General features: G+C 44.3%; 1 pseudogene; it reads left to right on the top strand.

Moving 5' to 3' along the window:
* Positions 1-72,793: 72,793 nt before the first annotated feature.
* LOC146834654 (E3 ubiquitin-protein ligase PDZRN3-B-like) lies at positions 72,794-137,040 on the top strand (annotated as a pseudogene).
* The last annotated feature ends 7,139 nt before the right edge of the window (positions 137,041-144,179 follow it).

The raw sequence follows: 144,179 nt of genomic DNA, 5'->3' as shown, positions 1-144,179 counted from the left end.
ATACCGAAAATGATATATAAACAGTGCAGTGCAGTAAAGTGAAAAAGTTAAAAAAGGAGTTGGAGGAAGAAGATAGTTTAATGCAAAATATTCCTACCAATCCTTATTTAAAAATGAGGCAGAAACAGCTTTTAACAAATAGGCTGTTTAACAATGTGGTCAACATGTTTCAGCCTGCTTGACCCCATGGTCAAATGGCTTTCGTCAGGACCTTGTAAATTATTAATTGCTACTGCAACAATATAGTGTGAAAAAAGGAACAGTGAGTATTTTAAAATACAACATTTTGTGGTGTAAAACTTCTTCGTGCACTCAGTCTATATAAGTTTATCTGTGGAAATACGGAAAAAAACAAAGAGAACAAAATAAGGTAATGACAAAAAACATACTCTCTCTCGAAGAACTAGTTATTTATTGGCCCGGTGTGTAACCATATCTCAAGTGCTTACCTGGTGAGCACGAGAAGTGAACCTCACCTCACCCGGATTAGACTCAGGTTTGAAGGAGGCCCCGCCCTGAGAAAATAGAAAATGTGGGGGGAATTGAAGAAACTGTTAAACCCCAGCAATAGTGAGTTCATGATTATAAAGAATAGGATCTAAACACATTGTCCTATACACGCTCTTTTGAAACCTCTGTTGTGACTTCCCCCTACTAGCAGGTATAACAACCCCGAGGGCAGATTATCGATTGCAAGTATACAAGGGAACACGCAGACGTAAGCGCTACAATGTAAATCGAGCATGCGATAAGCGGTTTGCTAGTATAGGTGTTGTCTAATGGCATTAAAAGTGAAAGAGATCCGATACCTTACCTCTCCGTCGGTGCCTCGGAGTAGGTCTGAGCCGTTTGGGAGGTAACCGGCAGGTTAGATCTCAGGTGTTAAAAATCATTCAGATGCGTGAAGTCGCATTCCTATTCGTCGACCGATAGCCAATCAGTTTCACTGTTGTTGTTATCGCTCACGGACCATCAAATCAGGATCCGGTAACGCTTTAAACTACAAAATGACATCAGCGTACCCGGAAATCGTGGTTCCGCGGGTCATGAAAAAGATAACTTTATCAATCGTGCTTGTATGAGCGGGCAGATAGCGACGCCAGTAGGCATGTTAAATAAGAATCAGCTAATATCTTCACTAAACTATGAACTGCGGTGGCGAAAAAAGCCGTGTTGTGTACATATTGCTAATGTGTAGCCTGGTGTCCTCAGTTGGAGTAGGGAGGCCCTTAATGACCAGTGTGCACATACGTGTGGAACAATATAAAGGCTAGGACGAAAATCTAGAAACTGTCTGGCAAAAAGCTAAGTAGATTTATCCTATTACTGTAGAGTGATGGATAAGTGCAGCTAGCTAATGGACTATATAACCCACTTGTATCTCACAATGAGACCCAGGGAATATCATCATTTAAACCTTTTTGATCACTGCGAATTCTAAAAACCCAACGTTGTTCTTTTAGAAACAAGCATCGAGATATATCGCTCACATGGGATGGAATAAAAGGTTTTTCTAAAACTGTCCACCAGAAATCATTAGCTTGATGTTTAGCCTCTTCAAAGTGACGTGTAAGTCTTGTGTTGGTTTTCTTGCAGCGGAAAGTGCTCTTATGTTCTAACATACGTAGTCGGACTTTCCGAGTGGTCATCCCTACGTATCGAAGTTTACAGGGACATTCAATCAGGTAAATTAAGTTTTCACTATTGCAATTGGTGAAAGTCCTTTGTTCCCACGGTGTGTTGGTACCTATGTCCAATGATGTAGAATGACTGGTTTGTGGGCATATTGAGCAGGTACCACATGGGTGGTGTCCCAGTACTGCAGGTAGGTCCCATAGAGTGCCAATAGAACGTGGTCTCTCTTCTCGAGGTCTTGTATGGACCAATTGGTCCCTGAAGTTACTTCCTCTCTTAAGTGAAAATAAGGGTAGCTGTATCTTCTCTTTGCAGGAATTGAGGAGACGCCAGTGTTTCTTCACGCTTCTCTGAATCCCATTGGTTAGGGTGCTGAATGTATGGACAAAAGTTAACCGTTCTAACGGTGGTTTAGCATAGGGAGGTTCAATCAATGCCTCTCTGTTGTTGTTAGAGGCGCGTTTGAAGGCTTTTTTGATCAGAGATTTCGGATATTTCTTTTCAATTAGTTGTTCTGTAAGGTTTTTTGCATGTATCTGATACTTGTCAGATGTGGAGCAGTTGCGTCTTACACGCAGAAATTGTCCGTAAGGGAGATTGTCTCTAAGTGATTTCGGATGTTGGCTATCATATCTTAGAAGGGAATTGCGAGACATCGGTTTTCTGTAAAGTTCACTTTCCAATCCAGTAGGAGTGCTGAAGATGGAGAGATCTAAAAAAGCCAATCTTTCTTTGTGTGCTTCCACTGTGAACCTCAAGAAATTGTTTCTGGTGTTCAGCCAATGTAGAAAGGGGGAAATTGATGACAAATCTCCGCGCCAAACTACAAAGATGTCATCAATGTAGCGCTTCCATAATCTGATGGAGTCACTGAAGGGATTGTCATTATTAAGCACGTGTGTCTGTTCAAAAGAGTGCACATAAAGATTGGCTAGACTTGGAGCAAAAATACTTCCCATGCTGGTCCCGGAGACCTGCAGGTATATAGTATCCTCGAATTTGAAAAAATTCTCTTTCATAGCCAAATGTGCAAGCGTCATGATGAAATGTACCGGAGTAATGGTATCCAAGTGTGTATTATTCAGGATGGAAAAGATAGTTTTTTCAAATTCGAGGATACTATATACCTGCAGGTCTCCGGGACCAGCATGGGAAGTATTTTTGCTCCAAGTCTAGCCAATCTTTATGTGCACTCTTTTGAACAGACACACGTGCTTAATAATGACAATCCCTTCAGTGACTCCATCAGATTATGGAAGCGCTACATTGATGACATCTTTGTAGTTTGGCGCGGAGATTTGTCATCAATTTCCCCCTTTCTACATTGGCTGAACACCAGAAACAATTTCTTGAGGTTCACAGTGGAAGCACACAAAGAAAGATTGGCTTTTTTAGATCTCTCCATCTTCAGCACTCCTACTGGATTGGAAAGTGAACTTTACAGAAAACCGATGTCTCGCAATTCCCTTCTAAGATATGATAGCCAACATCCGAAATCACTTAGAGACAATCTCCCTTACGGACAATTTCTGCGTGTAAGACGCAACTGCTCCACATCTGACAAGTATCAGATACATGCAAAAAACCTTACAGAACAACTAATTGAAAAGAAATATCCGAAATCTCTGATCAAAAAAGCCTTCAAACGCGCCTCTAACAACAACAGAGAGGCATTGATTGAACCTCCCTATGCTAAACCACCGTTAGAACGGTTAACTTTTGTCCATACATTCAGCACCCTAACCAATGGGATTCAGAGAAGCGTGAAGAAACACTGGCGTCTCCTCAATTCCTGCAAAGAGAAGATACAGCTACCCTTATTTTCACTTAAGAGAGGAAGTAACTTCAGGGACAAATTGGTCCATACAAGACCTCGAGAAGAGAGACCACGTTCTATTGGCACTCTATGGGACCTACCTGCAGTACTGGGACACCACCCATGTGGTACCTGCTCAATATGCCCACAAACCAGTCATTCTACATCATTGGACATAGGTACCAACACACCGTGGGAACAAAGGACTTTCACCAATTGCAATAGTGAAAACTTAATTTACCTGATTGAATGTCCCTGTAAACTTCGATACGTAGGGATGACCACTCAGAAAGTCCGACTACGTATGTTAGAACATAAGAGCACTTTCCGCTGCAAGAAAACCAACACAAGACTTACACGTCACTTTGAAGAGGCTAAACATCAAGCTAATGATTTCTGGTGGACAGTTTTAGAAAAACCTTTTATTCCATCCCATGTGAGCGATATATCTCGATGCTTGTTTCTAAAAGAACAACGTTGGGTTTTTAGAATTCGCAGTGATCAAAAAGGTTTAAATGATGATATTCCCTGGGTCTCATTGTGAGATACAAGTGGGTTATATAGTTCATTAGCTAGCTGCACTTATCCATCACTCTACAGTAATAGGATAAATCTACTTAGCTTTTTGCCAGACAGTTTCTAGATTTTCGTCCTAGCCTTTATATTGTTCCACACGTATGTGCACACTGGTCATTAAGGGCCTCCCTACTCCAACTGAGGACACCAGGCTACACATTAGCAATATGTACACAACACGGCTTTTTTCGCCACCGCAGTTCATAGTTTAGTGAAGATATTAGCTGATTCTTATTTAACATGCCTACTGGCGTCGCTATCTGCCCGCTCATACAAGCACGATTGATAAAGTTATCTTTTTCATGACCCGCGGAACCACGATTTCCGGGTACGCTGACGTCATTTTGTAGTTTAAAGCGTTACCGGATCCTGATTTGATGGTCCGTGAGCGATAACAACAACAGTGAAACTGATTGGCTATCGGTCGACGAATAGGAATGCGACTTCACGCATCTGAATGATTTTTAACACCTGAGATCTAACCTGCCGGTTACCTCCCAAACGGCTCAGACCTACTCCGAGGCACCGACGGAGAGGTAAGGTATCGGATCTCTTTCACTTTTAATGCCATTAGACAACACCTATACTAGCAAACCGCTTATCGTATGCTCGATTTACATTGTAGCGCTTACGTCTGCGTGTTCCCTTGTATACTTGCAATCGATAATCTGCCCTCGGGGTTGTTATACCTGCTAGTAGGGGGAAGTCACAACAGAGGTTTCAAAAGAGCGTGTATAGGACAATGTGTTTAGATCCTATTCTTTATAATCATGAGCTCACTATTGCTGGGGTTTAACAGTTTCTTCAATTCCCCCCACATTTTCTATTTTCTCAGGGCGGGGCCTCCTTCAAACCTGAGTCTAATCCGGGTGAGGTGAGGTTCACTTCTCGTGCTCACCAGGTAAGCACTTGAGATATGGTTACACACCGGGCCAATAAATAACTAGTTCTTCGAGAGAGAGTATGTTTTTTGTCATTACCTTATTTTGTTCTCTTTGGTTTTTTCCGTATTTCCACAGATAAACTTATATAGACTGAGTGCACGAAGAAGTTTTACACCACAAAAGGTTGTATTTTAAAATACTCACTGTTCCTTTTTCACACTATATTGTTGCAGTAGCAATTAATAATTTACAAGGTCCTGACGAAAGCCATTTGACCATGGGGTCAAGCAGGCTGAAACATGTTGACCACATTGTTAAACAGCCTATTTGTTAAAAGCTGTTTCTGCACCATTTTTAAATAAGGATTGGTAGGAATATTTTGCATTAAACTATCTTCTTCCTCCAACTCCTTTTTTAACTTTTTCACTTTACTGCACTGCACTGTTTATATATCATTTTCGGTATATATCTGCACATCTTGCCTAAGCTAGTGACTTGGCTGTCTTCTTTCCTTCCCCCTTCCCGGGCTTTATCCAAGTGCTCTGGTTAACACCGTACCACATATAATACTCCAGGTCGGAGTGGTTTATAGTGGTGGGAAGGTTGGATATCCAGATGATGACACCTACCAATCACTGGTTATTGATGGGAATCCTTTATAACCAATCAGCACTCTAAGGTTCTTCTCTCTCATACTCTACATATTTTTTCTATCTCTGTGTTGACCTTGACCAACATTTAGACTGACAGACTCCTTTTTGTATTATTGATTACTGAACAGGGGATTGAGTCTGTCCAGGTCTTTAAACTTTCCCTTGGACCCTTCCTTTTTGTGTTCTGATTCTTGTGCAGCTGATGGCTGCGGGTCCGTTTTAAACTTAAGAATTTTGCTGATCTAACTAGCCAGAGGTAGTCTGTGATCAGACAAGACTCCGCACTGATCGCTCTGTTGTTGACTTCCCCGTATACAGTAAACGGACACTTCATTGTCCTCCAGTATGGCAGAATTTAGCGGTCTAGCTTATGATGACTCCACTCTCCAATCCATATTGGACAGTACACCCAGCATACTAGATAACACATTTGTTATACCTGGCACTAATATTGATGATTGGAGCCAGATATTAACGTTGAAGAAATCACATACACGGACAACGATACACGGTGCCATTATGGCTGAATATTTACGGGGGAATTGTGCCCCCTCAGGCTTAATCGTTACTAACGCCCCTCGCCTATTTCTACAAGATAAAAGATTCTTGAAAGATTGGTCCCTCATAGCGTGGCGCTGCACGCGCGATTGGCTCATTTTAATTATCAGCACAGCCAAACGCATCGCAGACACCATCCTTCTTGAGATACAGGTCTTAGAGGCCCAAATCAAAGTCACTGTCACAGCCACTCTCTTTAAAAAGAACCAGGATGAAGCTAACAAAAGCAATAAAGAACTTAAAGATTCAATACTGATTTCCAAAATAGAAAAGTTTAAAAAAGACCTGGCTAAATTTAAACATGAGGTGATATATCCTTACACCAGTGACTCCTATACAGCACCCGAGTTTAATAACAAAGGACGTCGCTACGGGTCTAACTACTCAGGGAGCAGTTCTGAAGATGACAACAATGACAATGATAATGCAGGCCCGCAATTGAATAGGCCACAATACAGAGGACGGGGTAACAGAAGGAACTGGAGGGGACAATATACACCCCATTTCCAACAATGGTGGCCTCCGACACCTTGGGGCTACCCCCCCCCCCTCCCCCACAGCCGTTCCAGGCTTTTCAACCTAATCCGTTTCCAATACACCAACAGGACCCTAGCTTCCAGCCTTTTTTAGGGTCTGGCCAAGGGAGGTCCAGAGGAAAAAGAAGAGGACGACAGCCACAAGTACACTGGAACCTATCGACATCAATGCCTCAACAAATGAGCACACGCAGCCAAACCAAGAAGGGACAACCACAACCAGGAACGACCTACCTGCAGTACTGGGACACCACCCATGTGGTACCTGCTCAATATGCCCACAAACCAGTCATTCTACATCATTGGACATAGGTACCAACACACCGTGGGAACAAAGGACTTTCACCAATTGCAATAGTGAAAACTTAATTTACCTGATTGAATGTCCCTGTAAACTTCGATACGTAGGGATGACCACTCGGAAAGTCCGACTACGTATGTTAGAACATAAGAGCACTTTCCGCTGCAAGAAAACCAACACAAGACTTACACGTCACTTTGAAGAGGCTAAACATCAAGCTAATGATTTCTGGTGGACAGTTTTAGAAAAACCTTTTATTCCATCCCATGTGAGCGATATATCTCGATGCTTGTTTCTAAAAGAACAACGTTGGGTTTTTAGAATTCGCAGTGATCAAAAAGGTTTAAATGATGATATTCCCTGGGTCTTATTGTGAGATACAAGTGGGTTATATAGTCCATTAGCTAGCTGCACTTATCCATCACTCTACAGTAATAGGATAAATCTACTTAGCTTTTTGCCAGACAGTTTCTAGATTTTCGTCCTAGCCTTTATATTGTTCCACACGTATGTGCACACTGGTCATTAAGGGCCTCCCTACTCCAACTGAGGACACCAGGCTACACATTAGCAATATGTACACAACACGGCTTTTTTCGCCACCGCAGTTCATAGTTTAGTGTATATATTAGCTGATTCTTATTTAACATGCCTACTGGCGTCGCTATCTGCCCGCTCATACAAGCACGATTAATAAAGTTATCTTTTTCATGACCCGCGGAACCACGATTTCCGGGTACGCTGACGTCATTTTGTAGTTTAAAGCGTTACCGGATCCTGATTTGATGGTCCGTGAGCGATAACAACAACAGTGAAACTGATTGGCTATCGGTCGACGAATAGGAATGCGACTTCACGCATCTGAATGATTTTTAACACCTGAGATCTAACCTGCCGGTTACCTCCCAAACGGCTCAGACCTACTCCGAGGCACCGATGGAGAGGTAAGGTATCGGATCTCTTTCACTTTTAATGCCATTAGACAACACCTATACTAGCAAACCGCTTATCGTATGCTCGATTTACATTGTAGCGCTTACGTCTGCGTGTTCCCTTGTATACTTGCAATCGATAATCTGCCCTTGGGGTTGTTATACCTGCTAGTAGGGGGAAGTCACAACAGAGGTTTCAAAAGAGCGTGTATAGGACAATGTGTTTAGATCCTATTCTTTATAATCATGAACTCACTATTGCTGGGGTTTAACAGTTTCTTCAATTCCCCCCACATTTTCTATTTTCTCAGGGCGGGGCCTCCTTCAAACCTGAGTCTAATCCGGGTGAGGTGAGGTTCACTTCTCGTGCTCACCAGGAAAGGACTTGAGATATGGTTACACACCGGGCCAATAAATAACTAGTTCTTCGAGAGAGAGTATGTTTTTTGTCATTACCTTATTTTGTTCTCTTTGGTTTTTTCCGTATTTCCACAGATAAACTTATATAGACTGAGTGCACGAAGAAGTTTTACACCACAAAAGGTTGTATTTTAAAATACTCACTGTTCCTTTTTTCACACTATATTGTTGCAGTAGCAATTAATAATTTACAAGGTCCTGACGAAAGCCATTTGACCATGGGGTCAAGCAGGCTGAAACATGTTGACCACATTGTTAAACAGCCTATTTGTTAAAAGCTGTTTCTGCACCATTTTTAAATAAGGATTGGTAGGAATATTTTGCATTAAACTATCTTCTTCCTCCAACTCCTTTTTTAACTTTTTCACTTTACTGCACTGCACTGTTTATATATCATTTTCGGTATATATCTGCACATCTTGCCTAAGCTAGTGACTTGGCTGTCTTCTTTCCTTCCCCCTTCCCGGGCTTTATCCAAGTGCTCTGGTTAACACCGTACCACATATAATACTCCAGGTTGGAGTGGTTTATAGTGGTGGGAAGGTTGGATATCCAATGATGACACCTACCAATCACTGGTTATTGATGGGAATCCTTTATAACCAATCAGCACTCTAAGGTTCTTCTCTCTCATACTCTACATATTTTTTCTATCTCTGTGTTGACCTTGACCAACATTTAGACTGACAGACTCCTTTTTGTATTATTGATTACTGAACAGGGGATTGAGTCTGTCCATGTCTTTAAACTTTCCCTTGGACCCTTCCTTTTTGTGTTCTGAGAAGGATCTTCCTCCCATGGTGGCTCTTCGAATGCGTGGAACGGCGGCGAGGGCGTGGCTGGTCGATCGTAGCTGGCGGGTGGGAGTGTAGAAGGTCAGGTGGAGGTACCTGGGGCCCAGGTCGTGGAGGGCCTTGTGTGAGTGGGTGAGGAGTCGGAACGTGATTCTCTTGCTGACGGGGAGCCAGTGCAGGTCTCTCATGTGTCCGGAGATGTGGCTGTGTCGGGGGATGTCCAGGATGAGTCGTGCGGAGGCGTTCTGGATGCGTTGGAGTCTTTTCTGTAGTTTGGCAGTGGTTCCGGTGTAGAGGGTGTTTCCGTAGTCCAGTCGGCTGGTGACGAGAGCCTGGGTGACCGTCTTTCTGGTTTCAGTGGGGATCCATCGGAAGATCTTTCGGAGCATGCGTAGGATGTTGAAACATGATGATGAGACGGCGTTGACTTGTCTGGTCATCGAGAGGGAGGAGTCCAGGATGAAGCCCAGGTTGCGTGTGTGGTCCGTAGGTTTGGGTGCGCTGCCCAGGGCAGGGGGCCATCAGGAGTCGTCCCAGGCAGAGGGTGATGATCCAAGGATGAGGACTTCCGTCTTGTCTGAGTTCAGTTTCAGGTGGCTGTTTATCATCCACTCGGCTATGTCTTTCATCCCTTCGTGTAGGTTGGTTCTGGCGGTGGCTGGGTCGTTGGTGAGGGAGAGGATCAGCTGGGTGTCGTCGGCGTAGGAGATGATGTTGAGGTTGTGTTGGCGTGCGATGGCTGCGAGGGGGCTCACGGGTAAAAATTATTACTCTCACAGTAGCGCCTTGAGACCCTCTGGGTGAGTAGCACGCTATACAAATTTCTTGATTGATTGATTGACCCCTCCACTATAAAACATGTTCCCTACTGTTGCACTCACTGGATTTGGAATAGCATATTTGAAGAGTCTGCTATCCGACACTTACTCTACTTTTGCACTCTATGGACTTGGAATAGTAAATTTTGCCCCTCCGCTATCCAACACTTTCCATACTGTTGCATTCATTAGAGTGGGAATAGTAATTTTTACCCATCCGCTATCAAACATTTTCCCTACTGTTGCACTCACAGGAGTTGGAATAGTAAATTGAATTCCCCCACTATCCAACACTTACCATACTTTTACACACACTGGAGTGGGAATAGTAATTTTTACCCCTCCGCTATCCAACACTTTCCCTACTGTTACACATGTTGGAGTGGGAATAGTAATTTTTACTCCTGCTATCCAACACTTTCTCTACTGTTGTACTCACTGCAGTTCGAATATTTATTTTTACCCCTTCGCTATTCAACATTTTCCCTACCGATGCACTCACTGGAGTTGGAACAGTAAATTTAATTACTCCGCTATCCAACACTTACACTACGTTTGCACTCACTGTGGTGGGAAGAGTGATTTTTACCCCTCCGCTATCTAACACTTTCCCTATTGTTTCACACTTTGGAGTGGGAATAGTAATTTTTGCCCCTCCGCTATCCAACACTATCCCTACTGTTGCACTCACTGCAGTGGGAATATTCATTTTTCCCCCTCCTCTATCTAACATTTTCCCTACTGTTGTACTCACAGGATTTGGAATAGTACATTTAATTACTCTGCTATCCAACAATTACCCTACTTTTGCACTCACTGCAGTGGGAATAGTAATTTTTACCCTACCACTATCCATCACTTTCCCTACTGTTGCACTCTTTTCAGTTGGAATAGTAAATTTTGCCCCTCCGCTATCCAACTCTTTCCATACTGTTGTAATCACTAGAGTGGGAATAGTCATTTTTAACCATCCACTATCGAACATTTTCCCTACTGTTGCATTCACAGGAGTTGGAATAGTAAATTGATTTCCTCACTGTCCAACACTTACCGTACTTTTACACACACTGGAGTTGGAATAGTAATTTGTACCCCTCCGCTATACAACACTTTCCCTACTGTTACACATGTTGGAGTGGGAATAGTAATTTTTACCCCTCTGCTTTCCAACACTTTCTCTAGTGTTGCACTCACTGCAGTGGGAATATTCATTTTTACCCCTTCGCTATTCAACATATTCCCTACCGTTGCACTCACTGGAGTTGGAACAGTAAATTTAATTACTCCGCTATCCAACACTTACACTACGTTTGCACTCACTGTGGTGGGAAGAGTGATTTTTACCCCTCCGCTATCTAACACTTTCCCTACTGTTTCACACTTTGGAGTGGGAATAGTAATTTTTGCCCCTCCGCTATCCAACACTATCCCTACTGTTGCACTCACTGCAGTGGGAATATTCATTTTTCCCCCTCCTCTATCTAACATTTTCCCTACTGTTGTACTCACAGGATTTAGAATAGTACATTTAATTACTCTGCTATCCAACAATTACCCTACTTTTGCACTCACTGCAGTGGGAATAGTAATTTTTACCCTACCACTATCCATCACTTTCCTGTCCAACACTTACCGTACTTTTACACACACTGGAGTGGGAATAGTAATTTGTACCCCTCCGCTATACAACACTTTCCCTACTGTTACACATGTTGGAGTGGGAATAGTAATTTTTACCCCTCTGCTTTCCAACACTTTCTCTAGTGTTGCACTCACTGCAGTGGGAATATTCATTTTTACCCCTCCGCTATCCAACACTTTCCATACTGTTGCATTCATTAGAGTGGGAATAGTAAATTTTACCCTTCCGCTATCAAACATTTTCCCTACTGTTGCACTCACAGGAGTTGGAATAGTAAATTGAATTCCCCCACTATCCAACACTTACCATACTTTTACACACACTGGAGTGGGAATAGTAATTTTTACCCCTCCGCTATCCAACACTTTCCCTACTGTTACACATGTTGGAGTGGGAATAGTAATTTTTACCCCTGCTATCCAACACTTTCTCTACTGTTGTACTCACTGCAGTGGGAATATTTATTTTTACCCCTTCGCTATTCAACATTTTCCCTACCGTTGCACTCACTGGAGTTGGAACAGTAAATTTAATTACTCCGCTATCCAACACTTACACTACGTTTGCACTCACTGTGGTGGGAAGAGTGGTTTTTACCCCTCCGCTATCTAACTCTTTCCCTACTGTTTCACACTTTGGAGTGGGAATAGTTATTTTTTCCGCTCCGCTATCCAACACTATCCCTACTGTTGCACTCACTGCAGTGGGAATATTCATTTTTCCCCCTCCTCTATCTAACATTTTCCCTACTGTTGTACTCACAGGATTTGGAATAGTACATTTAATTACTCTGCTATCCAACAATTACCCTACTTTTGCACTCACTGCAGTGGAAATAGTAATTTTTACCCTACCACTATCCATCACTTTCCCTACTGTTGCACTCTTTTCAGTTGGAATAGTAAATTTTGCCCCTCCGCTATCCAACTCTTTCCATACTGTTGCACTCGCTAGAGTGGGAATAGTCATTTTTAACCATCCACTATCGAACATTTTCCCTACTGTTGCACTCACAGGAGTTGGAATAGTAAATTGATTTCCCCACTGTCCAACACTTACCGTACTTTTACACACACTGGAGTGGGAATAGTAATTTGTACCACTCCGCTATACAACACTTTCCCTACTGTTACACATGTTGGAGTGGGAATGGTAATTTTTACCCCTCTGCTTTCCAACACTTTCTCTAGTGTTGCACTCACTGCAGTGGGAATATTCATTTTTACCCCTTCGCTATACAACATATTCCCTACCGTTGCACTCACTGGAGTTGGAACAGTAAATTTAATTACTCCGCTATCCAACACTTACCCTTCGTTTGCACTCACTGCAGTGGGAATAGTAATTTTTACCCTTCCACTATCCATCACTTTCCCTACTGTTGCACTCTTTGGATTTGGAATAGTAAATTTTGCCCCTCCGATATCCAGCATTTTCCATACTATTGCACTCGCTGGAGTGGGAGTAGTAATTTTTTCCCCTCCACTATCCAACACTTTCCCTACTGTTGCACTCAGTGGAGTGGGAAACGTAATTTGTACCCTTCAGTTATCCAACATTTTCCCTACTGTTGCACTCACTGGGGTTGGAATAGTATATTTAATTACTCCACTATCCAACACTTACCCTACTTTTGCACTCAGTGCAGGGGGGACACTAATTTTTACCCCTCCTCTATTTAACACTTTCCCTACTGTTGCACTATTTGGAGTGGAAATAGTAATTTATGCCCCTCTGCTATCCAACACTTTCCGTACTGTTGCACTCACTAGTGTGAGAGTAGTAATTTTTACCCCTCCACTATCCAACATGTTCCCTACTGTTGCACTCACAGGATTTGGAATAGCATATTTGAAGACTCTGCTATCCGACACTTACCCTACTGTTGCACTCACTGCGGTGGGAATAGTAATTTTTACCCTTCCGCTATCCATCACTTTCCCTACTGTTGCACTCTTTGGAGTTGGAATAGTAAATTTTGCCCCTACTGTTGCACTCATTAGAGAGGGAATAGTAATTTTTACCCTTCCGCTATCCAACATTTTACCTACTGTTGCACTCAGAGGAGTTGGAATAGTAAAATGAATTCCTCCGCTATCCAACACTTACACTACTTTTGCACTCCCTGAGGTGGAAATAGTAATTTTTACCCCTCCACTATCTAACACTTTCCCTACTGTTGCACTCTTTGGAGTGGAAATCGTATCTTTTGCCCCTCCGCTATCCAAACCTTTCCCTACAGTTGCACTCATTGGAGTGGGAATAGTAATTTTTACCGATCTGCTATCCAACATTTTCCCTACTGTTGCTCTCTCAGGATTTGGAATAGTAAATTTAATTACTCTGCTATCTGACACTTACCCTACTTTTGCACTCACTGCAGTGGGAATAGTAATTTTTACCCTTCCGCTATCCATCACTGTCGCTACTGTTGCACTCAGTGGAGTTGGAATAGTAAATTTGACTTCTCCGCTATCCAACACTTACCCTACTTTTGCACTCACTGCAGTGGGAACAGTAATTTGTACTCCTCCCCTATATAAGACTTTCCCTACTTTTGCACTCATTGGAGTGGGAATAGTAATTTTTACCCATCTACTATCCAACATTTTTCCTCATGTTGCACTCACAGGATTTGGAATAGTAAATTTAAGTACTCTGCTATCCAATACTTACACTACTTTTGCACTCACTGCAGTGGGAACAGAAATTTTTACCCCTCCGCTATCTAACACTTTCCCTACTGTTGCACTCTTTTGAGTGGGAATAGTAATTTTTACCCCTCCACTATCCAACACTTTCTCTATTGTTGTACTCACTGGAGTGGGCATAGTAATTTTCAACCCTCCGCTATCCAACATTCTCGCTACTGTTGCACTCACTGGAGTTGGAATACTAAGTGTAATTTCTCCACTCTCCAACACTTACCCTACTTTTGCACTCACTGGAGTGGGAAAAGTAATTTTTACCCCTACGCTTTCTAAGACTTTCCCTACTGTTGCACTCATTGGAGTGAGAATAGTAATTTTTACCCCTCCGCTATACAACATTTTCTCTACTGTTGCACTCACTGGAGTGGGAATCGTAGTTTTTACCCCTCAGCTATCCAACATTTTCCCTACCGTTGCACTCACTGGAGTTGGAATAGTAAATTTAATTCCTCAGCTATCCAACACTTTCCCTACTGTTGCATTCTTTGGAATGGGGTCGTATTTTTTGCCCCTATGCTATCCAACACATTCCCTACTGTTGCACTCATTGGAGTGGGAATAGTAATTTTTATCCCTCCACTATCCAACTTTTTCCTTACAGTTGCACCAAAGGGATTTGAAAAAGTACATTTAATTACTCTGCTATCCAACACTTTCCCTAGTGTTGCACTCTTTTCAGTTGGAATAGTACATTTTGCCCCTCTGCTATCCAACACTTTCCATACTTTTGCACTCATTAGAGTGGGAATAGTTATTTTTACCCATCCGCTATCAAAATTTTCCCTACTGTTGCACTCACAGGAGTTGGAATAGTAAATTGAATTCCCCCACTATCCAACACTTATCATACTTTTACACACACTGGAGTGGGAATAGTAATTTTTACCCCTCCGCTATCCAACATTTTACCTACTGTTGCACTCAGAGGAGTTGGAATCGTAAAATGAATTCCTCCGCTATCCAACACTTACACTACTTTTGCACTCCCTGAGGTGGAAATAGTAATTTTTACCCCTCCACTATCTAACACTTTCCCTACTGTTGCACTCTTTGGTGTGGAAATCGTATTTTTTGCCCCTCCGCTATCCAAACCTTTCCCTACAGTTGCACTCATTGGAGTGGGAATAGTAATTTTTACCGAATTGCTATCCAACATTTTCCCTACTGTTGCACTCTCAGGATTTGGAATAGTAAATTTAATTACTCTGCTATCTGACACTTACCCTACTTTTGCACTCACTGCAGTGGGAATAGTAATTTTTACCCTTCCGCTATCCATCACTTTCGCTACTGTTGCACTCAGTGGAGTTGGAATAGTAAATTTGACTTCTCTGCTATCCAACACTTACCCTACTTTTGCACTCACTGCAGTGGGAACAGTAATTTTTACTCCTCCCCTATTTAAGACTTTCCCTACTTTTGCACTCATTGGAGTGGGAATAGTAATTTTTACCCATCTTCTATCCAACATTTTTCCTCATGTTGCACTCACAGGATTTGGAATAGTAAATTTAAGTACTCTGCTATCCAATACTTACACTACTTTTGCACTCACTGTAGTGGGAACAGAAATTTGTACCCCTCCGCTATCTAACACTTTCCCTACTGTTGCACTCTTTTGAGTGGGAATAGTAATTTTTACCCCTCCACTATCCAACACTTTCTCTATTGTTGTACTCACTGGAGTGGGCATAGTAATCTTCAACCCTCCGCTATCCAACATTCTCGCTACTGTTGCACTCACTGGAGTTGGAATACTAAGTGTAATTTCTCCACTCTCCAACACTTACCCTACTTTTGCACTCACTGGAGTGGGAAAAGTAATTTTTACCCCTACGCTTTCTAAGACGTTCCCTACTGTTGCGCTCATTGGAGTGAGAATAGTAATTTTTACCCCTCCGCTATACAACATTTTCTCTACTGTTGCACTCACTGGAGTGGGAATCGTAGTTTTTACCCCTCAGCTATCCAACATTTTCCCTACCGTTGCACTCACTGGAGTTGGAATAGTACATTTAATTCCTCCGCTATCCAACACTTTCCCTACTGTTGCATTCTTTGGAATGGGATCGTGTTTTTTGCCCCTATGCTATCCAACACATTCCCTACTGTTGCACTCATTGGAGTGGGAATAGTAATTTTTATCCCTCCACTAACCAACTTTTTCCTTACAGTTGCACCAAAGGGATTTGAAAAAGTACATTTAATTACTCTGCTATCCAACACTTTCCCTAGTGTTGCACTCTTTTCAGTTGGAATAGTACATTTTGCCCCTCCGCTATCCAACACTTTCCATACTTTTGCACTCATTAGAGAGGGAATAGTTATTTTTACCCATCCGCTATCAAAATTTTCCCTACTGTTGCACTCACAGGAGGTGGAATAGTAAATTGAATTCCCCCACTATCCAACACTTATCATACTTTTACACACACTGGAGTGGGAATAGTAATTTTTACCCCTCCGCTATCCAACACTTCACCTACTGTTACACATTTTGGAGTGGGAATAGTCATTTTTACCCTGCTATCCAACACTTTCTCTACTGTTGCACTCACTGCAGTGGGAACATTTATTTTTACCCCTTCTCTATTTAACATTTTCCCTACCGTTGCACTCACTGGAGTTGGAACACTAAATTTAATTACTCCGCTATCCAACACTTACCCTACGTTTGCACTCTTATCATACTTTTACACACACTGTTGTGGGAAGAGTGATTTTTACCCCTCCACTATCTAACACTTTCCCTACTGTTTCACACTTTGGAGTGGGAATAGTAATTTTTGCCCCTCCGCTATCCAACACTATCCCTACTATTGCACTCACTGCAGTGGGAATATTCATTTTACCCCTCCTCTATCCAACATTTTCCCAACTGTTGTACTCACAGGATTTGGAATAGTAAATGTAACTACTCTGCTATCGAACAATTACCCTACTTTTGCACTCACTGCAGTGGGAATAGTAATTTTTACCCTTCCACTATCCCTCACTTTCCCTACTGTTGCACTCTTTTCAGTTGGAATAGTAAATTTTGCCCCTCCACTATCCAACACTTTCCATACTGTTGCATTCATTAGAGTGGGAATAGTAATTTTTAGCCATCCGCTATCAAACATTTTCTCTACTGTTGCACTCACAGGAGTTGGAATAGTAAATTGAATTCCCCACTATCCAACACTTACCATACTTCTACACACACTGGAGTGGGAATAGTAATTTTTACCCGTCCGCTATCCAGCACTTTCCCTACTGTTACAAATGTTGGAGTGGGAATAGTAATTTTTACCCCTGCTATCCAACACTTACCCTACTTTTGCACTAACTGCAGTGGTAATAGAAATTTTTACACTTCCGCTATCCATGACTTTCCCTACGGGTGCAATCTTTGAGGTTGGAATAGTAAATTATGCCCCTCCGCTATCCAACACTTTCCATACAGTTGCACTCATTGGAGTGGGAATAGTAATTTTTACCCATCCGCTGGCCAACATTTTCCCTACTGTTGCACTCACAGGAGTTGCAATAGTAAATTTAATTACTCCGCTATCCAACACTTACCCTACGTTTGCACTCACTGTGGTGGGAAGAGTGATTTTTACCCCTCCGCTTTCTAACACTTTCCCTACTGTTTCACACTTTGAGTGGGAATAGTCATTTATGCCCCTCCGCTATCCAACACTATCCCTACTGTTGCACTCACTGCAGTGGGAATATTCATTTTTCCCCCTCCTCTATACAACATTTTAACTACTGTTGTACTCACAAGATTTGGAATAGTAAATTTAATTACTCTGCTGTCCAACAATTTCCCTACTTTTGCACTCACTGCAGTGGGAATAGTAATTTTTACCCTTCCACTATCCATCACTTTCCCTACTGTTGCACTCTTTTCAGTTGGAATAGTAAATTTTGCCCCTCCGCTATCCAACACTTTCCCTACTGTTGCCCTCACTGGAATGGGAATAGTAATTTTTACCCTTCAGCTATGCAACATTTTCCCTACTGTTGCACTCACTGGGGTTGGAATAGTAGATTTAATTACTCCACTATCCAACACTTACCCTATTTTTGCACTCAGTGCAGGGGGAAAGCAGTCATTTTTACCCCTCCTCTATTTAACAGTTTCCATACTGTTGCACTCTGTGGAGTGGGAATAGTAATTTTTGCCCCTCTGCTATCCAACACTATCCCTACTGTTGCACTCACTAGTGTGAGAGTCGTATTTTCTACCCCTCCACTATCCAACATGTTCCCTACTGTTGCACTCACAGGATTTGGAATAGCATATTTGAAGACTCTGCTATCCGACACTTACCCTACTTTTGCACTCACTGCAGTGGGAATAGTAATGTTTACCCTTCCGCTATCCATCACTTTCCCAACTGTTGCACTCTTTGGAGTTGGAATAGTAAATATTGCCCCTCCTCTATCCAGCACTTTCCATACTGTTGCGCTCATTGGAGAGGGAATACTCATTTTTACCCTTCCGCTATCCAACATTTTACCCACTGTTGCACTCACAAAAGTTGGAATAGTAAAATGAATTCCTCCGCTATCCAACACTTACACTACTTTTGCACTCTCTGGAGTGGGAATAGTAATTTTTGCCCCTCCACTATCTAACACTTTCTCTACTGTTATACTCCTTGGAGTGGGAATAGTAATTTTTGCCCCTCCACTATCCAACACTTTTCCTACTGTTATACTCATCGGAGTGGGAATAGTAATTTTTACCCATCCACTATCCAACATTTTCCCTACTGTTGCACTCACAGCAGTTGGAATAGTAAATTTAATTCCTCCGCTATCCAGCACTTACACTACTTTTGCACTCACTGAAGCAGGAATAGTAATTTTTACCCCTACGCTTTCTAACACTTTCCCTACTGTTGCACTCTTTGGAGTGGGAATAGTAATTTTTACCCCTACAGTATCCAACATTTTCCCTACTTTTACACTCACAGGATTTGGAGTAGTAAATTAATTACTCTGCTATCCAACACTTTCCCTATTTTTGCACTCACTGCAGTGGGGATAGTCATTTGTACTCCTCCGCTATCCATCGCTTTCCCTACTGTTTGCACTCTTTGAAGCGGTAATAGTAATTTTTGCCCCTCCGCTATCCAACACTTTCTCTACTGTTGCACTCACTGGAGTAGGAATAGTAAATTTAATTACTCTGTGATCCAACACTTACCCTAATTTTGCCCTCACTGCAGGTGGGAATAGTAATTTTTACCCTTCCGCTATCCATTACTTTCCCTACTGTTGCACTCTTTGGAGATGGAATAGTTAATTTTGCCCCTCCTCTATCCAACACTTTCCATACTGTTGCACTCATTGAAGTGGGAATAGTAATTTTTGCCCCTCCACTATCCTCCACTTTCCCTTCTGCTTTACTCATTGGAGTGGGAATAGTAATTTTTACCCATCCACTATCCAACATTTTCCCTACTGTTGCACTCACAGGAGTTGGAATCGTAAATTTAATTCCTCTGCTATCCAGCACTTACACTACTTTTGCACTCACTGGAGTGGGAATAGTAATTTTATTTTTTACCCCTATGCTTTCTAACACTTTCCCTACTGTTGCACTCTTTGGAATGGGAATAGCATGTTTTGCCCCTCCGCTATCTAACACTTTCCCTACTGTTGCACTCATTGGAGTGGGAATAGTAATTTTTACCCCTCCACTATCCAACATTTTCCCTACTGTTGCACTCACAGGATTTGGAGTAGTAAATTAAATACTATGCTATCGAACACTTACCCTACTTTTGCACTCACTGCAGTGGAAATAGTAATTTGTAGCCCTCCGCTATGCATCGCTTTCCCTACTGTTGCACTCTTTGAAGTGGTAATAGTAATTGTTGCCCGTCCGCTATCCAACACTTTCTCTACTGTTGCACTCACTGGAGTGGGAATTGTAATTTTTCCCCTCCACTGTCCAACATTTTCCCTATTGTTGCACTTACAGGATTTGAAAGAGTTAATGTAATTACTCTGCTATCGGACACTTACCCTAATTTTGCACTCACTGCAGTGGGAATAGTAATGTTTACCCTTCCGCTATCCATTACTTTCCCTACTGTTGCACTCACAGGATCTGGAGTATTAAATTAATTACTCGGCTATCCAACACTTACCCTACTTTTGCACTCACTGCTGTGGGAATAGTAATTTGTACCCATCCGCTATCCATCGCTTTCCCTACTGTTGCACGCTTTGAAGTGGGAATAGTAATTTTTGCCCCTCCACTATCCTCCACTTTCCCTTCGGCTTTACTCATTGGAGTGGGAATAGTAATTTTTACCCATCCACTATCCAATATTTTCCCTACTGTTGCACTCACAGGAGTTGGAATAGTAAATTTAATTCCTCCGCTATCCAACACTTACACTACTTTTGCGCTCACTAGAGTGGGAATAGTAATTTTTACTCCTCCACTATCCAACACGTTCCATACTGTTACACTCTTTGCATGGGAATAGTAATTTTTCCCCTCCGCTCTCCAACACTTTCCCTAATATTGCTATCATTGGAGTGGATATTGTAATTTATACCCCTCCAGTATCCAACAATTTATCTACTGTTACACTCTTTGGAGTGGAAATAGTATTTTTTTCCCCACCGCTATCCAACACTTTACCTACTGTTGCTATCACTGGAGTGGGCATAGTGATTTTTACCTCTCCACCATCCAACACTTTCTCTACTGTTGCACTCACTGGAGTTGGAATAGTAAATGAAATTATTCCGCTATCCAACACTTTCAATACTGTTGCACTTAGTGTTTTGCGAAATGTAAGTTTAAGTTTTTTAAATATTTTAATGTTTTAATTTATTATAGAATGTTTTCTTTATTTTAAATTACTGATCTATATATATTTTATTTTTATATAATTTTAACATTTAAAAATTAAATAAAGATGGAATGGAATGGAATGGAAAGAGAATTTATATAGCGCGATGACTACCCAGGGGCGTCCCAGCGCTTCAGAGGAGAGTAGGTTGAGCCAGAAGCGCTGGATTTAGTGGAGCTGAGGGAAGATTTAGGTAGAAGTTTTATTAAAGAGCCAGGTCTTAAGAAGTTTTCGGAAAGTGAGTAGATTGGATTCTGATCTGATTGGGAGGGGGAGAGAGTTCCAGATCTTGGCCAGATTGTAGGAGAGCGACCGGCTTCCACATCTGGCTCTTCTGATGCGTGGTACTGAGGTGAGGTGGGAGGTCACGGATCTGAGGGGGCGATTGGGATAATAGGCTTTTACCAAGGGGTGATTGATGGAAGGGCCTGTTCCCCAGTAGGAGCGATGTGCAATGCACATGCTCTTGAATTCGATTCTAGCTCTCACAGGGAGCCAGTGGAGATCCTTCAATCTAGCTTTGACTGAGACTCGGCGAGGGATGTGGAGAAGGATTCTTGCCTCGCAGTTTTGAATGATTTGAAGTTTGTTGAGTGTGGACTGTGGGGCCCCAAGGTATAGGGCGTTACCGCAGTCGAGACGGGATAGAATTAGTCCTTGGACCATGATCCGTCTTGAGTGAAACGGAAGGAGAGGGAGGATTTTTTTAAGTAGTCTCATTAGCCCGAAGCAGGTGGCGGCAAGCTTGGTTGCTTGGTGGTAGAATGTAAGAGTTTGGTCCAGCCAGATGCCTAGACTCTTGATTTGTTCCTTGGGTTGTGGGGGGCTGCCTAAACAGAGAGACCGGATGGAATCAATGGATTTCATGATGTTATTTCCAAGGAGCATTACCTCTGTTTTATCCCAGTTTAGTTTTAAACAGGAGCCTGACATCCACGCGGCAACTGCTTCCAAGCAATTGTGTAGGCTGTGGTGGGAGTTGAGAAGTGGGTCCAGCGCAACCACTAGCTGTGTGTCGTCCGCATAGGTGACAATTTTCACACCGAAGGGGCGGACGACATCAGCTAGAGGGCTAAGATAAACATTAAAAAGGGTGGGACTCAGGGAGGAGCCCTGAGGCACTCCGCAATTAAGAGGTTTACTGGAGGAGGTGAAATCCTTCTCAAATACTTGGAAGGATCTGTCTGTGAGATAGGATCTCATCCAGGTGAGTGCTGTTCCTGAGATTCCTATCATGCCAAGGCGGTGGAGTAGAATGTCGTGATTTACAGTGTCGAAGGCGGCACTTAGGTCGAGTAGGACGATGGCCGCAGACCCGCCACCGTCCAGGATCCTTCTTGCCTCCTCCGTCACTGCTATCAGGGCAGTCTCCGTTCCATGACGAGGCCTAAAACCCGTCTGGGTGGGGTCCAGTATGTTGTTAGATTCCAGGAAGTCGGTCAAAACAGAATTGACGTGCTTCTCAAGAAGTTTGCTGAGCCAGGGTAGAAGGGAGATAGGTCGGTAGTTAGAAGGATTGGTTTGATCGAGGCTGGGTTTCTTTAATAGAGCTTTGACCATAGCTCTTTTCCATAGAGGCGAGACAATGCCAGTATGGAGGGAGGAGTTGAGCAGGTCTTGGATGGTAGGTGAAATCTGACTGGTTATCGGGATGAGAACCCTAGGGGGGGCTGGATCGGTGGGTGATCCGGATTTGACCTGTCTCATAATCTTTTCTAGGTTGATTAGGTCTAGTGACGGAATGCTATTGAGAGCATTGAGTGGGACTGTCGTGGGGCCTATGTTGGCGGTATTGCTGGGCGAGGTGGCGGAGTGAGAGAAAGAGGAGTTGATGACTTCTATTTTATGGTGAAAGTACTCCGCTATCTCCTCACAATGGGTTTGGATATTGTTGTGATCCTTTGGGGTCTCGGGAAGTTGCAGGAGAGATTTAGCTATCCGGTAGATCTCCTTGGGTTTAGAAGCTGCCTTGTCGATCTTTTTTTCGTAGTATTTGGCCTGAGCTAGTTTGATATTTGCTTTGTAGTTTTTGATAGCTGCTCTATAGTTCGCTTTGTCTACTGGGAGATAATCGAGGCGCCATTTCCTCTTGATTCCTTTGCAGGCGCGTTTAGCCTCCCGTAGATCCGTCGTGTACCATGGGGCTGTAGGGTTGCCCCGCTTGGGATGGGTACTTTTTAGTGGGAGTACTCGGTCTAAGGAGCTGGTAATCCATCTGTTGTAATTCTCGTTGCCCTGGATGGGATTAGAAGTGTTGACAGGTTTGGTGCGCTGTAAGTTGTCCTGCCATTCAGGTAGGGGGATTTTGGACCAGTTGCGTGACTGTTGAATCGTCGGGGGTTTAGGAAGAGGGTGATTCGGGAGGGTCCAGGTGAAAGGAATGAGGAAGTGATCGGACCAGGGAAGGGGGGCTGGTTTCCAACGTGAAGGTTGGGGCAGTTGCTGAAGATGGGGTCTAAGAGATGGCCTTTTAGATGAGTGGGCCCAAGGACACGTTGCTGTAGTTCGAGGACATTTAGGCTGGAGGATAGTTCTCTGGTGTTTGGGTCGTTCGGGTCGTCCAGATGGATGTTGAGGTCGCCCAAGATTGTAAAGTTAGCGGAGCTAAGTGCAAGGTTTGCAGCTATCGGAGCAAGATTGGAAAGAAACTGACCTTGTGACCCTGGCGGGCGGTATATGAGCATACCAGAGAAGGTATGTGTGGGGCTGAATTTTATATAGAAAGGAAGACATTCACTGTCTGGAAAATACACGGGGGTGCTAGTGACTTCGTATCCTGTTTTATGGATTACTGCTAGCCCACCGCCAATTCCTTTTTTGCGGTGAAGGCGGAGTATTTGGTATCCAGGTGGAAGGGCTTGTACCAAATCGGGTTCCGAGTGTTCCTGCAGCCACGTCTCTGTGACGAAAAGGATGTCTGGGCTCATTTCCTCTAGCATTAGGGAAATTTTCATGGAGTGTTTGGGTAGTGATCGGCAATTGAGCAGGAGCATAGAATATATTGTGGGTTTCATTTTAGGATGGGGTGAGAAATGAAAACCGCACTGGTTGCAGGCGGGGTGTTTTATAGATGGGTCCCATGCGTGTAGGCAGGGTGACCCTGCGGCCTGATGTAGTTGACGAAGGGAGTGAGATCTATAGGTGTTGATCTGGCATGGTGGATGAGCTGGGGGGTGGCCCCTGGCCCCGGTCGGTCGTGGACGGGCGCAGACGGGCTTACCTTTGGCGCGCCTTCGGCGCTTACACATTTATATATGAGAGGGGGCGTGGCCTATGGGCAGTGGGCGTGGCCTGTGGGCTGAGGGAAGCAAATGGCAGCGACTACCACTGTGCCGTGTCAGTGTTCAATCCGCTGCGCGGCGAAGCAGTGATAAGGAAGTTTGAGGTAAGCGCTAGGAGAGTGCAGTGCAGGTTAAAAAGCAAAGTATTTGTGACAGTCTTACAATTTTTTTTAAAAAATCAAGCGTCTCCCGGCTTCCGCCTCAGGAGAGTTGTGCCATCTGAAAGATAATATATGTGTATGTATATATGTGTATGCTTGTGTGTTTATATTTTTTTAATTCAGTTTATTTGTTATATTTAGTTAAAATGTGTATTAAATGTAATTTATTTTGTTACAGACAATATTAATATTTAAAATACTTATTATATTTTTTATATATTTTTTAAATCAATATTTTTTACATCTATATTTTTTACCTCAATATTTATGATTCAATATTGTTGTACTTACCTGTTCAGGTACTGGAGTTGATAGTTTTGCAGTCAATATTTCTTTTGATATTTAGAAAATCGATGTTTATTACAGTGAATCTTGTAGCGTGTGGAAAGCCCTAGATTCTCCTTGGTGTGTACGTAGCCATCTATGCATTCATTAACGTTATGGTCCCTCCGATACTGATACGACCCTGAAAATCCTAAATGTGAAGACAATTGTATAACCTTTACCGCATTAGCTGTGAATGTACTTTGAATCAGATGAGGATGATGTTAGCTATGTGTACAGTTCCACATATCAGTCAGCCAAAATCAGGGCTCTTCAAACTGCTGTCTGGTAACCAGCAATAGTTCACAGACCCCTTCAGAGTACCACACAGCCTTGAAGTCACGCAGTGAAGGGCTCCAAGCTCACCTTTTTAAAACAGAAATGTTTGAAATGTTCTGGTCGTGTGACATCTGTAAACTCAGCGTGCAAACAGCAAGGCCTGCCAATCAGCTGTGCCAGTTTGCGGTTGAGTCTCTGTGGAAATACAACTGATGCACAGAGTGAAATCCGTGTTGACCTGTAGGTCTTTATTTGCTTACAAATTGAGTTGACTTGAACAATACTCCCCCATATTGTTGTCAAATGGACTACATTTGGAATGGTGATTGCAGTTACCCCTTGGACTGGTACTCCTTTCCATTGACCTGCATTTACCAGGTGTGTGATTTTCAAATGAGAGGCCCCTCTCCTCCACGGGTCTCTGTTCACTGTTCCATGAATATTACTTGTACTGTACAGCCCTATCTCACATGTGACAGAATAACAGTGCAGATAGTTGGCTACTTCATAACCAGGTGATTCACCAGCTTTTTTGTCTTCGACCAATCCAACCGGGAAGGCAATTATATGTTGATGTCATCCCTGTAACAGTACCACATATGGCAAAAGGTGTGCCCTGGGAAGCTAGTACATGGCACACATACTCCATCACCGGTAGTATCATATCCCATCTCTGAGTCCACATGTCCACACATCTTCTGAGAGCAAGCTCTCACAGACACATATGGCAGCCCTTTCATAGTGACCTCAGTCATAGGATCTAGTGTATACTAGGGTACCAGGCCCTACGGTCCGTAGCCATCAAATCAATGAGCCTGGCTATAAAGGTGCCAGTATAATAATGCTAAAGTTGGCTAACCTGCAATAGGCCACAATGTTTTCTTCCGTGTCATAGTACCTCACATCACAGTACAGGTAAGATGGCCAGGCCTTCATGGTGTTAGTGTGCTGCCTTAGTCAGTTGGGGAAATGAACAGGTATGAGGATAGTCAGAATATTGATACAAAATGGGTATACATGTATAAGTAGTGCTCACCATGGAAAAACTACACAGGTTATGTGTTAACTTTTGAGTAATGAGTGTGCTAGATGTATTCACAATGTATCTCATCAGAACTGAGATACAGAAAGTTTCCTTTACCAACTGGTTTTCCCTCCATACGGTATCCATACAGGTCAATGCCCATCATAAGTGGGACATATGGAAGAGAGGTGCAAAGCATGATGGTGTTCAAGTGACGCAGCGTCCATTGCCGTAAGAGGTGGGAGGACCTGAGGCGCTAGACGTGGAAGATCGCAGAGGTCCAACTGGGGAAGTCCTCCCAACATGGGTGGGGCATGCACCGCACACTGATCCCCCAAAGGCCCTCACACTGGTGGTGGCCTATCCTGAGCTGTATGGGCAGTTGAAAGCTCAACAGCAGCTACAAAGGGGCAAGTCCTGATCCGAAATCCGCATGTTATATGGCTATATTTTTTGGTTGCAGGCAGCCATTTCCCCATCAACATTGAGGGTGACTCATGTGAAACACACTTGAAGAGTTTCTGAATGTGTAGGTCTGGTAGTAGGTGCATGGCGATATACTTAGCCTATTGTCTTTTTGAACAGAGGCAAAGCAGAGTTCAGTCACATACCAATTTTCTGACTTGAGCAGACACATGGCTGACTAAAGTTATAAATCACTTAACGTTTTCATGTACTGGGTGGCAATTGTCCCAAACAGGCCACTTGTCTTAATTTTGTCAGGAGTGATGCTCTCTCACTACTGTGTCTCATGTAATTGTGGCCCTCTTACATGTGACATAGCATACAGTGCACTTAGGATGCAGTGACTGAGCAATGCTTCCCTTGGTGAGTGAGGAATCTACATTAACATGAGATAGCAAACATCACTGGTGCCATTAGTTTTAGTGCCTAAATGTTGGCATGTGTACCTTTTCCTGTTGTACTGCTGTTTCATACATGATTTACGTGTCTTCATAGGTTGGTGTCTGATTCCATCACATATGTGTGTCTAGGCCAATCTGTATTTGAAAATAGGTATTTGTGATGGGTATACAGTTCATATGTTACTACAGACATGAGCGTGTACACATTGGTGGGTCAGTGACACATATCCTAAGCCATTACTCAATGTCATTAGTCAGGTCCAATTGATTAAGCAATGAAGAACATGACAGGTAGACTAACAGTAATTTGTCACAATGTGTATTTTTATGCCAATAATGTGGGAGTATTCAGTTATGTGACCTGCACATGTTGATTTGGCAAGGTTCATTCACTGACTGGTGACATGCATCAGGGCGTGACATGCAGGAATGTAGGAATCATGTATGAGTGTCTACACTCAGTACTACAATGACATTTGTGTTTGCCAGAAAGAGGTGTACTGTGATGTGCCTTCCCATTAGGACAAACATGAAACCAACTCTCCTTATATAAGAGAGGTTTCCTGAGCCTCATCAACCTTTAACCCCTTGTGTGCCACGCCCTTTCCCCGCCCTGTGCCGGCCGTTGCATTAGCGGGCAGGGTTCATGACGAGCTGGACTCGTCATGGGCACAGCGCAACCGCGGCCCATGACGAGTCCAGCTCGTCATGGGCACACAAGGGGTTAATGGTCTATTGGCTTTTAGGTATGCAATATAAGAATGGGTTTCTCACCAGTACCAATCTGGATTGGGGATGTCCCTAGGCAAATCATTATGTTGTGGATATTTGTAGATATATCTTCCAGAAATTTGGCCAGATTGTCTCCAGTCTACTTTTCTGTGCTACATATGATACATAGCGAAACTACTTAGGTACAGCTTCCATGAGACTATTCTGACAGTGGGCATATGAAGACATTTCAATTAGGAAACAGGGTGAGGTGAGCATTTCCATGCCACCTTCTACCTGCTGCTGCACATATTGCTGCAACATAACTGCATTACTGAACCATCATTTAGTCATAATGTGGTATCAGGTATATGACCACCTGTTGATTGCAGGGCTGTGTGTGGAATCTGTAGGAATGAGTTTGTCATTGCCATCCTTTTGCTTACATCAGGTCACTATGGTATACTACAAGGGCCAATGTGTACAAGGTGTACAAGTATCCTACTACATACATTAGGATAGAGTTGAGACAACTTCACTCATGCAATTGGGCTGTCTGTAGTTATGACTTCACTGTGAGCAACTGTTTACAGGTCATGTAGCATGCATGCATGTGCTAATGTAGAAGCCACTTTAGTAGACATTGTAGCTGAAGTGTTCTGTGCACTTTTTAAATGTTCTGTCGTAAAAGTTCTTGGTCCAGTGTGTTCATGCACATGCACTAAATCTATTTTCAATGTCATTTCAACATCCTCCCAGTGAAGCGGAAGAGAGAGGGACAACATTGTTGGGGAAGCAGCTGGCCACAGCAGCTCCCGTCATGACACGACAGACACAGATGGTGCCAGAGACCCTGAGGGTGAGGGGAGTGCCACGGAGGATGTAGATTCAATGTCATCATCTTCGAAGTCAACCTTCTTTGGACACTCCCTAGTGGTGGTGGAACACCCAGGAATTGTAACAACACCATCCTTGTTATCCACCCCTTTCCATCTCCACCCTCCCTTTTGTTGTGTGCCCCAGTTGGCCGGGCCGGCTGCCCTGAGAGGGGGGCCATCTCCTTCACTCCAGGCACCTCAGCCCTTGCCCCTGTCCTCCCCGGTGCCCTGAGTAAGGAGGCTATTGACCTTCTGACACACATCTCAGTAGGGCAGACAGCACTACAAAATGCCATCCATGGGCAATCCAGCCATCTGCAACAGAGTGTGGCATACCTGGAAGGCATCCACAGTGCTATGTCAGGCCTATGGACATCTTTTCAGACTCTGGCCTCCTCATTCACGGCTGCCTTCCAATCATTCCAAACTTCCATCCCACTTTCTTTACATTCGCCATACAAATGTACTATTTCCATGCCTGTCCAAAATACGCTCACACATATGGACACACCCACTTTAACAGCCCCAGTCAGTCCACACAGAAACACCCCAAAACACCAAAGCACATAACCACTCACCTGACAGTTACACCCCCACCACTACTACTACCCTCAGCATACCACCAGACACCACATGCACACACACATCCACAACACCCAGCATTCCCCCAGACATTACACCCACACCCACAGATACATTCACCACACCCAGCATGCCCCCAGACACTAAATTCACACCCCCAGACACATCCTCAACAACCTGCATACCCGCAAGCATGACACCTGCACCACCAGACACATCCACCAAATCCAGCATACCCAGCATGTCCACAACACTCCCCCCAAAATAGGCAAATGCCCACACTCACCCACACAACAGACACCTCCAAAACACAACCAAGATACATCAGACACACAACCACCTGCACCAACATACACACCCACAGTTGACACTTCCATTCTCTCTACCTCCCAACACCTACTCCCTCCCAAACATCCTACCCATTTTCCCCATGAAAGCTTTCTATTTGCCCTTGCCCTGACACCTGTCAAAATCGAACCCCCCTCCCATAGCCAAAAGAACCCCTTCCACATACCAATCCACCTCTGACAAAACTTTATCCCCCAACCCTAAACCTAGGCGTACCCCCGAAAAGAAAACCATAACCCCTTCCAAAAGCAAAAAACCCCTCCCAAAATCAAAGCCACCCCTCGAAAAACCAAACCCACCCCTCCCAATACAGACTCCATCCCGCCCAAGTGACATCATTGAGGTGCCTAGACTGCCCACTAGATGCTCCTCCCTGGGGAGATTCCCCTGGCATTGTTTTTGGAGGCAAGTGTACTGCAGCACAGTAGTTCACAGGATTTGTGAATTTGCAAAGGACTGCCATTTGGCTTTGTTTTTGTTCTATGTATTTTGGACTCATAGAGAGACGTATCTCTATTTTGAGAATAAATCACAAGATTGATTTTCACCAAGTTAGTCCTGGCATTACTTTTGCTTTGCAATCCATTTAATTCTTGCAGTGTTTCATTTAAAGATGCGTAGTATATATGTTTGTTTAGCATGATGGAAAGAGCTACAGCTTACTTTTTAAGTGCCTACTATATTAAGTGCATACACTGGTTACCATGGTATGTGATTGGATTTTCTAATTAAGGTGCAGCCATTCTACATCATAGTGGACACTTGCTTCAAACATTAGTTGTTGACAATTTCTTTAAGGATAGTTTACTACAGGTGTGATTGATTCAACTTGTTTACAGATAAGTATGTACATATATGCATTGCAACTTGTTATATAATGTCACCATTGAAGTAGTATACAATACAGGAATTGCTGTAGACAAGGAGAATAGTTACCTGTATGATGTTGTAGAGTATGGCTCATAAATGGGACAGCCATTTTGTTTAAGTTAATGTATGGCTGAGTGTTACCCCTTGTGTAGAGAAACTTCTATACGCTCTTACATTGCACTTAGCCCAATGATATGTGATGCATATTTTTTAATAGTGAGAATGTTCTGGATTATTTTAAAACCACCTATATGATGAGTTTTACTTTTTAGATTTGCTATCCCTTTTTGTGAAAGTGTGCATTGTTTATTGTCAGCTAGCACCAAAGTTGTGGACACAATGTTGTTGTTCAGGTGTGTTCCTTTAAATTTCATTGCTCTCAACATTAGCGATATATGCATGACACTTGTTGATGGTTATCCCTGAAATACTTGGGGCCAGGGAGCCTGTGCACAGAGACATTTAAGGGCATGGGAAAAGTGGGCTCTGGCCCAGGAAGCCAGACTTTCAGGGTGGCACCTGATTGAGCCAATCCTGTTCTATGATGACCTTGAAATACTTCTTCAACAGATTGGTTTAATTTACATTTTACACAAAATACTTTATAATGTGGGTGATGTGTGGATGAGTTTATTATAGATATTATGCAGAGAAGGTGTGTTTCTGTTTCATGCAACATCCCTACTTAAGTGAATTTCATATAAAAACAGAACCTAGCATGTAAGAAATGGGAGGGTATCACAAAGCTTATTTGATGTAATCTGGTGAGGAGCTGCTGTTGTGTTACAATATAAACAACTCTCATCAATATCCATGAATATTAGATGTGGACACATTTGGAATTTAGAAGGGTGTACCTGTGCAGTGCCAGTGACCTGGCCAAAGAGGGCATCAATGAGGTGAATTTAGATCATACATTCAAAGCTGTTCCGAACAGTGACCTACAAAATAGTTTTGGGCCAAGGCCCCCAAACACCTTAAGATGTCCTTGCCTGTTCATCTGTTCAATGGGAAGTCAATAAAAACAGGGTAGATTGTGACTTACCAGCAGTTGCGTGCACGATGATGTGGGTGTTTGACATCAGTATGCAACAGTAGCAGTGGCAGGACGTGTACAATCGGCTCCATGGCAGCACAGGACATGTGAATCTGAGTACAGGTGAGTTTCAGCCTTATGTCCATCCATTTCCGCCAGCCAATCTGTGGAAATTTGACAGACACAGTTGTGTCTACGGGAAGGCACATCGTAATTGGGCCAGCAGTAACACTGGCGGTCTGCCCTCTGACAGGAGTATTGACCTATCCCATTGTGTTCAAGATTTCTTGGCAGAGGCGGAGGGACCATGGCAGTCTTTCATCCATGAAACTGTATGTATCGTAATAGGGCGGGCAGACCGCCAACTGGGTGGCACTCAATCTGACACCGTTTTGAAGGCAGTACCATGACTGTCAAACTCGTAATCAGGTCTTAGATATCATTGGGAATGTGGTAAAGTGGGTGGTGAAGTATGGCATTATAGTTTTGGATTATTTTTCTTGCTGGCCTGACGTCATGTTTGTTCGTTGTACCAACAGTTCCAAAGTGATGCAGCTTCTTGAAAGCTTATTTGCTAGAGAAGGACTCCCAAATGAAATTGACATGGGTAAACGGGTTCAATTGTTTCAAGAGATTTTGATTAATGTTTAAAACATTTAGGCATCGAACACACAATAACATCTTTGTATTAAATCCCAAGTAAAAGGGCTCATCAAGAGGTGCAACAGTGTAATGAAGGATACCTTACAGTTATCTATTGCTACTAGATTGGATTGTTTAGAGGAGTTGAGGAAATTGCTGTGGGCCATTCCCACCACTCCCTATGCTAATATGGAAGGGCATTTGTACTCCTAAGATGCAGGGTGCTTCAACTAAAATGATCAGACACTGGACAGAACAATCTTCTTTATCCATATAAAAAGTAAAAATTGTATTGAATAAGAGATGATGTGCTAAATTGAACCATGTTATGGGTAATAGGCATAATGTTCAGGCAAATGTCAGAGATTATGCTAGAGTGAAGTTACCACTGTTTGTGCCCAAGGCAATCCACAAGTTTGTGGTGTCTAAGAAGCTCAAATATGTAAATGAGTGAGTGGTCATGCTGAATGATGTCAAATGGTGGAGCAAGGGACAATTGACATTGCACCCTGGAGAGAGCACATAAAGATTGTCAGTGCTCCCTGTAGGGAAGAGGGAACCATGTCTCTCTGACAAGTCCTCACTGAAAAATACTTTCAAATCTTTGCCTTCATGGGGAGATCCACCTCATATGCAAAGACTGCTGAGTTAAAAATTGCTCTCAGTAAATTCCATGATTTTGTGAGGTGATTTCAAGTCTAGCTGACAGTCCCCTGTTCTTGGGACAAGTTTCATTGCATGTGTGTATTGTGGTGTACGTAGTATTTCTTTTCAATTATTACTGATCTCCATCTGGAGTTGTTGCTAATGGTGTACGTGTCAGTCTGTGTGTGAGAGAGTGTTTCTGTGTGTGTGTGTTGCATTGCATTGTTTTATTTGTGTAAAGTTGAATATGTGTTGGGTCTTTATTGTTGTCTGGATAATCTCTTGATTTTCAAATCTCCCTTTTGATTGTTCTCTATGTCATGTAGGAACCTATATCGGATAGGCTGGAGCAGTTGCTCCAGGGCCCATTAACTGTCGGTTATAGCCTTCTGTACTCCAGTAAAGAGATTACAATTTCATCTAAAACCTGACAGTTCTGGACTTATCTTGTGAAGGTATTTTCGAGTTCCATAAATCGATCCGGGTCGGAAGGGCACCGAACGCGATCCGGCCGGAAAAACTATGAGCCGTACGCGTGTTTTCCAGCCGACTCGTACAGCTGTACGAGTGAGCAAGTACGATGCGAGCTACATGAAATTCACCGACCGAGTCGTTTCCGGGTACAAACTGCTCCATACGTCTCGGTCGTAAGCTAACCGTGACGTGCAATGGATGCGAATCACGACCGAGCCAGTACGATGCACGCGTCGGACAGCCTGTGCGAGCCAGAGTGTCCGGCTCGCAAATTGTCCGGGTGGTTGCCTTTGGGGGTCCGCATCGGATCCCCTGTCACCCGCAGCCCTACAACTCAGACACAGGGGGAGACCCATGGGTCTCCCCAACACAGGCATGTACGGTACGGTGCGGATGGCACCAACGCGTACACACTGTAGGGGGCGCAATTGCCCGCGATGTACCCATTCAGTCAACGGGAGCCCATGTACGCGTCGTACAACCAGCTCCAATTGACTTCTATGGGAGTCCGACCGAACCGAGTCCGGCAGCATACGGCCGCATCATATTTGCTCGGTCGGACTTCAGGACTCCGGCTCGGTCGGAAAACACTCCGGATCCGGCTCGGTCGGAGTGCTTTCCGACCCGGATCGGAATCGGCCCCTTAGTGTAGAACTTCATTCTAGGGCAGCACCTCTCAGCATGGAGAAGTTAAATGTATGAATCTTGTCCCACACTTCTCTAGACAACACAGGTCCTTCATCCTTCTCCCATTCATTTGCGGCTTTTTTTAGAAATTATAAGCCCCTTTACAAAGAGCAAGATATTTGTCCAGTTACCTAGCGGCTTCAGAACTAGAGTTTCATTTAAATTGGTGACCAAATCTTTACTCCTCACTAACATATTTACATCAATTGATTTTAACTTTACGAGCAAAGTATTATGCGACCACTTCAGCAAGTAATTATCGCCTGTAAGTAGCATTATTTAGGTCCAAGTTTTCTACCTACCACCTATAATAAAATGTGTTTCGAGAAACGCTTTGCCCTCCATTTTAATAGAATAGTTTGATCCATACTTTTCAAGTGTCATGATGTCTTTTTTTAGGGGAAAGAGTAACTTTTATAGAACTGTGCCTGCCTTTTAAGAAACCACTGTAGATTTGTATATCGAACCTTCCTGGGGATTTAGTCAATCTTAAAATATCACCTAAATGGTTTTCTTTTAGAATCATATTCATCAGGTCAATCTTAAAATATGGTACAGGCTTCTATCAAAATCTAAATGCACATAGTGCAAATTAAGCCTAATAGCATTCTTTCAAGTTAGGGAGGGCTAACTCTTCTTCTTCCACCCTTCTACATAAAGTGCTACATGCTAATCTGGTGCTTGTATCCACCAAATAAAAGATGAAAACATAGATTCAATTTCCTTAAACATGCAGCGTTTAACACACACACAGGGACTAGCTGAGAAGAAAAAGTCAAACAGGGGGAAAACCGTCATCTTTCTCAATGCAGCTCTCCCCAACAAGCTATGGGGATGTGGTTTTCATCATGTTAGCAACACTTTAATTTTAAACAACAGTGGTCTATAATAATCTAAATCATACAGATCCTCAACATTACCTTTAAAGCTAACCCCTTGATAGGACTTAGGTTGGTTAAGGACGCAGCCTTGCAATTCTGGCAACAAAATATAAGTACCACAATTACTCAATATAATTTTGTTTTAGTTTTATTTTGAAACTGAGAAAAGACTCTCTCTTGTGTTTTCTTCCTAGTGTATAATATTAGCATTATGTCATCCACATCAAGATTTTTTCATCCATCTGTGGCCACGGTGGTTGAATAGCCAAGACTGTCTGAAACTAAAAAAAATCCATTCAGGTGGTGGCTTAAAACTGAGCCCGGAAGCAGGTATACTCCCTCTTCTCTGGAAATGCTTTGCTCCATGGGTCTATAAGCAGTAGATCCATTTTAAATACCTTTAGGCCTTTAACTGCCTTAGGTTACCTTTGCTTTTTTATTACACATTGATGAGTCAACTTCCGGTCTTGTGAAAGATTAAAATTCCTATTATAATATACCCCAGAACCTGCAATAGAGAGTGCATTTTATTGACATAAGATTCTGGGCAGCCCTCCACTGGCGCATGAAAGCTCACCAGAGTAATGCATTCTGGGCAATAGAACACTTGACCCAACACCAGAGGCCGGCTGTGTCGTTCACCAATCATGAATTTCACCATCCAGAGTTTTAGCTATAAAAATATCAACATCCCTCATGTGCTACACGTGCCACTGAATAACCCCTAAAGCTTGCCCACTTCTTAAACATTGACAACGTGCCCAGGTTCGCTGAAGCAATGTGGGTTTCTTGTAACAATACTACTGATGGGTTGCACCCCTTAATCCAGGCCTGACTGGCAGTCAATGTACTCCTCTTGTTTACTCCATTGACATTACATGAAATGATGCTCATTATAACTCTCCTTCATGGACCCCCTGCTCTTTGTACATATTTATATCAGGCATTGTCAAATGTAGGTCCCAAACCCCTCTATACTCAAAACGGAGTAAAAGTCATGAAATCTTCTGCCTCTTATGTGCAAAACTAGCTTGAAGGAACTCTGCAATCTCTGCTATGCATCCTCCTTTTGATAAACCTTCTGTGCAGACATCGCAAAAACCCTCACCTCCCCATCTCTAAAGTGCATACTGTGTACATTTATTTCATTTCTACTGATATTTGTGCAAATAATGGCTCTGTGCAAAACCTAGAAAAATATTGGGGCATATTATCAAGCATGGCGTTAAAATTATCGCCGCTTTAGCGGCAGAAAACTGCCGCTAAAGCGGCGATAATGGGCTTGATAATATGCCGCAGAGAATTCCTATAGCAGCCCATGTTGACACCAGAACATGGGCTTCTATGGGAATTCTCAAGGGCATATTATCAAGCCTATTATCGCCGAAAATTTTAACACCATTTCTTGATAATTTCCCATTTCTAAAGTGCATTCAATACGTGCATAAGTGAATGTATATCATCTGCGACCAGTATTCGTCTGTATAGCTCCTCTGGATCTCCTTTTTAACTACGTCCCCCCAGCTGCCTGCTACTTCCCAACCCTTCTACCCCCACATGCTGGGGGGGGGGGCGCTCGACCCCTCCCCTGCTCCTTGCACCACCCATTCCACCGAATGCTAGGAACCAGACTAGCAAATCTCCTACCTCCCCTCTAGCCCCGTCCCACCTCATCTCGACCAACTCATCTTTGAGCCTGCAGTTATCAAAAACATGGCAGCCTCTTTAGCCATATTAGAGATTTGAAATGTGTACTTATACAGTACTTGCAGTCTGAAAAGTTGAACTATCAAGGCCTGTGCAGCAGCTACTTGAACTTGCAGAGGAATGCTCTTAAACTCTTGATGTCTTTGGGCCGTTTCTACTGTCATGACCGAGAGTATACAGAAGGCAATTATTTTGTGTAAGGAATGATTTCTTCTTGATCGCTCTTTCAGTGGTCTTTTCTTTGACTTTGTGATCTGAGGAGTTCACACTATGAGACGGCATGATTTTCAGGTCCTGTATGCTCAAACTGTCCAGCCGTGTTTTTAACTCCCCTTCCATCTCTTTATGAGTAGTTTTAATCATTTTAACCTCCCTCAGCTCCTGTTCAAGCATGCTTAATAAATGACTCGGAGCATCTTTGGCCAAAGCCGATATAGTTTTTTTTTTTTAAATGGTTTGTCCTCATCTCACCAATAAGCTTCTGCAATATCTCAAAGAGAAAAGCCAAACATTCAAAACTGTGCACCCTGTGGGTACTGCAATCGCTTAGGCCAAACCAAGCCAGCCTCCTTTGTTGAAAGCTTGGTGTAATCATAGGACCAAGTTGAACCAAAGGGGGACTACATCAAGTTCCGCTCCTTACCTCAGGAGACCATGGCAGACCAAATATTCACCCCATTCTCGATCTTGTCACCCTGGTCCAAACGAGCCATGGCAAAAGCGGCTTTCAACCATTCCTCATTTATTGGGGGACAAGGCTCTTTCTATTTTAAACAGATTTCCCTTCGGGCTATTAAAACCAAGTATAGTAGTAAACCTTTTTGATCTTGCTGAAGGTTCTTTCCAATCACACCGTCATCGCCAAATATTACCAGGGGTACATTTACCTTAATTCTGATCTTAAAAATACTGCTTAGAACTTCCCCCACTCCCTTCCAAAAGACCCTAAGTTCTGTGCATAAAGATGTGGATATCGTTATCGTTAGGAATGTTACATTTAGGGCACTTAGGGGAGGATAGTGGAGTGAATTTAACAATCTTTGCAGGTGTATAATAGAGCCTATAAATGACAACGAAATGGTTCTTTTTGAGGCTAGCTGGTTTAACAAGTTTGTAGAGAAGCTTCAAAGAAGGTTCATGAGATCTTTACTCTCTGACTTGAATAGAGACAGATTCCACACTGCATGCTGCGGAGGTTGTTCCCTATCTTCCACCTCCAGTAGCTTTTTGTACCAGATAGAGACCTCCTTTCTTTTAGGAAATACGTTTTGCAAGGTTCGTTCTGTCTCCCAATCTCCTCTTATGTCGTCCTTTTCTGCTGTAAACCAGGAAGCTAATTGCAAGAATTTAAATCTTGAAAAGCTACTGCCAACCTTCGCTCTTAGAACCTCCCAGGGGTGCACTCCGTCAGTAGAGACAAGCTCCGACCAGATGTTAATACCCACCCTTTTAATGGAAATCACTAAGCTATCCTCCAAATAGACCTGGGTGCCCGGGGAATCCCAGATCAGGGCAAAGTCTGAACAATACCCAATTCTCCATCTACATCGAACCTTGTACCATACTCTAAGGGCGGCCCTCAGGACTTTCAAGCGCACCCTTTTGAAGAACCTAGGTGCCTCAAATTTGTAGAGAAAACCTTCCCCCACACCACCGCCCTCTGCCATCACCATTTCCCCCAGTAACCTCCCCCATTATGTTTCTTCTGGTTTAACAAGTAGCATCCTTATGTTTTTAAATTGGAAAGCGACTGAATACCAATTGATATCCCGGAGGGCTAGCCCGCTTTTGATAAGTCTATGTCTCAGCTTTTTCCATGACAGTCTGGCCCCTTTATTTGCCCAGATGAAACTTCCAATCTTATTTTGTATTGTACTAATGTCTTTGCTTGGGAATTCAAGAGGGATCACGTTAAACAAATATGTCAACTTTGGCAAAATAACCATTTTTACCAAGTTGACCCGACCGTAAATAGTTAAGGGGAGATTATTCCATCTAGCAAATAGCCTTGATACCCAGGTATCTCAACTCGTTGCTCATGGTACCCGTCCAGTTGTCGATGTTCCAACACATCACCTCTGTTTTAGAGGTGTTGGCAAGATAACCTGAAAGGGATCCAAATTCTTCCAATAAAGCTTCAAACCTGGGAATAACCACCCCAGGATCGTTGGAATATAGCATCAAATCATCAGCGTAAAGGACCAGCTTGCTGCTATATTGCTGAGATTTAAAGGGGGAAATCTGGTCATCCAATCTTATTGCTTGTGCTAATGGCTCAATATAGAGATCAAATAGCAACGGGGAAATGGGACAACCCTGTCTTGTTCCTCTATGTATATTAAAACTAGAAGTTAACATGCCATTCAGCAGAATTTCCCTGATAGCACTTCATTAATGTCGGGACAAAGACAGGACCGAAACCCATCACACTAAATACCTCCCAGAGGTATACCCAGCAGACTCTGTCGAACACCTTGGCCGCGTCTAAAGCCACTACGGCCAAGGGGTCGGAACACCCCATAGCCAAATCGATGTTACCAATAAGCTGGTGGGTCTGCTCCTGGATAAACTTTCCAGGAACAACACCTTTTTGATCGGGGTTAATCACCCCAGGAGCCAATTTGACCAGTCTCCCTGCTAGAACACTCATAAAGGTCTTATAATCAGCATTCAGCAGGGAGACTGGTCTATATCCCAGGTTTTAAGATCAAAATGATGGTTGCTTCTTTCCACGAGCTCGGGACCTGTCCTTCAGACCTATAGACTGAATTAAACAAGATCCCCAATATCGGGACGAGTTCATCCAGGAGGAGTTTATACACCTCACACGGAAGTGCATCAGTGCCGGCAGCCTTATTGTTTTTGCCCTTTCTTATTTGGTCTCTTATTTCTTTTCCATTATTGGAGCATTTAAACACGCACCACCCTCGTTAGTTAATGTCGGAAATGATTTATCTCTAAGCCAATTTTGAAGGGTATCAGAATTAGGTACCATCCCTTCACTATATAGATCTTAAGATAGAGAGAGAAGGCAAGCTTCTATGTCCTCCGGGTTACTTGACTTCTCCCCACTTTCAGTTATTATCAATTCATTAATATTGTTCTGGGAGCGGTCTAATCTTACTTTCCACGCCAGGAGGGCACCTGCCCTCTCTCCATATTAAAAATGTTGCATAATTTCTGTCCTTCATTGCGCCCTACATTTAGGATCCAGTCTCTCCCTATACTCCTGACGTGCTTGATCTAGATCTCTCCAAACTAGTGAGAGCCTTTGGAGATTCCCATAGCAGATCTGGGACCTCTCCTCCTCCAGCAGGCGGATTTTCCTCTCAAGGGACCATAACTCCCAGGTCTCTTCCCTGTTCTTTGAACATATAAGACCATGCAGCAGGCCCCTTATATTAGCCTTAAAGGCATCCAAGACATAGTCCATGGAGGTCGAGCCCATATTTATAGAAAAGTAATCTACGTTGGCCAATTTGAGATCCCTTACTATATCCTCATCTAACAACATGGACCTTTTAAGGGTCCACCTGGGTTGTAAATTATGCCTTTTTCCAACATACGAAAACAGCACCAGAGCATGGTCAGATATGTAGCTAGGCAAAACAGTTATATGGCTCATATTATCTAAGCTCGGTCTATCCATTAAAACATAATCTATTCTTGAAGAATGCCCGTGCTTCTTGCTGTGAAACGTAAATCCCCTTTTATCACCCATTTTTGCCCTCCAGACATCTACAAGCTCCAAGTCATGTAACATATTTTTCAGTGCGAGTCATACTCGAGGGGCCCCCACATAACGGCTGAGATTGGATCTATCTTTTACGGGGTCAAGAAGAACATTAAAATCATCTCCTATAATTATTGGTGAGATAACTTCAACAAGATTAGACTGTAATTTTATGATATACGTCGGGTCGTCAGTATTGGGACCATAGAAGGAAGCAAATGCTAACTCTAGTCTTCCAAAGTCCAATATGGCCACTATACTCCTCCCTGATTCGTCGGAATGAGTTGTTTTAAGGGAGCAACCTGCCGCCTGTTTAATCAAAATGGCCGCACCCTTGCTATGTACTGTCTGCTCAGAAGAACAAAAGTATTTTATCCGAGAGTATTTAGAAAAAATAATAGAACACTCTGCATGGCTTAAATGCATCTCCTGGATAAGGCAAATTTGAGCAGGGGATAGTTCTAAGGACTTCAACATCAAGCGTTGTCTACGGGGGCACCTTAATCCATTAACATTGCTGGAAATAATCTTAACCTCACTACTCAAGGGGGGTATGTCTGTCATCTAGTGGAAAAATCCTGCATGGCGGAACACTTATAAATGTGAGATTGAGGACTTTTTTTGATTTTTTCACCCACCACCCCCCATCTGTGACCCCCCTCGGGAAACCCTCCCTTCTATTAGGCAGGAGCCTGTTCGGCCTCATTCCCTTGGGTCAAACAAAAATAGAATAAATATTTATTACATCAATCACAGGTCTCGATGTCAGTAGCCCTACCTCACATCTGCCTCTCTAACCTACACCCCACCTTTGATCTTTTCTATAAGCGCATCCACCTCCTCCACTGCGGGGTACATATACATGTGGTTATTCCACATAATGCGGAGTGATGCAGGAAACTTCAATTGTGCCTTTGCCCTCAGCTTATTTAAAACCTCAATTTTTTTGCCCAACTCATACTGGCTTGTAGCAGTGATATGCGATACATCCGACCTGATGAAAAAAGAAAAAGGATTGGGGGAGGATTTAGAAGTTATACTTCCTTCCTTTAGAGCCGATGCGAGAATGACCTCTTTAACAGTGTATGTCAAAAAATTAATTAAAATTTTCCTCGTTTTTTGTTTGGCGGGGTTTCTTTTAAATGGGTCGCGATGTACCCGATTAATTTCCTTTGCCAGATCCATTTTGGGGGAATTTTTTAGCACTGTGTCTTTCAGCAAGGATATCACAAACCCCCTGATATCTGCACCCTCTAGCGCTTCAGGGACATTGATAAGTCTCAGATGTTCCTCCTTGTGTGGTTTTCCAATCGCTGAAGATCTCCCTTCAATTCCTCATTTTGAGTTGCTAGCTTAACCATTTCCGCAGTGGATGTGTGGAGTGCCTCTTTAATTTTCGGTATCTCCTGTTCCAATGCATCTGTTCTTAATGAGACCTCCTCCAGCTTCTGCGCTAGCACCACACATGACGCCTGAATTGCTGCCTGGTTGGTTTCTGATACAGTAAACCTGTTCCTCATCTCGTCTTTAAGAGAGAGTAAGATTTCTGCCAAGGAACCTGTTGGCGTTGCAGATTCATCCATCTCAGGGGGGTTTTGTTTTTCGCAATCATATGTATCACAGGCCTTTAACAAGGAGAACCTATTTGAAATATCCACTGCGGGATGGATGACAGAGGACAGGCTCCCTGAAGGATTCTCTGGGCTCTAAAGGACCGCAACTCCATTACTCATGACACCAAGAGTATCGAAAGTATCTGGTGCCGGTATTTTACGCTGTGGAGGGACCAACAGACTGGAAAAATTGAGCTGGGTCGGGTCTGATGATATAAAGTCAGGTATTATAGGTGGTATAGTTAGTGTAGGTAGTATAGGTGATATAACAGACTGTGATTGTGATTGTGAACTACTACCTCTAGATGAGACTTCCTTATCCAGACCCTGAGATGTAGCAGATGATGAAGATGTAGATGAAGATGTAGACAGAACCTTGTAAAAAGCTTTCAAAGAGGGGGTTATTTTCACTTTTACAGTTGATTGTTTCTTATTCCTGCCCTTCCTTCTACCATTGACTCCAGCAAAGGACTCAGTGTTGGCACCCTTGCTTATAACTTGCTTTACCAGCCCAGGAACTCGCACATCAATTTCAGGGGGAGAGACTCGAGTAGACAAGCTTAGTAGTGTACTATCGATATTGGCACAAGACTGAACCGCCCTGGCACGCAGCGTATATCTACAGCCTCTGGGCGGAGAGAAACCGGGTTGCTGCACTTTATTTATCTCCATACATTTGTAAAACTCCTCTTCTTTTTTTGGTTTTCTGAGAGGTCTGGGTACTCAACCTAAGAAGTCTCCCTCCTGGCATAAGTGAGCACCTTCAGATAAAGAGCACCGCAATATCATAAACTTGGTCTTACCTTCTTTCAGAGAATAGGTAACACTGATTTCGCTGCCAAACTTTGCTGCACAAACTTGCTCCAGGCGCCCTTCCTGGACCACTGAATCTACCCCACCTCCTTCTCACCGTTACGTCCTGCTCCCACACTAGCGTAGTCTCCCTTGATGGCTCTGCCACCTGTGGCTCAGACCTGGAAACAGGCTACGCCCCTGTAGGAAGGTGGAATCTGACTACATGGTTGCCCCCACCTTTTTCCTGGTGTTTTGATGGTTTTTAACTTAGTTTGGCTGGGAACCAACAATTCAGGTCCCCAGCCTATCTGCTTTCTCTTATAAATTGATTCCATGTACCTTAGGTACACCACAGATTGGATTCTGAGGTGCCCTTATAAGTCCCTAGTATATGGTATACTATGTACCCAGGGCATGGGTACCCCAGAGGCCTACCAGGGGCTGCAGCATGTATTATGCCACCCCTGGGAAGCCATCCAAAATGACACCACAGGTCTGCTACTGCAGACTGAGTAAGGTGGTGCATGCACACCTTACAGAGATATAGTTTCACTATATCTCACCTATCACTGCACATATAAACCTATCAGTCACCCTAAGGCAGGCTTTATCAATCCTGAAGGCAGGGTGCTTGGTTTTGTGTGAGAGGGTGTCCATGCATGAGCAGAGCCCCTCTGCAGACTTCGGAATCTCTTCTCCGGGGTTGTCTGTGATGCAGCCTGACCATGGCATCTTAAGTGCATTATAACCAAACGGTAAATGCTAACTTTGGATTGGCCAAGGTGTTTGGTGTCAAACACCTTGGAATCATACCCCCACACCAGTAACTGGTGTGGGAGTTTGATCCAACCCTTCTAGAGGGAGAGACATGACACCACCGGTATACCCGGTAACTGCTTAAAAGAGCCCTGGCATCACAAAATGGATGCTGCAGCCACAGACACGGGTCTGGCCTCCTGCTGCTGAACGAAACTCCGGCAGGGGGGACAATTGGTTTCCTGTCGCAGAGAGGTGTTACCACCTGCCAGACAGGCCTTAGTGGATTAGGGCTGGGAAGGAGGACTCCAGGAGTGCTTTGAAGTCCTGCACTGGGGGCAAATTTGGTGTCCCTGTTCATAGTCCAGCTCAAACCAGTTGCAGGGGCTACCAGCTCCTGCTCTGGCACGAAACTGGACAATGGAAATGGGTGTAGCCACCCCTCTTTGCAAACCCTCCCATAGGTGGGTCCCCTGAGTTAGTCCATCCCCTTCCTTGGGTAGAAAGAAGGATCTTCTGTAACCAGAACTTTAGATATCCCTGGATGAAACTCTGAAACTGAATCCTGGAACTTCGAAGCTCCCACCGGACGCCAAAGACTTTGCGACACCAGAGGTGGATTTTCCAGACTTTCCAGAGGCCGAACCGCGTCCCCAGCTAAGCTGAAACCCGTAGCCCTTGTGGGTACCATGGAACCGGAACCCCTGGACACCGTGCACATTTGCAAGTGCATCAGCTTCCCGACAACTCTCAAGGCTGTGCATTGGGTTATTTGTAGCCCAGACCCCAAGCACCTTTTGAATCGAAGATTGTGGGCCTACACTCCACAAGTGTTCCGTGAGCCTGCTCTGTGCATTCCCGCTTGAGGTACCTTTGCGATCCCTGGTCCATTGACTGGTGGGTCCCTGTGAAGGCAACTCTTACTTTAATTGGGCTTCCCTGGTTGCTCCAGACGTGCCCTGACTCTCCATCGCTTGGGGAGTCCCCAGGACCTTGCTGGTCCGCACCAAAGCATCTTTCTCCTTTCTGCGTGGGTTGCTGTTGCCAAGGTTTGTTGTGTCCAATCCGGGCACCAACGCTGCAGCACTCGACATCCTTTGTGGGCCAGCTCGAATCCAGCTCCTGGTCATCCTCGACACCTCCTGGTCCTCGTGGCTGAAGAGTCAAGCATCACCTCTTCGCATCTGAAACCCCTGACATTTTTGGGCATTCGTCTATCGTGCCCCTGGTCACTGGCAAGTGACCCAGATTCTGTCCCCTCTGCTTTCAGGTTCTTCACATCTCCGATCCAAGCTTGGATCTCTTCGGACACTTCGCATCTTCCCGGCAGCAGCACTTCTCCACAAGCTGCCATTGAAAACGACGACGCGACCAGACACCATTTGACACCTATGCACCTGGCTTCCCTGGGAGAGGTAACTTGAGTACTTCGGTGCTCCTGTGGGTGTTGACCCTAGAACTGTCTAAGTCCAAGAGGGTTTGGTCCTAGTCCATTTTTAACTGTCCTTTAACTTTTAAAATCTAACCGCGACATTCCCCATAGAAGCTAATGGGGATCACGGCTGTGTTCTCACACTGCACACGGCCCCCGTGGGTCCCCTGTGTCACAACCTTGGGTGGTTCCTTGGGGTCCCAGCGATTCTACAGGCTCTAGGCCTTGTGTCTAGTCAAGTCGTGGTTCTTCTACCACTTTCTTAGTATATGGTTTGGTCCGCCCCTAGGACCTAACGTGTATTGTGCTATTTTACTGTAATATGTGAAGTGTAACTTATGTGCTTTTGCCTCCAGCCTCATAAAGAGACTAGAGGGGTGTGTTTAGGAATAAATACATATATTTTATATATACCTGGTGTGGTCTCCTTTGATTTAGCCACTCAAGAGATTATAGACTGGTAAAACAAGCTGCTTTACATTCCTTAAAGACTTAGCCTGAAGGCTGCTCTCCATAGCTACCACTAGGATAGCTTTCAATAAAGGTTGTCTTTAACTTATCATCAATAAGGGGTTGTTTGGACTGGTACAGGGTGCCCACTATAACTAGTGGACAGCATATACCAGGCTAACTTCTCACAGCTGCTTCGCCACCACTCACGAGCAGCACCCTCCCACAGCGAAGCTCAGAGTGCCGGCGAGCCTCCAACACGCTCCGGCACCGTGCACCACACCCGGCCGGCAGCGCAACGAAAAGCCAGAAGGAAGAACCACAGAAAACAGCAGGCTTCAGGTATGCAGGATGTAGGCAGAAAAAGAAATCCTAAACAACGGGATTCATCCCAGGGCTACTACTCGAAACCATGCACAGACCCAAGGGAACATCAGCCGCGACCGCTTAGCTTGCAGCCACCATTTTTCCCCGTCTGTCTTTCCTACTATGGTTTCTACACTTGATATAGTTTTGAAAGAAAAATTTCTATATATAAATAATCATATATTGCATACATCCCCATCACACAATAATTAAATACATATTATAAAGTTACTTGTGCATGTATTTAGAATTAAATTAAATCAACGACAATATGCCCACACTTGCATCAATTACAGAGCATTCATTTCCTATGGATCCCCAGCATCATTCAAACTTCGTTAGGGATCCCGTTCTAAGTGCGTATATCCTTTCCAATTCTTTAACTTTACTTAATTTTGCCCTCCATGCTTGAAATGAGTGTATATTTTTACTGCGCCAATTTTGTAGAATCAGAGATCTAGCCACTAGAGCAGATATTTATAGGCATTCTTCTTGCGCATTGCTCAACATTTGATTCAGAGAGTTACCCAGGACTGCAATATACTTATCGATAACCATAGATTGGTCGAAAGTATTTCTAAGATATTTTTCAATTTCTTTCCAGAAATTTCCTATTTTCGAGCAGTTCCAGATACTATGAGACCATGAGCCACCTCCTTCTTCCGCACATCGGAAACATCTATCTTTTATCTGGGGATAGATATTATGTAAGAATGTCGGGGTTCTATAAAGTAACCATTTTGTATAAAATTGCATTCTTTTAAAATTAGCTCCTCGAAATAATGTGGCATTAAACGTATTAATTCTTCTCCATGTTGTTCTTGAAATCTGCATACCCTCTTTTTTACTCCATTTATCCTGCAATTTCTCATAGCTAGGAACCAGTTTGTTATCATAAAATGTTTTTAGCCATGCTCTTACTGACCTCTTAACGGGATTTTCTAGAACTTCAACTATTCCAGAGCTTGCTGTCGAGGCCCCTATATCAATCTTTCCTAGAAAATGTTTTATTTTAATATAAGACCATTTAAGAACATCCTTGGAATGGGATGGTTTTATTTCTATCTCAGACCACTCTTTCCATAATTCTAAGTTAAGGAAGTCTTTTATTTGCCTATATCCGTTTTCCTCCCACTTACTCACTAACAGCGGGCTGCAGCAGTTCTGCCTCCCCCATATATAGGTCTGACAGATCCGTCATAACATGGATTCTAGGGATCTTGTAGAAGGCCAATATTTGGGCTCTCTGTTTAAGAATCCATTGGAGTACTTTGTACCACACTTTCTTTGGATGCTTCACTATTCTAGTGGAGTCTTTAATTTTATACTCTGTTAACATTTTATTCATTAAAAAACTATCTATTTCCGAATTGTCGAATTGGGGAAAGCATCTATATTTATTGTGTGCAAAATTTGCGAAATAATATTCTCTCACATTTGGGAGGGATAACCCTTCCTCTTCCTTTAAATAATATAAAGTGCTAAGTGCTAGTCTTGCAGCCTTATTAGCCCACGGAAAAGAAGAAAATAGACTATCACTTTCCTCAAAAAAGACATTTGTAAAACGCTTGGGGCTGCTGCGAATAAGAAATTGAACAAAGGTAAAATAGACATTCGAATAAGTGCTGCTCGGCCATGAATCGGTAGTGGTAATTGACTCCATCGTGCTAAAAGATGTTTAATTTTCTGTTTCAAGGGAATATAATTTAACTGAAATAGCTGCTCTACCTTTTCTGTCACATTTACCACCAGGTATCTCTTCGGACGAGTATTATACGTTAATCTACAATTGGGCAATAGAGTATCTACAGAACAATTGCATAAAATAATTTCCGTCTTTGCCCTATTTATTTTATATCCTCCTATTTCTTGGAATTCCCAAAAAAACCAGAGTATCTCTTCCTGGGTACTGTCTTTAATGTTTAAAAAAAAGACAATGTCATCTGCATATAGTTTTATATTAGTCATATCTTGTAGAGGCGCCGTTTGTTCTCTCTTTTGTCTAATAGCTATTGCTAAAGGTTCAATAAAAAGGGCGAACAAAATGGGAGAAATGGAACAACACTGTCTTGTGCCCCAATTTATATGACAGGAACCTATGTTTATAGAATTAATCAATATTTGTGCCTGAGAGCCTTTATAAAGTTTTCCTATTATTTTTATAAAACCTTCTGGGAATCCAAACGTTTCTAAAATAAAAAAAAACAGTCCCAGGAGACTAGATCGAAGGATTTCTCAGCATCCGGAAGCCATATCTGTGCTGTAATTTTGTTAAAATAGTCCAGTGCTTCTATTAAAAATGTCTTATTTGTCGAGAGCTGTCTCCCTGCCACAAATCCACATTGGCCTGCGTGAATAAGAGAACCTACAAACTTATTAAGCCTATTCGTTACAAGCTTTGTAAAAATCTTATAGTCAACGTTAAGAAGACTAATAGGTTTATATGAATTAAAATTTTCTCAGTTTTTGTCTTTTTTTTAAACGCTGACTGCTACTGCTGTTTGGAAAGTGGCTGGTGGTTCTCCTCCTTTCAATTTATGGTTGGCCAATTTTAAAAAGTATACATTCATGGTAGAGGCTAAACTTTTATATAAATCTGCTGGTAGCCCATCCTCCCCAGTCGCTTTACAGTTAGCCAGTGAGCCTATTACTATTTCAACTTCTTCAAGTGTGAGTTCTGTTAATAGGAATTCTCTAAACTCACTATGAAGGGATCGGCAACTTATCTACAAAGTCTATATTATGTTCTGGCAATGGTTGTATATATCGGACTCATATATTCCCCTATAGTGTTCCAAAAAGGCAATTTCGATCTCTTTAATATCTAATATTTGTGTTTTAGATACTTCATCTCTGATGCTTTCAATTCTGATTTTTACCTTATTTTCCTTTGCCTGCCATGTCAGTAACTTCCCAGTAAACTCGCTCTCCTCATATGTCTTTTGAAGGTATGCCCTATTTAGTTGATCTCCCAATTGGTAATAGAACTCCTGCCTCTGTGATTTTGCCTGTACTAGCTCCTGTTTAGTTTTGTAATTCCTATATTTCATATGTTCATTAATTGCATTTGTGAGCTTTTCTTCCTTTTTGACTTTTTGTTTCGGGATTTCTTTAGATGTTATCATACCGCGTAAAGTAGCCTTAAATGCATCCCAGACTATATTTATTGGCGCTGAGTCTTCATTTTGAGAGAAGAAAGCTCTGATCTCATTGACTATTTCAGTACACCAGTTCTCATCTTCCAAGTTCAATTTTTTAAAATACCACCTTATTGGCATTTCAGTCTTGACACCTACTCCCCCTATTTCTATCTTAATGAGGGCATGGTCTGAAAATGCACTCAGGATATGATCATATTTATTAGTCTTAAGGCCATGAGTTATCAGAAAAAAATCTATCCTTGAGGATGTATTATATTTTGCCGAGAAACATGAAAACTCCAGCTTTCCTGGGTGTTGACAATGCCATTGATCTACCAGATCAAAAGATTTTTTACAGCTAGCCAAGGCAATAGCTACCTGGAGTTTGGTTTGCTTATGCTCTCTCCTTGAGGAGTCTACTGGTGGGTCTTGTGGGAAATTAAAATCTCCCCCCATATAATAGATCCCGGGTATCAAGAAAGTACCTGTTTTAACTGTAGGAGGGGATGCAGATTATCTAAAACTGGGGTGTAGATTGTAACCAACATAATACTTGACTGATTTAAAATTCCATGAACAAGAGCCCACCTGCCTCCCAGATCTGACTGGGTATTTTTTTATTGAAAGTGTATGTTTCCCTATATAGATTCCTACACCCTTCTGCGTGCACCCTGCATTTGTCGAACATTGGACGCTAGCCCATTTCTGAAATATTTTATTTGCATCAGATGCTGTCTGGAGATGTGTTTCCTGTAGGAAAATAACATCTGCATTATGATTTCTAAACCAGCTTCCAGTTGCCTGAGTCTTGCATTTGTTATTCAGGCCATTAGTGTTAAGGGAGAGGACCGTAATATTTTCCTTACTCATAATTTAAGAATGTTAAATAAACGCCCCTTTCTACTCTGTGTAGCTCAATGTCAAATATTTTTACACTTTGTTTTATATACATTTTTTCAGAAAGACAAAACTCTAGAAGTATAGCTACTAATGAGTAACGCATACAGTACATAATATTTAAAGTTACACACGCTGATATAGAACAATATCATCCATAGAGAGACAAAAGACCCAAGAAACAATAGATAATAATCAATAACAATAATTATTAAGATATACCTATTTAAGATGATAAATAATAATGGTATTAAAAACTCTAAAATGCAGCATCTATAGATTACAAAGCAATAACTTTTTCGGCATCTGTAAGATCTAAAGTAAATAGTGCTAGGCATGTAATCTCTATGCAGTAGTTTCCTTAGCAATAGTCGCCAAAGCAGTTGAATGTCTAAAGTGCCTGTGAAATCGGTGCCTGACATAAAGTGACGCGCTTCTGGAAACAGTACCTATATAACATCAAAGTGTCTTTTGACATATTGTGACTTGTGTTAACGAAAATCACATCTAGCTTATTACTATATAAAGTGCCTAGTGCTATAGCAAACGATCTTAGATTAACTTTCTTGAAAGATAAGGAACTATGATATTTTGACTCCCCGACAAACGCTTTAAGCACATACATAAGAACTCTCTTTTTTCTGAATGCTTCCCCCCTCCATCCACCCCCCACCCCTTCACCCTTGAAGGACGGAACTACCCACTTTTCCTTCCTTCCTCCCTTCCTTGCTGGATGCCATCTTATTGCATCTCAAGGCACCCTCAAGTTCACCCCATGCCCGCCCTTAAACTAACAGTTTCTGGATTGATACGGCTTATCTATTGCCGCCTCAGCCTACTATGCATCCCAAACAGAACTTCTTCTCATGTAGCTTTTTATCTATTACCACCTAAGCCTACAATATATCTCAAATAAGACTTCTTCTCAGGTAACACACAGTTCTTCCAAAAAAGATTCAGCTTCGTGAATGTCCGTGAAAATAAATAATTGTGCTCCTTTCCCCTTGAAGGAATCGATCATCTTGATGAAATCCTTCCTCCTACGTGCTGAAGCAGCAGACATGTCTGAAATTTTTTTAAATGTTGGATGTCTGTAGTGGAGAATGATCTTTTTGCTATTGCAGTACTTAATATTTTCTCCTTGATTCTATAGTCTGCAAAATTCATTAGGGTTGTGCACAGGTATTTAGCATTTGGATGTTTCTGTGCTGGGACTCTGTGGGCTCTAGTAATTGTAAGATCCACTTGCAGCTCTGGGATTACTTTCCTCAGAAGTGACCCAGTCCACTCTACCATTTCAGCACTTTAGGAGGCTTCAGGTATTCCGACCAGGTGCAGATTGGATCGTCTATTGTAATTTTCTAAATCCTGGAGTTTTAACTCCATCTGATTCTTATTTTTGTTTAGCACTTGCATATCTTTCTGCATGGTTGAGATATTATCCTCTAGGTCGGAAATACGACTTTTGGCTTCTGTTAATCTTTTTGGAATATTGAATATATTCTCCTCCAGTTTAGTCAATCTTTCATGTATCTGTGCATTCTCGATTGACTGAGATACTTTAAAATCCTTAATCTCTTTTAGAATAATTGCTAGCATTTTTTTTATCGAATCATCTCCATTTATCTCACCTCCTGAAGACACTGGTTCTGATTCTTGTTCGGTTTCAGACTCAGCTTCTTTAGCAACATGTTGACTGCCGCTTACTGTGCCTTGTAAAATCTGCACAGCTGCTTGTTCACTTTGAATAGGAGGGAGAACATTGTAATCAGGTCGTAGAGGGTTTGTCACTTCTTGCATGAGAGACCTTGGCTCAGTTGGATGAGCTAGCTGAGCTGGTTGGGGTAGGGCTATTGACTCATAACTGGACTGTATCGCGTTTTTTGACTCTGATGCAACGAGTGCTTATGAAAGAGAGGGTATTTCTTAGGACTCAGCAGAGTATCATTATTAGAACCCTCAATCTCTTCATCTGCGACTTGATCTGGGCAGCTCTGCTCTACTGCCTGATCAGGTATATACTCATCATCATCCGATATACCATTCAGTGTACTCCGCTCAAACTGCTTTTCCTTCTCGGCCAACGCCTTAGCCTTTAATTCCATCCCTGCTGGGCATTCCTCTGGCTTCTGTGCACCCCTCGTGGGGCCGGAGAAGGTGTTGTTGTTTGCCCGGACATTTCTAAAGTTTCTTTTTTTTCCCCTGTCTTACTTTGTTTTGTGCGCATCTCCAATTTTTTTCCTCCTTTCATAGGGTGGTTGGAACAGAAAGTCAGGGCAAAGTATTTCAGAGATATTAGATAGATAGGCCCGGAATGATATTTACACCCGCGCACTGGGTTTAACAAAGTTTAATAGTCTGTGCAGCGGTTAAGGAGAAACCCCCCTAACTAAGACTGGTTGAGGCTTGGCTGAGGCTAAATAAAAAATGGTTAAGTCTGAGCACCAAGCCACTAAAACGGCCAATTCTGATACTCCATCTAAGTTAATGCTTGACGCCTGACACTTAACGCTTGGACTATGATATTCTAAAAAGTCTTGAAGTGCTTCACTCAGTACCCAAAAGACACACAATTGATGGACGGAATGCAGAAAAAATCAAAACATTCTCCCCCAGTCAAGAGATCTGGGTTAAATCCATCATTCTTTTGCTCACCATGCCACCCCAGACTAGACCTGGCCATATGCAAATCAGTCTTGACCCTGTGCCTCATGGGAACAGTCCAGCCGGCACTGCCAAGCCAGGTCCTCCCTGGACCGGAAACAAGCATCCTAGGACCGGTTTCGGGGTTTCACCCCTCTTCAGCCAGGATAGCTTGAATCCAGTGGCACAGTGAGCCCGAGACCTACATCTAGGCATACCCGGTGCACTTGGGGCGAGAAAGCAAAAGACACACGATTGATGGACGGAATGCAGAAAAAATCAAAACATTCTCCCCCCGGCAAGAGATCTGGGTTAAATCCATCATTCTGTTGCTCACCATGCCAACCCAGTTTAGACCTGGCCATATGCAAATCAGTCTTGACCCTGAGCCTCATGGGAACAGTCCAGCCCGAACTGCCAAGCCAGGTCCTCCCTGGACCAGAAACAAGCATCCTAAGATCAGTTTCGGGTTTTCCCCCCTCTTCAGCCAGGATAGCTTAAATCCAGTGGCACAGTGAACCCGGGACCTACGTCTAGGCATACCCGGAGCACTTATGGCGAGAAAGCAAAAGACACACAATTGATGGACGGAATGCAGAAAAAATCAAAACATTCTCCCCCAGTCAAGAGATCTTGGTTAAATCCATCATTCTTTTGCTCACCATGCCACCCCAGTTTAGACCTGGCCATATGCAAATCAGTCTTGACCCTGTGCCTCATGGGAACAGTCCAGCCCGAACTGCCAAGCCAGGTCCTCCCTGGACCAGAAACAAGCATCCTAGGACCGGTTTCGGGTTTTCCCCCCTCTTCAGCCAGGATAGCTTGAATCCAGTGGCACAGTGAGCCCGGGACCTACGTCTAGGCATACCCGGCGCACTTAGGGCGAGAAAGCAAAAGACACACAATTGATGGACGGATTGCAGAAAAAATCAAAACATTCTCCCCCAGTCAAGAGATCTGGGTTAAATCCATCATTCGTTTGCTCACCATACCACCACAGTTTAGACCTGGCCATATGCAAATCAGTCTTGACCCTGTGCCTCATAGGAACAGTCCAGCCCGAACTGCCAAGCCAGGTCCTCCCTGGACCGGAAACAAGCATCCTAGGACCGGTTTTGGGGTTTCACCCCTCTTCAGCCAGGATAGCTTGAATCTGGTGGCACAGTGATCCCAGGACCTACGTCTAGGCATACCCAGCGCACTTAGGGCGAGAAAGCAAAAGACACACAATTGATGGACGGAATGTAGAAAAAATCAAAACATTCTCTCCCAGTCAAGAGATCTGGGTTAAATCTATCATTCTTTTGCTCACCATGCCACCCCAGTTTAGACCTGGCCACATGCAAATCAGTCTTGACCCTGTGCCTCATGGGAACAGTCCAGCCCGAACTGCCAAGCCAGGTCCTCCCTGGACCAGAAACAAGCATCCTATGACCGGTTTTAGGGTTTCACCCCTCTTCAGCCTGAATAGCTTGAATCCAGTGGTACAGTGAACTCGGGACCTACGTCTAGGCATACATGGCGCACTTAGGGTGAGAAAGCAAAAGACACACAATTGATGGACGGAATGCAGAAAAAATCAAAACATTCTCCCCAAGTCAAGAGACCTGGGTTAAATCCATCATTCTTTTGCTCACCATGTCACCCCAGTTTAGACCTGGCCATATAAAAATCAGTCTTGACCCTGTGCCTCATGGGAACAGTCCAGCCCGAACTGCCAAGCCAGGTCCTCCCTGGACCGGAAACAAGCATCCTAGGACCGGTTTCGGGGTTTCAGCCCTCTTCAGCCAGGATAGCTTGAATCCAGGGCATTCTGTCCATCAACTGTTGTTTTTGCATTTGTCACCCCAAGTGGGACGGCTATGCTCAGATGTGAGTCACGTGCTCTCCATGCCACTGGAATCAAGCTATCCTGACTGAAGAGGGGTGAAACCCCGAAACCGGTCCTAGGATGGTTGGTTCCAGTCCAGGGAGGACCTGGCTTGGCAATTCGGGCTGGACTGTTCCCATGAGGCACAGGGTCAAGACTGATTTGCATATGGCTGGGTTAAAACTGAAATGGCAGGGTGAGCAAAAAAACGATGGATTTAGGCCCAGATCTCTGTACTGGGATGAATGTATGACATTGTTCTGCATTCTGTCCATCAACTGTCATTTTTGCATTTGTCACCCCGAGTGGGACAGGTATGCGCAGACGTGAGTCCCGTGCTGTCCATGCCAGTGGAATCAAGCTATCCTGGCTGAAGAGGGGTGAAACCCCGAAACCGGGCCTAGGATGCTTGGTTCCAGTCCAGGGAGGACCTGGATTGGAGTTCGGGCTGGATTGTTCCCATGAGGCACAGGGTCAAGACTGATTTGCATATGGCTATGTTCAAACTGGAATGGCATGGTGAGCCAAATAACTATGGATTTAGGCCCATATCTCTCTACTGGGGTGAATGTATCACATTGTTCTGCATTCTGTCCATCAACGGTTGTTTTTGCATTTGTCAAACCGAGTGGGACGGTTATGCTCAGACGTGAGTCCCAAGCTCTCCATGCCACTGGAATCAAGCTATCCTGGCTGAAAAGGGGTGAAACGCCGAAATCGGTCCTAGGATGCTTGGTTCCAGTCCAGGGAAAACTTGGCCTGGCAGTTCAGGCTGGACTGTTCCCATGAGGCACTGGGTCAAGACTGATTTGCATATGGCCGGGTTCAAACTGGAATGATATGGTGAGCAAAAATAGATGGATTTAGGCCCAGATCTCTGTGCTGTGGTGAATGTATGACATTGTTCTGCATTCTGCCCATCAACTGTTGTTTTTGCATTTGTCACCCCGAGTGGGACGGGTATGCTCAGACGTGTGTCCCGTGCTCTCCATGCCGCTGGAATCAAGCTATCCTGGCTGAAGAGGGGTGAAACCCCGTAACCAGTCCTAGGATGCTTGGTTCCAGTCCAGGGAGGACCTGGCTTGGCAGTGCCGGCTGGACTGTTCCCATGAGGCACAGGGTCAAGACTGATTTGCATATGGCTGGGTTCAAACTGGAATGGCATGGTGAGCAAAAAAATTATGGATTTAGGCCGAGATCTCTCTACTGGGGTGAATGTATGACATTGTTCTGCATTCTGTCCATCAACTGTTGTTTTTGCATTTGTCACCCCGAGTGGGACGGGTATGCTCAGACGTGAGCCCCCTGCTCTCCATGCCACTGGAATCAAGCTATCCTGGCTGAAGAGGGGTGGAACCCTGAAACCGGTCCTAGGATGCTTGGTTCCAGTCCAGGGAGGATCTGGCTTGGCAGTGCGGGCTGGACTGTTCCCATGAGGCACAGGGTCAAGACTGATTTGCATATGGCTGGGATCAAACTGGAATGGCATGGTGAGCAAAAAAATGATGGATTTAGGCCGAGATCTCTCTACTGGGGTGAATGTATGACATTGTTCTGCATTCTGTCCATCAACTGTTGTTTTTGCATTTGTCACCCCGAGTGGGACGGGTATGCTCAGACGTGAGCCCCGTGCTCTCCATGCCACTGGAATCAAGCTATCCTGGCAGAAGAGGGGTGAAACCCTGAAACCGGTCCTAGGATGCTTGGTTCCAGTCCAGGGAGGACCTGGCTTGGCAGTTCGGGCTGGACTGTTCCCATGAGGCAAAGGGTCAAGACTGATTTGCATATGGCTGGGTTCAAACTGGAATGGCATGGTGAGCAAAAAAACGATGGATTTAGGCCCAGATCTCTGTAATGGGGGGAATGTATGACATTGTTCTGTATTCTGTCCATCAACTGTTGTTTTTGCATTTGTCACCCCGAGTGGGACGGGTATGCTCAGACGTGAGTCCCGTGCTCTCCATGCCACTGGAATCAAGCTATCCTGGCTGAAGAGGGGTGAAACCCCAAAACCAGTACTAGGATTCTTGGTTCCAGTCCAGGGAGGACCTGGCTTGGCAGTTCGAGCTGACTGTTCCCATGAGGCACAGGGTCATGACTGATTTGCATATGGCTGGGTTCAAACTGGAATTGCATGGTGAACAAAAAAAGATGGATTTAGGCCCAGATCTCTGCACTGGGGTGAATGTATGACATTGTTCTGCATTCTGTCCATCAACCGTTGTTTTTGCATTTGTCACCCCGAGTGGGACGGGTCTGCTCAGAGGTGAGTCCCGTGCTCTCCATGCCACTGGAATCAAGCAATCCTGGCTGAAGAGGGGTGAAACCCAGAAACCGGTCCTAGGATGCTTGGTTCCAGTCCAGGGAGGACCTGGCTTGGCAGGTCGGGCTGGACAGTTCCCATGACGCACAGGGTCAAGACTGATTTGCATATGGCTGGGTTCAACCTGGAAAGGCATGGTGAGCAAAAAAACTATGGATTTAGGCCCAGATCTCTGTACTGGGGGAATGTATGACATTGTTCTGCATTCTGTCCATCAACTGTTGTTTTTGCATTTGTCACCCCGAGTGGGACGGTTATGCTGAGACGTGAGTCCCGTGCTCTCCATGCCACTGGAATCAAGCTATCCTGGCTGAAGAGAGGTGAAACCCCGAAACCGGTCCTAGGATGCTTGGTTCCAGTCCAGGGAGGACCTGGCTTGGCAGGTCGGGCTGGACAGTTCCCATGAGGCACAGGGTCAAGACTGATTTGCATATGGCTGGGTTCAAACTGGAATGGCATGGTGAGCAAAGAAACGATGGATTTAGGCCCAGATATCTGTACTGGGGTGAATGTATGACATTGTTCTGCATTCTGTCCATCAACTGTTGTTTTTGCATTTGTCACCCCAAGTGGGACGGGTATGCTCAGACGTGAGTCCCGTGCTCTCCATGCCACTGGAATCAAGCTATACTGGCTGAAGAGGTTTGGAACCCTGAAACCGGTCCTAGGATGCTTGGTTCCAGTCCAGGGAGGACCTGGCTTGGCAGTTCGGGCTGGACTGTTCCCATGAGGCAAAGGGTCAAGACTGATTTGCATATGGCTGGGTTCAAACTGGAATGGCATGGTGAGACAAAAAAACGATAGATTTAGGCCCAGATCTCTGTACTGGGGGGAATGTATGACATTGTTCTGCATTCTGTCCATCAACTGTTGTTTTTGCATTTGTCACCCCGAGTGGGACGGTTATGCTGAGACGTGAGTCCCGTGCTCTCCATGCCACTGGAATCAAGCTATCCTGGCTGAAGAGAGGTGAAACCCCGACACCGGTCCTAGGATGCTTGGTTCCAGTCCAGGGAGGACCTGGCTTGGCAGGTCGGGCTGGACAGTTCCCATGAGGCACAGCGTCAAGACTGATTTGCATATGGCTATGTTCAAACTGGAATGGCATGGTGAGCCAAAAAACTATGGATTTAGGCCCATATCTCTCTACTGGGGTGAATGTATCACATTGTTCTGCATTCTGTCCATCAACTGTTGTTTTTGCATTTGTCACCCCGAGTGGGACGGGTATGCTCAGACGTGTGTCCCGTGCTCTCCATGCCGCTGGAATCAATCTATCCTGGCTGAAGAGGGGTGAAACCCCGTAACCGGTCCTAGGATGCTTGGTTCCAGTCCAGGGAGGACCTGGCTTGGCAGTGCGGGCTGGACTGTTCCCATGAGGCACAGGGTCAAGACTGATTTGCATATGGCTAGGTTCAAACTGGAATGGCATGGTGAGCAAAAAAATGATGGATTTAAGCCGAGATCTCTCTACTGGGGTGAATGTATGCCATTGTTCTGCATTCTGTCCATCAACTGTTGTTTTTGCATTTGTCACCCCGAGTGTGACGGGTATGCTCAGACGTGAGCCCCCTGCTCTCCATGCCACTGGAATCAAGCTATCCTGGCTGAAGAGGGGTGGAACCCTGAAACCGGTCCTAGGATGCTTGGTTCCAGTCCAGGGAGGACCTGGCTTGGCAGTGCGGGCTGGACTGTTCTCATGAGGCACAGGGTCAAGACTGATTTACATATGGCTGGGTTCAAACTGGAATGGCATGGTGAGCAAACAAATGATGGATTTCGGCCGAGATCTCTCTACTGGGGTGAATGTATGACATTGTTCTGCATTCTGTCCATCAACTGTTGTTTTTGCATTTGTCACCCCGAGTGGGACGGGTATGCTCAGACGTGAGCCCCATGCTCTCCATGCCACTGGAATCAAGCTATCCTGGCTGAAGAGGGGTGAAACCCTGAAACCGGTCCTAGGATGCTTGGTTCCAGTCCAGGGAGGACCTGGCTTGGCAGGTCGGGCTGGACAGTTCCCATGAGGCACAGGGTCAAGACTGATTTACATATGGCTGGGTTCAAACTGGAATGGCCTGGTGAGCAAAAAAATGATGGATTTAGGCCGAGATCTCTCTACTGGGGTGAATGTATGACATTGTTCTGCATTCTGTCCATCAACTGTTGTTTTTGCATTTGTCACCCCGAGTGGGACGGGTATGCTCAGACGTGAGCCCCGTGCTCTCCATGCCACTGGAATCAAGCTATCCTGGCTGAAGAGGGGTGAAACCCTGAAACCGGTCCTAGGATGCTTGGTTCCAGTCCAGGGAGGACCTGGCTTGGCAGTTCGGGCTGGACTGTTCCCATGAGGCAAAGGGTCAAGACTGATTTGCATATGGCTGGGTTCAAACTGGAATGGCATGGTGAGCAAACAAACGATGGATTTAGGCCCAGATATCTGTACTGGGGTGAATGTATGACATTGTTCTGCATTCTGTCCATCAACTGTTGTTTTTGCATTTGTCACCTCGAGTGGCACGGGTATGCTCAGACGTGAGTCCCGTGCTCTCCATGCCACTGGAATCAAGCTATACTGGCTGAAGAGGGGTGAAACCCCAAAACCAGTCCTAGGATTCTTGGTTCCAGTCCAGGGAGGACCTGGCTTGGCTGTTCGAGCTGACTGTTCCCATGAGGCACAGGGTCAAGACTGATTTGCATATGGCTGGGTTCAAACTGGAATGGCATGGTGAAGAAAAAAACAATGGATTTAGGCCCATATCTCTGCACTGGGGGGAATGTATGACATTGTTCTGCATTCTGTCCATCAACTGTTGTTTTTGCATTTGTCACCTCGAGTGGGACGGGTCTGCTCAGACATGAGTCCCGTGCTCTCCATGCCACTGGAATCAAGCTATCCTGGCTGAAGAGGGGTGAAACCCCGAAACCGGTCCTAGGATGCTTTGTTCTAGTCCAGGGAGGTCCTGGCTTGGCAGTTTCGGCTGGACCTTTCCCATGAGGATCAGGGTCAAGACTGATTTGCATATGGCTGGGTTCAAACTGGAATGGCATGGTGAAGAAAAAAACGATGGATTTAGGCCCAGATCTCTGTACTGGGGTGAATGTAGGACATTGTTCTGCATTCTGTCCATCAACTGTTGTTTTTGCATTTGTCACCCCGAGTGGGATGGGTATGCTCAGACGTGAGTCCCGTGCTCTCCATGCCACTGGAACCAAGCTATCCTGGCTGGAGAGAGGTGAAACCCCAAAACCGGTCCTAGGATGCTTGGTTCCAGTCCAGGGAGGACCTGGCTTGGCAGGTCGGGCTGGACTGTTCCCATGAGGCACAGGGTCAAGACTGATTTGCATATGGCTGGGTTCAAACTGGAATGGCATGGTGAGCAAACAAATGATGGATTTAGGCCGAGATCTCTCTACTGGGGTGAATGTATGACATTGTTCTGCATTCTGTCCATCAACTGTTGTTTTTGCATTTGTCACCCCGAGTGGGACGGGTATGCTCAGACGTGAGCCCCATGCTCTCCATGCCACTGGAATCAAGCTATCCTGGCTGAAGAGGGGTGAAACCCTGAAACCGGTCCTAGGATGCTTGGTTCCAGTCCAGGGAGGACCTGGCTTGGCAGGTCGGGCTGGACAGTTCCCATGAGGCACAGGGTCAAGACTGATTTACATATGGCTGGGTTCAAACTGGAATGGCATGGTGAGCAAAAAAATGATGGATTTAGGCCGAGATCTCTCTACTGGGGTGAATGTATGACATTGTTCTGCATTCTGTCCATCAACTGTTGTTTTTGCATTTGTCACCCCGAGTGGGACGGGTATGCTCAGACGTGAGCCCCGTGCTCTCCATGCCACTGGAATCAAGCTATCCTGGCTGAAGAGGGGTGAAACCCTGAAACCGGTCCTAGGATGCTTGGTTCCAGTCCAGGGAGGACCTGGCTTGGCAGTTCGGGCTGGACTGTTCCCATGAGGCAAAGGGTCAAGACTGATTTGCATATGGCTGGGTTCAAACTGGAATGGCATGGTGAGCAAACAAACGATGGATTTAGGCCCAGATATCTGTACTGGGGTGAATGTATGACATTGTTCTGCATTCTGTCCATCAACTGTTGTTTTTGCATTTGTCACCCCGAGTGGGACGGGTATGCTCAGACGTGAGTCCCGTGCTCTCCATGCCACTGGAATCAAGCAATACTGGCTGAAGAGGGGTGAAACCCCAAAACCAGTCCTAGGATTCTTGGTTCCAGTCCAGGGAGGACCTGGCTTGGCTGTTCGAGCTGACTGTTCCCATGAGGCACAGGGTCAAGACTGATTTGCATATGGCTGGGTTCAAACTGGAATGGCATGGTGAAGAAAAAAACAATGGATTTAGGCCCATATCTCTGCACTGGGGGGAATGTATGACATTGTTCTGCATTCTGTCCATCAACTGTTGTTTTTGCATTTGTCACCTCGAGTGGGACGGGTCTGCTCAGACGTGAGTCCCGTGCTCTCCATGCCACTGGAATCAAGCTATCCTGGCTGAAGAGGGGTGAAACCCCGAAACCGGTCCTAGGATGCTTTGTTCTAGTCCAGGGAGGTCCTGGCTTGGCAGTTTCGGCTGGACCTTTCCCATGAGGATCAGGGTCAAGACTGATTTGCATATGGCTGGGTTCAAACTGGAATGGCATGGTGAAGAAAAAAACGATGGATTTAGGCCCAGATCTCTGTACTGGGGTGAATGTAGGACATTGTTCTGCATTCTGTCCATCAACTGTTGTTTTTGCATTTGTCACCCCGAGTGGGATGGGTATGCTCAGACGTGAGTCCCGTGCTCTCCATGCCACTGGAACCAAGCTATCCTGGCTGAAGAGAGGTGAAACCCCAAAACCGGTCCTAGGATGCTTGGTTCCAGTCCAGGGAGGACCTGGCTTGGCAGGTCGGGCTGGACTGTTCCCATGAGGCACAGGGTCAAGACTGATTTGCATATGGCTGGGTTCAAACTGGAATGGCATGGTGAGCAAAATAACGATGTATTTAGGCCCAGATCTCTGTACTGGGGTGAATGTATGACATTGTTCTGCATTCTGTCCATCAACTGTTGTTTTTGCATTTGTCACTCAGTACCCAGCCCTCAACTCTCAGCCTAAGCTGCCAAAAAAAAAAGGGGTAGTGATAAATAAACCAGCAGACGAATAGAATGAGATAGGGATCCCTAGGTCCGTCGAGTCCTGCCCACAGCGGAACTTCTACAGTGAAACTTCAAGCAAAGAAACAATACTGAATATTGAATATTGAAAAAGCGTCTCCGGCACACTACTGCTGCTGCCTTTGTTTCCTTCCCAATTACTTTCCTTTCCTGTCCTTTCTCTAGCTCAGCTCAGCCCAGCTTAGAGAAATAAAGCATTAGATGACAGGACCGCCTGTGTCTTACCGGTGCTGGTAACATTAACAACGTCGATTCCAGCGCTATACCTTGCACATCGGCCACGGTGGAAGCGCTTCATCTGCAGCCTTCAACCTTCAGCCACAGTGTGTCTCAGCGTTTCTCTGACACCAAGCACCGTAATGCTATAACCTCGAGCAGGGTGACCAACCGTCCGTAAATTTCACGGACCGTCCGTAAATTGGACCTCACGTCCGTTGTCCGTGAGGATCCCTTTTATGGATGCCTTTTGTCCGTAATTTTGGGCTTTGCAGGGAACATAGATGTTCCCTGTGAGAGGCCTCAACTCCCTGATGGGGCACTCATCTGTGAAGCACAAGAGCAGCCCCACCCCGCCCATTGTCACTCTGTATGCGGCTGATTGCCACATACAGAATGACAATGGGCCAGTTTGGGGTGTTACAGTATGTGGTGGGCCGCCTCCTGCGCAGTAGCGGCCGCCGCCAACATTAACAGCTGGTGAAGGTCATTCCCAAAACTCTCATCAGAAGTATGCTGCTGGCCACAGGGTCCGGAGTCCGTCTCTCTCTTTTCTTTTAGCACATGTTGAAAGCTAACACCATGTGCAACATTTGAAAATAAACGGAGGGTGTAATGTGTTTCAAATAAAAGTTCAATTATTTTAAGGCTGGTTTATCACACAGTATTGTCTACAATAAAAAAAAAGCTGAGCAGCGAAGGCTCCTGAAGGGCTGTTTATCGGTGAGTCGAGTTCCCAAAGAGGCACGCTAGTCCCTTCTCTCCAGCCTGCTAGCTCAAATCAGAGGCGAACACTCCGCAACTGGCTGTGCATAAAAGGCAAGAACCACCCTCTTCATTCCTGGAAAGGTGAGGAAGCATGCCCCACTCCGCTGTAACTTTGGGGATTCATAGCTCTTGCACAAGAATCCACTAACACCACGGATGTGTTTCATTTGTGTCTAAATTTTTACGCATGCTTGTGCACTTCGGTTTATTCAACATAACAGGATGCAATTGTTTTTCAGTGAACGCGTGTAAAAGTGTTAGTTGCCCTAATCTCATGCTGCTGTATCAGCCTTCCATCTTCACTAGATAGATAAAATTATGATAATTAATTTGTGCAAGGAGTCTAACAATACATATCAGGTATACAGCGCCAACTAACCTTTCGGAATGAGTTTGCTCTTTACAAGTGCACTTTGTTGTTTATGTTTTTTTTCAGTGAATGGTGTACTGGGGTCGTCCAAGTTCACACACGCACCCATTATGCACATTTCACAGAGCTTGACACCTGACAAATGTACATTTCTTATTGTCTTACAGGCTGAATGGGTGAAAGGGTAAATAGTTGGATGGATGAGTGAATGGATGGATGGGTGGAAGAGTGGATGGATGAGTGAAATGATGCTTGGGTGAAATGGTAAATGGTTGGATGGATGAGTGAATGGATGGATGAAGGGATGGATGAAGGGAAAGGATGGATGGAAGGATAGACGATGGATAGGTTTTCAAATGGTTGAAAAGGTTTGGATATGGATGGGCACACAGATGGAAGGACAGAATGAACTCCACTGGACCGACCACCGATGCATCCACTTCACCTTCAAGAAACCAACCACACACCACCGCACCCAACAGCTGCCTCGTCGCTGCTGGTGCAAAGTCACCGAAGACCAGCTGACCTCCACCCTCGCCCAGAACCCACCCATCGCCGCCGCCGCCTGAAACTTCAGACAGTGGATCGAAGACTGCGCCAACACCCTCGCCCCGCTCAAGAAACCCTCCATCAACCACCCCAGCAAGAAAGCCGCCTGGTTCACCGAAGAACTCCAGACCTCCAAACGTACATGCCGGAAGCTGGAGAAGAAATGGCTCCACGACCGCACACCAGACAGCCACGCAGCCCACAAGGACGCCATCCGCAGACATCACCACCTCATCAGAACAGTCAAGAGATCATCCTTCAAAGCCCGACTGGACAACAACGCACACGACAGCAAAGAACTTTTCAACATAGTGAAGGAACTCTCCAACCCCAGCGCCAACACCAACGACATCCCGCCCTCGCAAGATTTGTGCGACTCACTGGCCACCTTCTTCCATCGCAAGATCGCCGACATCCACGACAGCTTCAACACCTCATCCGCCTCGACCGCAACAGACCCCACCCCGAACACCACCTGCACCAACCAGCTGACCTCCTGGTCCCACGTCAACGACGACGAGACACGCAAGGTCATGAACTCCATCCACTCAGGATCTCCGTCAGACCCCTGCCCACACCACGTTTTCAACAAAGCTGACGCAACCATCGCACCCCAACTAAGGAAGGTTATCAACATCTCCTTCGACACAGCAGCATTTCCGGAAAGCTGGAAGCATGCCAAAATCAACACCCTCCTCAAAAAGCCCAAGGCGGACCCCAAAGACCTCAAGAACTTCCGGCCCATCTCCCTGCTCCCCTTCCCGGTGAAGGTCATCGAGAAAATCGCCCACATACAGCTGACCCGCCACCTCGAGGACAACAACATCCTAGACCCATCCCAGTCCGGATTCAGATGAAAACAACAGCACCGAGACAGCCCTCATCGCCGCTACAGACGACATCAGGCGCCAACTAGACAACGGCAAAACTTCAGCCCTCATCCTCCTGGACCTGTCCGCCGCCTTCGACACGGTCTGCCACCGCACACTAAGAACACGCCTCCAAGAAGCCGGAATCCAGAAGAAGGCCCTAGACTGGACCACGTCCTTCCTCTCCGGCAGAACCCAGAGAGTCCGCCACCCACCCTTCCGATCCAAAGCCACCGACATCATCTGCGGCGTACCCCAGGGCTCATCCCTCAGCCCGACCCTGTTCAACGTCTACATGGCCCCCCTCGCACAAGTGGCCCGCCAGCATGACCTAAACATTATCTCCTATTCCAACAACACCCAGCTCATTCTCTCCCTCACCAAGGACCCGCACACCGCCAAAACCAACCTCCACGAGGGAATGAAGGCCGTCGCCGAGTGGATGAGGAGCAGCCGTCTGAAACTGAACTCGGACAAGACGGAGGTCCTCATCCTAGGCCCCACCCCTTCTTCGCGGGACACCTCCTGGTGGCCGCCCACACTGGGAACAGCTCCAACACCCACGGACCACGCATGCAACCTAGGATTCATTCTGGACTCCTCCCTCTCCATGTCAAAGCAGGTCAACGCCATCTCCTCCTCCTGCTACAACACCCTCCGCATGCTTCGCAGGATTTACAAGTGGATCCCGACCGAAACCAGAAGAACGGTGATCTAAGCCCTCGTCAGCAGCAGGCTGGACTACGGCAACGAACTTTACGCAGGAATCCCAGCCAAACACATGCGACGACTACAACGCATCCAAAACGCCTCCGCCCGACTGATTCTCAACGTCCCCCGCCGCAGCCACATCACCTCCCACATAAGAGACCTGCACTGGCAACCCGTCAACAAGAGGATCACCTTCAAGCTCCTCACCCACGCACACAAAGCACTTCACAACACCGGACCAGTCTACCTGAACAACAGACTCAACTTCTACACCCCCACTCGCCAGCTCCACTCTGCCAGCCTCGCCCTCGCCGCCATCCCACGCATCCAACGAACAACCTCAGGCGGCAGATCCTTCTCCTTCCTCGCCGCCAAGACCTGGTACACCCTCCCCACCCATCTGTGGCAGACCCAAGACCTGCTCACCTTCAGAAGGCTCCTCAAGACCTGGCTCTTCGAGCAGTAGCAGCACACCCCCCCCTACCTCAGCGCCTTGAGACCCTCGCGGGTAAGTAGCGCGCTTTACAAGTTCAGTGATTGATTGATTGATTGATTGATGGTGAAAGACTGAATGATGGATGAAAGACAGAATGTCAATTTTGAAAGGTGGATATCAGGAGTTTGATGGAAGGATGAATGGCTAGATCATTGGACAAGAGAGCTCTTCTGGGGAGGGTTGTGTTGAATTACTTTGCTTTCTTGGTGCCATAAGAGCTTTAGTTCAAAGTGGGAGCTGTTTACATTTTCTGGCTACTCCCTTTCCTATGTGTTACTATTCTGTATTTGCTGTGTGCTTATGTGTGGGATCTATACATCATGCATATGACATTTTGAGTGACACCCAACTGCTACTTGAATGTTACACTAGTAATTGTAAATATTTGCATGCTTTGTTTTAGGTGTAAAGTTTTAGGGAGAGTCTCATAGTGCCATGAGCTGTGCTTGAGTTGTAAAGTACGTTTGTAGCAATCGGCAAGGCGTAAAAAATAAACTATGCAATAGAGTATTATTGACAGTACATTCTTGAAGAAAGCTGCAGGGAAAAGCACCTTTGTGACTTCCGTCATCTAGTGCAACTCTCTGTGAAGCCCCCATAAGCAAAGTCAGATTCCATATGTTAAGTTCCTCTTGCTGAAACACCCATAATGCGATCCCTATAGTGGGTTCATCACAGCAATCCTCCCTTTAGTTCACCTATGCATGCCGCTTTACATCTCACAATGGCACTCAGATGTGAGATGCTAGTAACAAAATCTATCCGAGCAGATCTTCCTGACCACTTCTCTCACCAAACATGCTTTCCAGGACCATGAGTTGTAAACAAAACATCAGTCTGGACAACCCAGTGCAGTAACCATATAAATAGATTATTATCATATGAAATACCACAAAAAGACCTGCACAGTTGCTCAAAGCTGCACGTATACCGAAAAACGTTTGTCTCAACCTAATCTAAAACTTATTTTGACTTTTACTTAAGTGGTTGTGTATTTACGTACTTTTATACTATCGCCCCACTTCCTCTGATAAGGTCTGTAAATCTTACCATTTGTCCAGAAGTTTTGTCCTGAATTTTGACCTTCTGTCCTGAATTTTTGTCCTGAATTTTAACCCGCTGTCCTGAATTTTTACACTCACCGTCCTGAATTTGCACCCATGCCAGTTGGTCACCCTAACCTCGAGAGGCCAACTAACAGGTAGGACGTCGTTCTCGCTGTCGGCCTCCCTATCAGAGAAACACAAGTCGGCTTTCCACCTCCATATTGCCGAATCTCCATGCTTCAGTCCAACAAGCAAGGTAGTGAGGCAGCCATTCTGCCTACGAGAACAGCCATAGAGAAACTGGAGCCGGCATCAGAAAGTGGGCGGGGCATAGGGTGAAACGAGCGGCGCTTAGCGGCTACTTGTGTGGGTCACGTCTGCCGCTATGCAGGGTTTTCCCTGACATGACAGAATCCTCTGAGCTTTCTTCCAGTTGCTCCGGCTGCTCCTGTAGTTGTCAGTCAGTCAAAATGTATGTTTATTTAGACACTAATGTTTAAAACACTTACCAGTACAAAACTTCTGAAAAAAATTAATTGTTAAATAAAAATTATAAAAACCATTCCAGCTAAAACCATATCTATACCCACAACGGATAGCTTAAAATTCCCTTAAATATGTACACCAATAAAATACTCTGACATTTGCTAAAGATTCATTCAGACAATAAAAATAGCCCAAAGTCACAAGATACATCTAAAAATCGCATGTTCAATAATAAATTGGCTGCTTGCCACCTTTCTCTAATCCCATAGTTTTCTAAAAAAAGTTTCAGCAATATTTTATGGTGTCTTAAAAACCACAGACAGTCTAGTAAAATGTGCATTAGATCCCCTTTCATATTAAGAACACATTTACACATCTTCTTCTCGGCCAAAAAAAGAGCTTTGCACTTGAGAAGGTAAACCCTGATTAATACCACATATAAGTTTTATGAGGTTCGATTTTAACAGTGCATTTGTAAATGATATAAGTAGGTAAATGTTTCCTTTTCCAGCTGCGAGGTCATCGGGGGAATAAAGATTTCTTGTTACGTAAATAACTCAGTTCACCATCCCTGGCTTTAGCTTTTTTCAACTTTCTAGTCTCAGCTTTACCAACATTTGATAAGCCTATCATATTGCTTTTATTGTCAGTTTCTTGCATATATCATTGATTCTTGCCCTGGCCAATCTTGCCCAGTATAATTCACTTTCCATAATTTCATTTTTATAAAGTGTCTATTTTTTAGGAGCTCAGCCCTATCTACTCTAGACCAGAATTTTAAAGTTTACGCTAAATCTAAATAGCTCCATGCGGATAGCCCTGCTTCTATTCTGATGGGCTGCATCATAGTAGGGGGTGGAAAGGGAAGTCATATTTTTAAACATCTACCTTCTTCAAGATCCCAATTTGATTTCCAATGTATACAGATTACCTCCACATGATATTTTTACTGATGTCGGATCATCTCCTGATATACCACCAATACTGGTCTTAGCGAGGGCCTCCATACATTTTATCAAATTTCTTGAAACCCCATACTGAAGAAAGAGTTTTTACCTGCAGGTAATCAATATGCTCTCGGTGTGACAGGCTCCTCAAGAACCACATCCTCAAATACTTCTTCACAGTCTCAATTTTAACATTATTTAGAAACCATTTTAACTTTAATTTCTTGTTCCTGAATGACAGCACTTTTGTTTTCTCCAAGTTAATTACTGTTTTTTTCTTAATACATTAATTCACAAAGCCATCTAGCTTTCTCTGTAGACCAAATTTGGTTAAGTCCGGAGATCATCTGCATAGAGGAGACAACTTCTATGTGAACCATTCATTTTGGGGCTAAGACTGTTAGGTAAATCTAACATTTTTGATAGATCTACTAAAAATATTGAGAACAATATAGGTGCCAGAACACAGCCTTGCCTGAGGCCATTTCTGATATCTATTCCCATTGAGAGAAACCCATCACCATCGAATTCCACAGTGGCCCAATTAGCTCTATGAAATTCCTGAAAGGCCAAAAGTAAACCATGTGGGATATTGTAGTTTGTTAGGCGCCGAATCACAGAACTAACTTAAGACAAAATCCTAAACTTATTACTTTTGGTATTCACAGAAGTTAGGATTTTATTTTGAGTTTGTCTTAAGACAAACTTAGGACAGACTTAAGACAGACTTAAGACAGACTTAAGACAGACTTAAGACAGACTTAAGACAAAATCCTAACTTAAGTCTGTCTTAAGTCTGTCTTAGGTCTGTCTTAAGTCTGTCTTAAGTTTGTCTTAAGTCTGTCTTAAGTCTGTCTTAAGTTTAAGACAAACTTAAGACAAAATCCTAACTTCTGTGAATACCAAAAGTAATAAGTTTAGGATTTTGTCTGAAGTTAGTTCTGTGAATCGGGCCCTTCGTGCTTCCCATAGCCAAATCAACAGTATAGAATGCTCAGCGGAAATCCACAAAACAGCAATATAGCCCTCAACGGTGGTCTAATGATTTTTTGGCTATAGCCCATAAACTAAAGCAGTGATTTGCTGTTGAATGCCCCTCCCCTTAAAACCAACTTGCTCTATGGGGATTATTGAATTTACTTCTGTCCATTTGATCAATAACCCCTGGACGATTTTAGAAAATACTTTCCCAACCACATCCAGCAGGTTTATTTGCTGTCGGTTCCTGGGAAAGTTGTTTCACCTTTTTAGGTCTCGCCGGAGCCAGCGCTTTAGTGTAAGCGGGGGTTTTGGAAGTGCAAACTAGTGCTTTGAGGCCGCCAACTATAGTGCATGTGCGCCGGGCGCGCGCACCATTTGGCAGCCTGCGTGTACATTTTGCGGCCGCTTTGATGTTCTCAGTGAGCCGCGCGGCCACTGAGAACATCAAAGCAGCCTGCGTGCCTCTCTCCCCTACCCCCTCCCTTATCCCACTTCCTTATAGCGCGAGGAGCTGTCTATCCCTAGCGCACGCGCTTCAACGTTCCTCCCCCACCACAGAGTGCGACGCGCGGCCGCGCGTCTTCCACAACTCCTGGGCTTGTTTAATTTCATTTTTGTGCGCGACAACTCCTGGCTGAGTTGTGCGGCCAATGCTTGTATACACTGCTCTTTGAATGGCCTTGGAAAGTGTGTGTATCATTTGCACTTCTGTATATACAGGATTTTTTTTAAACAGGTGTGTCTATGATTGTGCAGATACCAGACGTCATTTCAAACGTGACCTCGTTGGACGGTTCAGAATGAGGCATTCTCATAAAATCTCAAACCTCAAGCTTCCTTCTTCAGTTAAATTGCTGCTTTTCACAACCCCTGCTGCAACCCCACCCCACCCCCACCCCACACCCTCCCTTCCACTCGCGATTTTTTCCCAAAGAATGTTAAAAGGACATTCTCTTATCTGGCTACATGATCTGCCCGGGGTCGCTGGTCGTCTATTTAGTAATCCTCATGAAGCCTGATGTGAACTATATGCAGGGTTGCTGGTTTTTGGAAAGTTGTAACCTCCGAGCTGCCGCCAAGCCTTTACTATTCTGTTTTTAGTCCCGCAGTCATTGATGCTTTATTTCTGTATGGTGTAAATGACTTCCTTTTTAGCTCCACAATAAGCATATTACCTGAATTACTATACACAGATTTCTATAAAACAAAGGTTGTACTTTCACCACTGACCTTCCGCATAGGGGGGTCTGCAAAGAGCACATCGCTTCTTGAGAACACATAGCAAGCTGCACATTTATGATGCTGCGTATCAACTGTGAACTCGACAAAGCGATTTGTTAGGATCTGTTGCAAGGCAGGCAGCACGTTTCTAGCTCCACCTCCTAAGGCTCATTCAACACCCCCGGCCGTGGCCCGCTCCACCTTCAAAAGGATTGAAGATAAACGCAGACTGAAGTCTGGGAGCCGAATTGGAAGTGTATGTCTTAGGTACAAAAACTGTACTTGATCCGGCCATGAACAGTACAACATCTTTTAAAAAAAAATCTTTTCCTCCATGTTGTCTGTTATTTCTACTTCATTGAAGCCTGGCGTCCGCTGCCCGCTTAGTCCCTCTCAAACAGTGGCGGAAAGAAATGTGGCCTCAGTAAATACCTGCCTTACATTTTACAAACCAAGAAAGGTGTGCAAGCCTCACTTCCATTAGTGCTGTTTGGAGATTGTTCTTCCCCGAGAAAATAAAAACAAGCATTTGCAATGCAATAGGTCTCGCATATACACGAGTTTGAGCTATTGACGTAAATTACAATGACTTTTATTTTTGTTTTAGTTTTTAAAACATCAATAAAAGGCATTGTCATTTACAATGCCAATAGCTTAAACTCTTGTAAATGCGAGACCTATTGCATTGCAAATGCTTGTTGTATATGGGATTGAGCACCACCCCCTTCCAGCTATCAAGGAAAATGCCCGTAGAAAGAATGTTCTAGAATAATAGATGAAGCAATCTCAACCACCAGTCAATTTTTGTTTTTATTATTACCTCTGGCAGATTGTCTGGGCCAGCTGCTCTTGTAAGCTTTATCAATAAGATAGTCTTTTTGATAATTTCTAATGAGAATCTTTCTTTTATTTCAACATTTATATAAAAAATATCTGGTTGCGGGATGATTGATGCTTCAGTATTGTACATTTCCTTAAGGTATGTGATTCATGTTTCCTCTCCCGCCTGACATTTCAGCTTTCCTACAGTTTTTTCATAACCATGTTGTACTAATTCCAAAAACTGTTTAATATTATTTATTTCTATCATTTCTAGTGTGATTTTCAAGCTTTTTTCTTGGTGGGCCCGCTTCTTTGTAGCTATCAGGGTTTTAAACTTTTTCCTCAGGTCAATCAGTCTGATTTTACCTTCTTTAGTCAGTGAATGCCTTATGTATTTTTTTAATTTCCTTACCCATCCTTTTATATTTCTGCATTCTGCATCCAACCAAATGTTATTTATTTGGCTCTCTGACTTATTTCTATTTATGTTATTGTTAAATACTTTGAGCTCCACCTTTAAACATGTACCACTGGGTTTATTATTTCCTCAGACCAAGGGATAAAGACTGAAGGTGTCTCTTCTAATTTAAACTCCTCATACTGATTTTGGAATGCCTTTAACCAAATGAATTATGATAATCTCGTACTTAAACGTCTCGAGAAGCCGATTTTCAGAGGGAGCACTCGATTTAGCTTGCGGATAGTGCCTAAATTTAGCTTTGTACTCGGGATAATGATCACTCCCTTCCTTCTGTAGTACCTCAAATTACTTCACAAAACTATAAGCCCAAGCTTGGACATACACATAATTGATTGGCAATTCTGGTTGCCATAAAGAAATGTTTTCCTTGCCAGTGAATCTGTTGGTATTCGACTGTTTAGACTGAAAAAACCATTTGAGGCCAGGAAATTTAACACGGATTTATCTCTTGCCGATACCACATTTATCGAAAAAGTGGCAAAATGTATATTGAATGTAAATAGCAAACCTTCATACATTTGGTCAGTTATTTCAGGGATTCATTTATGATTAGAATCACGTAACAATACAAGCAAGTGTTGCGGTTACTGTGAACACATTTTCACCAGATCCTCCTTAACATAACGAAATTCCCCTCATGACCAGAAGAATTCTTTACTTGCATATGAATTTTGAGAACATTAACACAATCAAGTCCCGACCTGATATTAGACAAAATCACTCCACAAGCTCGGATTCAATTAGGTCTGGTGTTGATTTTCCATATTTTAGAGGCATTCTTTGTTGATATTAACGTTAATATGTCCCTGAGAGGGGTATCCTGATGGTTTTTTTTAAGGCTCCCTGTGAAACTTGCAAGAATCCATCTATTCGCAGGTGTCTGTGCACAGCCATGTTTCCTGGAAACGCAAAATTTCATAATTATCTATTATTTGTTTGAATATTTCCTGGTTCAATACATTTTTTTTGTCCATGTGCGTTCCAGAAAAACAATGTAATTCTGTGCATTGAACACAATCCTTAGTAGAATATCCCTAAATTTCCCCATTCTCCCATATCTTCCTATTCCCATTGCAGACGAGCATGCTTATTCTGGTGAAGCTGGTACTGTCCCTCATTATTGTGCCCTCAGTGAGGCAAGGGGATTTTCAAGGACTCCTCTATCTCATTTAGTATACGCTGGGTCGTAGTCGGTGGACTCAATATGTCTACTCTAGCTTGATTATTTGGAGGCCCCCATGGCATTGTAGAAAGCTTAACCTGGGTATGTCCTTAAATTCGAGGTCCACATCCAATGATATTTTTATGCCCTGTAATTTCAGTTCTTTTTCGGCATTTCGTCAGACGTCTGTAACTAATACCGAATTTAGTAAAATCCTTGTCACATCTGCACTTGCTTTGCTTTCCAAAAACCCCACCTGCTTCAGATCAATTGATGATATTGTATGTAGGCTAGGAAATTTTGAAAATATCCGAAGCAACCTGGACCTATTTAAAGGGTTTTTGTTTTACCACTCATATTTTCTAGGTCAGGTTCCATAAAGACCCTTAGGCTATATAAGTCTTTATCTTTACCTTAAGTTTCTATTTTCTGTTTTTGTGTCATATTTCCCAGCATCCCGTTACTACCTATTTAACTACCCCTAGCCATGTCAGAGGCTGCCTGTTCCTTGGATTCTGGGAGTTTATGGGTATCTAGTTTGTTATCCTTCTATTTTTTCCCAAGACCCCTCCTACTTTGCCCCATGCCATTCTGATTTCTGGTATTCCTTTGATTCCTTCTTGGTTTGTTGGTTCCTACTCTTACCACATCCCTACCACCATCATGTGGTTTCTTTCTGGGCTTAACAGTTGAATTGTAGCTGTAGTTGTAGTGAACTGGTTATTGAAGTTACTGTTACACCAATCCCTGTGTTCAAAGATGATGTTGCCATGTGAAACGCTGGGGAAGGTTGGTGAAGTAGTAACCATGTTGGCAGAGTCTACTGCACTCTTCTCCATAGGCTTAATCATCACCATTGTGGAGGAAATGGCTACATCAACCATCTCCAATGAGGCCCTCTGAGTGATTGCCTAATCACCAAGTGATGTTTTTCTCCTCTCACTCGGGTGCTTCAATTGCTTAAATGCTGTGCTAGCCTCGACTGGCATTATTAGTATAGGGCTTCCTTTTCCTTGGGTTGTGGGGGTAGCATTCGCATAGGAGACCTCCAGCCACTTTTCCTTTCAGTGCAGTCCAGTGAAGTGCAGTGATGAGCCTGCTACAAAGTTCTCAAGTACAGTAGTACTAACACTGTTACACTTCACCAGGACAAAGGAACTTCAGCCACCAGGCACGTCTAAAAATCAACTCAACTCAGCTAAAGCCTCAAATAGGGAGTGGTGGGGGTTCCAGCCAACCATGCTGCATCTTCTTCTGTGTTAGATTTGATTCTGTACAACGGCTTTCTAAGCAAGCACACTACGAATACCTGTTATTGAAGTGCCGTAGATGCTGCCTTCCTCACATCGCTCCTTCCCTTTCCTTGCTGCTGGGTTTAAGTTGCCCTCACCCTTCGTTAGCTGCAAATTGAGTGTGAGGGAGTGCACGCTCTCTTCCTTTTCATGATATCCACAGACTTGAGCCCTCCATAAACATAGTTTATCACTAACTTTGGCACTTAAATACCTTATGCCAAAAGCAATAAGCGAGATGTGAGGAATCAGTAACAGCCTTTTTGGACTTATCAGCGCACACCATCCGTTATAAACAATGTAGTTCAATAACACATTATTCAATTTAACATAGTGCGCAGACTCTATCCATGTTTTTCTAAAGGGGGTGTCTTTATTCAAATCCTATTCTTTTTATCAAAAAAATGTCTTCCAGTGTAGACAACGTGTTTCATCTTGTGAAAGAGACTTCTTCAGGCTTCTTCAGGGCTTAGAGTATATAAGCACCTATGTTGACTAGTGTTTGTAGTCCACCATGTGATTTGATAACCACTCAAAAGATATATCCTTCTCACAAATTTTACTATCTTGTTTCATGTAGGCATTTTTCTCACAGTCCCAACTGTATGGTCATTAGTTGCATGTATCGTCCAAACCCATGTTGGCCATCAAATCCGTGTGCGCTGAATGTTTCGAACATCTGGCTAACTGCACATCCTTGTCTTGCGGGTTCGCTGCACACGGATGCACTTTGAGAATAGGCCCTATTGTATGTATTCTTGGTGAAGGACTTTGTGTCACATGTGGATGATCTAATGCACATGCTCATCAGTTATTGATTCTCTAACCTGATCTCTATCATTTCCTTCTGCAAGGCTTTTTTTGCCCTTTCTATGCCCTTTAGGGTGACAGCACTGTAATCCATGGTACTCGGGTAGTAGTAAGCTGTGGCCTCTTTAAACTGCCAGAAACCAAATCTGATCACTGCAGGAGAGCCATGTTAGTGTTTAATAAGCCACATTGAATGCCACAGAATCAGTCAATCACCTGAAATATTTATGTGAGATGATTTGATTCCTTCAGAAGGGAAGGGGAATTGGGGAGATAAGAAAGCTCATAAAAGACAGCCTTTCACTAAACTGTCTGCAACAGCAGTCACTTTCTCCATCTGTCTTCTGCTGATGTAGTTTTCCAATATTATATGAGAGATAATATAAGTAAGCACTAGCTTCTGATTCAAAAATAAATATTCATTATAGATTGCTCAATCATCATGCTATATATGTAACTCGCTGCCTCTTTTCTCAGTACCTATCCTTTTTATTATATTTATAAACTCTTTTATTTTATCCATTAAACGAGAGAATACAGATTGATAGTCCATGGAAACATAGAAACATTCTATATGAACAAATACTCACATTTACCCACCTAAGCTGTATGCTTTTCATAGTAATTAATTAGCTCTCGTTCACCAATAGCATTTTATTTTTTGGAGTGTTCGCATTCCAGGCTCACTGGTTCCTGGTTTTTGAAACAGCACAACCAACATAAAGCATTGTAGATCGAGTGTCTGTAGAGCACAACCACCAGACAACAGTATTCATCATTTTGACATTGCCAATAAACACTGTCTCAAATCAATAGTTGTTCTTTTAATTTTATGTATGCCTCTAGAATGTTCCTGAAGCTACAAATCCAACAATCCACCAAGGTAAAATCTTAGAGCATCATATATGAACAGCAAATCCTGAAGAGGTCTGTGGTCTCCCGGCACCCATTGTTGACGAGCCGTGTAATCTGGACTAAGGGGCTCATTACGATGGCGGGCGGATTTGATCCGCCCGCCACCGTAGCGGTGATTGGGTCCGACCGCCATGCGTGCGGCAGTCCCGCCTATTCAGTTATGGTGGGACCACCACCGCTGCGGTGGGATTCCGCACTTTTAACATTGCGGTGGTGGCTGCTGACAGCAACACCGCCACGATGTTGAAAGGAGCATGTTGTGCATTTCACTGCACTACGTGGCAGGCACTACACTGTGCCTGCCATTTGGTGCAGTGAAATGTAGAGGGGTACCATGGATGCGCCCACACCTCCCCCAACACAAGGGGGGCCCACAATGGGCCCCTGAAGACATTCTCTGCCAGCCTTTCAATGGCGGTTCAACCGCCACGGAAAGGCTGGCTTCCGCCGGCATCATAATTGTGCTGGCGGAGCCTGCAAGGCTCCGCCGCCATTGTGAGCATGCTGACCGCTCAGCCGGGCAATCGTGATGATTGCTACCAGCGGAAAAGCGGTGGCCGGACTTTCCCACCGCCATCATAATGTGGCGGGGGGTAAATCTCATGATCTCATGACGATGGCGGAACGATCGCCACCGCTGGCCCGGCGGTGGCTATGTTAACCGCCATCCTAATGAGCCCCTAAGTTCTTTTTTAAATGGTGGGAAGTGAAAATGGCGCTGTCCATCTATGTGCTTGCTTCAGGGTGGCATTGAACTGGGATATACCAAATGTTTGCATTTTGCCAGATTACAGCGATCTCTTGAAATGTCTGAATGTAATGCGCTTTGCATCTCAGAAGTACCTGTAATTTTCAGACCACAAGCTTCCTTCTCAGTCTGCTGCACAGGAAACAAGTTAGGATCTGGCACATTTTAAACCTGCTTAATAATTGTAAACAGACAATCATTCCTAACATTTTTATTTTGTACACTCTGCTTTTGGGTCCATTTGTCTCAGTTATGCACAGTAGCATACCCAGAAAAATGTATGATCAAATTATTGTGGCAGTCTGGTCTTAGCATTTGCAGATTCCATGTCCCCTTTGGGTCAGACAGCCACTAAACTCAAGGGAGTAACATTGCTTTGCTTGGCGGCAGAATTCACGATGGGTTCATAATTTATCTCACATGCCATCAGAAAATATAATTAGATGAGTTTATTGAAAAAAGCAGAATCTCTACATAACCCACTCGTCCTATGATGAGAGGATAAAAGGGCAGCAACAAGCAATTATTTGTTTTCATCCTTTATTGGCCATTCACTTAACCCCTTCGCCGCGGCACAAATTCCGCCGCGGCGCTGGGGGGTTTGGGGTCAGCGTGGCACCGCCATGCTCTTGACGGAACCACGCCATCATGAGTCACGGGCGAGCTGTGCTCATGATGGCGTGGTTCCGTCATGACTCCGCCCACTTGCATTGATCGCCCGCACAGGCGGGGAATCAGTGCCGCGTGGGCGGAGCGATTGCCAACGGCCGCAGCATGACGGAACCACCCGTGGCTCATGACGGAGTGGTTCCGTCATGAGCAGGGAACGGGTTAAACATGTGTTTCATTAAATGGCACCTTCAATGTTGATAGTAAATTATAATCAATGTTTCAAAGGGAAGATGATGAGAGCGACATTGCAAGGCAATTACAGCATTACAAATCAGAATTACGAAATTGTCCACTATTACGGTATATGGGGGAAATCTGCAAAAGCTGGGGCATTGTAGGAGAATGTTGTCCTCTGAGGCATGTGCCTAAGCCAAGAGTAGGTGCGATTGAGATTAATTTGGCTATATGGTGTAAAAGGCAAACAGCGATGCAAAATAAAGTGGCATGCAAAAATAAATGGATCGTGCAGGATTGAAATAGTAGGAAGAAGGGCCTTCTGTAAAAAGGTAGTAAACATACTTGATTTACAAATGAAGGTTGAACAAAGTGAAGCTGGAAAAACTCAGGGGCAGATTTACAAGGCCCTTGCGACACTTTTGCGTACTTTTTATACTTTTCTAGGGGGTTGTATAGAGTATGTATGTGACCCTTTTTGGGTGGGTCTCTTAGCATAATGACAGAAAAAAAGCAGAGACATGTCCCAAATGGTGAAATATAAAACAGTAGGCTGAGGCCACCACAGATTTGGTACATATTCTTTTGTGCCACCATATTCCTCGTCAGTTTAAGCAATGGATATAGAACTTAACATAAAAGCAAGGAATGACATTGAGTTTGAAAACACTCATTTAACTTTTTGTCTTAGAATTCTAATTGTAAAAAAATAAATGTTCTTCATTTTTAAAGCTACAAAACAACATTGATATCACTTAAAAAAGCTTATGCTACAAAATGTAATTATGAGTTTTACAAAAATGAACCCTTATTTCTAATCATTATAAATTTTTTTTTACATTTGTAAAAAAAACAGCTGTAATAATTTCTCTGATAATAGGTATCAATAGTAAAGTGCTAAATTGTTCACTTGTTTAAAATATAAAAAGTAAGTTTTCAGTTTTCGATCCAAAAGCTCAAATGTGCCTATAGTAGGAGAAATTGCTTAAGAGTTTTCAAAAATGTGGCATGTGGTGCTAAAAAGTGGTACCCCTTCTTAAAAAGCATTTTTAATGCAATAGGTCTCGCATTTGCGAGCGTTTAAGCTATTGGCATTGTAGATGACACTGACTTTTATTTATGTGTTTTTAAATCAACACATATATAAAGGCATTGTCATTTTTAATGCCAATAGATCAAACTCTTGCAAATGTGAGACCACTCTAATGGTGGCCGCGCCTCTTTCTTTAGACGCTGCTCGCCATATTTAGGTTACAGCGAGCAGCGTCTAAAAAAAGGGGCAAGGCCAACATTAAAGTGAAAGGGCGTATGGTGCGCTGTCACACCATGTGAAAAAATTAATTAATTAAAAACTTCTGTAGCGCGGCCGCTAAAGTGAAAGCGGCTTGCACTGTTAATTAAATAAATAAGTGCAGCCACTAAAGTTGAAAGCGGGCACCCTGTAAATTAAATAATTAAATAATCGTTGGTGCCTAAACTAAAAGCAGCCCACACTGTAAATTAAATATTTAAATGAACGCGGCCACTTTAGTCAAAGCGGACCGCGCTATAAATAAATACAAATAATATAAAAGCAGGCAGCCTGCTGCGATATCATGGGTGGAATAGGGGAAGATCATTAAAGAAAATAGTGCTCACCGAATTATAAATCTGACCATGTAACAACACAAGTAAAAAGTCCAGTCATTATGGGAGGTTACAAATGCAATAATAATCAAAACAACGAAAGAGTGTGCCTAGGAATTATTGGTAGAGCATAACTGCAGAAACCAACTAGGTTTCTAAATAAAGCCCTCACTCATCAACCTGGTTGGTGAAATGCTTCATCATTGGGGCCCACCGGGAGAGGCCGAATGCCACCCCGGTGTGCTTCGACACCAGAATTACTGCGGAGCTGGTTGTGTGTGTGGTGGGTAGTGGAAGTGATTGTTAAAAATGTCTGGTTTGTGTCAAAAAATAAACTTTATGAAAAGCCAAACAGACATATATAAAAACAAAGTGTGGGACGTAAAAGCTGAATAAATTGTTCAGCCAGGTCCCTTATAATATGGTCTACATGTTTCTGCCTATGTGTTAATTATAAACTGGCATTCGTCAGGACCAAAAAAGGGAGTGAGAACCTCCAGGGTATGGGCGCGCTAAGGCCCACCCTAACCTGAGGCTATAAGTGTGAAAAGAATACAAACGTTTTTTTATATATAAAAATTATTAAGGTGACTCCCGCAATGGAGAGGAACCGAGTTTATTATGGTGTGTAGTCAGGATCTACACCATGGGTCTCGGGAGAGGGGTGGAAGCTACATTGGCACACTCCCTCACTCTCTTGTTGTTTTCAGTAGGTTACAAATGCAGACAAGGTGGTACCAAGGAGGGACTACTAAGCCTATTCACAAATAAAAAACAACAATTTCGCATAGAACAGTAACAGGAGCCAATTTAAAAGATGGGTGGGAAATGGGTGGGGCTTCTATGCCGTACCTCAATACAGCATGCCTCTTTGAGCAGCGCATGCCTTGCATAGGCTTGACTTAAAAATAGGACTTTCAGGTGGGCAGGCAATGGAGGAATAGGTGGGGGCAGCAAGTAATAGGGACTGTGAGAGTCACAGCACACTAGCAAGAGAGAGAAATATCAAGCACTGTGAGAGGGATAGGTGCATTATGGTGGGACAGATTGATGGGGAGAAGCACACAAGTGAGGGAGAACACAGTGCGCGGGGCGAGAAACACACAGGCAAGAGAGGACAACAAGGAGCAGATAGAGAAAGAAGCAGTTGAGAGAGCAACTTGAAAACACATGCACACTCATGGGGTGCAAAAAGAAAAAAGTAGTTCTATCAAAGCGAGCAGTGGAAGGATACAAGTAAAGAGGGATTGCTCGGGGAAGGGACAAACACAAACTGGACAAAGCAAGTCATCGAATAGGAAGAAAGCAAATGAGATCAACAATAAAGGAAACCACTGCTAAGCAATGGGCAGACTTAGATTCTGGGTAAAAGAACAATAGGCTTTTTTCGAGCTGTCTGGCTCAATCTAGAAACATCTTTTATGGCACATGCTTCTACCATTTCTGAGGGCTGCACGTCACAAGAATTAATATTATACAATTTAACCTCGGAAGGCTGTGCTGGCCTTGCTGGGATTCGAACTTGCTACCCTACATAGCACAGTATGAGGTCAGAGGGGACTTTTTAACTCCTTTAACCAGTTTGCCTTGACTCACTGCCCTTATCATTGACAACCATGTACTTCAATGAAATATGTAATGTTAATATTTATGTATTTCTGTCTCTGTACAAGTTCAATTCCTCACCAACCACACTCCATTGCCATTTCTACATTCTCAAGCCATTTGTCAATGTACTTCCTTTTACCATGTAGGTTTATGTAGGAAATGCTTTATGTTCCTGATAAAAAAACATAAACACTACTAGTGCCTATTTCTCATACCTTTTTTGTACAATTACTATCTTACTCCTAGAAATTCTGGAGTAAAGACACACCTAAATAGGGAGTAAGTCACGCTTAATCACAGAAATAGATTTGTGAATCGGAGTCACAGTTGTCAGGTGGGGTGCACGTATTTCAAGCACACGTATGCATTTGTCGTGCCACACAGAAAACCCTCTACTACAGCTATAAACTGTGTCCCACTGAATTATGACTCAACTTGTTTTCATACTGTAAGTATGATCTACGTACGGCATTGGCTGTTGAAAAAAAGCACAGATGTGTCCAGGTTATGTCTGACAAGCATAAGACACAGGTGAAGTAATCCTTCAGAGTCTTTCAATTACAACATTTCACATATCTGTATAAAAAATGGGGGTGGGGGTTAGCAACATCTGGGCAGTATTTGGTCAGACGCATTTCCTGGCTGCACACACCCACCCTTTCTACACCCTTCCTCCTGTATCACTATACAGCAAAAGCTGTTTCAAAACTTTCCCTTGACTGGAACTGAGTTATAATATCCATGAACTAGATGCAGTAATTCACCAGCTTCTCCTTATAAAGCTGTGATCAAGTTTAAACAACAGATGTAAGACCACCCAGAGAACACAGGTATTTAAACCTATATTATCCAAACCACAAAAGATGACTCGTTTTAAGGTTCTATAATGCACTGTTACCAGTTCCTCTTATATGTAAGTGTAGAAAGTACTGCAAGGCCCCAGGAATCCTTATTTGGCATTACTCTACACTATATAATTAAGCCCATTGTTATCACTGACTGTCTCTGAAGAGGACAGGTCAGCTATTACTGGATATAAGAGTGTGGGATGGATAGGATGAGAGCAATGGAGAAGTATCAAGAGTTGACAAGACCAACATGCCTTGTGCGTCTACCCATTCATGTTATAGTGCTCTGATGCCCACAGGGGCCTCTTTTGCGCTACATAAAACTACATTAAAAATACGCAATTTAATATTATACTCTCTGTCTGCAAGCAAACCCACCACCTCCTCCAACACTTTCTCATGCTGCAGCCAAATATCTTAAATAAAAATGTCATTAGCTACCAGCTGATAGCCAAGGTTGCCATATAACTTGAAGTTTCAAGTGTACAAAGCTCCAGTCCTGGGCGTTTTGGTAACAAACCATTGTTTTTAAGTGTCCAAGTTTTGATTTGAACAAATGGATAAAGTTCAACAGACCAATAGAACATACAATAATCAGATCACTGCTAAAGATATACTGTTCTAATTATGCTCACCAAGGGGCATATCAGCAACAACCAGCGATAATTATCGCTAAGCGCACTTAGCGCTAGGATAATTATCGCCGGCTAGCGTGAATTTTTATCGCTGAGATAGCGTGCTATTAGCAACGCTTATCCCAAAAGCGATAAAAATCCTCACGCTAACTGCCTAACGTGAGATTATCGCTGGAAACCCAGCGATTATCTCACTCAATGTGGCGTTAGCTTTTTGATAGGGCCCCACAAACTTAGCCAGGATATCCACCTTCCATAGGATATCATGGCTAAGTCAGTCCTGAAGCAGGCGTAAGGAAAGTAACGATGACAGGGGTTATCGCTACTTTTCTTGCCGCTATGCTTCGTAGTGTGGGGCTTGATGATAGGAGAAATCTCGCTTAGCGACATTTCTCCTGTCATGTCAGGTCAGGAACGCCCACTTTGCATCTCATTAGCGATGCAAAGCTGGGCGTTAGGAATTCCTATGCTAACGCAAGTTTTCACGCGTTAGCGTGAGCTTGCTAATTAGGCGATAGAATTATTGCCGCTTTTCGGCCGAAACCGCCGCAAAAGCGGTGATAATTCTATCGCCTCACCTTGCTGATATGCCCCCAAGATCGAGTTTGAGTTCCATTGGATCAACTGCGGTGTAGGACTACATCTCCCAGCAAAATGCACTGGGATGTTAAATTAAAATCTAGAACTATCACAGCGCAGCATCCGTGTGAAAGACTGGTCAGGTAACCTTATCACTGGCCACGTACTTCTTAGAGGCTAGAAAGAACTCTCGGCAGGTTGCATATGGTCCAGTCTGAGCTCAGCTCCCCGGCAGTATTGTCACTGGGAGGCCTTGCTTGGCTTCGTGTTTTGCCGACTTATTTATGTAGGATGCTTTAAACAAACATTGAACTGCAGAGTCAGAAAAACGGTATCAGATGTCCGAATCCAACAGCGAGTGCAGAGAATATTGCAGGGTCTCGGGCAGCCGTCACATTTTCAAAAACTACGCCTTGCGAGTCATTTCTCAAATTCACAGTGTACATCAGGGGTCTTCAAAGTGTGGGGCGCGACCCCCAGGGGGGCCGTGAAGTGATGGAAAGGGGGTCGCGCATTCCCGGTCACACTTCTGCCCAGGCACAACAAGGGATTCAGCCCCCCTCCTCCCCCGTAGTGTGTCTCAGCTCGAGCTGTTGTGGACTCCGCTGGGATGTCTGCAGTCTTATCTCCTGAGTTTTTCACAGGTCATTAAGGACCATTTGCAGATTTGCATACCTTTTGTAAAGTGGTTACTGAGGCTTAGTTTTTTTTCTAGCTCCAGTACCCCCTGGGCCCCAACTCTGCCTTTTCCTTACATTTTTATTTTACAGTTACTGCAGTAGTGCGAGAATGCATTTCATGAAAATAAATATAAAGTAGGGTTGCAAGAAGAAAAATACCAGCCATTTGATGTTTAAAGAGCCTGCAAAGGCCTCCTCTTGACACTAAATGGGATTGTAAATAAAATCATATGCATTCATTCGTAATGTGACTTTTCTGTCTTTGTTCCTTTTAATTATCAGTCATGGGTCATTGAGGCAGCCCTAGAACACAAAAGTGCTTTCTATTTATATTTGCTGTTCTAAGTACGCACAGATGAGTGCTGAAATATACAGCTTTAGGTGACTGCTTATTTTTGTACCGTTTGGGACATCAAAATAATGAGCAGGCAACCCTAACCATAGGACAGGAAGTGTGTTGCAGGATCAGCATATTGTTTATTTCCTCCACCCTTGATCCCTGATTAATGCCATAATAGCAATAGTTTAACTTATATCTTAAACCCTACGCTGCCGTCAATAATATGCTGAGTTACTTCAAGTGTTTGGGAATGCACCCTGCATTCAGAGAACTCACTTCTCATTCTCACACTTCACTTTCACGCTGCACTCACAGCGATCACAATGCACTCACACTGATCACCATGCACTCACATCATTCACCCTCTCACACTGCACTCACAGTGCTCACTCTGCATTCACTTGTCCCCTCACTGCTCAAACAAGCCCATCATTAACCATGCATTCATTCATCCCACTCTGCACTTACATCCGCACCCAAATTCATGGTCACCTCACTCACCCTCCAGACACTCCTCTTTTCCTACTCTCACACTGTTGCATCACTCACGGTGCACTCACATGGGCACACTTCTCATCCACAGAGTGCAGAGGGTTAATGTGCCTGCTACAAAGAACATGTACTATGCAGATCTCAGAACTGTGAGTAAACTGAGTGGCAATATAAAAAAAAAAAAATGTTTGTCAGAAAGGTGCTACAGAGAGATGAGGTGCTTTGTTGGTGAATGGTAGTGAGGGAATTTATAGAGAAGGAGGAAACGGGGATAGGGCACCAAAAAAGACTGTTGCGCCATGTGTGGCCAGTGCTATGGCCAGCCCTGCCTGGGAGTGTAGGCCCCCTCGCGAAGTTTGGGTCTAGTCGCTCCCATGCTTCTGCCTACTACTATTATTATTTACATTATAGAGTCTTGGTGGAGCGAAGCAAAGGATGGTGGACATTCCATAACTGTGTGGCCTGCACCAAAACAGCAAGACAGACAATTCGTGCCTTCCTGAATTAGGGAACAATAAGCAGAGTGGCACAGGCCAAGAGGAGCATACGGGTCCAACCCGTGTGCTCAGTGAGGAGAGATGAGAGGATGAGAAAGGACAGCAAGGGAGTGAGGGAATTTGATTGAAGAGGTCACGGATGAGGAGAAATGTGAAGTGCCGAAGGGAAGTGCAGACACGCAAGAAGTGAGCGTGAGGGAAAGTTGAGGGCACAGAGGAGGGCTACTGTCAAACTGTGAGAGAAGATAGCTGAGAGATGATCTGTGACCTAAAAAGTAATTTGAAGCAACATTGGTGAGGGACAGCAGCGATAGGGGAAGAGAGGGAGTACTGCGGTGGGTGCTGAGCAGTGATTAATTTGTAATTAAACATGTGCCAGGAACCTCACCAGTAGGCCACTGCAACTTTAACCACCCACCCATTGCCTTGCATGTGCGGCCAATGTCAATACCTATGCAACTACCAACCATAACTCTGTACAAGTGTGACTATTTCAAGCCCTCAAAGCTATAAGAATGGCATGGATGTCAGGAGTTTATCGTTTTTAATGTATATTGAATTAATAAACAGCTGTTCTGCTCATCTCTAAATTACACAGACAGAGCCATCAAGTGGCATGTGGCAGACTGTCATATTGCCAGTGTGCACAATTAGGTGCCAGTGCGGAGCAACGGAAACCACCTGCTCAAATTAAGCACTGGTGCTGAGGTAACAGGGGAGAGGGACATTGGTTCAAGAAGGTGTGAAAAAACAAAGGGTAGATGTGAAAGATGAATGGGGAACTGGAGAGGTGTAAGATACAAATAGACAACAATTTGAACGGAGAGACTTGAGATGAATGAGAAGTGCAGATGGGCACGGTAGGTGACAGGGCCAGAGAGGCCATGAGATAAATGCGAGAAACTGTTAGAGATGAGGGCAGTGAAAAGGCAGAATGGCAAGAGGTGATTAAGGGTGAAGTGAGAAGTTGAATGGGGAGAGTTTAGAAGTTGTAAGAAGGGGTGAAAGAAAATGGCCTGCAAAGTGAGAGAGGGATCCAGGATTGGGAGAGGAGAGGAGAGGAGAGAGGGATGGAAGGGAGGGGTGAGAGGAAAGTGGCATGGGTAAATTGCTCAACTCTGCACAAGACTGCCAGGGTTTTAAGGGACCCCTGCTGCTCCCGGACAGGGCCAGGTGAGCTTCTAATGTGGCACACGTATTCCTGCGGAGTGGAAGGCCCATCACAAAGGTTGACTAGACATCTTTATGATGTTAATTGCTGTATTTTGGTTATAAACTGGTACTGAAGGGGTGAAATCTTTCCTCAGTGTTACTATGTGCAAAAAAAATCAAAATAATGAAGCAATTCTATCACAAAATAACGCTGCATCACATAACATTATTTACATTTTCTTCCCACATAATTTAGTCAAGCCTGTCGTGTAATTTGGTCCTCACCTGCCTCGTAATTCCAGAAGCCGTGCCTACAGGTTTAGAAATGTTTATCAGGAGGGGGTCCTTACGACTGAAAATGTTGACAGGGGGGTCTCGGCACCCAAAAGTTTGAAGACCTCTGGTGTACATGAAAACATTCAGTAAGTGACTCTCGCGGGTGTTGTGCAACAATTACACTATATGTGCCAAGAGGTCACAGAAACGATCGCAGGCGCTTGGAGTGGTTTCTGCATTCAGGAAAATGGTCAATGTAAATGATTCTGCAATCACTACAATGTTTACAATCCACTGAAGTAGTGCAGGGTTGAAAAAAACCACTTCACTTATGAGCATTTTTGTAGCGCTTTCCGTACAGTAAGAATGAAGGTGTTTACTTATTTTAACACTAGGTCTGCCTGGAGCAGAACTACCAATATATACAAAATGTTTGTCCATAGAATAAAGGGGGTATTGAATATGCCTGAAATACTAACTCCAATACTGACAATATTCAAACTGATCCAATTACATTGGGGCATATCAACAACAACCGGCGATAATTATCGCTGAGCGCACTTAGCGCCAGGATAATTATCGCCGGCTAGCGCCGATTTTTATCGCTGAGATAGCGTGCTATTAGCAACGCTTATCTCCTCAGCGATAAAAATCCTGGCGCTAACTGGCTAACGTGAGATTATCGCTGGAAACCCAGCGATAATCTCACGTTAGCTTGTTGATAGGGACTCACAAACTTAGCCATGATATCCTCCTTCCATAGGATATCATGGCTAAGTCAGTCCTGAAGCAGGTGTTAGGAAAGTAGCGATAACAGGTGTTATCGCTACTTTTCCTGACGCTATGCTTCATAGCGTGGGGCTTGATGATAGGAGAAATGTCGCTTAGCGACATTTCTCCTGTCATGCCAGGTCAGGAACGCCCACTTTGCATCTCATTAGAGATGCAAAGCTGGGCGTTAGAAATCCTGACGCTAAAGCAAGGTTTCACGCGTTAGCGTGACCTTGCTGATTAGGCGATAAAATTATCGCCGCTTTTCGGCCGAAAACGGCCGCAAAAGCGGCGATAATTTTTTATCGCCTGCTTGTTGATATGCCCCTTAGTGCTTGTTTTTACCGGAAACGATAATATGCAGGAGGGGTTACTACTTTTAAACACCTAGTGGCTAAGAGCATCACATTGATTTGGTGTTTGTGTAGCACTTTCCATTCCGCTCTTGAAGCCCCAAGCCTTGCATTTTCGAACAAATGCATACTTATTTGTCCCTCTACCCACCTGGATTTCCCCCATGTGTCTCTGCTAGACATACTTTAGCCCACTTGGCCCCAATAAATGGCTTATAAACGTTTAGGCCCAAATTCCACACCCTATTTGACTTCATAAAATAAAATTAAGTCTCAACTGTTTCAACACCCTTAACCCCGGGTCCCATTAAGTTAAGCTGTGCGCTTCCCACAAAGTTAAAAACAATTTCCCAAGGAACAGGGCCTATTCTATCTGTAAGACCCTTATTAAGTTCAAAGTTAACGCCCCCTATGTAGGACCGTACAGTGGAGGGAGGGTCAGTGTGGTTCTGTGTTGTAAGAGACTGACGCTCTGCAGCGACAGTGAAAACATTGCCCCGTCAAGAAGAGTTTGCTCAACTGTGCCGTTTTCTCCGCCCTCGACTTGGCCATTAGAGTCTCTTCAAACTGCATGTCCATAAAACAAAAAAAGAATTTGCAATGCAATATCTCCTGACTTACCGCACCTCCTACAGGACGGTAGCATGGGAGACATAGAGATGGGCCTGAGCCCTGCCGAACTCAAGGGGCACTGTGCTGCGGCGGCACTGGATGGAGCTTCAGCCCAGGAAGGAAGTCGCAATGGGGAGAGGAAGGCACAGAGACGGCGGCAACTGGGGGAGAGGAAGGCACCCAGTTGGCCCTTGGGAGGTGCTCGTTACACATGTGCAGACCGAGTGCATTAACTCATGTAAATATATTGTTTGACTTCAATGGATTGAGTGATTTATTATTGTTTTTATTTAAATACCCAATGACAAATAAAAAATCAAAACGTATCATGCTAAGAAACCATTAACACTGAGGTACCTTATCATTCACGTCAGGGTAATGAATAACAAATCTTTGCGTGTCTAAGAGCAGAAACCAGCCAATCTTGTCTATGAGTTAATAGTTCGAAAAACTCAGAAGTATCCAGAAATACTGTATAAGAGGCAGAGCGTGGTGAGATGCTGTTAGACCTATCGGTCTTAGGGTCGTCTTCTCCCCCCAAACTTTTTGCCTGCTTGCCTCCAATTTTGCTCATCTTAATTTTGGTGGCCTTCGGACTCTGTGCACTTTGCCATTGCTGACCAGCTCTAAAGTGCTTGCGCTCTCTCCCCTAAACATGGTTTTAGTGGATTATCCACAACTGGCATATTTAATTTACCTATAGGTCCCTAACACAGTGCACTACATGTGCGCAGAGCTAGTATTTTAAATGCTACTAGTGAGCCTACGCCACTGATTGTGCCACCCACTTAAGTAGTCCTTTAAACATGCCTCAGGCCTGCCACTGCAGAGCCTGTGTGTGCAGGCTACAATGCTGTGTCGACTTGGCATTTAAAACCCCCTTTCCAAGCATTAAACTCCCCTTTTATTTCATATGTCACCCCAAAGGTAGGCCCTAGGTAACCCATAGGGCAGGGTGAGGTAATTAAAACGTAGGGCATGTACTTTTATTTTTTTGTAACAATTTCTTGCTTATTAAGAAAGAACGTAAACACACAATGCTTCGCAGTGTTATGCGAGATTATATCCTGTGATTATGATGAAGAGATCATATTTTTAAGTTTTACATGTCCCTGTAGTGAAAAACTCCCAAATTTGTTTTTCACTACTGTGAGGCCTACCCCTCCCATAGGGTAACATTGGGGCTGCCTTGTTGCACAGAATACGCTGTAATTGCCAATGGGAAGGAGGTAGAGCTGTCATGTTTAGTACGTATGGAATTGTAATGATACATCCTCTTAAATGGTATAGTCAAATTTATCACTACAATTTTAAAAAATCCTCTTTTAGAAAGATGCAATTTTTCTGCTCTTGGCCCTGTGTGCCTGGGGCCAATCTCCAATACATATCTGGGCAGGGTGACAGCTGGGCTTTGTGCATTCCATCTAGAAAGCCACGTAAAATGGGAACTTAGTTGTGACTTAATGGGCCATCCTGGGAGAATTGGAGGGAGGAGTAGGGAACAGCCTTACACGTACACCTGAATAGGCTGTGCCCTGTCCTCCCACAAAGGGCTGCATATCCCTGCTGTAGTGAGTCTGGAGCTAGGGCAGGAAGGGAGGACCTCTGTGCACTTCAAAGCCCATATTTGAAGTCTCCCCCACTTCAGAGGCACCACTGGGTGTAAGAACTGGCCTTTTGACCCTACCACTTCAGTACAGTTCTGGACCGGAGGATTTCCTGCCATGAAGAAGAAGGACTGTTTTGCTGCTGAAGGACTGCCACTCTGACAGACAGCTGCACTGGAAGAATTGCTTTCTTGCTGTGCTGACCTGCTGCCCAGTCTGCATAAGTGAGAAGGACTGGACCTGCCTCTCCCCAGATCCCAGAGTGACTCCAATGGCTTGCTGGCTAGCCTCCGAAACTGAAGCCCCAGGGACATAAAAGACTTCCAACCACCCTGCTCTTACACCTGGACCATTGGAAGTGGGCCTAAGGTGTTTTGCTTCAGTGCTAACGTATCCTCTGCTGCAAGAGCAGAATCAATGCATTGCCGCCACTGCAGGAGCAGAACTGGTGCATCACCTTCAGAATCAGCACATCACCCTTGGAACTGATACATCGCCGCTGTTGCAAGGAGAAAACTGACACATTGCATCTCAGAACCAGCGCATTGCTCTTGGACCCGATGTATCTCTGACTGCTGAAGCAGAATCGACGCATTCCCTTCAGAACCAGCACATTACCCTTGGAACTGATGCATCTCCGATGTTGCATGGAGAAAACCGATGCATCGCCATCTCTGAGAGGGCCGACGCATTGCCATGTCTGCACCACGTATCAAGCCATCAGTGCAAGAAGGTACTTTCTCAGTGGACCAAGCCTGGTCCCTGCACTGGGCTGCGCTCCATTGTGGTCCCCCTGAACTTTTGACTTTGTCCTGGTCCAGTGCGACTAGATATTCCAAATAGGTGCCTATTGCTTCCAAGAACTATTTCACAGTTTAGTTTTATAAAATACATATCTCAAGATCTACTGATTGGATCTTTGTCATTGTGGTCTTATTTTGTTCGTTCAATTAAGCTTTATTTTTCTAACCAGGTGTGGTATCTTTTTGTGTGATGGTTTCACTGTTCTACTGTTTCAAGTGCAAATACTTTACACATTGCCTCTTAATTTAAGCCTGACTCCTCTGTGCCAAGCTACCCGGGGTTGAGCACAGGTTAATTTGGAGTGTGTTTATGACTTACCCTGACTAGGATTGTGGTTCATACTTGGGCAGGGTGCATACCTCTGCCAACAAAGAAACCCAATTTCTAACAGATGCTTTAAGAAAAGATACTCGGAAATGTACTTTTACACATAATAACATCTAAATTAAACACCTCTGAACATCTCAGATCTCAAATATTGCCAGAGTCAGTGGGAAAATTTGCCATGGTAAGCAGATTGTAAGCCTCACGTAACACAGCCTTAACTGTCTGTGAGGTCTCATGTTACCAATACTTTAAAAAGAACATTTTAGAAGTTGTATATAGAGGGAGAGGTCATTGGATCAGTCCATTTCGATCATTGGCTTTCATGGGTTTTTCATGGTTTTCCATTGCTTGAATGAGTTGTACATCAAATCCACCGACGTTTGTGGATGGTTATATTGACCCAGCTGTGTTCCCATTGAGTTGTGGCGATGGGCTTAAGTAATTCTTTTGTTAGACTGCAGAAACAGCAAAACATGCAGCTTGGGAGTCATTGTTGTGGTGTTAGACGTTTCCAATTTACTGATTGTTGACATTTATGCTGGTGGTTTACAGCTTTTTTTGTTTAAGAAGCGCTTTCTCTTTGTCTTTATGACATACTAAGCCTAATCACTAAGAACTCTTGCACATTTATTTGCTCTGCTTTTATTATAATATACTGTTGAATTTATAGCGTTTTGTTCACAGATAAAAGAAGTGTGTGCACATAGGCTTTTTTACACATGTATCAAAAATACAGGCCCCTTAAATAAAGTTAATAATATGCTATATTTTTCTCCTTATGGCCTTTAAATTCACCACTTACAGCACAACCTTCCTCTTCTCATTCTTGTATAAAACTCTTTTTGATGGTACAGCTCCAGTCTGTTGAGGCTGTCTGTTCAACTAAAAGGCCCTACACTCAGCTTCCATATTATTACATTTCTTTCTAGGATAGCTAGGTGTAACACACACATAAAAGTCACTCACCCATGTCCAAACCCTTCCCCTAACATAAAAAGACCTATCGGCTTTGCCATTGTATGCTTATAAAAGCATGGCTTGTTGGCTTTGCCGATAATTGTTTAAAGCTCTTGCCTCCACTTCCAATAGTGTGAAAATAGATCTGCTCCATTATTGGTGCCATGGACCACTGCAGATTTGGAACAATTGTTTTCCTTCATCACTTGTGTTCTTCATGACCCTGTCTTGAGAACACGACTCGTGGATTCCATCTGTTACGCACCCCAGTTACACAAGTCCACGCTCCTCTATTTGCAATATGTGTTCATAGCTCTTGACTTGTAAGACTCTTTTGTGAGGACACCCCCTACAAAGAAATATTTATCATGCACAAATTCCATGTGATAAGGTGCACTTCAAGATCACATCAGCCACATAGGAAAGACTTTATGCACTGTGATAACTGGGAGGGGAAACACCTTAGAGGCTTGTGGTACCATTTACAAATCTGTTTCAGCTTCTGAGGTCTCTTGTACAGGAGTTAGGTGATGCTCTTATGAGTACTGTATCCATGCAGTGTGAGTGGGCACCACTGACAACAACAGTTTCTCTAGTTCCTGGCAAGCTTTGACTCCTCTGGGTCTTTACAGGGTTCGGTGCTGTCATCTCTCTGGGTGAAAGTGTACATTATGCAATTATTTTGCAATATATGTATATAAACTCGCCTGTCTTTAACAGAATGTGGACTTTCTCTATAAAAGCGTGCCAAAAATGTGTAACTAGTAAATGTCACTTTCATGGGTGCGAGTCTTCTTCCTGGTTATGCGGCGCACCTGACTCCATGACAGTATCATACCTGTATTACATCTGGGTCTATTCTTCCAAACCTGTCAGCTGTTTTTATAACTGGAGTTTATCTCAGTGATTTAACCCTGTGTTGTTATGGTCTGCTAGCAAATGCTAATTCATAAAGATGCTATCTAGCTTTAAGGTGCAGTGAGCTTTTAATGTAATTAGACTACAGTGCTATTATGGGATCCATAGCCTACTTAGGAGATCCTTGTTGACACACATTCTTATAAAGTGTTTTTTCCAGTGGGACCTGCAAGTGAAATTACCGCCACAGTACACGCACTCCACTGCCTCACACGTTATGGTCATTTGAGGGCTGAGGAAGTGAGCTGGGGATAGCTGTGTGGCTTTTTATTAAGCTGTTTTAGATCTGTATTTTTAAATTGATGGTGGCCAACCTGTTCACTCAACTAGAATCCTTTGTTTATTTCAAAACATGTTGGCCATCCCTCTGAGAACTCTTACTCTAGTTCCACTGTTCTGAACCATTTTCGTTTTCTAGCAGGGACAGATGTTCTGGGCTGCAACGGGGTGTGTTATTAGACTTTTCAGGTGCTCTGTGCAGTGCCTCTGCCTCAAGATGGCTGTTGTAGCATACACAGGGCCTTGAAAGGCATTCTTTGTTCCACTGTTAGGCAATCGGCTGGTTTCTTGTCCAGGTTGACAGCGCATCTTGAAGTTAGCTACACTCTGGTCACTTCATTCTGTATTTTTTTTTGTTAGTAAATTCTCCAATTGAGTACTAGGGACCTCATACACAAGGTATTACAGTAGTGTCACCTTGACAGGGTCACTGGACCTCAAAGCCGGGCAGCATTAGCTGAGGTGGCATCGGCTTGATCTGTTTGCATTTCATGTCTGTAGCTCCTTAGCTCTGCGTGGACGTGCGCTGTTAGCAGAGACAGATGTTTCAAGCGAAGCAGAGACAGATGTTTCAAGCGCTGTTAGCAGACACAGATGTTTCAAGCAGTGGGCGTTCTCTACAACTGAACACATGTACTCAGCCTGCTTCAATCGCCGTTAATGGCAACATTGTATTCAGGCAAACGGTTCAGTGGGTCATGGTGACTTGCATCTCAAAAAAATGCTATTACTTCTTATTTTTAATGGAACATCAACTTTCTTTGATTCTTAAATCATTTTACCTTCAACTGCATCAACCCAATAACTGATTATCCTGTTCTTTCCCTACGCGTTCAGCCTTTTTTGTAGGTTATTCAATAAGTCTGAACCCCCTTTCTGTTATTAAAAAAAACATTAAGTATGCCTAAAATATAAAGGCATAACAAACAATAGCTAATAGTCCATGCATTTAATATTTGTTTACATTAAACATAATTTGCATTCATTTCCCATTTCTGAGAAAAATGCTGCTAAGTAAATACCTGATTTCATATAACTAATTACAGCCGTGCCGAAATGGTTTGCAGGTGATATTCAAATTAAATATGGTAATCCATACCTTATGGTATGTATTTCATACAGCTGTAATTTCCCATATAAATCATAGTTCTCTTCTAGGGTGCCCTTGAAAGAATGTCATATTTTCAAACAGTATTGCCATGGGGATACAAATATAAAAAGCTTTTAGCTAAAGGCTACACTTTCATAAATTAATGCATGCTGTTCAAAGGCAGAGACAGTGCATCCATTTTTAAGCTCTCCAAATTGTTAGCAGGATATTTTCATTAAGTACTGTACTGAAACAGCTAGCGAACAACAAAAGTGAAGAAGCTGCAAGTAGTTACTTTTATTTCAGAAGAGTCTGTTAAGTGTAGATTTGAATAAATAAAATATTACAAGGGAAACGTGAAGAATCTTCAAACGAAATACAGAATTATTTTCTTATTTCAGAGGCTCCAGTAAAACTTTGATATTAATTCAGACATATAGCAATGCATCTAGCTTCAGCCTTGGTCTCTGTCATTTTCAATTTATCTGTGAAGTAGACAAAGCGCCTAGTATTTTCTGCCGATTCCTTTAAAAACACTGCGATGAGTCAGATAATGTTTTTCTGACAGCAAATGGACTTATATACACATGAATATCTTTGAGTATGTGCATAATGTGGATTATTTGCAAACATTAGCTTATTAACCCTTTTTGTGGCAAGGATGTAAGGATGTAACGGTTACGTCCTCCACCATGGTGGCCGTGTGCGGAGGACGTAACCGTTACGTCCTCTGCGCACGTCCAGGAAATCCCTCTGCTGTGAGTTTTCATTTTTTTTTCTCAGCCTCGGGAACAGAGGAAGTGCTTACCCTGCCACTTGTATCGGGAGACCTGGAAGAATGCTGTGTGGAATGAAGTTTGTGGCTCTCTGCAGATTCCAGAACCTTCCATTACAGAAATATGAGGAAAATGTGTTTTGTATAGTCAAAGTTTGAGGTTTGCAAGGCATTCTGGGTAATAAAATGTGGTGAACCAAGCAAGTCAACCCAACCTGGAAAGACCTAGGTTGGCTAGGTTTCCATGGGTGGTGGCTGAGTTAGGGTCCAAAATCAAGTGGAACAAAAATGGTAGAACAAGTGCTATAATAATGTTTCCGGGCCCAGGAAACCTTCACCGGCATGGTTGGGTCCAAGACCTCAGACTGGACCCAAGGGCACCTGGTCTACGTCGTCCGGCCTGTCGCACCGCAAAGAGCCCAGGACACAGTTTCATCAGGCCCGGGGAGGCCTCCCCTGCTTTGTCTGAGCGATAAGGTGCCTGTGGGTCCCTGGTCAGAGCTCCGTCAGGGTACCCCTCACAGCCCCATGCCTGAGGCCAACTTGGGGCTCCGAGGACCTGAACTGCAGGGTAACCTATGCCTGGCCATTTGGTCGCATGCCATGCTTTCCACTAGGGGTGCAAGCAGATGGCTGGGCTGCCCTGGAAGGCCCAACCAGGGCTCATTTGCTTCCTTGAGCCTAGCCAAGGCTCCAAGAGGTTGGATGGATGCACACAATCATTGCCCTCTGTCACTTGGTGAGCACGGATTACAAGAAAGGAGGGCAGCCTTCGTCTGGATTACTAGGGACAGGGTACCCAGGACCCATTTGTCGTCTGGCGGTTCTCAGCCTGTGACCAAATGGCCCAGGACTGGGGCACTGGCAGGTCCTGGGATGGTGGCCACCCTATCCTGATCACTGTCCTCAGGCCTGCTGCATGACAGAGTGGCCAAGATGGGGTCCCACGGGCCTGAGTAGGCCTCCACTTCGCGGCTGGGTCCAGGAGCTCTGACTGGGCCATGGTGCCCCTCTGGACCCGGGGACAGGCTCGCCCACCCTGGGTTCCATCCTCTGGCCTGTTGCACAGCCAATGGCCTGGGAAGGGGGTCCACAGGGCAGGGGAGGCTTCCCCCGCTTGGGCTGGTTCAGAAGCTCAAACCGGGGCCCCAGTAGGCCCTGGGGGGGCTCCCACCCTGGCCAACCACGTGGCCAAGCCACTGGGAAGAGCTACTGCAGGCCCGGGAATGCCTCCCCTGCTTGGCCAGATGCAGGAGCTCTGACCGGGTCCCGAGGAGGGCTCTCCCACCCTGGGCTCCATCTTCTGGCCTGCCACACTGCCAAGGGCCAGGGACAGGGGTCCATCGGACAGGAAAGGCTTCCCCTGCTTGGCCTGATTCAGAAGCTCTTACCAGGGCCTGGTGGGCCCAGGGGTGGGGTACCCCATTGTCGGCTCCTTTTTGCTGCTCCACTGCATGGCTAAGTCCCTGGGATGGGCTCCTGCAGGCCCAGGTAGTCCTCCCCTCTCAGCTGGGTCCAGGAGCTTTAACAGGGCCCTGGGGCCCCTGAAAAGCCCAAGGGTGGGACCCAGGCTGGAACCAGGGTGATCCCTCCCACTCTGGGCTCTGTCTCCAGCCTGTCCCTCTGCCAAGGGCCTGAGAAGTGGGTCCATCGGGCCTGGGGAGGCTTCCACTGCTTGGCCTGGTTCAGCATCTCTGACCGGGGCTCTGGTGGGCCCCACGGTGGGCCCTCCCCTATCCTGGGCTCTGTCTTACAGCCCACGGCATGGCCAAGCCCCTGGGATGGGCTCCCGTGGGCCTGGGGAGGCCTCCCTGGCACTGCTGTGCCGAGGAGCTCGGATTGGACCCCTGGGCCTTGCCAGGCCCTAGGGCAGATGCCCTTGCTCTGGACTCTGTCCTCAAGCATGCTGCACTGCCAAATTGCCAGGCAGGCTTCCCTTGCTTGGCCTGATTCAGAAGCTCCGACCGGGGCACCCCCACTGGGACCCCAGGTTGGGGGTGCCCCATCCTGGGCTCTGTATTTTGGACAACTGCATGGCCAAGGACCTGGCCTGGGCTCCCTTGGCTCTGGGGAGGCCTCCCCGGTGCGGCGGGGGCCAGGAGCTCTGACTGGGCCCTGGGACAGGGGTCCATCGGGCCCGGGCAGTCTTCCCTTGCTTGGCCTGGTTCAGAAGTTCCGACCGGGGCCCTGGTGGGCCCTGTGGTGGGGCCAGCCCAGGGGCTCCATCTTCCGGCCAAGCCCTGTCACAGGCTCCTGTGTGTCTGGGGAGGCCTCCCTGGCACGCCTGGGCCCAAAAGCTCTGACTGGGAACCGGGGCCCCACCTGTTCCTGGGGTGGACACCCCTGTCCTGGGCTCTGTCCTTCCGCCTGCTGCCTGCCAAGGGTCAGGGATGGGGGTCCATCTGACTCAGGGAGGCTTTGCCCTGCTTGGCCTGGTTAAAATGCTCTGACCGGGGCCCAGGCGGACCCCAGGGTGAGGGCCCAACAACCTGGTTTATGTACTACGGCCCACCGCATGGACAAGCCACTGGATGGTCTCCTGCTGGTCCAGGAAGGTTTCCCCTGCACAGCTGAGTCCAGGAGCTCTGACTGAGCCCCAGCCCCGAGCCAGGCCCCAGGGTGGGTGCCCCTGGCCTGGGCTCCATCCTCCTTCCTGCTGGCCTCCCAAGGGCCCTGGACGTGGGCCCATCAGCCCAGGGAGGCTTTGCCTGCTTGGCCTGGTTCGGAAGCTCTGAATGGGGCCCTGGTGGACCCCAGGGTGAGTACCTCCCCATCATGGGCTCTGTCTTCTGGCCAACTGCATAGCCAAGCCTCTGGCATGGGCTCCTGTGGGTCTGGAGAAGCCTTCCCAGTGTGGCCTGGCCCAGAAGCTCCGACTGGGACCCAAGGCCCTGCCAGCCCGTGGGGTGGAAGCCCCTGCCCTGGGCTCTGTCCTCCAGTCTGCCGCCCTGCCAAGGGCCCCGGACATGGGTCCCTCCATCCCAGGTAGGATTTGCCTGCTTGGCCTGGTTCAGATGCTCTCACCGGAACCCTAGTGGACCCCGGGGTGAGGGCCTTCCATCCTGGGCTCTGAATTCAGGCCCACTGCATTGCCAAGTCTCTCAGGTGGGCTCCGCCAGTCCTAGGGAGGACTCCCCTGCATGGCCGGGCCCAGGAGCTCCAACTGGGAATCGGGGCCCCATGGGTGGACACCCTTGCCCTGGGCTCTGTCATCTGGCCTGCCGCCCTGCAAAGGGCCCGTGACTTGAGTCCATGCGATCCGGGGAGGCTTTTCCTGCTTCTACTGGGGCCTTGGCGGGCCCTGGGTTACAGGCCCCCCCATCCTGGGCTTCCCAGATTCTGGGTCCCATCCTCTGGCCCACTGCATGGACAAGCCCCTGGGATGGGCTCCTGGGTGCCCGGGAGTCCTCCCCTGTTGGCCAGGTCCAGAAGATCCGACCTGGCAGGTGCCCCCACCATGGGCTCCATCCTCTGGCCTGTTGCACTGCCAGTGGCCTGGAGTAGGGTGTCCATTGGGTCCCGGGAGACCTCCCCTGCTTCACTTGCATGTTAAGGTGCCTCCGGACCTAAGGTCAGAGCTCTGCCAGGGGCCTCCTTGCAGCCCCGTGCCTGAGGTCCAGCTGGGACTCAGAGCACCCGGGCCGCAGAATCCCTGTCCCCTCCAGGCATAAGTGGAAGCTCTTTCGTTGAGTCACAGTACAACCAGATGGCCATTCTTCGAGCCTGGCCATCTGGTTGCGTCGAGCCCCTTGGCCATCTGGTCATGCGTAATGCTTTCCAATGGCGCTACCAGATGGCTGGGCTGCCCTGGAAGTCCCGATGAGGGCTCATTTGCTTCCCCAATCCCAGCCTTGGTGCCTTCGGTCCCCTCTGTCACTCGATGGGCACAAATTATGAGAAAAGGGCTACTTTTCCTTCAGATTATTAGAGAGAGGGTACCTCAGACATCCTTGAGGTCCATCTATTCTGAGCTGGGCAAAGCAAGGGTCCAGGCCCACTGGCACCCCTCCTGCCTCCCAACCCTGCCCGATGGGCCTTTCTTCTGAGCCTGCCTTCCTAGAGAGCAGGCAGGGACATTAGGTGGACATCTCAATTGCCCTGGAAGTCCCAATGAGGACTCAGTTGCTTCCTTAAGCCCAGGCAGAGCTCTAGGAAGTTGAGTGCTGGTGGTTCCCTTTGTCCCTCTGTGCGCATATAATACAAGGAAGGGTGGTAGTCTTCCTCTGGATTATTAGGGACAGGGTACTCCAGACCCTGTTGTGGTCCAGGAGGTCTCAGCCGGGTTCTGCCATGGGCTGGGCTGCTGAGGATCATGAGGGACATGAAGCTGCCATCTCAGCTTCCCTGGAAGTCCACATAAGGTTTAATTGGCGATTAGATGGACAAGGGTCCATGGGCCCAGGGAGGCTTCCCTCCTGTGGCCGGATTGAGGATATTTGACTGGGGACCCGGTGGGCCATGGGGTTCGTCCTCTAACCCAAAGCATGGAAAAACACCCGGGACGGGGTCCCCTGTGCCTCCAGGCCTCAGGAGTCCCGACCGGGACCCGGTTCTCGCACCCTAGGCTCCGTCCTCTGGCCTGTCCCACAGGCAAGATCCCGGGTCAGGTGTCCACTGGGCCAGAAGGCCTCCCCCCACTTCGCCTGCATTTTAAGGTGCCTTCAGTCCCATCGGGCCCCCCCGAGCAAGCCCTTGCCTGAGGCCCAGGTGGGGCCCTGGGCCGTAGAGTCCCCGTCCGCTCTAAGGACAAGTGGAGGCCCTGTTCACTAAGGCACAGTGTGACCAGATCGCTGTACTTAGAGCCCGGCCATCTGGTTGCATGCAATGCTTTCCAATGGCACTACCAGATGGCCTAGCCACCCTGAAGTCCCGATAAGGGCTCATTTGCTTCCCCGAGCCCTGTTAGGGCTCCAGGAGTCTGGGTGTGTTTGGGTCTTCAGTCACCCATCTCAGTGAGCACAGATGACAAGAAAGTAGGGTAGCCTTCCTCCAGATTACTAGGGATGGACAGGGTACTCAGGACCCCCTTGGGGTCTGGCGGTTCTCAGCCAGTGACCAGCTGGCCCAGGAAAGACCCACCTCCGTCCTGTGCTCTGTCCTCCAGGGGAAACGGCCACTACAACGCGGCCGTTTCCACGCCTAACAATAACCACGCATGCATTACAACGCATGCGTGGTTACAACGAATAGCCTTTACCACGCATACCTTTACTACGAGATACGTAGTAAAGGCATGTGTGTTAAAGGTAAAAAAAAGGGAGGCTTGGGGGGTCAACCACCCCCAAAAAAGAAAAAAAAACATGGGTTAAAAAAAAGGGGGCTTGGTGGGTCTCCCCCTACAAAAAAAGAAACGCACCTGAATTCCGTTATTTTTAGAACTTGAAGAAAAAAGATGAGGAGGCAATCGGAATCATGAGAGGAAATGGAAAGACGCTTCCTCTTTACGACGTAAAACGTAAATAGGAAGTGCTTGGAGTGAAGACAACGTAGAGAGGTAAGGGGGAATGAGGGGGTGGTGTCGCACAGGGGTAAATTATAAGAGTTAAATTTAAAGGTTAAATAGTAGTGAAGGAAGATATCCTTTAAAATGAAAATGCCATTAACATGCATAGTTTATCAACGAAAATCGTAGTAAAAATGTGCGTGTTAAAGGCATTTTCGTGGTAAAGGATATGTGTGGAGAAAGCATTTGCGTTGTAACGCATGCGTGGAAAAGGCATGCGTTACAACGGAATGTGTAGCAACGTCATACAACCGTCCTCCAGCCTCCTGCATGCCAGAGCACCTGGCCCTAGTGGGTACTCCCCATCTTGAGCTCCGTCCTCCATTCCACCGTGTGGCTAAGCACCCAGGATGGGGTCTTGCGAGCCTGGGGAGGCCATCCCTGCGCGTCCAGGCCCCGGAGCTCCAACTGGGCCTCGGAGCCCTGCCGGGCACCGGCACCGGCTCTCCTGCACTGTGCTCTGTCCTCTGGCCTGGCCCATGGCCAAGGTCCCGGGTCAGGGGTCCACCCAGGAGGCCTTCCCCCACTTCCCCTGCGTGTTAAGGTGCCTTGAGACCCCAGGTCGGAGGCCCTTCTGGGCCCCCTCGCAGCCCCGTGCCTGAGGTTTACCGATTTTAAGCATGAAATTGTGTTAAAAAAATACGCGTGTCCCAAAGTTTTTAAGGCAAGGAATATTCCCATGACTGTCAGGAAAGAAGTGGAAAGTGAATTGGACAAGTTAGTGGCTGAGGATATAATAAAAAAAAATAGAATCAGCTGAATGGGGTTCCCTCGTCGTAATTGCCAGATGGGCCAGTAGGAGTATCCGTTTATGTATTGATCTGCGCTATTTAAATAATAATATCTTGCTAGATTGATTTCCTTTTCTTTGTATTTCAGAGATGTTGGCTTCAGTTAAAGGGGCAATTTTTTTCTTCCACAATAGACCTCTCTGCAGCGTATCATCAAATCGTTTTACAGGAGCGTTGCAAGAATTACACTGCCTTTACCACGCCTGTGGGTTGCTAGCAATATAAGAGCATGCCTTATGGATTAGCGTCAGCTGCCGCTGTTTTCCAAAGATGAATGCATTAATTATTCGGTAAGTTACCCAACGTCCAGTGTTTCCTGACAACATCCTCATTTATGGATCAGACAAAGCAGAACATGATTATCTGGTGGAGTGTGTGCTAAGAATTTTGGACACAAGGGGCTAAGCTGTGAAAGGTTCCAAATGTAAATTGGCAGTACAATCTGTGACGTATTTAGGTCATGTATTGAGTGTGGATGACGTGAAACCCAAGCCGTATTTGGTGGAGACAATACAATTGGCACGTGCACCTACTAGTAAAGACGATGTAAAGTATTTTTTAGGTTTCACAGAATTTTATACCAAGTACATTAGAAACGTGTCTTGTACAACTTTTCAGATAAGGCAGCTACTCGAGAACAAGAGCCAACTTAACTGGTGTAAAGACTGTGAGAGAGAATTTGTGTATGTCGAAACTGCTGTGCGAAAGCTTCTGCTTTGTTGGGGTTTGATCTGAGTCTCACCAGTGTCATTACTACTGCCAGCTCTAAGAGGTTGGGTGCTGTCTTATCCCAGAAATTGGAGGAAGGAGGCAAATTGATCATTGCATATGCATCCAGGGCTCTCACTGCAGCTGAGGAAAAGTATTTGGTCATCGAAAAAGAGACTTCAGCTTGAGTGTGGGCTCTAGACATTTTAGAGTTTTGTGTGGGGGAAGCAGTGTAAGTTGAGGAGTGATCACAAACCATTGGCCAAATTACTCACCATGGATGGCATGATTAAAGCATCTACACGTATTGCGAGAATGTCTATGAGACTTCAGGATTTCATATACAGGATATTTTATATACCTGGTAAAGACAAAGTGTCTTCTGATGTTTTACCGAGAATGTTGTTGCAAATGAAGGGACATACATGTGGTGAATGGGAAGACTATAATATAGCTCTGGTGCATGATAAAGGTAATGGAGCAGAAATTACAATAGATACTGAAATTATTGCTCTGAGATCTATGATGCTTCAAAACAGACTTGCATTAGAGGTCCTTTGCGCAAAAGAAGGCGGAGAATGCCGAATGTTGAAAGTTCAACAATGTTTCACGTATATCCCTGATAAAATTAAAGATTTAAAGGGGTCTATTACCAACATTACTCACCTGGAAAAAGATATGAGTGGAGAAAAAATTGATGGTGCATGGGAATTAATTGCCAAAGGAATTTCTTCAATGGGAATAAGGGTTACTAACCTGGGAAATGAACTAGTGGGACAAATTCTGAAGCCTACACTAATCATAGTTGCTTACATACTAACACTAATTAATTCTATTAAAATGTATAAATGCTTAAAAAAAAGCAGAGAACCACGAGGGTTAAAAAGGAAGAGAGATAAGATAGAACTAGAAGTCAGGCAATGTGGTTACTACGATGATATTAAAGTATTGGAACAATCAAGACTGAAACTGATGAGAACAACAGAACTATAAGTGACATCAGATGGCATAAAGTTAAAAGTATGTTGGCTTGATTCACCATCAAAGGGGGGATTGACTGAGCAGAAATTACAATTGCACTTTTGAAGATGAGCAAAAACGGAACAATGTACTTTTTGAGAGAAAAATTAATAAACGAACGAAAACTTCATGTTATAGAAAATGATGAAAGTAAAGAATTTTAGTTACTGCATCGTAAAAGCATGCAGAAAAAGAGTAGTTAAGATGATATCATACGTATAATTAGCATAGGTTGTGAAAAAGTATTTTGTTTTCTTAACGTGTGGTAGAAATGTGTACAAGGTGAATTCTCAGGTTATTGAGTTTAAAATTGCGATGACATAATTACATATCAAATGAGATTTATGAAATGGTATGATTAATTTTTAATATTGATAGGAAATTTTATTAAAAAAACTTATAAATATATGTTCATATTTCTATATGTCACTGCGTTTTAGTAGCCTAATTTAACATTGGCCAAACTGTACTCATGAAGATTTCTGCTTCACTATGCACGCTGAGAGAATCACTTGATGTAACAATCTGTGTGTAGCAAGTGCTTACCCTCTATTGCGTTCTCATGAATTGTATAAAAATGTTACTACAGTTTAGGTGCTGAGAAGGATGAATGGGAATTACAAATACACAAGACTGTATGAATGCATTGTACCACTATTAATGAGATGACGGTGTGCACGCCTTTTGAAATTATGAGAGGGAGGATAGCCAGGACTAAAAGTAATCCTTCATCTCCAAATTCTTTTTCTTCAATAAAAATACTAAACAAAAAAAAAAAGGAATACTTCAAGGTTAGTGGATTATTCTGTAGTCAACATGTTTTTGGATGCTGTGAGACAGAGAATATAGGACACTCACGACATGTATAAATCCAATTATGACCGTAGAAGAGGATGTGCTGGGGGAACCAATTTCAAAGTAGGAATGTTAGTCAAGTTTAAGAAGGCATGGAGAGTTAAAAAAGGAGAAAGTCAATTTTTGGGACTATATGATGTGAATTTTTTTTTTAAAATGGTGTGAGGCGAAGTGACAGAAAGGTTTGGAATCATAAATGAATTGCTAATCTTAAGGGAGAAAAATATGCATATTCCAAAACTTCTCCCAATGTTGTCAATGATTTTGAAAGTGACACAGTTCTGCTAGTATGAGGGGGGGGGAAAGGATTTGGAACTCAATTTGAACAAAAAGTGTATTTGCAAAATCCCACAAGGGATAAAGAAGACCATGAGTTGGAGAATAGTGAACAGATAATTGCTGGAAGAAAAAAGATTAGAAAGAAACCTATATGGATGTCTGAATATACTGCTTCATTCTGTCTGATAATATTGCTAACTCTGCAATGTGTTTTCTTTTCCATTTTGCATATTGTTTTTTTTGTATTTCTTGTTGAACACTTGTCTGGTTTAACATGTGTACTTCCTTTGCATTTCACACCATGGTTTTTCCTATGTATTCCCATTTATTATTTGAATTTTTTTTTTTGTTTTTTTAGAAAGATTGAGGCTGTGTTGTGTTTCTAGGTGCTCTTACTGTGCTGCCATGGTGTGCACTTCACATTCCAGTTTGAAATGATGGTGCTGTCTTCAGGCAGCTGCTGTGACGAGCTGGGAGACGCAGGACATTGCTGTGGGTGATGCTGTAAATGAATACATCTTCATAAAGTAGTATTTATGTTTGTGTATTACTTTACACCTTCTCACTGTTACAACAGAATTGCTCCTCGCCTTGATAGGAATTAATATCTGAACTTTTTTAGTGTGGGAAACTGCCTTCAATAAGTTTGTGAATACCCCTAAACGTTTGAGGGTGTTCACCAGTGTTTTACTGGAAGAATTAAAATGGAAACCTCACCCACCCACCGATGTAGGCAAAAATTCCATGAGAGAAATGCCCCAATCTTGTCAATCTTAAATGGTTGTTTTAAACTCCTAATCCAAATTTCTGCGTGAATTAAGGACAGTATTTTTAAGGAGTGGTCAAGTGCAGATACAGTGTAAACCCTCAAAGATATGTGCTGCTTCGAAAAAACTTTCTCCTGATTGCTCAAATCAAACGTTACAAGTAATTTTGATAGTCCTACCCTGTAAAATTCTGCAAAAACTGTAGGTTAGAAATTGCTTTTGGACTAAACAAGAGAAAAGTAGTAAGTAGTAAGGCTTGGTGCTTCCAGCCTATTTTGCAGGCCGTTTTCTCCTGTCGCTTTAGTTTTTTCACCCTGTTTTGAATTTGCCATCCTGTTTCCTGAACACATATGCTAGAGTTTCAAAGGTGCCCTCTGCTCGATGTGGAGGAAGTGGTTTTTGACAATGGAAAAGGACAACATGCCCCCACGGGTCCCTCACAAAATCGCATTAGGACCTGTTAACGTGAGCAGTGAGCCAGAGTGCTTTCAGCAGATGTTTGCATGTCCAACACAATGTCCCCCACAAAGTCCTGTGTCACAGCTCTATGGAGTTGGTTTAGAAGAGTTTGGCGAGAATTATAGGTTATTATTAGCTCATCACCATTCCATTACTTCATCTGCAGCTGTGGTTATATTTTGAGATTCATTTATTACGTTTGTGCTGCCTTGGTTCATGCTTTGTTTCCTTGCAAAACAGCTGTGATCTAAAATGTCACCTCTGCAAGTACTAAGAGTGGTTGCTCTCTGCTGCTGTAGGAAACTCCAGACCTGAGGTCCAAGAGGGGTATCTCTGGAAGGTGGTAGACACCCTGACCAGTGCTATATTAGACTACCTTAAGTCAGGCTATCCTAAAAAGTTGAAATCTTTTATTATATGTGGGTTGGTTACTTGGACCGAGAAAAAAAACCTTAGTGTAGTTACGGGATGTGGAAAAATATCTAAAACAGTTGTCCTTTCCAGCATGGTCTACTGACTCACAATTTTCCTCTGCTACTTTCAAATGAACAGATTCTAATATAGAATCTGACATGCATAGGAAAACTTTTAAGGTCATTAGGACGTCATGCAGAAGGCATTGAGGAGTACATGGGTAGTCCAAGTAACAGGGGGTCAACAATTGAATAAGTGATTCCTCTCACACCTCGTGCAGATCGTATTAAGTCCACCCTTCAATTAATAAATTCAGCTCCAGCAATGACTTTGGCTGAAAGAAAATAATGTGGACATTCAAGATAGTAGGTAGAGTGGTATCTGATTTGCAGAATCATAAATGTTAGACCTGTCAGTCTTAGGGTGGTCTTCCTCCAAACTTTTTGCCATTGCTGACACTTTTTGCTGAAATTCGTTTTTGTTGGCTTTAGGACTCTGCACTTTACCACTGCTAACTGTGATGGAAGTTAACAAGCAGGCACATCAAGTAAAGTTAGAATCCTTTATTTGAAGAACAGAGAAAGGTACAAGAGCGGACTCTTCCAGACAGGAGCTAACAAGTACCTGCCTTGGAATAGAATCCACAGTTAAGAACAAACTTAGAACGGACCAGTAAGTACATTCCATAAGAAGCATGGCATGTTGTAAGCATTCTATAAAAGACTAGAGCTATAACCTGAATAACATGTACAACACTAACCAGTGCTAAAGTGCTTGTGCTCTCTCGCAAAAACAGTAACATTGACATATTCTCCTGATTGGCAAGGCATATTTAATTTAATTATAAGTTCTTTGTAGAGTGGGATACTATATACCCAGGGCTTGTAAATTAAATGCTACTAGTGGGCCTGCAGCACTTAATGTGCCTCTCTCATAGATAGCCATTGAAGCCTGAATGCAATATTAGACTGAAAACTCTACTTGGCAATATAACCCCCTTGCCAAGCCTTAAACCCTCCATTTTTAAACAAATGAAAACTTTATACTGTATTTAATTTTGCAACAACATTATACCAGAAAGCAGTAACAAACAGCTCGTACACCCTTCCACTATCTGGCAGAACCCGCTTTCTTTCAGCCACCATCTCCACTTTGCTATGGTCTGTTGCAGTACCAGATTGCTTTCTACGGACCTCTGTTCCAGGATCTCCCCCTCTCTATTTCCTAATGCCAAGGAAACCCATAGTTGCCCCTTTATGCCTCCTTCCTGTCCTAGACATCCTCAGACCCTTTCCTTGGGGCCCACTCCTTCTCAAATTTATGTGGACACCCCTTGACATGATACACCAACCTCTCCATCCTCATTCACCAGCCCAAGTTCGATGACCATTCTGCCACTGTAGGAACTTTTACCCCACCCCAGTATCGGAAAGTTTCCCTCCTGCCACCATTAGCGCCTTGTTACAGACCAGGAGCTGGTGTTTGGTCAACATCTGCTCTCCCCAGATACCCAACATCACCAGTTGAAAGCTGAGAGGAGGGAGGCAGGCCAAACCCAAAGAGACCCTCCCGCATATTTTTGGGTCCTCCAACAGGGTGTGGCTAAGGGTCCCTTTCTGCCCGCACCCCCTTTGACAGCGATCATTATCCACACTCCCCATGTGGTAGTGGTGGATTCTCGTGTAATATGCCTGGTGGAGTAGTTTTAGCTGCACCTGCCAAAACCCTCCCCGGATAGCTGCCACTTGGAGATACCTGCATGCCTCTCCTCAGTCACTGTCTTCTCTTCTCCCCAAGTCTATTTTCCATTTACTATGCAGGGCATTCAATGGGGGCAGACTCTGCATTAACAGGGAGGCAAATATTTGTGATACAGCGTGTTTGTGAAGGGGGCCCCCAACACTCTCCATTCTATGGGTGTTTCCATTGAAACCTCCAGAAGAAGGTTCCAATAGCACTGCAGTGTATGTTTGACCTGTTGGTAGCGTAAATATATGTCCCCCGTCAGTTCAAATTGTGCTTTGAGTTTGGTTAATGGAATCATCCCTCCATCCTTCCAGATGTCCTCCAAGTTCAATATTCCCAGTATATCCCACTTCCTGTGACCCTCCACACATGTCAGGCATGCTAGCAATGCTGAGTCCCAGAGCAGGGTCTTCAGCATTACACGTCCCCTCCAACCCAGTGCTCCTGTTGCTTCCCGCCATATTCTAAGCACCTAGGCAGTCAGGCCTGCCTACCCTGTGGAGCCAGCAGAGGTAGCTCCCCCGATCTATTGTCCTCCTGTCTGCATATATTGATGGTTTCTGCTGTGTCGCAAATACCCAGTCATTAATGAGCTGCAAGTGGGCTGCCCAGTAATATACCTTCAGTTCAGATCTGGGAGGGCCGCCTCCCCCCCCCCATTCTCTGGCTTCCGTGTCAATACAGATAGAGCAATCCTTGGCGGGCTGTCATCCCAAATCAGCTGCCTGGTCGTCACCTTGACATCACTAAAGAATTTGTCTGGGACTCTAAACAGTGTATTCAGCAGTATATTTAGAAACTTATAGATGAAATCATTTTGTATAGGGCGGCTCCGCCTAGTTCAGAAATCATGAGGCTTCTCTAGTACGACACTGCCCCTTTATAGTCATGCAAAATATGCTCCAGATTTTCTCAGAAAAAGATTTCCAGCCGCCTGGTAACAGATGCCCAGGTACCTGAAAAAACACCCCTTTTATTGCATATAAGCCACCCCTGAAGTAGGCCCTAAGTATTACATATGACTGGGTGCATTGTAATTAAAAGATTGGACATGTAGTTTTAAGTTTTACATGTCCTAGTAGTGAAAAGTCCCTACATTTGTTTTTCAATACTGTGAGGCCTACCTCTTGCACTGGATAACATTGGGTTGCTTTATTACATTTAATGAGTGCTACGTTTTATTGCAAACAGATAACATTTTGGGTTTGTTTTCTGAGAAATTGTAATTAAAAATCCTCTTTAATAATAAAGTCAGATTTTAAGTCACAGTTTTGAAAAAGCCACTGTTAGAAGGTTGGCATTTTCCTGACCTATCTATTTGGTGTCTGCAGACTGCTCCTAGGTGACATGACTGGGTGTAGCTGACAGTTGGACTATGGTTACTCCTCCCAGACAGCCACACAATAGAGGGATTAGCTGTACTTGGATGGGCCACTAACTGACAGGATGGGTGGGTAGAACTGGGCACAGCCCACTTCCAACGGAATAGACGTTCTGCAGCTTTCAAACAAATGTACTTGTCACCCCTGCATTGTTCATGTAGTCAGCTCAGAGCCAGGGCAGGGGAGTCAGGAAACTTCAAACACTTCAGAGGGAATTCTCTTTAAACTTCTACTTCAATGGAGGTCAGGTATAAAACTAGGACCCTCACACCCACTCTTCAGTTCACTCCTGGACTTGGGGAAGGACTCTCAGAGGATCTGCCTTCTGTCCACTTCTGGAGACTGTCTTGCTGCACCTGAAAGGACTGCTTTTTTGCCTGAAGTCTGCCTCAAACTATTGTAGGCCTGCCCTGCTGTTTGAGCCCTTTTCTACTGCTAAACCCAGGACTATCAGAGTGACTCTATGGGCTAGTTGGCTGGCCTCATGATTAGAGCCTCAGAGATAAAAAAGGATCTAACCATCTTTAATCCACACCCAGCCTGAGTGAGTCTTAAACCCCCATGGAGACCACTCTAGTCTTGGACCCTTGGAGGTGGTGCTAGATTTGCACATGTAGCCAAAATACACAACTTGGAACTTAGAAAGCTTTTGACTAATAACGGCTTTCAGAACTGAGAGGAGACTGGGGCCAACCTGCTCCTCTATCTGCCCACAGTGCATCACTGGTCAGCTTGACTTTGCGGCAGCTCCCGCTACATTTTTCTCGACAGCAGCAAATCCTGTTTCATGACCCTTCACCAAAGGGATATCTGGCCATTTCAAACTCTCGTTGGATACAGCCTCCAATCTTGTCCTGCTGGAGATTTTTCAACTTCCAAAAAAGTGACTGAGTCTGACAGAAGAAATCACCCACCGCAACTTCTTCCAGGGGCTCCACGATGATGACGCTCCCCCTTTGGATGCCCCCTGCAGCCTTGCCCCACTGAGCCTGCCTTCTCAGAACATTTTCTTCAAAATTTCTTCTAAGTCTGAAAGTAGGCCCTAGCTGGGCCTAATCCACTTCTTGTATCCGACCCACGCTCCATTGTGGTCAGCCATATTTTTCGACTTTGACCTGGTCTTGTGCATCTAGATGTCCACGTGTGGTGCTTCAATCTTTTAGGCACTATTTTTTACCCTAAACTTTGAAACTGTCTAACTGCAGATCTACTAAGTGGATTTTTGTTGTTCTGGTGTCAAATAATTTATTGCAATTTACTACATTTTCCTAAATTGGTCTGGGATTATTCTAGTGTTGTGTTTTTACTTTATTACTGTTTATGTGTTGCATAAATACTTTACACATTGCCTCTGAGTTAAGCCTGACTGATTTTGTGCCAAGCTACCAGAGGCTTAAGCACAGGATAATTTAGTGACTTTTGTGTTTTATCCAGATGGGAATTGCGATGTTGCTTGAAAAGGGATCATCCCCCCTTCTACCAACACCCAAGTTCTCACAATAAAACTTCCCCATATTTCCTAACGTTAACGTTAACATTTCTTAGCACTGGTCAAAAGAATAGAAAGTACCCATCATTTCTTTATTCAAAGGCAGAAAGTGCAGTGTGCAGATGAATTTGATTGTGGTACCCAGGTCTTAGGTTGGCAAAAGGTAAAGAGCCCAATTGGAATCTCAGAACCAGTAGTAGTGCAAATTAAGTTTTTACATGTATGTATGTATTGCATATGGTTCCTACTAATTAAGTAGAACTGTGCTTCTGGACAACATAAACGTAAAAATATGGGGACTGAGTTCACTTATATAATCAGAGTATGTTGGCCCTTGCTCACAGTGTGCTATCTGGACCTCTAGCCTGACAGGGTAGAGGATGATGTCTGCAACCTCAGAACATGACGACTCTAATCTCCCCAAGGAAATCATGGAAACAGATCTACCCTTTCATTATTACTTAGGCATGCCCAAAGGGGGACACAAGAAATAACTGGACTGGCATTTCAAAAATTCATTTAAGCTATTGTATTATTGTGTAAAAAACATGAGCTGCGATTATTAGAAGAAGCAAACAAAGCATTGTTACTGGCATTATAAGAATGTTGAAAAAGATGAATAATTCAACAATTATAACTGTGCAGTAATTATATGATTATGTGAATATATATCATACTGATACTCCTATTTAACACTACCTATACTAGAGAGAGCATTGTGAGAATGAGTTCTGCCAGATCGCTTGGAGCAACGTAATTCCCCATTACCTGTGTGTGATGTATCAGGAAGCTAGTCTGATGTAGAGCAGGCTGCCATCCTTTGCAGGATAGGGATTGGAGTCTTCAGTGTTGGATTTTAGTCCTGGGCGAACGTTCCAGGATGTCCATCAAAGTGCTCCTCTAAGGAACTTGACTCAGAGGCAGTTTATATAATAAAAGCCTGGTTCCATTTGCACTGTGTCAGAGGTACAGTGCTGATGTGTGTGTTTGTCTTTCCGATTCAGAGCTGTTTCCAAATTGACAACAAAACACAAGGGTAGTATGCTCAGTGTTCTTGTAGGCTTGAAAAGAGTGTACAAGTGTCATGATAAAATGATCACGAAGGAAAGTGCTTGCAAGCAAAACACTTTCTGAGTATGTTATCATGTGTGTGCAAAGCATGTAGAAAAGTTATTGTCTACAAATATGTAAGTTTTAAATGTGTAAGTCAAGATAGACGCTATTGTGCATGGGCCCTGCTGAACCCTACAATAGTATGTGCTATCTGTCTAGCGCAACCCTAGCCACAACACAGTGGAGCACTGTGCAGGGCCCAAGGCAATCATACAGTCAATGAGTGACAAAGAGGTAGCTGGATTCTGGGCACCTAAGTTTACTGTTACTGCATTGTGAAGTAGTGTTTAAAGAGGTTTTAAAGAGGTGCATATTCCTCTATTTACTAAATTGGAGCCAAAGTCAGGCAGTTGTGATCGATACATGGATGTTGTTCCAGATCCTGGGTGTACAGGTGGCAAAGGCCACAGCTTTGTTTTTTCTTTTTTACACTTTTTAGTCCTGGCTGCAGGTGTGCTGATAGCCATCAGAAATAGTGAGTTTGTCTACAAGATAAGAGGGTGGCTGTGATGAATTTGTAAATGAATCAGCTGTTTTTGAAGAAGGTGCAGCTACCAAGGGGAGCCAATGAAGTTCCATCAGAATGGGGTGATGTGATAATATTTTTTTAGGCCTTGGGTGAGACGAGCTGTGGCATGTAGGCGGCCCTTAAGGGGGACCAATGTGGTGCTTGTGGAGATATGGTTTAGGGCATTAACACCATCCAGATGCAAAAGTATTAGGGCTTGAATAGCAGTTCTAATGTCACTTTCTGAAAGAAACTGTTTAGCCTTTTCTTAGAAGAGAGAGTTGGTACTAGGTAGTCTATGTTTTTTTGGTAATGTGTTTGTTGAGAGTGAGGTTGATGTGAAGGGTGAATTAAGTGGCATTGCATTTGGTGAAAGTCGAGCTTCAAAGCAGTCAAAGGTCAAATATTTGAGCTAGTATTGTACTTATTCTTGCTTGGCAAATAACATTGATTCTGTCTTGTTTGGTTTGAGGTTCAGGTAGGCACTGGATATGCAGGACTGGATGAGATCTGGGGTGGAGGAGACTGGCAAGCAGATTTGTATATCATCAACACATTAGTGAATTTTAAGTTTTTTATCTGTGAGTAGAGCCCCAGGGTGCTTCATATAGAAATTGAAGATGAGAAAGGACAGTATAGAGCCCTGTGCACACCACAGGATGTGATGTGGAGATGCCAATGTAAAAGAAATGTTGTCATTTGGAAAGGTAGAAGGAGAACTAATAAAGGACTTTACCAATGAATCCCATTCAAGACTCCAGGGTAGATAAGGGGAGGATGGTCAACTGTGTTGAAGGCATCTGAGAGGTCCAAGAATATCAGGAGACAGGGTCATCATCATCTGTTGTCAGGAACACATCGTCTGTTAGATATAAGGGAGATAACACCATGCTGCAGCATGATCTGAAGCTAGGTTGGTTGAAGATCAGAAGTTGAATAGCACTGACTATTGTAATTTACTTTAGAAGGGGGAAGATCGTGCCTGTCTTGTTAGAGTTTCTTGAGTGAGGGAGGTGAGAATGGTGATAAGGGGAAAGAGAGCTTCCATGCAGAGAACTTTGATGAAAGATGAGGATGAGACATTACCTTCCTAGGAAATGGCTTTGAGGGAATTGAGTATATTGGCAAAATCTGTAAGTGATATGCCTTTGAAGGATGACCATTGCAGGATTCTATGAATGAGTGCAAGGTGAGAAGCAAGCTAGTTGTTCTTGATGTGCTGTCAGATTTTCTGTATTTTTCTCACTGAAAAATACATAAATAGCATTGCATATATTTGTGGGGTGTGGGATAATAGGGTCAGGCAAAAGGTTAATGCAGTTCTTGATTGTTTTGAAAAGCGCTGTGCTTCTGTAGATAGCTTAATTGATAGTGTTGTATAGGTACTGTTTAAAATATGCTTGGTCTTATCTAAGAAATGTAATTTGGTTCGCTGTCCTATATTTGGACATATCTGGTTGTATAGGTACTGTTTAAAATATGCTTGGTCTAATCTAAGAAATGTTGTTTGGATATATCAGTGTTGCTTGTTCACACCACAGATTGCATGTAGATTTTATAATTTTTTGCTGCAATCATATTTATTTCGTCGAGGTTGCTCCAAAGATTCCCCAGTCCAATCACATGGAGCTGGTTGTGAAAAAATGTTGCCCATTTTTAATGCTGCGCCCCTTAATCAGCATTACTTAATTTCATTAAGTGCAGCTCTGTCAATTCTGAGTTCCTCGCATCTCTAATGGCGTTCCCAGTGCATTAAGGATTTGAGATGCTTGCCTTAACAATTGGTGGGCTCAATTCAAAATGAACTTGATTGATATGTGTATTATGAGGTGGGCCCACAAGAGATTTAATGAACCTACCTTCAGTGGTAGATAACATATGAATGTTGGTGTGACTCCAAACGTCCCTGTTGTGCCTGGGCCTTACATACAGACACAGCTTTTGAGATAGATCATCCCAGTCAAAGAGATTCCCCTCTGACTTAGGTCCTAATTACAAGTTTGGTTGTCTCACTGCCGTAGAATGACGTCTGATCCCCCGACAGCAGCCCACAGCATCGTCGGTCCAAAGATTGGTGTGGGGGTGGGGATCTAGTGAAGGTGGTGAGTACTTTTTCAAAATATATTGATGCCTGTGTGTGCATTTCGACTACATAAGTGCCAGATGCACACATATGCATATATATATGGACAAATGCCATATACCCATTACCGGGTTCAGCCCTTATGTGGGCAGTTGTGGTACTTTAAAATTTGGGACCGCGTAGGAGGCATGGCCCTACCCTGCCTATTCCGGTATCAGCGAACCGCGAATGGCCAATGCAGTATGTACAAGTGTTTTGCATAACGTTTCATCGATAAATTCACTTTGTATACGATATTACACATTGACTTCGTGGGTTCCATTTTGGAGCGGTAGCCATCTTATGGTTACCCTCACATAGGCTGCGCATTAAGGACGTGCACAGGCCTTCAGAACACATGTGCCTTCTATTTGACTTCTCTGTGTCCTGTGCAATTTGGCTCCACCGCCCCAGGCCAGTCCGGTCTCACGAGCTCCCCGTCCTACGGCCACCTGTGATTAGCATCAGGGTTTGACACACCATAAAGCCTTTTCATCCCACACAAGCCTCCGGCTAATCTCTTTCACACCTGACTCTTCCTGCTTTATGGCTTGTTTTACCAACAGGAGGTGCCCGTGTTTATTGGGGTCTGCTGATATCTGATGTGGGATCTGAGCCTCGCTGGGTAAATAATTGTGGGCTGGCTGAACTGGAATGTGGGATGGTCATCATGACTCTGCCTTTTCGTTTGTAATGAATACACATGAATGACCATATCGTAAAACGAGGAATGTGTGCCTGAAGCATGATATTTTGTATATAAGGAGAAGGCCGTTTCTGTAAGTTTGAGCAGTCTCCTGAGAACATACCCGTGTGTACTTCTAGGATTGTTGTTACTGGCTGCAGTCAATAATAAAACGATCTTTGACGCCACCGCAAGACTCTGTGTTTCTGTGGTCCAAGACAGGAAGAACTCGAAGTCATAGGGTGCTACCCCTGGCATCGCTGGGTTTCTAAAAACGCAGTACTTCAGTTGGCGCCCAACTCGGGGCGATTTCAGCGGTACTAGTCCAAGCCAGAGGTTCGTGAGGAGCTTCGTGTGGAAATTCTGGAGGAAGGCCGCCACTTCATCGACCCCTGCATGTCGACGTGGTCCGAAAGTCTTTGCTGCAAGGTTCCCCGCTTGCTGACGGCTACGAAGGACTGCTGCCCTGACTATCGCCCTCTTTTGGACCCTTGATAATTTGGTAGAGCGAAACGATTAACCGAGTCTTCTGGTGACGTCATCGATACCTCAGTTAAGTATAAGTGGAGCGTCTCCTAATTCTTAGTTTGGTTCTTAGTTTTGGTATCCCTTTGGGATCGCTTTGATTTGGAGCTTGCAAGCGCCAAAGCCGAAGGACTCGTGTATTCACGAGATTATCGCGTTTTGATAATCCTTTGAAGTTTGAAACTAGACTAGTGAGCAAAGATGCCTGGTTCTAGTATATTTGGAAACTTGTTTTGTTTGGGTTGTAAAAGGGATTCCCAATTAGAGGATTCGTGTCCGGTTCCTCCAATTGGGACTCCAACTTATGAGCTCCTCTATCTGCCCACAGTGCATCACTGGTCAGCTTGACTTTGCGGCAGCTCCCGCTACATTTTTCTCGACAGCAGCAAATCCTGTTTCATGACCCTTCACCAAAGGGATATCTGGCCATTTCAAACTCTCGTTGGATACAGCCTCCAATCTTGTCCTGCTGGAGATTTTTCAACTTCCAAAAAAGTGACTGAGTCTGACAGAAGAAATCACCCACCGCAACTTCTTCCAGGGGCTCCACGATGATGACGCTCCCCCTTTGGATGCCCCCTGCAGCCTTGCCCGACTGAGCCTGCCTTCTCAGAACATTTTCTTCAAAATTTCTTCTAAGTCTGAAAGTAGGCCCTAGCTGGGCCTAATCCACTTCTTGTATCCGACCCACGCTCCATTGTGGTCAGCCATATTTTTTGACTTTGACCTGGTCTTGTGCATCTAGATGTCCACGTGTGGTGCTTCAATCTTTTAGGCACTATTTTTTACCCTAAACTTTGAAACTGTCTAACTGCAGATCTACTAAGTGGATTTTTGTTGTTCTGGTGTCAAATAATTTATTGCAATTTACTACATTTTCCTAAATTGGTCTGGGATTATTCTAGTGTTGTGTTTTTACTTTATTACTGTTTATGTGTTGCATAAATACTTTACACATTGCCTCTGAGTTAAACCTGACTGATTTTGTGCCAAGCTACCAGAGGCTTAAGCACAGGATAATTTAGTGACTTTTGTGTTTTATCCAGATGGGAATTGCGATGTTGCTTGAAAAGGGATCATCCCCCCTTCTACCAACACCCAAGTTCTCACAATAAAACTTCCCCATATTTCCTAACGTTAACGTTAACATTTCTTAGCACTGGTCAAAAGAATAGAAAGTACCCATCATTTCTTTATTCAAAGGCAGAAAGTGCAGTGTGCAGATGAATTTGATTGTGGTACCCAGGTCTTAGGTTGGCAAAAGGTAAAGAGCCCACAACATAAACGTAAAAATATGGGGACTGAGTTCACTTATATAATCAGAGTATGTTGGCCCTTGCTCACAGTGTGCTATCTGGACCTCTAGCCTGACAGGGTAGAGGATGATGTCTGCAACCTCAGAACATGACGACTCTAATCTCCCCTAGGAAATCATGGAAACAGATCTACCCTTTCATTATTACTTAGGCATGCCCAAAGGGGGACACAAGAAATAACTGGACTGGCATTTCAAAAATTCATTTAAGCTATTGTATTATTGTGTAAAAAACATGAGCTGCGATTATTGGCAGAAGCAAACAAAGCATTGTTACTGGCATTATAAGAATGTTGAAAAAGATGAATAATTCAACAATTATAACTGTGCAGTAATTATATGATTATGTGAATATATATCATACTGATACTCCTATTTAACACTACCTATACTAGAGAGAGCATTGTGAGAATGAGTTCTGCCAGATCGCTTGGAGCAACGTAATTCCCCATTACCTGTGTGTGATGTATCAGGAAGCTAGTCTGATGTAGAGCAGGCTGCCATCCTTTGCAGGATAGGGATTGGAGTCTTCAGTGTTGGATTTTAGTCCTGGGCGAACGTTCCAGGATATCCATCAAAGTGCTCCTCTAAGGAACTTGACTCAGAGGCAGTTTATATAATAAAAGCCTGGTTCCATTTGCACTGTGTCAGAGGTACAGTGCTGATGTGTGTGTTTGTCTTTCCGATTCAGAGCTGTTTCCAAATTGACAACAAAACACAAGGGTAGTATGCTCAGTGTTCTTGTAGGCTTGAAAAGAGTGTACAAGTGTCATGATAAAATGATCACGAAGGAAAGTGCTTGCAAGCAGAACACTTTCTGAGTATGTTATCATGTGTGTGCAAAGCATGTAGAAAAGTTATTGTCTACAAATATGTAAGTTTTAAATGTGTAAGTCAAGATAGACGCTATTGTGCATGGGCCCTGCTGAACCCTACAATAGTATGTGCTATCTGTCTAGCGCAACCCTAGCCACAACACAGTGGAGCACTGTGCAGGGCCCAAGGCAATCATACAGTCAACGAGTGACAAAGAGGTAGCTGGATTCTGGGCACCTAAGTTTACTGTTACTGCATTGTGAAGTAGTGTTTAAAGAGGTTTTAAAGAGGTGCATATTCCTCTATTTACTAAATTGGAGCCAAAGTCAGGCAGTTGTGATCGATACATGGATGTTGTTCCAGATCCTGGGTGTACAGGTGGCAAAGGCCACAGCTTTGTTTTTTCTTTTTTACACTTTTTAGTCCTGGCTGCAGGTGTGCTGATAGCCATCAGAAATAGTGAGTTTGTCTACAAGATAAGAGGGTGGCTGTGATGAATTTGTAAATGAATCAGCTGTTTTTGAAGAAGGTGCAGCTACCAAGGGGAGCCAATGAAGTTCCATCAGAATGGGGTGATGTGATAATATTTTTTTAGGCCTTGGGTGAGACGAGCTGTGGCATGTAGGCGGCCCTTAAGGGGGACCAATGTGGTGCTTGTGGAGATATGGATTAGGGCATTAACACCATCCAGATGCAAAAGTATTAGGGCTTGAATAGCAGTTCTAATGTCACTTTCTGAAAGAAACTGTTTAGCCTTTTCTTAGAAGAGAGAGTTGGTACTAGGTAGTCTATGTTTTTTTGGTAATGTGTTTGTTGAGAGTGAGGTTGATGTGAAGGGTGAATTAAGTGGCATTGCATTTGGTGAAAGTCGAGCTTCAAAGCAGTCAAAGGTCAAATATTTGAGCTAGTATTGTACTTATTCTTGCTTGGCAAATAACATTGATTCTGTCTTGTTTGGTTTGAGGTTCAGGTAGGCACTGGATATGCAGGACTGGATGAGGTCTGGGGTGGAGGAGACTGGCAAGCAGATTTGTATATCATCAACACATTAGTGAATTTTAAGTTTTTTATCTGTGAGTAGAGCCCCAGGGTGCTTCATATAGAAATTGAAGATGAGAAAGGACAGTATAGAGCCCTGTGCACACCACAGGATGTGATGTGGAGATGCCAATGTAAAAGAAATGTTGTCATTTGGAAAGGTAGAAGGAGAACTAATAAAGGACTTTACCAATGAATCCCATTCAAGACTCCAGGGTAGATAAGGGGAGGATGGTCAACTGTGTTGAAGGCATCTGAGAGGTCCAAGAATATCAGGAGACAGGGTCATCATCATCTGTTGTCAGGAACACATCGTCTGTTAGATATAAGGGAGATAACACCATGCTGCAGCATGATCTGAAGCTAGGTTGGTTGAAGATCAGAAGTTGAATAGCACTGACTATTGTAATTTACTTTAGAAGGGGGAAGATCGTGCCTGTCTTGTTAGAGTTTCTTGAGTGAGGGAGGTGAGAATGGTGATAAGGGGAAAGAGAGCTTCCATGCAGAGAACTTTGATGAAAGATGAGGATGAGACATTACCTTCCTAGGAAATGGCTTTGAGGGAATTGAGTATATTGGCAAAATCTGTAAGTGATATGCCTTTGAAGGATGACCATTGCAGGATTCTATGAATGAGTGCAAGGTGAGAAGCAAGCTAGTTGTTCTTGATGTGCTGTCAGATTTTCTGTATTTTTCTCACTGAAAAATACATAAATAGCATTGCATATATTTGTGGGGTGTGGGATAATAGGGTCAGGCAAAAGGTTAATGCAGTTCTTGATTGTTTTGAAAAGCGCTGTGCTTCTGTAGATAGCTTAATTGATAGTGTTGTATAGGTACTGTTTAAAATATGCTTGGTCTTATCTAAGAAATGTAATTTGGTTCGCTGTCCTATATTTGGACATATCTGGTTGTATAGGTACTGTTTAAAATATGCTTGGTCTAATCTAAGAAATGTTGTTTGGATATATCAGTGTTGCTTGTTCACACCACAGATTGCATGTAGATTTTATAATTTTTTGCTGCAATCATATTTATTTCGTCGAGGTTGCTCCAAAGATTCCCCAGTCCAATCACATGGAGCTGGTTGTGAAAAAATGTTGCCCATTTTTAATGCTGCGCCCCTTAATCAGCATTACTTAATTTCATTAAGTGCAGCTCTGTCAATTCTGAGTTCCTCGCATCTCTAATGGCGTTCCCAGTGCATTAAGGATTTGAGATGCTTGCCTTAACAATTGGTGGGCTCAATTCAAAATGAACTTGATTGATATGTGTATTATGAGGTGGGCCCACAAGAGATTTAATGAACCTATCTTCAGTGGTAGATAACATATGAATGTTGGTGTGACTCCAAACGTCCCTGTTGTGCCTGGGCCTTACATACAGACACAGCTTTTGAGATAGATCATCCCAGTCAAAGAGATTCCCCTCTGACTTAGGTCCTAATTACAAGTTTGGTTGTCTCACTGCCGTAGAATGACGTCTGATCCCCCGACAGCAGCCCACAGCATCGTCGGTCCAAAGATTGGTGTGGGGGTGGGGATCTAGTGAAGGTGGTGAGTACTTTTTCAAAATATATTGATGCCTGTGTGTGCATTTCGACTACATAAGTGCCAGATGCACACATATGCATATATATATGGACAAATGCCATATACCCATTACCGGGTTCAGCCCTTATGTGGGCAGTTGTGGTACTTTAAAATTTGGGACCGCGTAGGAGGCATGGCCCTACCCTGCCTATTCCGGTATCAGCGAACCGCGAATGGCCAATGCAGTATGTACAAGTGTTTTGCATAACGTTTCATCGATAAATTCACTTTGTATACGATATTACACATTGACTTCGTGGGTTCCATTTTGGAGCGGTAGCCATCTTATGGTTGCCCTCACATAGGCTGCGCATTAAGGACGTGCACAGGCCTTCAGAACACATGTGCCTTCTATTTGACTTCTCTGTGTCCTGTGCAATTTGGCTCCACCGCCCCAGGCCAGTCCGGTCTCACGAGCTCCCCGTCCTACGGCCACCTGTGATTAGCATCAGGGTTTGACACACCATAAAGCCTTTTCATCCCACACAAGCCTCCGGCTAATCTCTTTCACACCTGACTCTTCCTGCTTTATGGCTTGTTTTACCAACAGGAGGTGCCCGTGTTTATTGGGGTCTGCTGATATCTGATGTGGGATCTGAGCCTCGCTGGGTAAATAATTGTGGGCTGGCTGAACTGGAATGTGGGATGGTCATCATGACTCTGCCTTTTCGTTTGTAATGAATACACATGAATGACCATATCGTAAAACGAGGAATGTGTGCCTGAAGCATGATATTTTGTATATAAGGAGAAGGCCGTTTCTGTAAGTTTGAGCAGTCTCCTGAGAACATACCCGTGTGTACTTCTAGGATTGTTGTTACTGGCTGCAGTCAATAATAAAACGATCTTTGACGCCACCGCAAGACTCTGTGTTTCTGTGGTCCAAGACAGGAAGAACTCGAAGTCATAGGGTGCTACCCCTGGCATCGCTGGGTTTCTAAAAACGCAGTACTTCAGTTGGCGCCCAACTCGGGGCGATTTCAGCGGTACTGGTCCAAGCCAGAGGTTCGTGAGGAGCTTCGTGTGGAAATTCTGGAGGAAGGCCGCCACTTCATCGACCCCTGCATGTCGACGTGGTCCGAAAGTCTTTGCTGCAAGGTTCCCCGCTTGCTGACGGCTACGAAGGACTGCTGCCCTGACTATCGCCCTCTTTTGGACCCTTGATAATTTGGTAGAGCGAAACGATTAACCGAGTCTTCTGGTGACGTCATCGATACCTCAGTTAAGTATAAGTGGAGCGTCTCCTAATTCTTAGTTTGGTTCTTAGTTTTGGTTTCCCTTTGGGATCGCTTTGATTTGGAGCTTGCAAGCGCCAAAGCCGAAGGACTCGTGTATTCACGAGACTATCGCGTTTTGATAATCCTTTGAAGTTTGAAACTAGACTAGTGAGCAAAGATGCCTGGTTCTAGTATATTTGGAAACTTGTTTTGTTTGGGTTGTAAAAGGGATTCCCAATTAGAGGATTCGTGTCCGGTTCCTCCAATTGGGACTCCAACTTATGAGCTTTATGTAAAAAATGGCGTGGGCCCCATTGCATATAATGAAATATGGATCCGATACACCAGGAAGGACGGTGTTTTAAAATGGCCCCAAAATGGTAGTTTCGATACAGATATTTTAGACAATTTGGTAGTTAAATTATTTAAAAATAAAGCCCGGCCGGTGATGTTTGATTCTTTCCGCCTATGGCGAAAGCAAGCCAAACAGAAGGAAATTAAGCTAGCAAAAAGAAATAAGAGAGAAAAAGGTATGTCAATGATGCAAGCAGCTGTACAATTTAAAGATAATGAGGAGGAACAAATGAATGAGCAGTTACATAGACAGCGTAAACTAGGGATCGATAAATGTTACCCAGTTTTGTCACCCCTTCCACAAGATGAGTCAAAAGAGAAAGAGAAAGATTCCCTAATGTCCCTTTTGCTAAGTTCGCCACCCCCGTATGCGCAAAATGCCACAGCGCCTGCACAGCTCGTAAATGTGCAGCCTCCAGTTAATGTGCCGCAAGCTTTCCTGCAGCCGCCAGCTCCTCCTCAGCCGGCGCCTGCTCTTGTGGTGCAGCCCCCTCAAGGGCCGCCAACTTTGCTGCCTGCATCCCCATTGCCTTCTGCGATTTTGCCTGCCCCACCAACTGCCTCCCTTGGCGCTCTCCCCGATACTGTCCTTGCATCTGCATCTACACCTACTGTGCTTCCCTCTGTTTTCTCCCCTGTTCTTATGTCAGATTCTCCTTCTGCACGACAACGCATAACTAGTGCGGTTACTAGTTTTGTGTCGCCTCTCCTTGGGTTATCTAGTGTGATCCCTGGCTCACAACGAAAGCAGTTGCGTAGTCAGTTGCCTGGTTCTGAAGAGAGAGAAGTATTAGACAGCATGGCACGTAGATGGATTGTTTATCCTTCTAGATATGATGTAGAATCTGTTGATAATGTTTTTCATCAGTGGGAAGCGCCACAACAGCGGTACGTTTTTGAGAAAATGTGTGAAATCCTATGTGAAGAGTTGGAAGAGAATGATTTAGATTCCAGTCCGCAAAAGTTGTGTCAAGTACGATTTAAATTTGGAAAAGGTACGATTGTGGGTTCTGATGTTGGGAAAGCAGTTGCGACACTGCTGTCTTTCAGGAATGGGGATTGTCAGCAATCATTGTTTGGACAGGAATTCCCTGAAGGGAAACAGGTAAAAGTGCGACAATATCCAATGCGTGAGGTTCCTCCAGTTTGGAGACCTGGTGATGCGAATGCTGTTCCACCTGTTCTACCACATTTCCAGCGTGTTTGGGTACATGTCCCTTGGAAACGATCTGAAGTAATAGCGCTTAAACAGACATTGCCTGATCCCCGTAAAAACCCTGCAGGATATTATAAGGAGTTGTCACAGACGGCAGGATCATGTGTCATGAATCTAGCTGACATAGACATGTTGTTTGGAAACGTTGTTCCACAGCCTTTATGGGGTTCCATTCGTAATGTAGATCACGACGCAGAACTAGGTGACACATGGGCTAATATCATTGCTGCAGACACTAGACAAGTTGGTGGTGCGAAACCTGAGCCCCTAATAGCAAAACTCCCTGGTAGAATTATCACCTACATGAAAACTTTAATGCCCGCGATGCGTGTGAATTGGGATAAATTGTCTGCGTGTAAGCAAAAGAAAGATGAAACAGTGTCTGATTTGTTTACAAGGTTTGAAGAAACATTTATTGACCACAGTGGTCAAGATATGAGTACTGAAGGTGGCCAACGGTTATTTGTTGAAAAATTTGTGCATAATTTGCTTCCCGAGTTGTGGAAGAAGTTAAAAGATTCAGAGAGTTCTTGGGCTGTTTCCTCATCAGCGCAAATACTGGCTACTGCACAGTATTACGAAAATAGAGATAAGGATGAGAAAGATAAAGCAGACAAGAAAACGAAAGAGCTAAAAACGAAGGTTCTTTTACAGCAAGCTTACCCGCTACGTGGTGGCCAGAGTAATTATCAGCAACCACCACAGTTTCAGAGAAACGTGCAAAGGTACGAGTATTCTCAACCGCGCATTCCTGTAGGCCCTAATCAATGTTCATATTGCAAGGAAGAGGGTCATTTCAAGTATAGTTGTCCTATTCTGTTACAGCGCGCTAATTGCGCTTTTAGCACCAGAGGTAGAGGTGGTCAACAAGCTCCTAGAGGTAGGGGACGCAGGAATGTTCCCCAGAACGCGCGCCCCCTTCCATCTCAAAATACGATTAATAGTTTTGATCAGCAAGGCAATGCAACTGGTAGGACAGCTCAGTACTATAACAATGACTATTATGCAGAGGATGACAATGTAGAAAGTAATGATCACTAGGATAGCCATAGACAAAGAGAGGGAGTTGTTTCAGTGCCAGTGGATCAGAGTGGACCGTATGTCAAGGTGACTACAGCTGGTGTGTCAGAACCTTTTCTGTTGGATACTGGTGCTGCAAAAAGTTCAATTATGCATTCAAAACTCCCTGGCGCACCTTTGTCTGGCGACACGAATGTTTCAGTAGGTTTTTCTGGTACCCCGGTTAGGAACCCGATCTCTAGTCCTATGACCCTTTCTGTTGGACCTTGTGAACTGAAAGCACCCCTTATCCTAACGACAGGTTGTGGTGAGAACCTGTTAGGATTGGATTTGTTAAAGAGATTACATGCGACACTATATTGTTCCCCCTCGGGAGTACAACTTACACTTGGTAGGGAAGTGATTTCTCCAATGTATTTGTCAAGGAATGAACTGCCAGCTGAATTGTCATCTCTTCCAGATGCTCTTTGGGCTTCTGGTCTTAATGATGTGGGCCTTTTGGAAATACCGCCATACGTGGTAACTTTGAAAGCCAATGTTAAATTGCCACGCATTCCCCAGTACAAGATCTCTAATGAAGGTGAAAAAGCATTGCTAGCGATTATCCATGATCTGATTGAAAAGGATGTAATTGAAGAGACAAGAGGTAACGTTTGCAATAGCCCTGTTTTGCCTGTTTTAAAACGTACTGACCCTTCATAGCCACCTGTTTACAGATTTGTGATCGATCTTAGAGAGGTAAATAAGATTGTTGTGCCACAGTTTCCAGTTGTCCCTGATATAACTGCTTTGTTAACTATGATTCCAGCTTCTGCTGCTTGGTTCTCAGTGATTGATTTAAAGAATGCTTTCTTTAGCATCCCAATCGCAGAGGAAAGTAGGGACATTTTTGGTTTTAGCCTAGGAGGTCGTAGCTTCCGTTTTAAACGCGCTCCTCAGGGCTACTGTGAAAGCCCATCAATATACAGCCAAGCTTTAAAAGCACAGCTTGATGCAATTGTTTTACCTAGTGGTGCCACCCTTATCCAGTATGTTGACGATTTACTAATCGCCGCGGATACTGAGGAGATTTGTAAAGAAGCTACGGTGTCATCATTGCGTCATTTGTCTGCCTTCCATTACAAAGTGTCTCTCTCAAAACTGCAATATTGTCGACAAGAAGTGACTTACTTAGGTCATCTCTTTTCGTAGGAGGCAAGGAAACTGACCCCAGAAAGAATTCAGGCCATTGCAAAATTAAGCGTGCCAAGAACACAGAGAGAAGTGCGTGCTTTCTTGGGTATTACTTCCTACTGTAGGCAGTGGATCCCGAGTTTTTCTTTGCTGGCGAAACCTTTAATAGCATTGACATGTAAAGATACACCGAATCTCGTCCCATGGTCTGAAGAATGTCAGAAAAGTTTTTCTGAATTGCGTGAGGCATTATGTTCAGCTCCTGTGTTGGGCACTCCCGACTACAGCAAGCCTTTTACATTGTATGTTCACGAGAAAGAAGGTTGTGCATTGTCAGTGTCTTTTGGAGACAAACAGCGCCCATGCGCGTATTTTTCATCGACTTTGGATCCGGTAGCCAAAGCATTGCCAAGTTGTTTGAGAGCCACAGCGGCAGCAGCTGTCTCTATTCGACAGTCTGCTGGGTTAGTAATGAATAACACGTTAATTGTGATGGTTCCACACGCAGTGGACACGTTGTTGAACAGGACCAAGACACAGCACTTAACTAGTGCTCGATTGTCAGGTTATGAGTTGACACTATTAGCGAGTCATGTACACATAAAAAGATGCAACACATTGAATCCAGCTACTTTATTGCCGATTGCAGCAGACACAGATGAGATTGAACAGCATGATTGTCTGTTTAAAACAGAAGAAGAAACAAAAGGGAGAGTGGATCTTAAAGATACTGCCTTGACTGAGTGTGATGGTACCTTATGGGTGGATGGCTCATGCTTCAAGCTTCCGAATGGTGATACGACTGCTGCATATGCTGTCACGACTTTGCACACGGTTGTTGAAACCGCGCGTATACCACATAACTCGACTCAAGCAGCAGAGCTAATTGCACTTACGAGAGCATGTGTGTTGTCGAAAGGTATGAAGGTGAACATATACACCGATAGTCAGTATGCGTTTGGCATGGCCCATAGTTTTGGGCGCTTATGGAAAGAACATGGATTCCTGACTTCGCATGGAACCAAAATTCAGAATGGTCAGTTGGTGAATGATCTCCTTGAGTCACTGACCTTGCCACTACAAGTTGCGATTGTGAAATGCAGTGCGCACAAGAAAGTTACCGATGATGTTGGTCGTGGTAATGCATTTGCTGATGAAGTTGCGAAAGAAACAGCAAAGAATGTAAGTAATCGAATGTATGTTGCAGGCCCTGCAAGATGGGTTGGTGATGTTGGAATGTGTGAAGACACGATAGAGAGCGTGAAGTCCCTTCAAGCTGAAGCCACAGAGAAAGAGTTGAGCAAGTGGAGAGAAAGTACGGGTAAATTGGATGAAAAGGGTTGTTGGGTCGATTTGTCAGAACATCAGCGTTGGTTGTTACCCGACGCGTATGTGCTTGCAGTGGTGACGATGGCTCATGGAATGGCCCATATTAGTGTAAAAGGGATTTGCAAGTTGTTGGCTCCAGTATGGCAAAATGCTGGAATTCCCAAATGTGCAAAGAATGTGGTCAAGAATTGCATGGTGTGTCTGAAATACAATCCTGGTAGGGCAACCCCAACTCCAGCTGGTCATTTTGCACCTCCAACGTATCCGTTCGAGGTTTTGCAGCTAGATTTCATCCACATGGAAAGGTGCAACAATTTAAAATATGTACTCGTTGTTGTCTGTGCCTTCTCAAAGTGGATAGAAGCATACCACTTAAAAGACAACACTGCCTTATCCACAGCTAAAGCCCTCGTCAAATAATTTTTCCCTAGATTTGGAATGCCAAGAATGGTCTGGAGTGATAATGGGAGTGAGTTTGTGGGTCGAGTGATGAAAGAAGTATGTGAAGGGCTAGGCATTACACAGAAATTTCACGCTGCAAATCACCCCCAATCAGCTGGATTAGTAGAGTGCTATAACGGCACCTTGAAACTTAAATTGGCTAAGATCCAGGCGAGCTCTGGTCTTAAATGGCCTGACGCTCTGCCTTTAGCACTCCTGTCAACCAGAATGACTGTGCACTCACGAATGGGACTTAGTCCCTATGAGATAGTGTTTGGCCGCCCGGCCAATATATGGGGAGTGCCAAGGCCCACAAAATTCAGCGAAATCGAACATCCAATACTGCTTGACTATCTGTATGAATTGACGGCTAAATTGCGTGTTTTACACCAACAGGTGCACGATACTCTGCCTCAGGCCTCTGAAGCTCCAGGACATCCCATCGATCCTGGAACGTGGGTGCTGGTGAAAACTTTTCAACGGGCCAAGAATGATGAGCCCCGTTGGACCGGCCCCCATCTCGTCCTTCTTTCTACAAGATCGGCTGTCCGAGTGAAAGGAAAGAAGAACTGGATCCACGGCGTCCACTATAAAAGGGTCCCTTTGCCTTTGCCATATGACCGGTGGGTCCAGGAGGGGATCGCTGATTCTGAAACTGAGACCGTGCCTCGTTTTGTGCCATTTAGTGATGCACGTGTAAAGGGAACGACTTCAGAACAAGAAAGCGACGATATTTTGCAGGAAGCTGTGCCACCGTCAATTCGAATAGACACCACAGAGCCTGAACTCTTGTTTCAAGACCAGACAGTACCTGGCCGAATTCGCTATAACTTGAGGCCAAGGCCTATGGACAAATAAAAAATTCCCCTCCCTTACTATTTTTTAATATTATAGCTCTCCCATCTGAAGGACTTTTTGATTTTTTTTGTTTTTCGAACCACCATCCGGGTTCAGCTGCAGGGTCGCGGTGCCAAGACTTCGGGGTACAGGCCGAAGACGTTAGGTCAACGGTTCTGGTTGGTCTGGGGCGTTCCCTGGACTGACAGGCGTACTCCTTAGCAGAAGATACTCACTCGCCGCGAGCGGCACGATTAGAGGATGGAGTTTTTCAAGATGGAGAGACCCGCTGAGGAAATGAACTTTAAGACGAAAATATGTAAAATAATGAAGAACAAACGTTTTGTATTATTATGTCTGTTTACACTAGTTAGTATGATAATGTTTACTGTGGGATATGTATTATTGTCCTCTCAAGTGCCATTTGCACCCACTGTACAGCCTATACCTCCTCCTACTGTCTCCTTGCACTCTTTCCACCCTCTGCCTGAACACGAACAAGCTAGACGGTCTGAGTTCGTAAACAACTCGTTTATTCAACTCCTGCACCAGCACCAACTAGTTATGAATACAACCAATTGCTGGGTGTGTGGTTTAATGCCACATACCATTAATGTTATGTTATGTTATGTTATTTATCATTTATAAGGCGCACAGATGCCACAGCCAAGCGGCGTCCTGGCGCTACAAAGGACGAGCAACACAACCAACAGATGAACATGCTAACCAAGATCGCTAGACCAAAGGAAACAAGAATGTTTTCACCGCTTTCCTAAAAGGAAGCAAGTCCGGAATGGACCGAACACTGAACGGCAATGTGTTCCAAAGGCTGGCCGCCAGGACACCAAAAGAGCGTCCGCCCATTCTGGCTTTTTTAAAGCGAGGGATTGTGGCCAAAAATTGACCGGTTGAACGAAGTGTTCTAGCCGGTGTGTAGTAGGAGATAGTCTGAGACAGAATAGGAGGGGAGGCCAGTTTCAGAATTTTAAAAACCAGGCACAGTACTTTAAATTTTATCCTCTGCCTAACGGGCAACCAGTGAAGATCAGAAATGGCGCTCCTAACTGAGCAAAATTTAGGCAGACCTATCAGCATACGAGCAGCCGCGTTTTGTACGCGCTGAAGGCGTGTAAGCTCTGCTTGATTGGTGCCCAATAAGAGTGCACTGGCATAATCCAATCTGGAAAGAATCATGGCCTGCACTATAAGTTGCCTGGTAGAAGCGTCGAAGAATTTAAGAATAGGCCTGAGACTCTGAAGAACGCCAAAACAGGTGCCCGCAACTTTCTTTGTGTGGGGGATGAATGATAGATTGGCGTCAAGCAGAATCCCAAGATTCTTCACCTGGGTGACTGGTATGGGAGTTGGGCCGAGCTCTAAAGGCCACCAGTCGTCTCCCCAAAGATGGATTTCCTTGCCCAGCACTAAGACTTCTGTTTTTGTGGCATTAAGTTGGAGACGATTGTCGGTCATCCAGCTTGCCACCTCTCTAAGAGCTTGTTGGAAATTAGAGGAATAAGGGTATCCCATATCTAGTGCTGCCGTTTAGCTATAATGGATCGTCATGGGCATTCCAGACCATGTTTCTTTTTGCATTAGATGCCTACTCCCCGCGCCAACCGCGTTCCATCAGACCTAGCACAAACAATAAGGCCTTAATGAAAGGAGTTGCTGATATGAGCAGAGATATCGACGCATGCTCATCTATTCCCAAGGATGAATTGCGAGCTTATGTAGGTTGGAACGCGACGGGGTATAGCATTAGTCTGGGTGAAAGGCAGCGGAAAATTTCATCCCCAATTTGGGTCGTACCCCACATAGGTCGGTTCTGTTTACAAGGTAATGGTCAGAATCCAAGAGCTCAACTGGGGAAAAGTAACTGTACTGAAACGTACACTTTTCCATCACAGTTTTCCCCCGCGTTTTTGGCTGCCAAGGGTACATATTTTGTTTGCAGTGACCGAGCATATACATGGTTGCCCCCTGATTTCTCGGGCACATGTTATATTGCAAACTTGCTACCACCAACATTTACTGCTGCCTCTGATTATCACAAGACCAGAGTTGTGAGAGGCATTGTTAGTCAGGAGGATACTGCCGGTCAGGAAGCGGGAGACTTCTTTTTGGGTTTCCTGCCGTTTTGGGGACCGATGGTCAATAGTAGGAACCTGAGACAACTGACTCGTGTGGTTGAATCCACTGTTAATGTAACGGCTGGTGCCCTTGGTAATTTGACAGCTGAGCTCCAAGCGGATCGCCTCATGACTTAGCAGAACCGTATGGTTCTAGACGTCATACTTGCAGACCGTGGTGGGGTATGTAAGGTCATCCAATCTAGCTGTTGCATTTTCATACCAGATAACGCTCCAACAGTTTATCAAGCCATCTCCAAACTGCATAAAATATCCGAATCTATTCACGTGGATAAAGGAGATTGGTCACTGATGGGGGGGTTCTGGGAACTGATATCTGCCTGGGGTTGGAAGATTCTGATGGTCATTGGAATGATCTTAGCCATTCTTTTCCTGTTCTGTCTGTGTGTACAGTGTGCTCCCGCGATATGTGGCCTCTGTGCTACATTATGTGTAAGGAAACCTGTATCGAGGGACGAGCTAAGTAATAGGATGATGTTACAGCAACATCTCCATGACCTTATGAATATAGACCTGGACTCGGATTAATATGAGTATAGTTATTGCCTATGTAAGGGCAAAAGGAGGGTCTGTTGTACTTTAAAATTTGGGACCGCGTAGGAGGCATGGCCCTACCCTGCCTATTCCGGTATCAGCGAACCGTGAACGGCCAATGCAGTATGTACAAGTGTTTTGCATAACGATTCATCGATAAATTCACTTTGTATACGATATTACACATTGACTTTGTGGGTTCCATTTTGGAGCGGTAGCCATCTTATGGTTGCCCTCACATAGGCTGTGCATTAAGGACGTGCACAGGCCTTCAGAACACATGTGCCTTCTATTTGACTTCTCTGTGACCTGTGCAATTTGGCTCCACCGCCCCAGGCCAGTCCGGTCTCACGAGTTCCCCGTCCTACGGCCACCTGTGATTAGCATCAGGGTTTGACACACCATAAAGCCTTTTCATCCCACACAAGCCTCCGGCTAATCTCTTTCACACCTGACTCTTCCTGCTTTATGGCTTGTTTTACCAACAGGAGGTGCCCGTGTTTATTGGGGTCTGCTGATATCTGATGTGGGATCTGAGCCTCGCTGGGTAAATAATTGTGGGCTGGCTGAACTGGAATGTGGGATGGTCATCATGACTCTGCCTTTTCGTTTGTAATGAATACACATGAATGACCATATCGTAAAACGAGGAATGTGTGCCTGAAGCATGATATTTTGTATATAAGGAGAAGGCCGTTTCTGTAAGTTTGAGCAGTCTCCTGAGAACATACCTGTGTGTACTTCTAGGATTGCTGTAACTGGCTGCAGTCAATATTAAAACGATCTTTGACGCCACCGCAAGCCTCTGTGTTTCTGTGGTCCAAGACAGGAAGAACTCGAAGTCATAGGGTGCTACCCCTGGCATCGCTGGGTTTCTAAAAACGCAGTACTTCACAGTCCTGGCAATGGGTATATGGTATGAAAAAGACTCACTCGGGGTGAAGATCCTGCTGTGAAGGGGAACCTAGAGACAGGGATCCAACGTAATTCCCCATTACCTGTGTGTGATGTATCAGGAAGCTAGTCTGATGTAGAGCAGGCTGCCATCCTTTGCAGGATAGGGATTGGAGTCTTCAGAGTTGGATTTTAGTCCCGGGCGAACGTTCCAGGACTCTTGCAGCTTGCTGTGTCCCTGTTGTTACATGGGATGTCAGCCAACTGACCCTTGGAGTCCTTTTCTTTGTCCAGTCCTTCGGCGTGACTTTCAAGTTACGACAAGCAGGGTCCAGTCCTCTTCCCAGCTTTTGCAGGTTCAGAGGAGAGTTCCTTGGGGTGCCACATTTAAGGCTGGCAGTAGCAAGTGAGTTGGACTGATTACTGGCCACACCCTAATCAAAATTGTAAATGTTTGCAAGAGTACCATACCCCCTTCTTCAATAGGTTCTGCCTGCACTACCGCAAGCAATCCCACAGTGCATATTAAGCCAATATAGAAAAATCTTTTCTCCATTGTGCAGAGCCCTTATGTCCACACAGAGGTGTAGCCCTGGAAATGAACAGTCCTCTTACTTTGTCCACTCCAAATTGGTTCTGCGAGTAGAGTCAATGTCACTTGGTTTGGAGACAGCTAGCTAGTGTGGGGCTAGGAACAAATGCTTTCTCCATTACAACTCTCGTACACTAATCTATAAATGGACAGACTTTATCTCTGCACCTTTCAAGTTAATGATCCTCTCCAGCTTTTATCCTGAGGTAATAGGGATCGCAAGCCCCACTTCCAGCCCATCCTGTCACCAGGTCACAGCCATTATTCTACTCTAGAAGTAGTTTTAACTCCCCATTAAGGACACATGCTGGCTGGACAGCTGCTGGCAGGGTAACACAAATTACCTTTCAAGACTTTCAAGCAAGGAAAAGGGAATGTTATTAAAGTTACTTTTCCTAAATATTTATTTTAAAAAACTAACGTTACCAACAAATTGGCTTTTTAATAAATATATAAAAAATAGACTTTGAATGACTGCTGTAGTGGTTTTGTATTGAACTTTACAGACTAAAGTGTGTTTTCTGTATTTTGACATTTTACAGGATCTATCTACAGCTCTGCCAGTGAAAATACCTTTTGGGTGATAGTCACTGGAGGGATGTATCAACTTTAATTTCACATATACTCCACTGTTAAATATCAGACCCCTTACCTTGTGGGCAACTTAGGGGTGTCTTATTAATAGTTACAAGAAGTCTTTCCCACCTGTCAAAAAGTTTTTTTTGACAGGTTTCACAGCATGTTTTACAGGTCCAATCTGTGGATGGGAAAATAGGTGCTGCAGTCCACAAGTGTCATTTAACATTCAGGTTCTGGGTTTGTTTCTACACCATATACTAGGGACTAACAGGCAAGTTAGATTGATCAATTTGGGGTAAGTCAATGTAACCATATTTAAGGGGTAAAGTGGTTAAAGTGCAAAAAATTCTAATTTTAGCAAAGCAGATAGGACAAACATTTGGGGAGAGAGCGCTCCAAATATGGTAATTTCCTAGAAATACATTGATGGCGGATGTTGTTAAAATGTGTTGCCTCAGAGGTGACTTAAGTAACTTAAATGCTAAGAATTTTGTTTTGGTTCATAATTAACCAATTCTTACTACAATAATTGTGACAAAAGCTTAGCAGGTTCTGCATTCCCATTAGAGTGCACAAGGCAAGTAAGTGTCCATGTGTGAATTACAGTGCTGCAATCTTGCATCCTCCTAGGGAGCATCATTTGAACAATTAATGAGCTAGTGCACCAATAGTAATGTTAATAGCACTGGCACTAGTACCTACCCCTGGCGAATATCTTGTTTTGCTAGGAAAACAGCTTGGCAATTTCTTCACCTGGATCCTGCCGTACTCTTGGTAAATTATCCTAATGCAACCATATTAGTATTTTATGCATGTCAGGTGCATCCTGAGGGAGTCCATGACTGTAGACAAAAGGTATAGTGCGCGCACTACCTGAGTTGTCAAAAGTTGTATCATGCTCCAGGGTATCACTCACCGAATGAGAGTGTAATTATAAAGTATTGGCGCATTCCCAAACATGTAGGATATGTCCCCCGGGCATCAGATGTAGAGTCCTCAGAAGAGGTTTCTCGGTTAAGATAAAGTGTGAGGTGAGACGGTTTTTTTCAGATTTCAATGAAAGCTTTATTGATGCTTCAACATTTTACTGCCCATAAACATTTACTGGGAGTAATGTCAACAGTGGAGTTTGAGTACCACAATACAATACAATACAATACCAAAAAGACCACATAAAGTGACGGTTTCTCATGTTCAACATATTTCGTGACCAGTAAATGGAACCTAACTTCTTGGTCAATAATATCTACCTCCTTGGAAAATCCGATGTTACATCTTGAAGCAAGGAGTCTGACTCAAAATTAAATGTAGTGCTCGAAAACTCTCTGGTTGCAAGCAAAAGCTCATCAAATGATGTAGTTCATCCCCAGGAAGGAACGCTTGATGCTCCAGGTATCTCTAGATTGCGCCTGAACAAAGGTTTGGACTTGTTGGAGGTGGGAAACTCTCGAACCTTAAAAAGGAGCTACTTAGAGCTAAAGCTGGTTAAGTTATGCTGAGGGTAACTGCACAAGACAGACTGTATTCAGTCAGTCGTCCTCAAAATATAAAGTCTGCAGTTATCATGCGAACTACATGTTCTGATCTAAGCATTCATAGATTGTGTTTTCAAACCACATTTAACCCTATTTGAATTCTTATCCTCTAATTATTACCCCTTCAACTGACAGTGAAGTATATAGCACATGCCCAAAGGGCCACAGTGTTATATGCAGGAATAGCCTCTATTTTTACAGCCACCTCATATCTGCCCCTTGAAATACTTTGAGATTTAAAAGTTAAATGCTGACAATTGAAGACAAAGACCATCAGAACATAGTTCAATCAATCAATCAGGGTTTGTAAAGTGCAGCTAATTACCCGTGAGGGTCTCAAGGCACTGGGAGAGGGGGGAGGCTTCTGGTCCATCTGCACTTAGGTGTTCAGTCAAACATGATGTGCTTCCTGAATTGGGCCAATGACAGGGATTGTCTGAGGTGGGTAGGCAGGGTGTTCCAGAACTTGGTGGCGAGGTAGGAAAAGGATCTTCCTCCAAATCTAGTCTTGAGGATCTGAGGAACCGTGGCCAGAGCCAGCTGGGCAGAGAGGAGGTGTCTTGTGGGGACGTGGAATGAGAGGAAGTGGTTCAGGTATGCTGATCCTTCATTGTGGGGGGCTATGTAGGCGTGAGTGAGGAGCTTGAAAGTGATTCTTTTGTTGACGGGGAGCCCGTGGTGTTCTCGGAGGTGTGTGGAGATGTGGCTGCATCAAGATATATCAAGGACCAGTCTGCCTGTGGCGTTTCGAACGTTCTGAAGTTTCCTGAGGTGTTTCTGGATGACAACGGTGTAAAGTAGTTACTCCAAACATCTTAAAGACATCAAGTTCTAAATCATGAGCAGTGGCTAAACAGAAGCCATGGCAGCCCCTGCGGTACGGGGGATCCATGAGCTCTTGGGGCCCCCTCCAGCACTGGCAGATCCCTGATTGTGAGCCCTGGACTGGATCTGGAGTTTGGGGGGACCCTTGCACATACTTGGGAGGGGGGGCCCTCAAGTTTTGTTACGCCACTGATCATGGGATTCCCTCCGCAATAAAATTCTATCCTGAAACTGCAAAGGTTAGGTGCACAGTAAAGTGAGGTAACTTGAATATGTTATAAAGACTCTGCATCCAAAAATGGGCAGCAGTGAAAGATTGCATTAATATGGGTTTGGAAAAGAACTTTACACAAGCCCCTCCTGCGAAGTAGAGAATTGGAAAAAAAAATCCAACCTGACACTGATTTTTAATGCCTGCTGTTTCGCGGATCAAACCTGGTCGTCTTCTCCGGATCTACCCTAGTCATATTAATTTAAAGAGTCTTTATTTAAGTCTATTATTCCCCATTCTTATTAGGTCTACTTTTTTAAAATTGCAAGAGGCCTTGTACCCTCATGATGTCTGTATTTGTTTTTGTAGTTCTAGTTGGTTTAAATGTCCAACAACATCTCCTTTCCGTTTCCCTCTTTTCCTTTCTCTAAGGCATGCAGTTTCATTCCTTTCTGTTTTTTTTATCCTTAATGACATTTTTTTAACTCCATTTGTTGAGGTTTTGTTCTTTTCTCTCACAAAAGACCCCCGCGTTCGTCAATAATTTTTTTAAATATGTATCTCACGCCTTCAACACTCCAATTTTACATGTGTAAATTAGTGGCTTTTAAATGTCAACCTGTAAAGCACCGTTGCTATGTGACCCATTTCTAGTTTTAGGTTGACATAAATTACACTGTATGTGCATAATTTACCTCAGTAAACAGGTTCACTTATTAGGTTTTCCTTAGCAGGGCAACTGGTACAAGAGCTTTTGTCACAAGAAATCTTTTAAATATACTAACACTGGGTTTTAGCATGTAATTCCACCTCGCAAGAAGTGCTTCAATTGCAATGCATAATGTGCATTGTTCAAAGCATGTGACAGAGAGTATGTTGTAAATGTAGAAGCCAAACTTCTTCTATGATGCTGGTTCTGTGCGCTGTTTTGTATTTAATACAATGTTGCTTGTTAAATGTGCTACTCTGGTCACTCCTCTATGTGCCATTGTGCTCCTTTTTTAGCTCGAGCATTCAAGACCTTTTGTAACTTCTCTTGTGGTCTTTAAGCCACCCCCGCTTTTGATTTGTTTGTTTCAGTGTCCTTTAAAAATCCTTGCTTGCTAGTGGCCAGTCCTGCCTTTTTGTCCCTCCTTTTTAGGTCGAGCCTAGCACTGCAGTGCATGCACTGCTCGCTCTGTGAGGTATGCAGTAGTCCAGTATGGGGAGACAAGCTGCTCTCACTGTCCGCCCATATTTTTCATTGGCTTCTGTGTTTGTCCTTCGTAAATTCTGACTTCTGATTGATAATGAGGCTTGTTAGTCCCGCCTTATTATGCCATGTTGTCATTTGTATCCTTCCGTGGCTACTGGCCCCTTTACTTCAAGTGTTACACTGTAGGGACGTTTGAAATGCAATAGGTCTTGCGTAACTGTGAGTCCTATTGCATTGCAAACGCTTTTTTATCCGTAGGAACCAAGGCAGTTCGTCATGTTAAACGTGTGGATCAGCATTACTGCATGAACAAAAATGAAGGGCTCAAGCTCTCACTGAGCCTGCGCAGGTAAGCAGTGTCTCGATAAGCTTTGACAGATGTTCCGGTCTCCCAAAACGCATGTGCAGACTGTTTCCGCATCTCGCCTATCTTAGTTTTCGCGTATGCTCTTGAATTTCTGAGCTTTATAAAGAGGCACGTGAGCGCTCAAGGAGCCCCTGTCCACACTCTGTGGGCACATCTTTTATGGTGGATGTCTGCACCTGTGGGCGGTGAGGCAGGGGCTCTGCTCGCTGAGATGTCAGCGTACCTTCTGTCCAGGAGCTGCACCAGCTGCCGCTGCTTAGGGACCTCATTCAGGGGCTGGAGTTCAAGTGTGGTAACCGGGGAAGGGGCTACAGCAACACCGTCCGTTTTCAAGACCTGAACGAGCACTCCCGGCTCCTTGAGTACAGCCCCAGCAAGTGCCCCCAGCCAGGCTGCCACGAAGTACTCAACATGAAGGACTTAGAAGGACTTTTGCAGGAGTGCTGTGATCACAGACCGTCAGGAGTCTGCACTCAGAACTGCGGCTTGGTCCTGGGGCAGCGGGACCTACAGCAGCTGGACACCCGCTGCTGCCTGCGGACACTCCGAGCACAGACCAAGGGCCTGCGGCGCAGGAGCACGGCACTGGAGCAAGCGCTGAAGAGACAGACAGACAGGTGGAGCACGAAGGAGCGGACCCTGCGGGTGCATGGTAACCAGTGTGAGGCCCGCCTCAGCAACATTGCCAGAAGTATAGACGAAAGCAGTAACAGCAAGGCAAGGAAGCGATGAGATTTATTTGGAACTCGTTACTCGGTTAAATATCACTGTAGCTTGTTTTGTTAATAGACTAGACCGGCAATGTAAGCACTGCAAAACCACAATTCACGAGGTCTTAAAAAAATTATTTAACTGAGCGTACAGACATTGATACATTACTGAGCAGAACACTAAACTAGAATTGGTGAAAAGACAATATATATATGGGCTGCTACAATATGTATCTTAATGTGGTATTTGAAACGGACGTTAAGCATAAGCACTTTGTAGGATTGTGAGCACCGCGGTGCAGACAATATTGCTGAAAAACAGAGCTTTGAATTATACCATTTCCCGCTGAAAGGCAATATTTCTCTCCATGTGTTCCTATACCTGGTTGTGCCTTTTTGCTGCTCCTTGCAAACACTCTCACTCCAAACCTCTCAATTGCATCCTTACCTCTGAATAACTTACCCATTCCCCGGCTGTCACAACCCATCAACAAAATACACAACATCATTCTTGGTGCAAGGATTACAAGTGGGCATACCAACCTGTTTCCCAGCAATTGAACCAAGTCATATTAAAATACAGTCGTTTTTATCTCCACTTACACATATAAGATTTTAGTTTGCAAAAACACCTCTTACTGAGTATCTGTGCTCCTACCTCAGATGTTGCACCATACTTTTAAAATTGGCAATTGGGTCAGCCATTGAATAATGAGGGTGCTTTTATAAATGTATAGAACTTCCACCTTCATCCATGGCACAGGCTCAGAGAAAAAATACCCAATTATGTTTCTATAACTAGAGTTGAGCAAAGTCCCAATGCCCATATTAAATGTAAGCAGTCCATTCATCACTGCCAATGCATTTTCAGTTAAGATTTCACGCCCCAAACAACGCACCCACAACTTAGTTCATAAATGGTGGATGGACTACAACCCTGAGGCAAAAGCAAATGTAAAGAACAATTGGAAATGTGTAAAGAACTGATAACAAGCATTTGCAATGCAATAGGTCTCGCATTTACACGAGTTTAAGCTATTGGCATTTAAATGACAATGCCTTTTATTTATGTTTTAAAAAGCAAAAAAGAAAAAAAAGGCATTGTCGTTTACAATGCCAAAAGCTCAAACTTGCATAATTGCGAGACCTATTGCATTGCAAATGCTTGTTCTATTCAGTTCCCCCCATGCCGCAGGGAGTAAGTACTGTCTCATTACGCTATGGTTCTTTATCTGTTCTGTAAGGAAATATTTTTTTCTTTGTTTCCTCCACTGTTACTGTCTGCCTGAGTTCAACTTTGGTGCCATAGCTGCTTAGATTTTACTATAGCATTCCTCCCTCTCATCTTTTCTTAATGTCACAGTTGTGTTAGTGCTGGCCCCGCGTCATGATTCCATCTCCTTTGCTTTTATTTTTTTTTTAGCTTTTTTGCACTTTTCGATGTCCACCGTCAGTTGGGCTTTTCTTGGTATGATAGTCGTTTGGTTTGAACTTCCTTTTAAGGGGGATTGGGCTTGTTGAAGTTTTCTTTGTAAGAAGGAAAGAGGTATTGCAGCTCTTCCATTCCTCCTGGTACTCCAGCATGCATAACTATGAGGCACAGTCTAGCTCTCTGGGGACAAGAGGGAGAAGGTGGTGGGGGCGGCACATCCCAAGAGCGCCACCTAAGCAGTGCCCAGGCTCTTGCCTAAGACTGATGGCACATCGTTCTCCCCATCTGTAATCACGTCCTTTCTGCTTGATAAGCCATGCACCGCCCAGGGGAGGCCCAGCCTCCTCAAACAGGCACCTCCCACTCTCTAAACCCCATCCGATTCTGGTGTTCACGGTCCGGACACACCATGCTCACTGGTAAGTGCTGCCCCTGCCCTATATTTAGAGTCTCCGTTATGGTTATTACAATAAATCACCTTGCCCCATTTGATCCATTTTCAGGTTTATGAGCTGTATAAAGTGATGCACAAGAGAACTGTTTGGAAGGGACCAAGTGGAAAACATTGGAACATCTGTAGAGGAACTCTCTTGGTGTAAGCAGATGTGCAAATGTTTCATGTCCTGTTTTCTTTAATACCAGTAATTCCCCGGCACTCTACGTGTAATTTGCACAAACAGGAAATTAGATGGCACGTGAAAAATAGCAAAGTCTGGGTCACTTGTCAGCTGGTTTCATGGAGAAGGCGTGACTAAGAGCCAGTAGCCCGCAGCCGACCACTTCATGGCTTGTCTGCAGGTGGCGGAGGGTGGTATTTGCTGCACTGCGGCTGTTACTGTTTACTTTGTTTTAAAGCTATGAGTCTGGAGTTTGTCAATCTCACCTGTTGATTCAGGAAATAGGCAAGCTCACGTTTGTTAAAGTAGTTCATAAAGTTCTTTCAGCGTCATCCTCTAGCATTAAGAACGATGCAGACAGTAAGACATGCAGGTGAGGCTAGGGAGGTCACGTGACACTATCGGCAACAAATTAACGGAGGTCGAATCCAGCTGGAATTGGTGATATATTTTTGAAAATATTTGGACCCCTGCGAAGGGCGAAAAATTACACCAGAAACACATTCCCTTACAGAAGTATAAACAAATATAAAAACATACAAAAAACAATTTAAAAAAAATGTGCATTCAAATTGTATTATTTGATCTAAAAAACCTCAACCCATTTCAATATTGAATTTACACATCCTAAACCATCCCCTAGCCTGCTTGAGCCAACAGTCGTCAACTTCCCCCTTTCTGTTCTTACCTATTGAGATGCACAGTTTCACAATTAAGGTATCACTCCAGTGAATCCGATGCAGAGAGGTGTCAAACTGTTATAACTTTTAATCGCAAAATTTAGAGAAATCAATAAAAGTGATAACAAATCGCGTTCTTTGATGCTTAGAGGTGGTATTCTGCTTCACTTGCTTTTTAGTTTGAGTGCTACTGTACCTAGCAACATAGCATATATGTATGTATGTATGCATGCATGCATCCATTTATTTATTTACGTATTTATTTATACAAAGCTTTGTATCGCAAAGATACCTCGCCTTACTTCAGAGTGGTGTAAGGGAAGGTCTTTAACTGGCTTTCTTCACTTCTCTCTCCCTTCCTCCTCCTCCCCTCTCCCATCCCCCGTAAAGCTGGTTACCTGGGGGGACCTTTTGGGGCTTGAAAGCAATTTCAGCTGAGAGTCATGGACTAAGGATACTCAAGAGTTTCAGGCCTTGAACATAACAGGGTTGTTGTTGGTGCCATATTTTAGCCTCTCGAAGGAACATTGTTATATCAGCTGAGAGGATTCTGATCGCAAGTTCCTGCATGGTAGGCAATGGAGGGCCAACAGCTGAAGGCACCTGGAGTTTTGCCTCAGTAAGCTTTGTGCTCGAGTACTACGTTTTAACTTTAGTTCTGGTTTCTCTTTGAAGCGCATGCCCAGCTGCCATGGCTGGATTGACATGAGTGACTCTCTATAGGTGTAGGAACATATAGACTTCTTGATTTTTACCTGTTTATGTCACGAGATGAGTTTTTTGGATTGACCGATATTGACAGCATTTCAACAGTCTAGGCATGTCACAAGTAAAGTTCATATTAGTTTTATCCTGTGATTTGTTTGTTGGAGTAGAATAATTTCCATAACGCAGACCACCGATAATGTGATCAATACAAAAAGGCTCTTCCAACCATAAACTGAAAAACATAATTAAACATATTTCGCATTTACAGCACCAATTGCTCTCACTTTCACCAATACGAGACCTATTGCATTGCAAATGCTTGTCTATGTTAGTAGTTCTGTGTGCCATTGCGGCCCTTCTTAAACAGGGTACTTTTAGAGGAGCATGAATCCAGTCTCTCTGAGTACTCCCTCATTTATTAAATATTCTCAAAACCAAATGCCAATCTAATCATTTACAGCTGCTCGTAACAGCCTGTGGTAGTCCAGGCTTATGTTAAACTCTACAGTGTCTGGTCACTTATTCACAGCTTGTGGTATGGTCCTATAATGCTACTCACTTTCAGGACATCTACCATTTATAAAGTCAATAGGTGTGGCTTTTTTGTGCTGATGCATCCAGAAAGGACTTTGTGAAACTTTGTACAGCAGCTGTTTTTATTATTCCTGAAGCACATCCTCCAAAATGGTACATTTGTATATGTTCTGGCATGAATAATTGTACATTTCATCTCATGGCACTTGGCTTTCAGAATTCTCACTACTCTGAATTTGTGACTGTCTGTTGGCAAAATACTAATGATCTGTGCAATTTTCATGTTTTTTTTATGCCAAGAGAAATGTACAGACATATATATGAAACGATAGGGAATGTAGCGCTCAGATCACTTACCAGTCATCTTCATTACTCCAATTCTCTCTTCCTCGTCCCAGTACTTACATAGTGAGGTTTACCTCTGCTTCCCCCATTCTTTCACAAACTCTCAAGCTGATTTCCCTATCCATTAAGCTAACCTCAGGCCCCTGCAATAAAACCATTCACATTCCAAACACTTCCTGAGCCATACCCAAGAAACGTTATAAATGCCCAGATACTAGATAAGAAGGACAGGACAATATAGGGAGGGTCGTGAGTACTGGGACTAGGAAGAGAGAATCAGAGTAATGAAGATTACTGGTAAATAATCCGAGCATTACCTCCTCATCCTCATTCCAGTCCTGAGGTAGTGAAGATGTACCCAAGCAAGGGCCTTCCTATCATAAATAAGTGCAAGAATAAAGGCACACAAGCATACACAAGTGAAACCAAATTTATAGTAAACAACTTACACTCCAACGAATGCCCTTATTCAAACCATAGAAACAAGCACTTCGAGTGAAACTTGGGACTGCCTTGCTCATAGGGGGGATCTGGGAAACAGCCTCAGAAAGGACACCAGGGCCAAAATGAGACTCAAAGCCCTGAGCTCCATTCATTTTATAATGGGAAATTAAAGTGGATGGGGATGTCCCAGTTGCTGGTGCGTGAATGTCTGCCACTGAAACCCCACCCCATTCAGCTGAGGGACTAGCCATGCCTCTTATTGAAGGAGCCTTAACCTTCTTAGGACATTCAGTGTTTGTTTGTAAGCCATAGAAATAACTGTCTTGATCCATGTAGCCAAAGTGGATCTTGAAGGTTTACCTCCTCTGTTGGCATGACTAAAATGAACAGACAATGAATCTGACTTCAGAAAAACAGAAAACCTTTTCAGATAAATAGAAAGGGCCCTTATACTACATCCCAAAAAGCCACGGAGGCATTAGAGGAAATCGCATCCAAAAAAGAGGGAAGGACTATGTCCTAATTTCTATAAAATGCTGAGTTTGGAAGAAAATCAGGACCAAAAGCTAAAATTATCCTATCGTCAAAAATCTTTAAATAAGGATAGTGGCATTGAAGTGAACCCAATTCATCGAGTCTACTGGCTGAAGTTATAGCCGCTAGCAAAAAAACCCTTTAAGAGGCCAAAAATTTCACTGATGCCTCTTCTAGTGGTTCAAAAGGTGAACCCTGAAGAAAATGAGGACTAAAGGTAAATCCTGTAGAGGGAAAAATGTTTTTACTTGTGGTCTAATCAGGGAAAGAACTCTAAAAAGTCTACCAACCAAGAAATCAATAGACTCCTGATTACCCCAACGAGATCTAAAAGCTCTGATAGCTGACCACTGAAGTCTCAATGTAGAAACTGAGAGATCTTTGTCGAAACCCTTCTGAAGAAAATCTAGTTTCACCTCTGACGGACATTCCAGGGAAGAAAATCCTTTCGGCATTCATCAATTATTAAATGAAGCCCAATGGTGATGGTAAGACTTTCTTGTTGATTTCCTCCTGGGGCCTGAATAGACAAACAAACTGACAAGGAAAGACCCTTCTTCAATAGACCCTACCTTTCAATCTTTAGGCTGCTTGTCGAAGATAGCCCAGGGATGGCAGTGTTAGGGCTGGATGAATGAACAAATGATCATAATGGGAGGCAAGGGGAGAATCCATTCCTTGACTATTGGCCATGGAGCAAACAAGGGAAAACCACAACCTCTTTCTGGACTCTGAGTAAGACTTTCCAGAAGAGGGGAAAAGGAGAAAATGCATACACGAGACCCGTTGGCCAGGGCTGGAGAAGGGCATACACTCCCTGAGACCGATTGTCCTCCACCCTAGAAAAGAACTGAGGAGCCTGTGCATTTGAGAACACCGCAAACAGATCTATGAGAGGAATTCCCCATCTGTTGCACAGATCACGAAAAACTAGGGGATTGAGAATAAACTCTTGTGAACTGGGAAGTACCAGATTCCATCTGTCTGACTGAGTGTTAAGACTCCCTTGAATGTGAACTGCTCTCATTGACAGAAGATTCGTCTCTGCCCAAGACATTATTTGCAAAGCCAACCGGTTCAGGGACTCTTTGTACCAAACGTATGGTTGATATATCGTTGATATATGCTTTTATAATTGAATTGTCTGTCCTCATCACCAAGGCTGAACCTTTCAAGTGAGGAAGAAAAGCATGCAGTGCTTCCTGCACTGCCTTCAACTCTCTCCAATTCAATGAGTGATCTACTTCCTTGGCAGTCTAAAGACCCTGAGAGTACAAATTCCCCAGAACTGCTTCCCACCTTTGTTTGCTGACAACTGTAGTGACAATCAAAGGGTCTGGGAGCAGAAAGGGGGTTTCCTGATCTAATGGCTGAGACTCCATCCGCCAGCCCAGATGCCCTCTGTCCTTTGAACTTACTGCAATGAGTCTCTCATAGAATTCCGAGACTGGGGAGAAATAGTGAAGGATATGAAGGGCCACCTGCCTCAGATGAAAACAGGCCCAGGTTCTGATGAATACCGTTGCCACCTGAAAAAGAAAAGGGAATGAATAAATAAATAAAAGAATCAAACTATAGAGGAACAGAACAGAAACTACAATATATTTATCCTGTGCCACCGGAAGAAATACCTTCCCACATCTGCCCTGAAATTTGTTCCAATGTACTCCAAATCTTGAGAAGGAACTAGGACTGACTTGCTTCTGTTGAGTAGAAACACAAAGTTCTGCAGTTCTTTGCAGGCTTCCATCATGTGCTGCATCGCTATAGGATAATAATGCTACTGATTCAGAAGCTCATCCAGATAGGGATATATTTTTATCCCCTTGTTGTGAAAAAAAGCAATCAGTGGAGCTAGGACCTTTAT

Source organism: Triturus cristatus, chromosome 4_2 (assembly GCF_964204655.1).
Source record: "Triturus cristatus chromosome 4_2, aTriCri1.1, whole genome shotgun sequence".
Classification (NCBI taxonomy): domain Eukaryota; kingdom Metazoa; phylum Chordata; class Amphibia; order Caudata; family Salamandridae; genus Triturus; species Triturus cristatus.
The sequence above is the reverse complement of the archived record's forward strand: the minus strand, read 5'-3'. Positions and strand labels throughout refer to the sequence as shown.